At 42.7% G+C, this 144,179-nt stretch overlaps 3 protein-coding genes across 3 annotated transcripts; 2 read left to right on the top strand and 1 right to left on the bottom strand.

The window, feature by feature from the left end:
* The first annotated feature begins 47,112 nt into the window (after positions 1–47,112).
* LOC139461572 (neurogenic locus protein delta-like) lies at positions 47,113–63,272 on the top strand. The gene is made up of 8 exons (XM_071243050.1): positions 47,113–47,184; positions 57,421–57,602; positions 59,368–59,467; positions 59,984–59,991; positions 60,707–60,836; positions 61,582–61,733; positions 62,550–62,686; positions 63,115–63,272. The coding sequence occupies exons 1-8, from the start codon at positions 47,113–47,115 to the stop codon at positions 63,270–63,272; spliced, it is 939 nt and encodes a 312-aa protein (XP_071099151.1).
* A 377-nt stretch (positions 63,273–63,649) lies between these two features.
* On the top strand, positions 63,650–115,091 carry LOC139461573 (serine-rich adhesin for platelets-like). The gene is made up of 60 exons (XM_071243051.1): positions 63,650–63,755; positions 64,025–64,194; positions 65,341–65,512; positions 66,087–66,314; positions 66,564–66,897; positions 67,318–70,721; positions 71,133–71,240; positions 71,511–71,618; positions 72,228–72,392; positions 73,059–73,166; positions 73,446–73,553; positions 74,220–74,327; positions 74,607–74,761; positions 75,614–75,676; positions 76,155–76,212; positions 76,542–76,649; positions 77,304–77,423; positions 78,090–78,197; positions 78,477–78,631; positions 78,890–78,971; positions 79,251–79,405; positions 80,051–80,110; positions 80,870–80,906; positions 81,186–81,340; positions 81,488–81,727; positions 82,373–82,454; positions 83,121–83,228; positions 83,895–84,586; positions 85,127–85,163; positions 85,830–85,937; positions 86,604–86,711; positions 87,639–87,872; positions 88,539–88,693; positions 89,726–89,881; positions 90,113–90,181; positions 90,545–90,655; positions 91,085–91,139; positions 91,254–91,288; positions 92,822–92,881; positions 93,179–93,337; positions 93,983–94,042; positions 94,802–94,838; positions 95,505–95,612; positions 95,892–95,999; positions 96,666–96,820; positions 97,466–97,525; positions 97,898–97,934; positions 98,601–98,708; positions 99,762–99,869; positions 100,536–100,643; positions 100,923–101,030; positions 101,310–101,417; positions 102,471–102,578; positions 102,858–102,965; positions 104,406–104,513; positions 105,180–105,287; positions 107,115–107,222; positions 108,276–108,383; positions 109,050–111,997; positions 115,077–115,091. The coding sequence occupies exons 1-60, from the start codon at positions 63,650–63,652 to the stop codon at positions 115,089–115,091; spliced, it is 13,500 nt and encodes a 4,499-aa protein (XP_071099152.1).
* A 9,821-nt stretch (positions 115,092–124,912) lies between these two features.
* On the bottom strand, positions 124,913–140,311 carry LOC139461911 (inactive hydroxysteroid dehydrogenase-like protein 1). The gene is made up of 9 exons (XM_071243400.1): positions 140,101–140,311; positions 136,288–136,410; positions 132,893–133,003; positions 131,415–131,473; positions 130,474–130,518; positions 129,498–129,532; positions 128,702–128,783; positions 126,905–127,132; positions 124,913–125,857 (listed from the first exon to the last, which is right to left on the bottom strand). The coding sequence occupies exons 1-9, from the start codon at positions 140,309–140,311 to the stop codon at positions 125,705–125,707; spliced, it is 1,047 nt and encodes a 348-aa protein (XP_071099501.1). The 3' UTR covers positions 124,913–125,704.
* Between the last annotated feature and the right edge of the window lie 3,868 nt (positions 140,312–144,179).

Genomic DNA, 144,179 nt, shown 5'->3' on the forward strand with positions numbered 1-144,179 from the left:
TCGTGGGTTCGAATCCTAGATGGTTTCTTGGTTTGTCTGCACTATTCCCATTTTCATGGGTTTTACTAAAGTGCACTCATATTTAAGAGCTGGATCGGTCATTCCTACCTGATAAAGCTGACTTGACGTGATATAACCAAACATTGTTCCAAAAGTCGTTAAACCAAACTCGCACACCGTTATGAAGTGGTTCTTTTTCATAGAGTGTTATTTTTGGAATACTAGAAGGGACATTGTCGCGTTGTCGCGTTGTCGCTCTTCCAAAAACAAGTAAGAACTGTCAAAATTAACAAAAGCGCGACATTGCGACAATAACTATGCACATTTCTTATCATGAAAATAAAAACGACAAAACCCTCCAACAATCATAAGATATATCAGCTCAAAACTGAGTCAACTCCTACTTTATAATGAACATGTATTTATGAGTCAGTATCAAATAGTGATAACATCAGGTGTGCGCGAAAAGGTGAGCGTATCCAGCCCCAACTGTTACTTCCGTCACAAACACATACAAAGGCAAGTCAATTGTTCACCTGAAAAAGTCAAGATAGGGAACAGACGTTATTTTTTACGCTACAAATTTGGAAATGTTCGCCACATGTCTAGAATAAAACGTTTTGAAAACTATACCGGGTCCAGATCAAACAACATTTGAGCAAGAATCGTAATACGCTCTTGGAAATCACCGTAGAAAGAGCATGCTCAGTTGTGCGTCAAGACTTGTGAAATATAAACACCAAAGGCTGGAACTGCTGGACATAAAGGGAAAGTTTAATTTGTACTCGCATACAGCATTTCAACATATCTGATACCACAGGTTGGTTTGATGTGAACATTGCATTTCGATAGTGTGCCAGTTTTAGGGCATCTGTTAAGCCGTTTGAACTTTTTTTTGTCAATGACAGATATCATGATCCGGCTTTAGAATGTAGACAAATGCGGTCCAGATATTATCAGCCGAGTGAGTGAGTTGGGTTCAACGCCGCTTTTAACAGTATTCCAGTTATATCGCGGCGTGTCAACTTAATGTGGGAAGAAAGCTCAAGGTGATGCAGGTCTCAGACGTTTACCACTTCAGTGAAACCCACGACCACGGGTATTGTGCTGACAAACCTAGAAACATAATCGGCGCGAATCGGGATTCGAACCCACAATCATAGGTTTCTGGCGTGACCAAGGGACGCAACTCTGCACAGCGAATCGCGGCCCCTTGGACGACTAGGCCACCCGTGCCCCCTATTATCAGCCGAAAATGTACTGCAACATATCCCTGTAATGGGTGGATTTGATCGATATTTGTTTCATATTTGAAGGAAAAGCGTGTCACAGTTATAGCTCGAAGTAGGAGGATTATAAATTCATTTAATTTGTCTTTCAAAATAACCATGTTCTCTGAACAAGTATGGATAAGATATATGGATGAACAACTTCTTTATTACAATCAGGACCGACGTTTCGGTGTAGGTTCTGACACCGTTATCAAGCATACTTACTTACTTTGGAGATTTAACGTGCTCTTTCCGACTGATGCGTATTTCGCACACGGGCCCGGCCAGGCCATTTAATGTGTTTCCGAAAAGGGCGAAAGTGGTCTGTGCAACCCAAGAGGGGGGTTTAGGGGTTGCTTAATATATAGAATTTGGGAATTTTGAGATTTGGAATAGATGCCGATGGGGTTGGGGAGGAGAAATAATGGAGCTGGGTATGGTGGATGTTTGTTTGTTTATGTGATTTTGATTTGGTAGGTTATAGTGTTTTTAGATGCGTTTTATTAGTTCCGTTTTGATTAAGAATACGCCTAAGGCCTTGAAGTTTTCTAGTTTATTTTGTGGGTTTAGTATTGCTTCTAGAGTGAGAGCCTTGTTTAGATTGAGGGTGGTTTGTAATGCGGTTCGATGTGTTAGGTAGTGTGTGCAGTTGATGAGTGCGTGTTCTGGGGTTTCTAGTTGTTTGCAGTGTGGGCAGTTACCTGTAGTGTGTTTTTTAAATTTGTTTAGGTGGTTATTTAGGTTGGTGTGTCCTGTTTGGCATTTAGTGATTACTCTGTCGATTTTTTTTGATGGATGGAGAATTTTTGGTTTGGTTAGTGGTTTGCTGAGCACTTTTTTGATTTGGCTATTTGAGTTTAGATATAGGTTATGCCATTTTTGTGATTTTTTGCTTGTTTACAATTTTAATTTCTGATTTTGAGATGGGTAAGTTTAAGCTTATTTCTGGGATTTTGAGGGATAGTTTAGCTGCTTTATCGGCGTTTTCATTACCGTATATTCCTACGTGGGCGGGTATCCACAAGAAGGTTATTTGTTTGCCTGCCTTAGTTAGGTCGTTGGAGCTTTTAAGTATTTGATTTATTAATTTAGGTCGGTTTTTGGTATTTTTGTTTTGGAATAAATAAGTGATGTGTAGCGTATGTATATCTACAGGTATGATGCAGTGTGTATATAGATGAGTAGATTATGATGTAGTTACTCTGGAGTGGAGGAGCCTGTTATGTACATAAGATGGGTAATACAAGGTAAACATCTTAACAGGTGAAACAAGTAGTATAAACAAAAAATTGACTGATTGGGGTCTTGTATGAGTCGATTGTACGCAGGCTTCTCCACTTCTCCACAGCCAAACTACACCCCAGTCTACTCAACTGTATAAACACTGCCTCCAACCTGTATATATGCTTGTTTGTCAACCGAACTCTGCACATCAATACTTGACAACGGTGTTAGTACCCATAGAGAAGTGTTGATTTATTGTAATAAAGTTGTTCATCCATATATCTTATACTTACTTAGTACTCAGTCTATATGCCTTTCAGACCCGTGAACATCCGGGGTAGAATAGGTCTTCAGCAACCCATGCTTGCTGTAAAAGGCGACTCTGCTTGTCGTAAGAGGCGACTAACGGGATCGGATGGTCAGGATCGCTAACTTTGTTGATGCATGTCATCGATCCCAGTTGTGTGGATCGATGCTCATGATGTCAATCACTGGATTGTCTGGTCCAGACTCGATTATTTACAGACCGCCATCATATAGCTGGAATATTGCTGAGTGCGGAGTTAAACAACAAACCAACCAACCAAGTTCTAATCACAGTGAGAACAATCTATTTATTTATTCATGTCAGTGTCTCAAAATAGAAACTAAACACAGTGTGGCATTCGGGGTGGTGAGCCCCTGACTGATATGACTCCATCTGCATCGCAATCGCACGTCAAAGTAGTCTCAAATGAATGTTAATGTCCATACATGTATTGTGGAATCCTTCTGTCATACACGTCTTCCTACAAAACAAAACATGTTACAAAACAAACAAGTAAGATACTGTAAATCTTGAAATTAACGCGAGCGTGAATTAAGTGCGAAAAATGCGAGTGGTCTTTGCTCGCAATAATAAACATCGCATTTATATCAACAGTAAGACATTTTGGATAGCAGAAATACCAACTTAGACATAAGCTGAAACTATGTATTCCACATCACTGTTTATTGAGCAGCACTTGTAACAAGTATATAAACCATGATGTCATTCAAACACTAATTACATCCTATGAATTGTCACTGCTGAGGTCTAGACTTCTGCTGACTTAGGTCATCACTGATCACACCTGCAAGTCCAGACAGACGCTACCCACGCAACACGGTGTCTTTGTTCTTTGCGACTGCGCCAAAGGTCGACACGAGCCAGTGCGCATGGAAAGGCTTCATCACACTAATTTTTAGATCGACAGCCTTTGTTTTGTCACCTGCCTTCAAGTCTGTTGACACTTTCTCCCCACTTTCTTCCTTTGAACTTCCTTAATGCCAGTCAACAGAATAAACACAAAAAAGTATCACTATTATTCTGTTGATATTGGGAAAATACTATGTATTGTTTCAGCCGAAGTACTCCACCCAGCGCTAATAAGCGGTGCTATTTGGTGTGTGATTGGATCATGAACGACGTCTTCTCTGTACAACCAATCAATATTTATGGCACCGATGTGCTTAGTGCTGATGTTCAATCAAAGCGTTATCGCATGGTTTCTATGAAATTTACAAAATAACTAAATGTAATTTATCACGTTCAATACTCATATCCATTTGTCCTGCATTTACAACGTTTTTGTTTGTTTGTTGTTTCACACCGCACTCAGCAATATTCCAGCCAAATGACGGTGGTCTGTAAATAATCGAGTCTGGACCAGACAATCCAGTGATTGATATCATGAGCATCGCTCCACACAATTGGGATACGATGACATGCAACCAAGTCAGCGGGTCTGACCGCCCGATACTGTTAGTCACCTCTTACGACAAAAAAAAATCGCCTTTTACAAGCGTGGGTTGCTGAAGATCTGTTCCAACTCGGATCTTTACGGGTTTTACAACGTAATGAATCAAGGTCATTTATAATAATATATTCAATATATTTATTCCTGTTTCAGCTTGTACATATGACGTCTGCAATGATCAGAAACAAGTTCAAGCCAGTTCCTGTAACAGAAACCAACCGATAAGCATCCACAGCCAGTATCAGCATACAGTTATTAACTGTATATTGTTATCGACTCTAGGCCAAAGAGTATCACATATCAAGTTCTAACCTTGGGCAGACCAGCAGTTAATGTCTTGAGAATTGACTTTTAACTTTTGCTGATAATTCCCCCCTCCCCCACCACACACACACAACACACACACACACACACACACACACACACACACACACACACACACACACACACACACACACACACACACACACACACACACACACACACACAACACAACACACAACACACACAACACACACACGCACACAACACACACACACAACGGGCGGTCGGGTAGCCCAGTGGTTAAAGTGTTCGCTCGTCACGCCGAAGACCCGGGTTCGATTCCCGACATGGGTACAATGTGTGAAGCCCATTTCTGGTGTCCCCCGCCGTGATATTGCTGGAATGTTGCTAAAAGCGGCGTAAACCATACTCACTCACTCACACAACACACACACACACACACACACACACACACACACACACACACACACACACACACACACACACACACACACACACACACACACACACACACACACACACACACACAAAAAACAACAACACACAACACACACACCAAACACACACAACATACACACACACAACACACACACGCACACAACACACACAAAACACACAAAACACAACACATACAACACGCACACAACACACGCACACAACACCACACCACACCACACCACACCACACCACACCACACCACACCACACCACACCACACACACGACAACACAACACACACACACAAAACATAACACACACACAACACACACAACACAACACACACACACACAACACACCGCACACACACACACACACACACACACACGTGTGCACGCATGTCGCTATGGCAGTAATCTTGGACGCGATTTAAACCCCATTTCACCTCACCTAACCTCGCCATAATATTTATGATTTAGAATTAAAAACTTTTTAAAACTTAAATAAAAAAACTGCGTCTTTGAATCTCATAATGACATTTATGTATGACTTCAAACAAACAAATGGAAGTCTTCATGCATAAGCAACGTCTCTCCAAAACATTGTTCCGTTAAACTGATGGGTTTAAGAACAATTTTTTATACGCATAAGTCGTTCTCTGTGTACAAAACAAAGAAATCATTGAAACTACGCAAAGAAGTTTCCGCGTTAAGCAGTAAAACACAACATGTTGTTTGTATGGTAATGTTTGTAAATTACATTTTCATGTATTCCAACATGACTTAGAAACGCCCGGGCTCACTGTCTGAATGACTTGTGCACCGCGAGAACTACGGTATGGTTTTCTGAAGACCCCATCCCTGGGCGCCGGAAACGACATTACATATGCCGGCAAGGTGTTGAAACCAGAGAATCGTCGCTACAGAACCAGCTTCCTGCGAGAGAGAAACGTGCATGCATCTTGTGGTTCTGTGTTAACAATCCACGCGTCTCACTACTGCACAATGTAATGCATGTTGCACTTAGTTATATTATTCATTGTCTGAGAAAGATGAAAAATATGTGTGGCGTGTTAATCGATTTTTTTACAAAAAAATAATGAAATGACCCATTTTGCAGGAACAATTGTGGTGCTATGGGATATATCGCTGGTTACAGAAAGCAGTCCACCTCACAGGCTTGTAGAAGCGATAGATATCAAGATATTTTACTGAAGGGTTTGTAATCTGTATAAAATTAACATTTGGTATCATGTTTGATATTTTATTTGCGCATTTTCTTTTTTAAATTTTAATCGAGATAGAGTAGAAGGGCTCAATAAGTACAGTTTTAAGTATGTCATTGATTGGCCCATAGCTACAACTGATTGGTCGTACACCCAAACATTAAGAGGTGTCACCGTTTGTTTGTTTTTTAACGCACTCAGCAATATTCCAGCTCTATGACGACGGTCTGTAAATAATCGAGTCTGGACCAGACAATCCAGTGATTGACATCATGAGCATCGATTTACGCAATTGGGATGGATGACATGCATCAACCAAGTCAGCGAGCCTGACCACCCGATCCTGTTAGTCGCCTCTTACGACAAGCATAGTCACTTTTTACGACAAGCACGGGTTGCTGAAGACCTATTCTATCCCGGATCTTCACGGGCTGCGTGTCACTGAATGTAGATGATACATAAACAGCTACAGAGCCACCCCAACGCTACCTGCACATTGGAACATATGCTGAATCAAAAACAATTGGGGATCATGAATATTTGGGGAATATGTTTATTTAATGGAGGCTGTGCACACAATTTATATATCGAGTTATCCCTTGTTCTTGACAAACTATACGATGATAATTAGGGAAAATATATTAATTCATAGATGCAAATATGCTACTCATGACAAGAAAGATATATTTATGCACTGAATGTGAATGGATTGACTTTAGATATCTAGATACATACGATATGACGCCATATACAGAGTTTGGGTGATAGATAATACGTTTGATAAATGTTTGGGCAGAGGTACGAATAGTATGTACATTATTAAATATAAAACGTCAAGGCCAGAGAATACCAGGTCTCGATTATCTGCCGAAATAAAATCACTGCTAGTAAAAGGAAAATAGTGGAGCACATTATATAAAGGGATCACTGAAAATCAGAGTGAACTCCAGGTGTTCGCGATAAGGGTAAGCATGTCCTGCTCTAAAACTTATTATTATAAATAAATTATATTAAATATTATAATGAAATATTAAACTAAACTTTACCTCGAGAATATGATAAAAAAGAACAGTGATTCAGTATTCAATTCATAAATTTCCGGGCAAAAGAATGTATTAACAGAATGCGGCTATAAATGAAACAAACAAGTAATGGTTATTCGATGGTGATGTGTGTGATACGTGCATCATACCTGTGTTTTGGACATTAAGTTTGTAATGTTTCGGCGACTGTTGTTATCCTAGCTACGTTTTCATATCGTTTGTAATATTTTCGTCAAATCCATGATTCAAGTGTATACTTTCTTTTGACCGTCAGTGTTGTACCATGTAACCCACAAACTCGAATAAAAACAAGGAGTATTGAAACACATATCTTTTACATCTCTCCCAGGCGAGTTAACATGCAAAAAAACTGAAAAAGTTTGACATGCGTAATACTGCGAACCATTTACAGGTCTTCCCCTGGCATTTTCTCAAAGACAAGGGTGTAGGCACCGCCATCTTAAATGACCCATGCTCTCAATCTCTGCTGTTTCACGTGGGTCGCATATGTTTACCGAACAAGGTTAATATTTCTCATAAATCTTTCGAATTAAACAAATCAGGGGTACCACGTGACTATAACGTCACTTAAAGGCGCGGCCTGGTATGATTCTCGAGCCATGAGTCTGTGAATGACAGCACCCGCCTGATATCGACACTTGTGTGAAATACAGCTCACATGATCACGTGCTGGCGATGCTGTGGTTATGCTAACACCTCGCTATACTGTTTTTCTTATAAACAACTCCCCTCAGCCGCCGGCAACCTCTCGCCACGAAAGCTTTCTTTCATGAAAAGGCTTGGGTGTTTTAGTTACAATTATTGAAAAAATAAACATAGTTTTTAGTTTGAGAATCAGTTTGATATTGTGTGCAGTTATTATTACAAATCCAAACATCCCATTAGCGTGTGGAGTTTCCGAGCCTTTACTAAAACAAATTCATACATTTGAAGCATATTTTAATAATGGTCGTCTATTTTGAAATCTTTGAAGGTGTTTAAGTTCAATTGTTTTTATTGGGGGCTATACATTATTAAAATGCTTTGGATAATTTATTTCCCCCGACGCATATTTTGTCTAACCTGCTTCGCATAGAAGCCAAAAATATCCTCAGCGTTTCATTTAATTTGTAACACATCTATGTGGTGAGAAAATTTAAGAAATTTAATTTCTAATAATATAACAATGCGGTAACAAGTTTCATGCACACAATCAAATAATTATGTGGTGGCCTTATTATTTTATTTCGTAAGTTTAGGAGACCTACTGATTTAAAATGTATTGTTTCCCTTCCTTTATAACTAATATACACAGCAATAGTTAGGAGACCAAAGGAATAGGAAAGTAAGGCAACGGTTTTTTAAATTAGGAAAAATGATTTTTCAAAAGCAAAGCCACCACCTTGAAATAAAAAAAAAACAATGCAAAAGGAAAACTTCAATCCCATTTTGAGGTTATGAAACTAATGGGTTGTGCATGCAGGTTTAAATTCTAATCATAGACAGAGTAACAACAAGTTCCATCTTTTAACATCTCTTGGTATGACGCAGCCGGGGATCGAAACCCGACCTCCAGCTCTCCGGGCGGACGCTCTACCACAAGTCCACGGAGGCGGTCTCACAGAGTTCTTCAATTGGCGATTATGTTTCTAGGTTTGTCAGCACCATACCCGTGCTCGTGGGTTTCACCAAAGTAGTCAACGTCTGAGACCTGCATCACTTCGGGCTTTTCTCCCACATTAAGCTGACACGCCTTGATATAACTGGAATACTGTTAAAAGCGGCGTTAAACCCAACTCACTCACTCACTAAATAATCGGTATCCATATATGGAACCGAATGAGTGATTGAGTGAGCTTTACGTCGTTTCCGCAATATTCCAGCAATATCACGACGGGGAACACCAGAAATGGGCTTCACATATTGTACCCATGTGGGGATTTAAGGAATCGAACCCGAAAATGATAACACATTACGATATCATCCATCTTAACCATTACAACTGAACTAACAAGGTCAACTTAGTCGGTCTATATAATGTTTTATAGACACAAATATCCTGCCTGTCTGATGAAGCGCCGAGTTTTCTTCCTCTCACCGACACTGATACTAACAAGTACCCGGATGTTTACATTGTGACGTCATCAGCCACAATATCAGCGTGGCTTTCTAACTTCCTCCGCTTTAAGACTAAATCTTATCACCGACATAAAAGTGAATCTGACATTTGAAAAAAAGTGGATGTTTATTGGAACAATGTGGTAGATGACAAATGGAAAACAAATCCCACCCAAATACCTATATGGAAGCGGCAATCTGATATTTCAAAGGCTCTTTTATTAAGCATTGAGGTGAGTACGTTTTAACAGACAGTATGACATTTCTGCAGAACCCTTGCCCAAACGATGGAAGACATGCTTCCAAAAGATGAATGTTGTGAAAGAGTTAGTGAAAACGAATAAGTGATTGCATGTGTTTCTTTCTAAAGTAATTAATAAGCACAATAACACTTTGATCATACCATATCAAAGCGATATTGTTATAGCTGTTTATCATTAATAAAGTATTTTTTGTACTTTGTACATAATCGAAAAGTAGGCGTAAGGTTTTTATGACTTTTTAGACCTTAAAGAAAAGTTCAGTTTTTGCCTGGCATTATGAGAAAACCTCACCCTTTAATGTATAGTCCCTAGGGTGACCGCAGGGCGTTGTATCGTTCTGACCTCCCTGAGAAGTTGTATCACGGGTGGCCTTTTTATCACATAGACAATGTTTTTATCTCAAAAGTTTTCTAGCGGAGTGGCGTAACTTTACAGACAAGAAGTATTATATTTAATATCAAAAGGCACAGGGGTAGGATTTACCTATCATACAACATTATTTTGAATCATTAATCAAACAAACAAGACTGCTTGAGACACTTGGAGGTACGCTGGAGTTTGTCCATGAGCGACCTAAAGGTACACCGGAGCTAGTCCATGGAGAGACTTGAAGGACACTGGAGCTAGTCCATGCAGCGACGTGATTGTACGCTGGAGCTAGCACATGAGCGATTGGAAGGTAAACTCGAGCTAGTTCAAGAGCGACTTGAAGGTACACTGAAGCTAGTCCATGAGCGACTTGAATATACTTTGGAGCTAGTCCATGGGCTACCTTGAAGGTAAACTGGAGCTAGTTCACGAGGGACTTGAAGGTAAACTGGAGCTAGTTCATGAGGGACTTGAATATACTTTGGAGCTAGTCCATGGGCTACCTTGAAGGTACACTGGAGCTAGTTCATGAGGGACTTGAAGGTAAACTGGAGCTAGTTCATGATGACTTGAAGGTACGCTGGAGCTAGTTCATGAAGACTTGAAGGTACACTGGAGCTAGTTCATGAGGGACTTGAAGATACACTGGAGCTAGTTCATGAAGACTTGAAGGTACACTGGAGCTAGTTCATGAGCGACTTGAATTTACTTTGGAGCTAGTCCATGGGCTACCTTGAAGGTACACTGGAGCTAGTTCATGAGGGACTTGAAGGTAAACTGGAGCTAGTTCATGAAGACTTGAAGGGTACTGGAGCTAGTTCATGAGCGACTTGAATTTACTTTGGAGCTAGTCCATGGGCTACCTTGAAGATACACTGGAGCTAGTTCATGAAGACTTGAAGGTACACTGGAGCTAGTTCATGAGGGACTTGAAGGTAAACTGGAGCTAGTTCATGAAGACTTGAAGGGTACTGGAGCTAGTTCATGAGCGACTTGAATTTACTTTGGAGCTAGTCCATGGGCTACCTTGAAGGTAAACTGGAGCTAGTTCATGAAGACTTGAAGGTAAACTGGAGCTAGTTCATGAAGACTTGAAGGGTACTGGAGCTAGTTCATGAGGAATTGGAGGGCACTAGAGCTAGTCCATGAGGGACTTGAAGATACACTTAAGCTAGTCCATGAGCGACTTGAAGATACACTTAAGCTAGTCCATGGAGCGACTTGAAGGACACTGGAGCTAGTCCATGGAGCGACTTGAAGGACACTGGAGCTAGTCCATGGAGCGACTTGAAGGACACTTAAGCTTGTCCATGGAGCGATTTGAAGATACACTTAAGCTAGTCCATGGAGCGACTTGAAGGACACTGGAGCTCGTCCATGAGCGACTTGAAGGACACTGGAGTTAGTCCATGAGGAACTTGAAGGACACTGGAGCGAGCCCAAGAGCGACTTGACGATATGCTGAAGTTAGTCCATGAGGAACTTGAAGGACACTGGAGCGAGCCCAAGAGCGACTTGACGATACGCTGAAGTTAGTCCATGAGGAACTTGAAGGACACTGGAGCTTGTCCATGAACGACTCGAAGTTACGCTGAAGCTAGTCCATGAACGACTTGAAGATACACTGGAGCGAGACCCAAGAGCGACTTGAAGATACACTGGAGCGAGACCCAAGAGCGACTTGAAGATACGCTGGAGTTAGTCCATGAGTGACTTGAAGATACGCTGGAGTTAGTCCATGAGTGACTTGAGTACGAAAACGTAGTTTGAAATAAATTCGTTTTTACTAGTAGTCGATGTAGTTCATTCAGGACGATGTACTCACTGTGAGAAAGTCGCTTGACACGTCTAATCGTGATGTTACGAATACATGGACGCTGCATGCTCTGAGTATATGTTCTTTTTCTGATAATCAAGCAGGTGGTACTAGTTTTGCCCACGTGGTTTTAATAAAATCGCTATGTATGTTTATTCATGCGTATGAAAGAAAAAAGTATATGTTAAGCCAATACCACATTTGTGAGGTTCTTTTTGGTATATGGAATTATGGGCCTTCAAATTGAATAAAGTATTGATTGATCAATATGATTTTCTATACTGAATAAAGTGTGAACATTTTACACCAAGAATCACTTTCCGGGACTTCTCGGCCACAGCGTTTGAAATCTAGTGTAGGTCCCCAGTCATGCCATTGCCGAAGTATTAGTGGTTGGCACCAACCATGACTAGCTGTCATGGTGTCTATTCTTACCCGAACTATGTGAATCATTAATAACTAATTATGTTGACTTCCTCCGCCAATGAACCACAGGAGCGAACCTGGACACTAACATTCACCTCATTCATATCTCCTTCGAATCAGTCAATCAGTCAATCAATCAATCAATCACGCTTGTTTCGTAATTCAGGCCACATGGCCTATAGTGCAGCTGTAAGACAAATTACATTTTAGATCACATGTCTCATTTTAAAAAATGTACTCGATATAAAGATATCAAGCGTAGTACATTAATATCACAGGATTTAAATAAATTTGCAAACGTAATATTTCCTTTATAATATTTCTGTAATGAGGTAAAAAAAGGAATTCAAGTGAATATATTTCTTACCTACAAAAAAGACATGGTATTCATCCTCTATTAAATGAGAGTCACATTCTTTACATATAGACTCTGTATGAGGTATATTTAAAAATGACTTTTTACGAATAACGTTGACTCGAAAGTTGTGAAGAAATTTACGAAATTTACACATTGCTCTAACTAATCGTTTGTCTCTGAGTACTGTTACGTATAACTCGGACTGCAGAAGAGATTTTTTTGGAGGAGTCATCCCACATCTGAATAAAAATAGAAGCACTTTAAGTTTCGGTATAAACAACTCCTTTAATTTGTAAAAATGCAAGCATTTACGTAAGAAACTAAACAAATGGCGTGTAACGTAGCAGGGAACGTGTTTAAACCTGAACTATCGGGTCCATCTGACTGCAGCCACCACACATATCTACCTCGTGCAGCCCCTATTGTTTAGGCTGCATGCTTCACAGACATGGACTTATTCTAGGCGGATCTCCTTCTATACTATGTATTCATCTGTTTATCTGTTTATTCACATTGTGGCGGTGTAATGAGGATGCGGTGATTGCGGTCGTGGGCTGATTGCGACCATGTGTTCCCCCCGCGCCCCATGTGTCCCCCCCCCCCCCCCCCCCCCCCGCGCCCCATGTGTTCCCCCGTCAATGTGCTAACGCGCAATGAATGAACAGTGTGACTTTTGTATATGGGGGTCTGGCATGTTAGACTTATGTTTGGCAGCACTTGTGACATTGTTTCGTTCAATGTGAAATCACAGGAGTACAATCATCCAAGGCTGGCCGTGCCCGACTTTCAGCATCAACCTTTGCACAGAAGGCCGTGTATATTACAACAGCTTGAAAGTTACGTGATTTTTTTCGCGTCTCTTGAACAATAGTGATATGATTGTTAGCCATATTGTTATGGCACTAACACACAGTTCATAAAGAACATTTGTACAGTGCTTTGTGCTTTGAGGTACATTAATACCTGCACATTCGTGCTTATTGAGGTCCTTATTATCTCATGGGTTCACGCAGAGTATATTTTTACCTGTTGGTCAAATGATAGTGTTGGTTGCTATAACCATCCTTTGTGACGGTTCAGGGAACGAAGGGTCCCAAGGGATCCGTTCCCCAAAGCGGTCGTGGGGAACGACTTGTAAATATACAACGTCAAACCCAGAGAATAACCAGTCTCGACTCTCTGACGAAACAATGAGTGAGTGGGTTAAAACGTAACGTCACATCGGCAATATTTAGCCATATCGTGTAAGCCGACCAAACAGATTCCACTGGACGTAAAATGCAAAAATAATGGTGAAAATTATATGAATGGATCGCTGAAAACCAGTGACGACATAACGGTTCGCGAAAAGGGTAAGTTAGTCTCTCAATCCAAAGAGGGGCGGTCGGGTGGCTTAGTTGTTAAAGCGTTCGCTCGTCACGCCGAAGACCCGGGTTCGATTCCCGACATGGGTACATTGTGTGAAGCCCATTTCTGGTGTCCCCCGCCGTGACATTGCTGGAATATTGCTAAAAGCGGTGTAAAACCATACTCACTCACTCAATCCAAAGAGCAAATATTCAATAATACCTTCACCACATTTCCATTTTCATCTCATTCTCAGCATCAGCAGCATACACGCATCCCCCTTATCAACTCTAGGACTTGAGGGTTCTTTCATACTCGAATGCTGTCTATACTTATATAACCTTATATTTACAAAATAGACACAATTTATGGATAACAACTTCTTTATTTACCCTAAAGGCAGCGTTTCCGAAAAAATCCGCCTTGCCATCCACCAACGTCTAAGTAATGCCTGTCAAACAATTCAACCTTATATTTAACTATATTCGGGGACAATATGTTTGCCTTGTCGTATGTCTATGTTAAAGTATATGAGATGCGTTGTCGTAGCTGTTCGGGAAACGGAGCCCTATGACTGAGATTGGTCGGATGGTAACAATGTGTTACCTTGTCGATTGCATGTCATCGTAAACGGACAGCGTGGAAAGGTGTTCATGCTATCAGCCACTGGTTTGCTTGGCCTAGATTGGAATACTCACAGGCCGCCGTGAAGAAGCTGAAATAGTTCTGACTTCTTGGTCGAACAGCTGTCTCTCATTACTCTTAATATTAATATATCTGTGATATGTAGTTGTGATTATTTCAATCGTGTAATATTTTACTTCATCTACGTATAACGCCGCACTCAGAAATGCTCCAGCTATTTGACGGATGCCTGTAAAATTCAAGCAAACGAATCTGTACCAGACAATCCAGAGATTAATATAAAGAGGAACGATCCACCTACGACGACACGCAATCAACCAAGTCACACAGCCACACACACACACACACATAAACGTACATGCACGTCGCTATATAAGTGCAATAATCTTGGACGTGACGTTAAACCCCATTTCACCTCACCACCTCACCATAAGCTAAATAAACGTATTACTTTTTTAATAAAAGATATCGACAAATGAACTCAAATTGACAGTTGACTATACAACTCAGCTTATAGGGATGAGATAAGATAATCATAGGAACGCGTGGTGTTCAATAATTTGCTTTGTGGGAGTTTCGTTACAGTGGAAAAGCGTATCTCCATGAAACCATTCACAGATTCCGTATGTGACTTCACACGCCCCATCTCCCTTTTCACTATCTTCACACACAATTTCACTCATGAGAAATCTTATTGGATGGCTGACTTTATCAACGTGTCTTTGGAATACGATTCAAACCGAACCAATGGCAGTGAAGGGGCCTTAGGTATTTTATCAAAATGGAACGGAGAAATAATACGGTAACCCTAGATACTCGAGGATGGATACATGGCTGCGCACGCACAACATAAGGCTGGAGGCTGGCTGATTGCCCCAGTGTACAGTCCTCCGGCGACTGACTTTAGCAAACTTCAGACAAACTGGGGGTGGCCGGGTAGCCTAGTGGTTAAAGACCCGGGTTCGATTCCCTACATGGGTACAACGTGTGAATGCCATTTCTTGTGCCTCCCGCCGTGATATTGCTGGAATATTCCTCAAAGCGGCGTAGAACCATACGCACTCAGACAAACCGTATTCACTTCAGGGATCATGCAACACCAGACACATTAACTCTCAAGTTATCAACTCACCAAAGTAGGGGCAGAAGGGTAGCTTAGTGGTTAAAGCGTTCGCTCGTCACGCCAAAGACCCGGGTTCGATTCCCGACATGGGTACAATGTGTGAGGCCCATTTCTGTTGTCCCCCGAAGTGATATCGCGGGGATATTGCTAAAACCAGACTCACTCACTATTAACTCATTCTACGCCGCCCCGCCCCCCCCCCCCCCCCCCCCCTTCCCGGGACTGACTATAGATTATATTCTAAACAAAAGAAGTTAAAGAAAACCCATTATATTTCATATGACTAGCTAATCTGTCATAGCTGGTTGGTATTGCAAAACACAGCCTTCCAATTGTGAGTGTTACCTAACTTGTTTTGAGTAGTATATATTCATTCACAGTGTTGTTGCTGGTTGTTGTTGTCGTACTCTCCTTTAGGCGGCCAGTCGTACACGTTATCTCTTCACTCAAGGAGCAGTTGTTAGTCTCGGGCGTCAACAGCTTAGAATGGAGGGCGAGCAGTTGATGTTTAAACAAACTTCAGAAAGGAAATTTGCCTATTGTCCGTCAAGGTAACCTTTGTGACACCCTTTTTTATAATGCGTGGAATCGGTCTGCATCAGACACCCATTCTCGTCCTCATCCCACGTGCTGGCATCAGGCGTTGTTCTTCAACTGAGGAATCTACGTTAATCTAATCCTATTCCATTCCGACTCTGATCTTGTAGGGCACCTGTCGTCGGGTTTCAACTCTTAAGCAACGAGTAACATTTTTTTGGTCAATGTTTTTTTATTTACTTTCGATTAAGCTAGAAGTTTTTTTTTTATTTCTTTCAATGAATACGGGACATGTGTTTATGTTATTTTGTACTTGATACAAAAACATTACAGTACATTATACGCAAACCTTACGTTTTGACGGCGCAGTTGTTTTATGTGGGGTAGTCACGATGAGAAATAAGCCTTTTGTTTCTTGAAAACATGAGTCAAACGAAATGTAACCCTCCTGAGAAAAAAACATCCTGTTTGTGTTGAAATCAAATATGTACATATCCGGGACAGTTGGGTAGCTTGGTGGTTAAACAACTCGTCACATCGAACACACTTGTCCAATCCCAAACCAGAATGTTTAACAAGAGCTAATTGTCAATGAGGTGAGGTGAAATGGGGTTTAACGTCGCGTCCAAGATTATTGCACTTATATAGCGACGTGCATGCATGTGTGTGTGTTTGTGTGGCTGCTTGTACTAGTCCGGACTGATGCCGATTTATAGTGCTAGCTTACTGAGATACCATGCCGCAGTTTAACATGAATACCCCACTCAGACACAGTATGCTGACTCCGAGCCGACCAGTCCTTGTTTTAGCCCCTTAATGCCGAGCGTCAGACAGGGTAACAACAAGTACCATCTTTTAACGTCTTTTGGTATGAAGCGGTCGGGGATCGACCCTGGACCTTCCCCTCTCCGGGCGGACGCTGTACCACTAGACCACGGAGGCGGTCCGTTTTTAAGTAGGTACACATAATATAGAACGTAAATCCGGAGAATAACCAGTCTCGATTTTACCACGAAACAGTTTCCATAGGGCTTAAAAGGCAAAATAGAGGTGAAAATTATATGAATGGATCACTTAAAACCAGTGATGACACCAGGTGTTCGTGAAAGGATAAGCACCTCATGTCCTCCGAGCCGACCAGTCCGTGTTTTAGCCCCTTAATGCCGAGCGCCAGACAGGGTAACAACAAGTACAATCTTTTAACATCTTTTGGTATGACGCGACCGGAGATCGAACCCCGGACCTTCCCCTCTCCGGGCGGATGCTCTACCACTAGACCACGGAGGTCTAATGGTCAATGAAGAACTGAAGTCACCCACCCACCTACCCGGAGTGAGTGAGTGAGTGTTACACACGTGTACACGGGGGAGGGAATGCAAACCGAATGTACACTTCTCCGTTGGACTGGGTAATAACTACGCGCATGTGTTGTGTGGAATAAACAAACATGGACATAATATAATAAAGTATTATTATGACATTACGATGACCTTTTACAAATCCACGAGCCAGCGATCCAGTCCGTTGTATCTGCACATTGTACCCTCATATCTCTTAATGCAAGCGGGGCGGTCGGGTAGCCTAGTGGTTAAAGCGTTGGCTCGTCACGCCGAAGACCCGGGTTCGATTCCCGACATGGGTACAATGTGTGAAGCCCATTTCTGGTAACCATCCTTTGTGACGGTTCAGGGAACGAAGGGTCCCAAGGGATCCGTTCCCCAAAGTCGTCGTGGGGAACGACTTGTAAATATACAACGTCAAACCCAGAGAATAACCAGTCTCGACTCTCTGACGAAACAATGAGTGAGTGGGTTAAAATGTAACGTCACATCGGCAATATTTAGCCATATCGTGTAAGCCGACCAAACAGATTCCACTGGACGTAAAATGCAAAAATAATGGTGAAAATTATATGAATGGATCGCTGAAAACCAGTGACGACATAACGGTTCGCGAAAAGGGTAAGTTAGTCTCTCAATCCAAAGAGGGGCGGTCAGGTAGCCTAGTGGTTAAAGACTCGGGTTTGATTCCCGACATGGGTACAATGTGTAAAGCCCATTTCTGGTGTCCCCCGCCTTGATATTGCTGGAATATTGCTAAAAGCGGCGTAAAACCAGACTCACTCACTCACTCACTCACTTAATGCAAGCAGGAGGAACAGAGGACCACTGTTAATGGTGTTAATGAAAATTGTACTACTGCCCAAAAGAATTGTATCCGTATACGAATACAACACTGGAAAGAACTTACGCCAAGAATACCTAAAATACTTTCAACCAATAGACATGTGTATTTGATACAGACCCCACAATGTAGGTAAATGTCGTAAAATCTAGTACAGTGTTTATCAACGAATGCTTCTGTAATTACTAGACTAGTTTGTTTCACCTCCTTTTTAATAAAGCTTTTATTGTTTAAATACTGCTGTTAATGGTTCTATATAGCTGGCACTTTAGCTACTGTTATAATGTCTTTACTGCCACTGCTATTACATTATTTTGTACTGCCATGCTACTACTTTTAATTCCGACATCCCAAGCTATCACAGCATCTGTACCGAAACGTCTTCATTATCTATGATCTGTATCGCTTTTGGCTTTCCTCCCACAGTAAGTCCGGCATGTTGAAAATGGACAATTGTAAAGACACTGCACCTTCAATATAACTATGAGTTTTGTGTCTAAGGGGTATGTGAGGGAGTGTGATTTTACGCCGTTTTTAGCAATATTCTAGCACGATAACGATGGAGACACTAGAAGTTGGTTTGTACCCATTTGGGGAACTGAACCCGGCTCTACCGTGTGACAAGCGAACGCTTTAACGACTGGGCTAGACGACCACCTCCAGTGTGTCAAATGAGGGAGAGAATAACTAAGAATAACATTTTGTTCGACCAATAGGCACATCAGTTGAGAGACATTTATAAACGCCATAAACGGGTTGTACATATTTGTCCATACGCATGGGCTGCATCAGATTCAAGAACTGCACCTACGAATCACTGTAACAGTACTGTGATGACACCAGGTGTCACGTGATCGTGTCCCGCCCTTCTGGAAGCTCCCGTCGTGAGTGAAGGCCAAGGTTACGAAGCAGTACAGGAAGTAGTTCGATGTGAGAATAGACGTGGAAAATACATGAGTTTAGATAACACGTGTATCCTTACCAGTGACGAATATTTATACGAATGAGTGAGTGAGTTGGGTTTAACGCCGCTTTTAACAGTATTCTAGTTATATCACGGCGAGTCAGCTTAATGTGGGAGGAAAGCCCGAAGTGATTCAGGTCTCAGACGTTTACCACTTCGGTCAAACCAACGAGTACGGGTATGGTGCTGACAAACCTAGAAACATAATCGGGGCGAACCGGGATTCGAACCCACAATCATAGGTTTCTGGCGTGTCCAGGGGACGCAACTCGGCACAGCGAATCGCAGCGCCTTAGACGACTGGGCCACCCGTGCCCCCTTATACGAATGAAAACATTCAAAAACAAAAAAAGATGGATGTTGCAGTCCATTGCGACAGACCTCTATCACTAGACGTACTAGACGTACGTAGACGATGCAACCCAAAACTAAAAAAGACGTTAATGTACGTAGCTATACGATTGAAATGAAGATCAAAACTTGTGAAATACAAAGAAATCACAAAAATAATAGTATATTGCAAGTCAGATTGGATTTATGACAGTGTTTATTACCCGTGTAATCCAGCGTCAAGCCAAATAAACAATAAGTATGCCAATGGCATTATTTAAAGTTTTTGTATAAGCATATTAACAAACCAGCCACGTGGCTCTTCCTATGGAGCATCACACGTATCAAATATTATCAACGCACGTTGTTGAACTGCGTAAATATGTATCAAATTAACGTCAAATTATATGCTTAAACCTCAACGCTTTCTTCTACGTTACCATCACCGGACGTCAAAACAGCTTTATTTTAACGCACCACCCTCAAACTCAGACCCAAAGCTGACCTTCCCATCATCGTCAACCACCGCCAGCGCCCGGTTTCTCCAGATGCGCAGCGCAGTTCATTTGATCTACCAGTCGTTCCCATCCTAAACCATTTACCGAGTACCGCACACTTACCGTCTCAAGTTTACGTCATCAAAGGTCAGGGGCGCACCCTGGTGGTAACCTTGGTAAGAGGCTAACGTATCGGGTTGTTCGTAGGCTTTTCACAACAATGGTGTATGAATGATGGAATTGTAAGCGAGTGCATCTAGATTTCCAGAGAGGCGCGGGAAGAGGAAGCTCCGTTTCGGTGAGGGTTCCTCCCGACATGTGGCGGCAATGGGGCTCCTGGGAGGGGAGAAACGCCCATTTATAACAAACACATCCCTGTCATATCCATCGTCCGCAATATTGTACTGATGGCATCGTATACTGATATAACGAATAAGAAATAAGCATGAAATCTTGAGAAAGATAACGATTGTAACACTTGTCGATCTGAAGCAGTGTTGAAATTAACACATGTACATTTCACTTTTACGTGGAAAGGGCTTAAGTGATAACCAGTGACCATGGTAAAGACATTTGAACAGCGGTAAAGTAGATGTTAAATAGTTGGTCGTTCAACTTTAAATACAGTCGACAAAATTTCAGCCAATTTGATTTTGCTGACGTGACGTTTTTAAGAGGTGAGGTGAGGTGAGGTGAGGTGGGGTTTAACGTCGCGTCCAAGATTATTGCACTTATATAGCGACGTGCATGTACGTGTGTGTGTTTGTGTGGCTGCTTGTACTAGTCCAGACTGATGCCGATTTATAGTGCTAGCTCACTGAGATACCATGCCGCAGTTTAACATGAATACCCCACTCAGACACAGTATGCTGACTCCGAGCCGACCAGTCCTTGTTTTAGCCCCTTAATGCCGAGCGTCAGACAGGGTAACAACAAGTACCATCTTTTAACGTCTTTTGGTATGAAGCGGTCGGGGATCGACCCTGGACCTTCCCCTCTCCGGGCGGACGCTGTACCACTAGACCACGGAGGCGGTCCGTTTTTAAGTAGGTACACATAATATAGAACGTAAATCCGGAGAATAACCAGTCTCGATTTTACCACGAAACAGTTTCCATAGGGCTTAAAAGGCAAAATAGAGGTGAAAATTATATGAATGGATCACTTAAAACCAGTGATGACACCAGGTGTTCGTGAAAGGATAAGCACCTCATGTCCTACCGGTAACAACCGTGTGTCCGTTAATTCCCAGGGTTACTGGCCATTAAGGGGCGGTCGGGTAGCCTAGCAGTTAAAGCGTCACGCCGAAGACCCGGGTTCGAATCCCGACATGGGTAGAATGTGTGAAGCCCATTTCTGGTGTCCCCCGCCGTGATATTGCTGGAATATTGCTAAAACGGGTCGTATAACCAAACTCACAAACCGTATTCACTTCAGGGATCATGCAACACCAGAAACATTAACTCTCAAGTTATCAACTCACCAAACTCACCCTCTCACTGGTCATTAAAAATGAAATCGCCGTGTCAACGTTGGTAAAAATATAAGCGTGAAAGGAATATGAATAGAGTTATCTGCCCTTGAGGCCTAAAATCAGTATGGAGACAAGCAGACAAGCAGACACCAGATATGTTTGACTCAAGGTTAAGTTCCTTGTTTGGGGTGACTGTCAAACGTGTTTACCGTTTATACGACTAACTGTGCCGGCGGCTATCCGTTCGTTTTAAAAGAAAATAACTTACAAAAGATGTTTGATAAACAAGTCGTGAAATGGGATTGGCAACAAATGCGCAATTAACACAATCGCTCATCTACTTCCGGGTGTAGTATCGCCAGGCAGCTAATGAACAGTGACGTCAACGGTGCACATAACTGTGTCCCTGCTTATAGAAATAATATTTGATTAAATATCCACTGCCAGACGTCACGTGGTGGACGCATAAACTGATTCCCACGTGGACGCAATGTGTGAAGCTCTGCACAGTGTCCCCCGTACCTCATGGCGAGTTTCTGTAACAGTTAGCGTTTTCACATGTTTTCTGTGATATATGTGAGTTTCATTTCCAACATGGTCACGCGGAGCCTATTTACTGATCCCCTGGTTCAGACGGACGAATCAAACTAAATCGATAATATTCCAGATGCACGTTAATAAACATTGGCTGATAGTAAACATTCACTGTGCAGAGGTGCCTCGCTTTGGCGTGGCAGGTTCGTGGTGCCATCGCTGAATTTCAGTAATCTCTTCATATAGTTTTCACCTCTGTTTTGCCTTTACGCCCAATGAAATCTGTTTCGTCGGATAGTCGAGGCTGGTTCTTGTCTGGTGTTGACGTTATATATTTATATGATCGTGAGTTGGAATCCCAAATTCGCCCTGATTATGTCCTGTCGACATCATTTCCGTGCTCGAGGTGTCACAAAGGTGATTAACGGCTAAGTCTGCATTACCAAGATTTCCTATCTGTTAATACTGTTCAAAGCGGCGTACACCCACCCCACTCAAATAGCAATCAAGCTTAATGTTCTCTTTAAATGTTCATTGGATGTATCCTTTTTGGAGAAAAAAATCATTGATCCACCCACTTGTTTGTTGTCCAATGCGAGGGTGTATCGAAGAGTGGCCTTATAGCTATGTAGCTATGTAGCTATGTAACTAATGTCATATAATGTCACTTTCTTGGTAAAGTACAGATTCTATTTCTTTTTTGGGTTGAGTCCCGTCCGCGATTCGAACCCACACCTGCCAGGCTGAGGCACCTAATCGCCAGCATACAAAGTCAGCGATTTAACCCACTCAGCCACCGAGGCTTCCACAAAAATGAAAGTCCGACAACTGGTAGTCTAGATCACGTACTTTGAGTACCCCCCTGACAAGTGTAAATTGGCACGGCTCCCACGGCCGAAAGCTATGAATACACAATGCCATTGCCAATGCTGGCAATTAGGTGCCTCAGCCTGGCAGGTGTGGGTTCGAATCCCGGACGGAAATCAACCCAAAAAAGTACTAGAATCTGTACTTTACCAAGAAAGTGTTATCCCAAATATAACATTAGTTACATTTGACCACTTTCTAAATGGCATTGTGTATTCATAGCTTTCGGCCATGGGAGCCGTGCCAATTTACACTTGTCAGGGGGGTACTCAAAGTACGTGATCTAGACTACCAGTTGTCGGACTTTCATTTTTGTGGAAGCCTCGGTGGCTGAGTGGGTTAGATCGCTGACTTTGTATGCTGGCGATTAGGTGCCTCACCCTGGTAGGTGTGGGTTGGAATCCCGGACGGAACTCAACCCCAAAAAGTACTAGAATCTGTACTTTACCGTTATCCCAAATATAACATTAGTTACATTTGACCACTTTCTAAAAGGCATTGTGTATTCTTATAGCTATGGTTTTGTATAATGTGAAGCTTCAGCACGTGTATGAAGAATATCATCTTTTGGAAGACATAACACTAACTTTGAGACTGATATTTGCATTTGTCAACTGGAGTATTTGACAGTGATGAGAGAAACTGCGCAAATGGAGAATACAGAGACACGAGTTGTGTAAGTACCTGTAATTTAAAGGTATGTCATCATAAGAAATGCACGAAGATATTGAAAACACGCTTGAGTATAAGTGTTTGGTATATTCTGTTAAGAAATGGGCTACTGAATTTAAGCGAGGCAGAAGTAACACAGAAGATAACCCTAGGTCTAATTGTCCTGAAGATGCTACGTCTGAAACTCAAGTAAATGCTGTCCACTGCATGGGTATTGCTGACGCACGTGTTACTACTCGTATATCTATCATATAGCATGTCACTGACACTATTGGGATCACGCTGGTTTCAGTAAAGTCCACCCTGAATGACACACTCCACATTAGAAAATTGACCGCAAGATGGAACCCAGGGCGTTGACACCAGATCAGAACATATCCTGGAACCTATTGGTCGGAAGAATTCTGATAATTGTTTGTGCAAATCGTAACCCAGGATGAGGCATTGGCCCAATCCAGAGTCAACACATGAGAAGAAACGGTGGAGACATTAAAAGGAGGTCTTCACCAGAACCTTAGTAGTTCAAGCAGGCGGCGTCAGTTGTCAAAGATGGCTTCGGACGGACTACTGGGGCACAAAGGAGATAACCGTGATTGACTATCTGCAACGAGGCCAGACCATCAATGGGCAATACACAAAACTGGGTCTGTTGAGAGAATCTGAAATTATACCTCCCCAAACCTCTTACTCTCCTAATCTTGCATCCTTTGAATTTTATCTCTTCACTTAAATGAAATCACACCAGTTTTACCAGTAAAGACGAGGCCTTTGTCGCCGTCGAGGTCTATGAAGTGCTGGAGCATTACCGGACCAGTTGCATTGACGTTAAAGGAGATCATACTGAAAAATAGTGCGAACAATTTCGATCCTTGAAGCTTTTCGGGGTAAGTCCATGAACTGTTTGATTTATCTTCGTATTCTAACCCGGAATCACCACTGGGCTGTGCACGAGAGCATCTGCCTCCAATACAACCGCCTATATTATATATCGAGCCAGACTGACATGTGACTTCAGCCCGGAATATGAAGACAAGGTTGTTTGAACGTGTCGTTGTGTGCAGGAATACGGTTCTGATTGTAATGGGAAATATAAACATCAGATGTCCCAAATATTTACGCCGCGCCCAGTGCTGAATGTCCTTGAAGAAAGAGAGAGGGGTATGGAGTACGGAGGGGGTGGGTCGTCGGTGGGTGGGGTAGGGTGAGGTGGGGTGGGGTTGTATTAAATTGTGGAGCTGCTCAGTCGTACAGATGTCCCTGGCAGTCTTGGTGGCAACATCAAAGGGGACTCCCCCAGGGTGACAGGTAACGTGCGAATACCGATATTGCAGTCATTTAAACAGGTGTGGCAGTTTTAGACATGGTCCCAAATATCGAGGTGACGAATTAGGAAGCGTGCATGCATACTCCAAAACGTTGTGTTTCTCATAATAAAGAAGTTGACATCCATAAATCTCTATCTTAATATCGAGGGTGTTTTTATCTAAAACGACGGTCCGACCGTCTACTGCGATGCTTAGCTTCAGCTTTTACAACATTACACAACTTTATTAGAGGATGGGGGCGATCGGGTAGCCTAGTGGTTAAAGCGTTCGCTCGTCATGCCGAAGACCCGGGTTCGATTCCCGACATGGGTTCAATGTGTGAAGCCCATTTCTTGTGTCCCTCGCCGTGATATTGCTGGGATATTGCTAAAAGCGGCGTAAAACCATACTTTATCAGTTATGGTCAGTTATTAGAGGATGAATGTAGTTTTACGACAGACTCAGCAATATTCCAGTTGTATGTAAATGATTACATTTGGGTAAATATGAATCAATATAATGCGTCTCGATGTTCTGCCGAAATTTAACCGGGGGTATTCATAAATAACACGGGTCGTTGTATGTGACGAGGATTTATTGACGGTCTGGACAAACGCCCCTGTAGGTGGAACTGGGGCGGGAAGTGGGTTCACCAAACACCAACTGACAGGACTATGATGTCTGCATCTGTTAGGACGTTATCATGAAAATATGACATGACGCAAATGTTATTTGGTGTCACCAGGGGGCACGGATGGCCCACTCGTCTCAGGCGCCGCGATTCGCTGTGCAGAGTTGCGTCCCTTGGGTACGCCAGAAACCTATCCTTTTGGGTTCGAATCCCGGTTCGCCCCGATTAGGTTTCTAGGTTTGTCAGCCCCATACCCGTGCTCGTGGGTTTCACCGAAGTGGTAAACGTCTGAGACCTACATTACTTCGGGCTTTCCTCCCACATTAAGCTGGAATAGTGTTAAAAGCGGCGTTAAACCCAACTCACTCACTCACTCACTGTTGTCAGCATGGTCAAGGTGTAGTGGCAGGTGTGCTGGTTTAATGTTGTGTGTTAGTATGTTAAATAAGGCCAATCAGTCGTAAGCTGAATTAAACAAAGGACCGACCCAAGCTACCTACCCTACGCCACAGCTAGTAGACGTTAAATAAAAGAAAACTCCACGCAGAGATTAATTATATAAGTCATTATTCTGCTGCAGCGCTGTAGAATACAGCAGCTATGCAGGTTTATTTAATTTAAAGCAACACAATGAAAGGTAAAAAAATCATTTCAATACAAAACATTATATGTATACAAATATATATATACCGAAGCCACATATACATACAACCCTGCCTCAGAAACAGGTTTCATTGGGCGTGAACGATAGGGGAGCGACAACAGATGAAACCATCTCTCTCGGATATCTAACGTCAACAGAATAAGACATCCATCTTCTGGAGGCAAGTGAGTTAACTGACTATAAAAGTCCAGTTTCTACCCTTGCCGAACTAGGCTGGTATTATGGAGTTACACTTTGGCTGGACTAACGAGTCTATGCATAGTCCAATCAAAATCGCGTTACAAAATCGAAATCCTGTTCGTAAAGTGTCATTCAGATTTCAGTCAATTGGAGGACTTGCAAACATGTGCACCGCCAACAGATATTTTCTAAATCTTTTCATGTTTTTAATCAAGGTGCTCACGTGATTTATTGCACTTCGCGTTGTAAGATTCGTTTTATCACAATATGTAGATATTGATTATCGACCAAATCGTCTTGACTGGGCGCCGCCGCTTTGTTTGAAGCAAATGCAAGTGATACGAGAGTTGAAATCTGATTGGTCCACGGGAGAGGCATAGAAGGGTTATAACTCGCAATAGCCACTGGTGGCTCTACGGTCGAGCCCAGGAATTTCAGCCTAGTTCGGCAAGGGTGGAAACTTGACTTTTAAAGTCAGTTAACTCTCTTGCCTCGGGAAGATGTAAGACATCAAGCAGTTTGGAGAACATAAAAAATATATGGTCAGGAGTAGATGTCAATTCGAAGTTATAGAGGGAAAACGGCGTGTAAAGTACAAACGTACACTTGGCTTAACGCCACATTCCAGGGTGCCATTTTAATTTGGGAGGAAAGCCGAAGTGATACAGGCATTAAATATTTACCACTTTAGTGAAACCCACAACCCCGGTTGTTGTGCTGACAAACAAACAAAATCAGATTGAATTTGGGATTCGAACCCACCTTAATACGTTTCTGGCACGCGAAGAGAATGCAACTCTGCACAGTAAAAGGACCTCAGGGACTGGACACCAGCGTTAAAAGGAGCTAAAAGGAGTTTGATGACGTTGGTGGTACGCCATCTTTCACTAAGACGCCGTTCGTGGTAGCGCCAAGCGTGCTATGGGAGGGGAGAGGGACGGGTCAGTTCTGTTCCACACCAAACGGGTTATAATATTTGAAACTTATACCTTTCTAAAAGCGGACCATGTGACATTCCTCAAATGTATAACATATTTCTGTCTGGAAACGAAATTGAAATTTTAGCCTTAAAAAAGAATCACGTCTGAATAGCCCTCAGTGTTTTTTATTCATATTGGATTCTATGCAGTATGAATGAACTGTGTGTAAGATATGTAAGGTGGGATAGAAATACTTATATACATGCAACGTTGTCTTTTCTGAGATGTGAACTTTTGAAATGCCATTACCAGAATCGTGTCGTGTTTCCTCAAAGGGTTAACAATGAATAGCATAGATTGTTATGCTTATCAATGTAAATATTTGATCGTTGTGAAAACAGGCGAAGGCAATTTGGTGCGTGCAGTTGTAAAGGTTGTCAAAATAAAGCGGATATAAGTATATAAGAATAAGAGAATAAATGTTGTTTGTCGGCGCAATAACGACTATCACAGATGTACCACTAAGGCATATACATAAACTTGACCAGACAGACCAGCGTCTGAAAGCAGGAGTGACCGCGTTACCGGAGAACAATGACAATCAATCACCAAGTCTTGATGATGACCACCCAAACCTCTTTAGTTGGCTCTTACGACAAGCATGGGGAACTGGGGACCTATCCCCCCCTGAATCTAAACTGAACAGGAGAAAGAGTTAGTGAGCTAAGTCAAAGGTGAGGTGATGTGAGGTGAAATTGGGTTTAACGTCTCGTCCAAGATTATTGCACTTATATAGCGACGTGCATGTACGTGTATGTGTGTGGCTGCTTGTATTAGTCCGGACTGATGCCGATTTATAGTGCTAGCAGACTGAGATACCATGCTGCAGTTTAACATGAATACCCCACTCAGACACAGTATACTGACTCCGAGCCGACCAGTCCTTGTTTTAACCCCTTAATGCCGAGCGCCAGACAGGATAAAAACAAGTTCCATCTTTTATCGTCTTTTGGTATGACGCGACCGGGGATCGAACCCCGGACATTCCGCTCTCCGGGCGGACGCTCACTCTACCATTAGACCACGGAGGCGGAGGAGGCCGTTTACCATGGTGGCTGTATACTGATGGAAACAAATAACGAAACCCATAAGCGAATGCGGAAGAGGTGAGGTGACATAGGGCTTCACGTGACGTTCGTGGATATGTATATGTTAATACAGACGTACACGCACGCACAACAGGGTCCTGCACTGCACCAATGAATAATAAGTATGTCCATATATATATATATATATATATATATATGTGTGTGTGTGTGTGTGTGTGTGTGTGTGTGTGTGTGTGTGTGTGTGTGTCTATATATACCTTTACTCCAAGGTCCCCAGCACTCTATTGCTCGTGGTCATAGGGGACTACATTGGATCGGATGTCATTGGATCGGTCAACTTGTCATCCTATCGAGATTGGGTCGTTGCTCATTGCATCAACCACTGGTTTGTCTGGCCCGAACACGACGATGAGCAGACTGCAAAGACGCAGCTGTAACCTAGCTGACTGCGGCGTTACATAAGGTTCACTGTCTCATCAGTTCGCAATGGACCGGATTGTTTAAAAATATGGGACAGCTTGCGAACATGAAAACAGTGATCGATATCGCAAAACAAATCATTTATAATGGCTGATATACTGTAAATGTACGATGTGTTTCGCAGACAGTGAAAGACAAAATAGTGAAGTAAATTAAATGAATGGATCTCTGTGAGGAAACCAGCTGTTCGCGAAAAGGGTAGCAAGTCCAATCCTACCAGTAGCATCCCTCAATCACACGATGTTGATTAGAAAGGTACGTGTTTGTTTCTGCCCATGTCTCACTTGGGGTACGACGCTACGTTACTGAACCTGACCACCCAGTCCGTTAAGTGTAAACGCTCCCTAAAAAGGTCAAAATTTAGTATGGGAAAACATCGCGCATCACGTTGTCAAGCGACATATTTTGTCATAGATATTTTCTGCGAATGTCTTCCACAAACATTCTTGGATATAACCAGGCCTTTAATGATGAAACCTTAGCTTAGTTGTAATTAAAGTGAGTGTGTGAGTATGGTTTTACGCCGCCTTTAGCAATATCACAGCAATATCACGGCGGGGGGACACCAGAAATGGGCCTTCCACATTGTACCCATGTCGGGAATCGAACCCGGGTCTTCGGCGTGACGAGGGAACACTTTAACCACTAGGCTACCCTACCTTCCCTGTTGTAATTAAAATGTGCCCATTGAATTCGAATGGAATATACATGCTCCCGAGCATATGCAATGCAATGTACCTAAGCCACGGAAAAATGTTGACGACATAAGCTTTGATTGATGGTAAATTGCTCGACATGAAGGAGCAATTCAGGATTGGAAATTCGAAATCATCCCTCTTGCAATCAATCATTTTATTCACAATATTGCCAAACGACATGAAAATGAAAAAAAAAACGAAATAGAAAGTATATGTTCATGTTTGATGGTGGCAAAATTTAAAAAAAACCAACCGAACAATAAATGGTGATTAGCTGACGATGTATTTGATACGGGTACATCGTTGTGTTTGGGACCTTAAGTGCGCGGCGTTTCGCGACTGTCGTCAGCCTAGTACCTCTGATAACATTTGTAATTGAGAGGTCAGATCCAATTTTTAAGTATATACTTTCTTTTGACCGACTGTGTAGTATTGTCAGAAGTATGACACACACCCGGCCCTCCCGGGGAGCCATGGATCCATCACCAACATCTTAAAATATCCACAAGACAAACAAATCCCATCCTCAACGTCAAAAGCACAGAACACAAGGACCTTCTGAAGTGCAAAGAGAACGAAGGTCTGTTTTCTAAACCAGCCACCACGTTTATAACAACTTCCGACAAGAGCCTAACTCTGTCACATTGACCCAACATATACCGGTCTACAAGACCTTTCACATTCTCTGACCTAGACTCTTCCCCCATACACATCGATGACCCTGGGAGGACACCGCAAGGTGTTTGTGGGGAAATGACCCGCGATCAAGGAGTATCCGGGGAGGGAACGAGAGAGGTGTTCATTCTCGGGCAGAAACAATGTGCACGCCAGTCGCAACCAGAACGCTGTTCTAAGCGGCTCGACAACGCGTACTCTCCTTACCGCATACTGTACATATGTCTCAAACCTCATCTAGGGTAGAGACGGGACCACACTATATCGCTATACACTATCTTCACGGATGGAATACTTACTGAAAAGACATTCTTAATGAAGAGACATGTGGATTGTTGCGTTTCTTTATGTGATAATTCTTGAGGTAAGCTGGATTTTACTTTTGTTTTAAGGTTTGTCAATTCTCAGTGGATTTGTTGCATTGGATAATATATTTTGGATTATACTAAGTCTCACGTTCCGTCCGGAGGTAAGTAATTTTCGTTTGATATTTATTTACACATGATTGTTGTTTTTTTTTAAACGAAATCGATACTATGGTTTCATTAATCATTGCGTTATGCCTTTTTAATTTTTTTTAATAAAAAACTTTTATTGTTTGTATTTTAAGGGCATACTGGAGATGTAAAACTAAAACATTAATGTATATACTTTTTAATACATTTTATTTAAACCGAATAATTTCTATTTAACTATTGCAATTAGATAGATCATAATACAAAGACAAACCATGTCAATAAGTGAAAACAAGTTTTCAAAAGGACATTTTAATTATTAATTAGCGTAATTTAAGATAAGAATGTCAATCCGCAGGGATGATTTACCTAAAATATCTTAGCATATGTAGCGTTAAAGTACAGAACATTAAGAACACTTGTTTAAGCGTATATAGCTCCCCCAGGGACACACAACAAATATATAGGCGTTGATGTATAACGAAGTCGCACTTCAGGGCATCATTATTTCTGACTGTACTGAGGTACATTTAAATAATATGTGCTATAATGCTTATAAACGTTTCAATGTGTTCAATCACAATACAAAATACTTAAATGTGTTCTTGAAATCATTGTACAACATGCATAACAGGAGAAAATGATTTTTTGAGGAAATAATAAAATTTCACGTCACAATATTAACGAAATTTACGATGAAATTTGAAAACCAATTTTACAAATTATATGTATGAGTTGACTATTACATTGCGTACATGTTCCCCTTATGAATTATAACACGGGAAGTTTTTTAATAATTCAGCGTTATAATGGATATTACGACTATAGCAAGGATGTGTTTGTTTCGGCGTGACATAGAACACTGAGGTTATACTGCGGTCACCGGGTTCTACATTGCACATTATGCCTACCTGTTTCGTGTTAGCACGGGTATTTTCTACAGGAACTTAAAGTAAGTCTTTTGGACAAAAATTCTAAATCCGTAAAAACTGCATTTTTTGTCGCATTATTCTATACGAACATGGTATTAAAATCTTACTTATTTTTCTGTTCTTGCCCTTAAACCACCAATTTCCAATTGAAATGAACCTGTTATTCAATACTTTAACACATACACACATAAACCGTAACATATTAGTGTTCCAAAGCGTTGACAGCTATGTACATGATAGCTGCTTGTCGTTTAGCTATCGAGAAGGCATGCTCCAATGGTGTACATGTGCTTGCAAGCATTTTGTTAAATTTGTTATGTAATGGACAACAAATGTGCCGCCTACCGGTTATGTCATCTGCTATAGGAAATATCCCAGACTATGGACTAAGGTTACAATGTGGAGACTATTGTTACATTCAAGCACTGGGTTAAAATCAGTTTCTCCCCCACCGCCTTCACGTCCACGGCGTGTGATAAGGAAAAAATGACCACCGCACAGGTCATTAACCTCTTTGGATTTTGTAAAATTAGAATGTGGGTTAAACCGGGTGACCCTACGATCCCGGCACCTGGTACTGGTATAGAGTTAGAGGTACCAACTTTGTTCTCAATGGTGTTCCATTGTGAGGAAGTGTTTTGTGGTGATGTGGCTGATGTCGGTGTTACTGGAACGTGGCGTGGTTGTCCAATGGCGCAATGTTTCCCAATCCCAACTTACAAAGACATGATCATTTAAGTCCTGGCTTCCAGTTGTCCATCACTATCAGTTATCAGCGCTAATTTACTGGTAAGTGTTGGCTTCTATTTGTCCATTGCCCATGACCTATCAGCGCCAATTATCCGTTGACTCCCCTTCTTAAGTGTCCTCCTTTGTTATCTCTTTTTGCTCTTACAGGTCCATATATATATTCTCTGCCTCATAGCATTTATTCACCTGATGAAGGAGTAAGCAGATACTCCGAAACGCTGTGTTCCTCAATAATAAAAAAGTTGACACCCTCAATTCCCTTCCTTACGAAGACATGTTTTAATGCCCTTTTGATGACATAGATTGCTGAGTAGGCAATATTTCTTCACTCACTCACTCACTTATCCTCAACCAACACGTCGACTCTTGTGTGTATACGTTATAATATACAACGTCGATGCCAGAGAATTATCAGTGTTCATTATTTGCCGAGACAGATTCCATCGGCGTAAAAGACAAAATAACGGTGATAATTATATGAATGTATAACTGCAAAATCAGCGATGACACCAGCTGTTCGTGGAAAGAGTTAGCACGTCCTGCCCCACCGGTAGCACCCGCCACTCACACAATTAGCATAGGGTGTCGTATACCGGTTGTCCTGTTTTTGATATAGGTGAGTGTTTACGTAACACAATCGTCCAACTTGACCTTTTTCAAGTAGCTGGGTTAAAGGGGGCTTTTACGGTCTCGTGCCCAAATTCTGCCTGCGTCCAGACATTGTAATTAACACCATGTGTCAAACGTGCCTCAATGTATTTGGGGTAATCTTTTACTGCTAAATTGTTTCACATCATGCGACTTGAATTAACAGACCACAAACTAGTACTTGGGGGACGCGTGTCCCTTTAAGATGGGTGTTTGTATGTTTGCTGTTTAACGCCACACTCAGCAATATTCCAGCTATATGACTGCGGTCTGTACATAATCGAGTCTGGATCAGATAATCCAGTGATTGATATCACGAGCATCGATCCACGCAATTGGGTACGACGACATGCATGAACCAGGTCAGCGAGCCTGACCACCCGATCCCGTTAGTCGTCTCTTACGACAAGACGCCTTTTTCGTCATGCAGCATGGGTTGCTGAAGACCTATTCTATCCCGGGTCTTCACGGGTCTCACCCTTTAAGAGAATAGCATAACAATATATCGCTATTTGAAACCCATTAACTGTTGGAATTTTCGAAAGGATCAATTTATGCATTGGGTAAAATTGTGGTAAATCATTTGAGTAACAGAGTATTAGCGACAAAGTTCCACAGTTAGAGTCCAATATGAATCACTACAAAATAATGATGATGCCAGGTCTTCACGGAAAAGTGAGCGTATGCCGCCCCGCCGGTGGCCTGGTCACAAACACATGCAAAGGCAAGTAATGTATTACCACGAACAAACACGGGAACATGCACGATAATCGAAACACTGAATTGTTATCTAACCTAACAGAATGATTTAACTTGCGGAGGATGAACTGTACCAAATAGGTAACTCTACATACAATATATGATAATGTTATAATATGTGTTATGCTCATAATTATGTGATTGAGTAAGGCCGGCATATCCCGGCATACAGATACAGTATGTTATTTACATACTTATGAAAGACGAATATGGATCTTATAACATAAACCATAGAGAACTACAGTACACTACGGTTATAACGAACTCAAAGGGACCACTAATTTTAGTTCGTAATAACCGTAGTTCGTTATAAGCATATTTACCCATATATACAACAAATGGCCGGGACTAAAAAAATAAGTTCGTTATATCGGTCAGTTTGTTGTAAGCATGTTCGTTATAAACGTAGTGAATAGACCTACAGTTGATATACAATACACAGAACATACAAACACAGTGGTGGCCCAGTTGTGATGAGTAAGCATATTTCAAGCTGCATCGCTCCCTGTATGACCAGGCGACGGACATATATAGCGGGACATTTGTTACTTCTGTGTGCATTTTGAGGGGTAGGTCAGACATATTTATATGAATACGTGATTCATTCATATTTTGTACACCTCTGTTAATTGTAGTTTTCACTACAGAACGTCTAATAGAATGAGATTGCAATGAAGTAATTGCAAAATCGAAAACAGGTAGAATTATTAATACAACGTCCACACGTCACATGTCTGGGTCATGTCGATGTTTTTATGTTCCTCTCCGCGTCCCAGGAGTTAGAACTCATAATCATGTCATAATCATATCATAGGCTGCAGTATTTATGTTATACCTATGTCATATTTATGTCATATTCATGTTATATTAATGTCATACTTATGTCATATTAACGTCATACTTATGTCATATTAACGTCATACTTATGTCACACTTATGTCGCACGTAATGTGATAATTATCATATTGTTATCATACGTATGCTTTACCTATGTCATACTTATGCCATACCTGTGTCATTCTTTTGCCATCCCTATGACATACATATTTCATACTTGCTCCATACTATGACATACAATGTACAATGACATATTTATGGCATACGATGTGATACGTAAGACTCACTTATGTCATGCGTGTGTCATACTTACGTCATGCTTATGTCATACTAATCTAACGGATGTGGTACTTATGTTATGTTATGCCTGTTATTTAAGTCATACCTATGCTATAAGTATGTCATACATATGTCATACTTGTGTCATTCTTTTGCCACCCCTATGCAATACTTATGTAATACATATGTCATACCCATTTCATATTTGCTCCATATGCCATATAGATACATATGTATGACATACTGTGTCAGACGTAAGACTCCGTATGTCATGCGTGTGTCATACTTATGTCATACATACAAACTCATCATTATGATGCAGTGAGGTAATGTCCACAAAGAGGCATTTGTAAACAGTGGCAGAATTGATAAACAGTACGTAATAGTGTTTCGTTATAAGCATATTTACACATATATATACAACAAATGGCCGGGACTAAAAAATAAGTTCCTTATATCGGTCAGTTCGTTATAAGCATGTTCGCTATAAACGTATTGTTTAGACATAAGTTGATATACAACACACAAAGAGGTAATGTCCACAAAGGGGTATTTGGAAACAGTGGTAGAATTGATAAACATTACAAGTGAGGGGACGAATGTCCAGCTGTTCCAGTGCAAACGTAAACGTCCTTCGCTGATTCATGGGGCTATGACCAAAGGCGCGTAAACATCACCCATGGAGACGCGCACAAACGGCATGTTACTGTTTATTTCACTCGCTCCCAAGAACCAGGTAGGGTAATCAGAAACACTCCAATAACCCACTTCCAAGGGGTTACTAGGCCATAGTAACAATTATGTTCTCTAAAAAATCTCAAAGCAACAGATCACATGACACGTCTACAAATATACAGCTTGTTATATATCATACCTATCTTCACCCCCATCAAGCTGACACGTCGTGGTATATCTGAAGTACTGTTTAAGGTGGCGTTAAACACATCTCGCTCACTCACACATGGGTGGTGGTGGTGGTGGTGTTGGTGTGTGTGTGTGGGGGGGGGGGGGGGGGGGGGGGAGGAGGGGTGATGGTGGTATGTAAGACACATATAGATTGTTGTGGTTTTTGTGGGCCTGGGGGTATATAAATACATAAATTGGTGATTTGGAGTGGGTAGCCATCAGGTTAGATAGATGTCGGTCACATCACCATCAGGTTACATAGCTGTAGGTCACATCACCATCAGGTTACATAAATGTAGGTCACATCACGATCAGGTTACATAGATCTAGGCCACATCACAATCAGGTTACATAAATGTAGGTCACATCACGATCAGCTTACATAGATCTAGGCCACATCACCATCAGGTTATATAGATGTAGGTCACGTCACCATCAGGTTATATAGATGTAAGTCACGTCACCATTAGGTTATATAGATGTAGGTCACATCACCACCAGGTTACATAGATGTAGGTCACGTCACCATCAGGTTACATAAATGTAGGTCACATCACCATCAGGTTACATACATGTAGGTCACGTCACCATCAGGTTATATAGATGTAGGTCACGTCACCATCAGGTTACATAGATGTAGGCCACGTCACCATCAGGTTACATAGATCTAGGCCACATCACCTTAAGGTTACATAAATGTAGGTCACATCACCATCAGGTTACATAGATGTAGGCCACGTCACCATCGGGTTACATAAATGTCGGTCACATCTATGGAGAGAGATTCAGGTGTACCCAACTGAAAGGCCAAGTCAAATGTTAAACGTTTAATTGACCCATCTGCAAAACATGAAGCTGGGTTCATTCATATACGAGTAGTTTAAACATATTTTACTCAACTAAACGTGAAAGGTAATGGCAAACAGGCCTCACTGGCTTATGTAAATACATCTGCCGGTTTTACAATTACATTTATGATACCATGAAAACTATAAGGTCAAGATTCAAGATTGAGTGATAGAGTGAATTTGGTTTTACGACGCTTTTAGCAATATTCAGACAAATTTAGGGGGGGGGGGGGGGGGGGGGGGGGCACCAGAAATGGGCTTCACACATTGTACCCATGTCGGGAACCGAACCCGGATCATCAGCGTGACGACCGAACACTTTAACCACTACGCAACCCGAGCCACCTTTAGGTCAAGAGGCAATACAAATTATATTATAAGAACACGCCAACACTACAGCCGAATGCCTATGAGCTTAACATATATTTATACTCAATGTACAAACCTACAACTATTTTCTATAAATCATGGACAGGCAAAAGTATGTTGTGGTTTACATCTCTTGTTAAAATTCTTGTGACCAGGCATTGCTGTTTTAAGATCAAGCCCTCTAATGTCATGAAAAGTAGGACAAGTAAAGAGGAAGCAAGAGTTCACATGCGAGTTTTGATGTTGTTAATCTGACACTTTAATTTCCTATCAAAGACCCTTACATAACAGCTCAGAATATTCACATGGTTCAGGATTCACTGAAACAAATCAGATATAACACATTCACTGCACTAGGTTAAGATGTCGTGTTTCTTGTTCAAATAGAACATAGAACAGAGGAGGAAATTCACGTGACATATGTTCAGGATGGCGGCTTATCTGCATGTTCTAATGTGTCATAGAACAGCAACTAGTAATCATTTCACATGAAATGTTCAGGATGGCGGCTCGCCTACACGGTCTACTTGTGTCGGAGAATAGATAAGGCAATTCACATGACATGTTTAAAATTGCAGCGCGTCTAAAAGTTCTAATTTGTCAGAGAACAGCTAATGCAATACTCATGACTGACATGTTTTCCGAATTGCGGCTTATCTGCAATTTTGTCATAGAACAGATAATCATTTTACATGACATATGTTTAGGATTGAGGCATATCTGTATGTTCCAATTTGTCAGAGAACAGGTAGTCAGCTCAGATGACACATGTTCAGGATTGAGGCTTGTCTGCACGGTCTAGTTTGTCAGAGAACACACAATCATCTCACACGACATATGTTCAGAATTGAGGCTTGTCTGCAAAGTCTAATTTGTCAGAGAACAGATAATCATCTGACATGACATATGTTCAGAATTGAGACTTGTCTCTATGTTCCAATTTGTCAGAGAACAGAAAATCGTCTCACATGACATATGTTAAGGATTGAGGCTTATCTGCACGGTCTAATTTGTCAGAGAACAGATAATCATCTCACATGACATATGTTCAGGATTGAGGCTGGTCTGCAAAGTCTAATTTGTCAGAGAACAGATAATCATCTCACATCACATATGTTTAGGATTGAGGCATGTTCTAATTTGTCATAGAAGGACTAAGGAAATTCACATGACACGTGTTCAGGATTGCGGCTCATCTCCATGTTCTACAGCCGCATAAATGATCCATAGAACACTTTCATATGACACATGACCCAGAAACAGACTGGTCCGCTGAGGCATTGAGACGTGTGGAGCGGTAATGGTGGACAGACGGACAGATGGTCACCAGCTAGCCTATGTGTGAGGGGAATATCTTCACAGGCGAGGAATTCAGTACCGCTATAGGTTACTACGCAAAGAAGGCCACGAAGGAACTCGTACGGAAGCACTTCACACACTGGTTGTCTTTGTGATAAAATCCCAGTTTCCTATGGGATATGGGTATGAGGGGTACAGAAGAGGCCTTTGAGTGTATAGAAGGAAGTGTTTTCTCACGGTAATGGTGTTCGTGTTCTTGGTTATATGTCTGTTCTTTTGGGGTTTTTTTTGTGGCCAACGGGCAGTTTAGTTTAGTAGTTGTTGGTAGTGTTGGTTCACCATGCCGAAGACCCGGGTTCGATGCCCAACATGATATAAAACTAAAATAGGCGTCAAGAATTTACGAATTCATATGTGCTCTAATGGATCAGAAGCTCCAACACTGGAGCCCAGGTTCTCAATGTGACAAGCGAACCATGTAACAGCTTGGCTTCCAAACTGTCCACAGCCATTAACAACCGGAACTGAACTTGATTAAAACTGGCAGAGTATATCAGGTGAAAATAGACTATGAAAACTAGGCTATTCAAATTTAGATGGAGGTGAGGTTTACTATTTTTTCAGATGTGCAGCTCTCAACAAAGATCTAATTTTGAACAACCTCATCAAATACCATTCATGGTAAAAAGTGTCCTGTCATAAGGAATCTGAAATACCTTCTCCCAGTTGTTGTACCTATATTTGGCTTAACTTTATGTTCACCAAACCTGTAATTTATTTTCTACCATTTTTGTGTATATTCTTTCAATGTAAAGTTTGCAATATGTTGCTCTTGTACCACCGGTGGGGGCGTTGAGAATATAAATGAATATAAATCTGATAAATATGTATTTCAGGCTGCAAATCAATCTGTTCGAAACTTATATTGGACAAGACTAGACCAGAAATTATCATATCTCACTATGTATACCCTTAAAATGTTGGGGATCATGACATATAAATGTTAGCACCAAGTATTAGAACAGATAAGTGTCGATGACAAACATCATATGCAAGAACATTCATGTCTGTGAAACGTCACAATCCCCCCCCCCCCCTTACAGTTTGCAACGTGGCTCACACAGTAGCGCCACACACGTGCACTGTGTGTCAGTTTGATACTTCCAAGGAAGGTCGAATAATCTCTGTGGATTACTATTTCTGTTAATGATTTTGCTTATCATACATATGTACTTCCTTTAATTTCATTCATTGTTTGTGTTTGAACTTGCAATGCGGGTTTTTATCATGCTGGAAAGTGGCAGACGTTAACGTGCAGTGGGCAATACGCTCAATGGTACACAGTTCATGATAAGTAGACTATGGGATAGGTACCAACAAACCCAAAATGACCCTGTCCAGGGCGTCCCAGGTCAACGGCAATGATATCGAACTCAGACAGTGGATCGAATTGCTGCAAACTTTCACCTGGCTACAGGTAAGACGATTGGAAATCGTCTACATGAAGCTCATTTCTTGCTCGACGGCAACGTGTTGTGCCGCCCCTACAAATTGTCATATGGTAATCATCCGTCGTAAAACTGGGGTAATCATCGCTGGTCATGTGTCACGTCAAATTTGTCTTTGCTCTTCCTCTCCTTTAGTAATACGGACCTCTCCTTCTGTAACACGAAACCTCTCCTTCTGTAACACGGATCTCTCCTTTCCTAACACGGATCTCTCCTTCTGTAACAGAGACCCTCCTTCTGTAACACGGGCCTCGCCTTTTGTAACACAGATCTCGCCTTCTGTAACACGGACATGGCCTTCTGTAACACAGGCCTCACCTTCTGTAACACGGACCTATCCTCCTGTAACACGGGCCTCTGCTTCTGTAACACGGACCCTCCTTCTGTAACACGGATCTCTTCTTCTGTAACACGGGCCTCACTTTCTGTAACACGGACCTCTCCTTCTGTAACACGGGCCTCTCCTTCTGTAACACGGGCCTCGCCTTTTGTAACATGGGTCTCTCCTGTAACACGGACTTCTCCTTCTGTAACACGGATCTAGCCTTCTGTAACACGGACATGGCCTTTTGTGACATGGGTCTCTCCTTCTGTAACACGGGCCTCACTTTCTGTAACACGGACATCGCCTTCTGTAACACGGGCTTCGCCTTCTGTAACACGGATATCGCCTTCTGTAACACGGACCTCTCCTGTAACACGTACCTCTCCCGTAAAACGGACCTCTCCTTCTGTAACACGGACCTCTCCTTCTGTAACACGGACCTCTCCTTCTGTAACAGGGACCCTCCTTCTGTAACACGGGCCTCTCCTTCTGTAACACGGACCTCTCCTTCTGTAACACGGGCCTCTCCTTCTGTAACAGGGATCCACCTTCTGTAACACGGGCCTCTCCTTCTGTAACACGGACCTCTCCTTCTGTAAAACGGGCCTCGCCTTCTGTAACATAGTGGTAAAGGTTGACCTTTCAGCAGGCCTGACCGAGAGGAAGTCTTTAGCTTGACGGTCCTCCCGAATGTATTGGTAACAATATTTGTCTTAGGCCACACAAACATTGTTTTGTGTCTCCGCCCGTCCACTTGTCGACCAGATGAAATCATGGGGGCAAGGATAGATGGTGCGACACCCTGTGCCATATACCAATATGGGTTATGCTTGTTTGTTCTTTCGATAATATGAGCAACGATCCACGCCGTCAGGGCTTAAGGGGACGCTATCAAACACGTCACCGGGCCCTACTTCCCGATTCCATTAGTCGTCTCTCACGACGGGCACAGGAGACAGGGGACCTTTCTAATCCGGAATCTCCATGGGAGTGTAGATGCCATGCGACTTGACGTTAAAATGGCTTAGATTTCATTTATATGCCATTAAATTTATTTTAATACGTGTGTTTACATTTACGTAAGACTGACAAGAGAGTACAAACCACTTTGGGGTATTACAATATGCTAAATGTCTATTAAGTGATCAAAGCATCTCTTTGTTATTGTCGTCATTGACTAAATGGAAACAGTGACACATGACACAACTTCATTTCTCTGTCCACGGATCATGTCATAAAGGGGCGGTCGGGTAGCCTAGTGGTTAAAGCGTTCGCTCGTCACGTCGAAGACCCGGGTTCGATTCCCGACATGGGCACAATGTGTGCAGCCCATTTCTGGTGTCCCCCGCCGTGATATTGCTGGAATATTGCTAAAAGCGGCGTAAAACCATACTCACTCACTCACTCATGTCATAAACGTACAAGGACTGCTAAAAGGATATACTAGTTAATATTACTGGGTTGTTTCATTTAATAACATGTATGAAGATGTTTTGCACAGGCTACCCGTTGCAATGCGACTTCCAGCTGAACAAACGATATTCTTGTATGAACATTTCATCAGGTAACGTTTAACAATAGTGTCTTAGACATATATGAAATGAGACCAATGTCTTGGGAGCATTGTACAATACATCCTGAATTCGAAGATGAAATAACGAAGAGTCCTGTGGTGTATGTTACTGCACACACACAGCGTTGCTGTCGTATCAGTGTTTTGCATCAGAAAGCCATGGTGTTGTGTCTGGAAGGTTTACACAACACGAATCATTGCTAGAAGCTGGTTTGTTAACACTTACACTTCCGGCTTTCAATAAATAGCTGACATTTATACTTTGCTTTGTAGGCCTGTTACTTAAAAACACCCAGTCTTGTTTCAACATCTGAATCTACTGTATAACGCACTGCTATTATGTAGGATCAGCGCTGTGAGTTCAATACGCCTTCCTTGTCCTGCACCGTTGAACCTGCACCTACAAACATGGATGGCATTTAGTTGGAATGTAAGACGAATGTGAAGACATGGATGGGTTGATACATACCGCATGATATCGACAGCTGATTCCAGCTGTTGCAGGTGGCATACATGTCCCTCATCAACTGGAAGTAGCATCAATGGCATGTTCCGCACGTGGGCAACATGCTTGTACGTTCATTGATAGACAGTGTTGAAATACCGTAGTAGCGAATCTGAGTAGATTAACCCGAATGCCGTTCCGTGTTATCCGCAGACGTGATTTGTTAACGCTGTGTGTCATCAAGTTCCTGATACACGTATCCCGACATTTAAGGATTTCGTCAATTGCTAGAATTTGTAAATGTGGGGATATGTTCGAGTTTATTCGAGTGTATTACATTTGGGTAGTTCCGGGAACGCGATTGTGTGAGGTGAGGTGAGGTGAGGTGAGGTGAGGTGAGGTGAGGTGAGGTGAGGGGTGAGGTGTTGTAACGTGTCGTGACGTCAGGTGAAAAGGCGTTTAACGTCGCGTACAAGATTATAACACTTGCGACAGGCATTCACGTGTTTGTGTGGCTGCATGTAGTAGTTCTGAAATGGATACCCCACTCAAACTCCTAACTCAGACTCCTAACCGACAAAATCCTCAATTTACACCCTTAATGCCGAGTGCCAAGCAGTAACATCTTTTAACGTAAGACGCGGCCAGGTCTTCGAACCCCGGACCTTCACCTCTCCGGGCAGGCACTCTATGTAGGTAGTCGTGTAACTTGTACTCGCACTCTATGCCGGTCGTGTAACTTGTACTCTATGCCGGTCGTGTAACTTGTACTCTATGCCGGTCGTGTAACTTGTACTCTATGCCGGTCGTGTAACTTGTACTCTATGCCGGTCATGTAACTTGTACTCTATGCCGGTCGTGTAACTTGTACTCTATGCCGGTCGTGTAACTTGTACTCTATGCCGGTCGTGTAACTTGTACTCTATGCCGGTCGTGTAACTTGTACTCTATGCCGGTCGTGTAACTTGTACTCTATGCCGGTCGTGTAACTTGTACTCTATGCCGGTCGTGTAACTTGTACTCTATGCCGGTCGTGTAACTTGTACTCTATGCCGGTCGTGTAACTTGTACTCTATGCCGGTCATGTAACTTGTACTCTATGCCAATCGTGTAACTTGTACTCTTTGCCGGTCGTGTAACTTGTACTCTATGCCGGTCGTGTAACTTGTACTCTATGCCAATCGTGTAACTTGTACTCTATGCCGGTCGTGTAACTTGTACTCTATGCCGGTCGTGTAACTTGTATTCTATGCCAATCGTGTAACTTGTACTCTTTGCCGGTCGTGTAACTTGTACTTAATGCCGGTCGTGTAACTTGTACTCTATGCCGATCGTGGAACTTGTACTCTATGCCGGTCGTGTAACTTGTACTCTATGCCGGTCGAGTAACTTGTACTCTATGCCGGTCGTGTAACTTGTACTCTATGCCAATCGTGTAACTTGTACTCTATGCCGGTCGTGTAACTTGTACTCTATGCCGGTCGTGTAACTTGTACTCTATGCCGGTCGTGTAACTTGTACTCTATGCCGGTCGTGTAACTTGCACTCTATGCCGGTCGTGTAACTTGTACTCTATGCCGGTCGTGTAACTTGTACTCTATGCCGGTCGTGTAACTTGTACTCTATGCCGGTCGTGTAACTTGTACTCTATGCCGGTCGTGTAACTTGTACTCTATACGCGGCCAGGTCTTCGAACCCCCGACCTTCACCTCTCCGGGCAGGCACTCTATGTAGGTAGTCGTGTAACTTGTACTCTATGTCGGTCGTGTAACTTGTACTCTATGCCGGTCGTGTAACTTGTACTCTATGCAGGTCGTGTAACTTGTAGGAGCCGCGGCACCTGTACATTGTCAGAAAACACAGGTGCTATAACAGGGCTGGAAACTATACCTGAGTGTTAGGATGATATGTTGACGCAAGGGTCCTGTTTTGTAAGTCATGACACCTGTTATTTGCACCTTCTATATCATTTGTTTGTTTGTTGTTTAACGACACACTCAACAATAGTCCAGCTATATGACGGCTGTCTGTAAATATTCGAGTCTGGACAAGACAATCCTTGTCAGCGAGCCTGACCACCCGATCCCGTTAGTCGCCTTTATGGCAAGCATATTCACCTGTTACAGCAAGCATGGGTTGCTGAAGACCTATTCCACCCGGATCTTCACGGCTACCTTCTCTATGAAGTGTGTACATGTGTTATGTTCCTGTAAGTATTGTGGTCTGGGTACTGACATTAAATCTCTTAACGAGTTTGTAAATCAGGAGACATTACGAAATTGTCACTGTAGTTTCCTACATCAAGATGTTATTAAGTTATTAGGAACGGATCCTAACGTGAGTTGTTTATTGACATAACATATTGTTATTAATTTTATTTTTTATATCTCAGTTAGAGATCTTTTTCATTTTGGTAATGCAATATGTTGTTGTATCTTCAATTTCGTTGCCTTTAAGTGTGCAAATCATGTATAACGTTTTAGCATTTGAATAGAATGCCGTCTGGAATTTGAACAAAATAAAACGATACGGTGGCATTTTCGCACTTGAATGTGACCATCATGATATTGCCGTTTCGAGGACATTAAGCCTGCCCGTCAGTCTGAACGTAATTACTGTTTTATGCAGATTTCATTCGAGATACCTCGTCCAAGTGGTCATGGGTCAAATGAACGTGATAAGAGGTCATGATTCACATTACCCGGATGTGCTACTCAACAAGTCCGATAATGTCTGTCTACCGTATGAAGTACTAGTACCACATGATGTTATACTACACAATCAGGGCATGTGGCTGTGTTATCAGACACCCGGTGGTCAACACACGTCTACAGTTAGAGTAGCAGTTAAATGTGGATGAATTACAATGTAGTTGCTTCAGTGTGTTTAGAACATATGCATAATCATTTTGTAAAGATATATATATATATATTTTGTATAAAAGATCACCGGAACTGTACATGTTCGAATACATGTGAAAATGCATATCATTACTTCATGGAATGTACATTGTTTAGTCATCAGCGTGAAATTATGTTAAACAGCCTTCAAAATATTGTTCATAACATACCTGTTGATGTACACCTACTGTTATACGGCAATGCAGATCACGTTGTTACAGAAAATGAAGGTATATTTAAGGCAGTACAACATTATATATGGACAACTAAACGATTTGTGTAAAGAACTGTTCATTCAACAATCTCTCTCTCTCAGCAACCCATGCTTGCCGTAAGAGGCGACTAACGGGATCGGGTGGTCAGGCTCGCTGACTTGGTTGATGCATGTCATCGTATCTCAGTTGCGTAGATCAATGCTCATGATGTCAATCACTGGATTGTCTGGTCCGGACTCGATTATTTACAGACCGCCGTCATATAGCTGGAATATTGCTGAGTGCGGCGGAATACTGGACTACTCAGATGTCTGTTAGGCAGAATGTTCGGTTGAATGTAACTATTGTATACCTGCAACAGTAAACACTACATATGAATAGATATGGAAATTTATATTATGGACAGGTTTTATTAGAAACCATATATATAATTCGGAATCACACATACCTTAATAACACTGATCATACAAAACCTTTTAGTGAGAAAGTTTAGACGCAAGACGTTGGTCCGATGGTGGCAAATGTTTAATACCAATGCTTATAAAAACTGATGATGGTATTAGTCGTGGTGTTGGTGGTAGTCAACTTACAAAGAGAATGTATTTCAAGTTTGTGGGACAAGAGCTTGAAATTTGACGTTGTCCTATGTACAAATGTACGACTGTCACGTAATTTCTTTTGCGTGGCAATGAGCCATACGACGTCATAATTGTGGCGTGTGACGTAGACGGAACCTCTGCAAGGCTTAGTGTTCTTCAGAGGCGCCCACTTACCCCCAATGTGCGCTCAGTTCAAAATTCAATGTACCACGGTTACATTGAGAGGTAACCAAGCTCTATAGTGAAAACACAGAATATTTTGTCCTAAATATTCCAGCAATATCGTGAATAGATACCTATATATCGAAGATGGTAGCAGTAATTCATCAACATTACGGGGTAGCATAGACCTGACAACTCTCATTGCACCAACGTATGGAATCGTAGGTTTTTTCGTGCCAAGCGAATGCCTGAGTAAGTGAGTGAGTGAGTTTACCGCCGTTTTGAGCATATTTAGTCATATCATTGCGTGTCAGATGACAAATCATAAGTAAAGGTAATCTACTTGTCAAAATAAGTTAAAGAAAATACCCGATTCTTTAGTAATATGAATGAATGCGGTGCTCTTTAACTTCGTTTGAGCAGTTTATGTTTTTCACCGAGCTTGCTATGAAGCAGTTGTGTCTGACCAGTGTTATAATAACTATATCAACTGAACTTATACCCCATCACATCAAACTAGTTCTCAATACGTTCGTTAAAATGTTGTCGAACGGGCCCCAACTGTGTATGAACGTAGTGGACGTAGTAGCAACTATTGACAGTCTTTTTACGAACTTCATGGACGGGTTCGGACGGGGAAGGTGCTCTAGAACTTTGAGTCTGCTCAAAACTTTATCCCGTCCATCCCGTTCTGCAATTAGTCGGATTGACAACGTGAAAGACGTATTACGAACGGAATTGCCGTATGTCGAACCGACTAGGGACGTGTTTCGAAATTTGCAGTACGCGTGCACACCGACTGGATAGACTTCTCTGTGGAGGCATGATGTGTACAGCTCGGAGCCCTGAACTTGAATGAAGACTGGCTACAACGCGCTCGGTATCCATAGGAGTCGGGCCAGGACGGGCCAGGACCTGTATGAGGACGTACTGCGAACGAGTTGGTCGGGTTAAGAATTAATAAGAACTGGCTTGGACATATTGTGAACGAGGTAGAACGAGGTTGAACTGGTTAAGAACGGATTCAGAACGGCTACGGACGTGCTCGAACTGCTTCGAAACGTTGTCGGGATGAGGTGAACGGGTACTTTTACAGATCTGAACTGGATACAAACGGACTGCAGACTGACTAAGAACGAGATAGACGTATTGAGGACTGCTTATGAACGAACTAGCATCGTATTTTACGCCAAACTACGCGTTCCAGTATTTTTAGAACGGGATAGAACGGGATAGAACTACTTTGGTGTGACGGTAGCATTATATACGACCGCAGTGTCTCTCAGTGGGCCTAGGATTCACATTGACTGCTATCCTTGTTCTTGGTCTTCAAATTAGGTCCGATTCCTTGAGTTTCTCTGAAAATGACCCTTGGTTTGTCAGCACCATGAACTTATATCCACGAAGTCCTTAGATCTTTCTTTCTACATTTAACTGACATCCCGTGATGAACTGTGCGCACACGTTTGCGTTTTTTTGTTAAAGGAATTTAATCTTGATAAAATTTAGATATTGTAGTTCCTCAATTTTAGTACTGATTATTTTTTTCAATTCCTAATGTTCGACTCAAGCAGGTAATTTTGTGTTCGACAAACTTCGAAAATCGAAAAAAAACGTAACATTTATATTTTAAATGACTAAATATGGCGTCAAAGTAAGAGAATAACCAGTTTTATCCGCCGAAAAAAATGCCACTGGGCGTAAAGGGCAAAATAGTGGTGAAAATTATTTGAATGCAGCACCGACAATTACTGATGACACGTCGAAGAGCAGATGTGGCAGGAACCTGTAAACATAGGGGTAAGAAGCGCTGTGCAACGTTTTCAATTCTTATGCAACCAGAAGGAGTTAAATTTTCTTAAATGCTCGAAATTTCCAATACCTACTTATGGGAATAACGCATGACATGACACAACTTGGGCAATAGGGAACACAGGATCCCCTGAAGACCTACGTGAATGAAACCCTGCTCCCCACCGCCTGTTTGTCTAAAGAATAACATGTTCAACAAAAGTTGCTAATGGTAACAGATTTGTCCAATCTAGCTGTTCCCGATGCCATATCAGACCTTTGGTGCTTACACTCTGTGGCCAGTCAGATAAAAACGTCACCGGCACCCAAGAGTCCATTACTTTGTCCAAGGAATCTGACCAAGTCTCCAGAGCCACAAGTTAAGTGTTTACAATCAAAACAATAGTAAGTGCGACACATTACTTGTCGGATGTAACGATAGGAGCGTATGCCAGCAATGGTGGCTAGGACGGTTGTCGTATGTCATTTATTGCTTGCAGATGACTTCCGGTGGAAACGGAAAGAGTAGGAAAACCTGAATTGATTGTTGGTAGGCACGTTTACAATTACTGTCTTGGGTTCATTGAGAAATTTAAATTTGAATATGTATATACATTCAAGGATATTGTTTTCGCTAGCTGTGTTTCTGAGTTCAGACAGACACTGTCGGAGAAGCACATGGCTAGGTTGACGACAGGAAATGCCATGGAGCAGAAATCATGTCTCCAGTATTATTCTAAGCTGTATCATTGACTTTTTATTTCCATGTATGAGGGTCTACATGAGGTTCATATCCTTTACCGGAATAGTTTTGCTAGTTCACGTAACCATGCATCGTGTTGGAGGAAAATGCGGAACGACCCGAGGAGAAGCCTACATTACAGTATGGTCCACAGATTGATTGATTTCGTTGTGGTGATCTACGGCTAAGTGACAGAAAACACGTGATTAAGCATGAGAGAATTCATCCATATTTTGGGGTACGAATCCACACTTATTCAGCCAGCTTTCAGCTAAGCATCGGTCTGGTGGTAATCTGTTTAAATGTCGTCTGTGCGGGATGGTTTTATGAAACATGACTCTCTGTTGTACTTAGTTTTATCTGGTTGAACGTGAAGTCTTTTGTTGACCTCAAAATAATTACTTGTTATTCGTGTGTTAGACGCAAATGGAAGTTAAACGTTGTACAGGAAGTATAATATTTTAACATTCCTTAAAACCTGGTTGTTGTAAAAGTGGAAGCAGAAGCGGAAGCGGGAAAGTGTTTCTGATCTATAATGTCGACATGAAATGAAGTCAGTGTTATGAATGTAAAGGCTACGTCTGTGAACAGTTAGGTACTTTAAAGATTATTAAGAAAGATGATATGTTCATATTTCCTTCGAAAACCGATTACCAACTACACATTTCAGAGTAAGTATTGTTAGGGGAGGGGAGGCCAAGTGGGAAATGCGTTCACTTTTCATGCCGGGGGCTCGGGTTTGATTCCCCAGATGGGTACAATGTGTGAAACCCATTTTTGGTGTCCCCTGACGTGATATTGCTGGATTATTGATAAAAACAGCGTAAAACACCCACTCACTCATTCACTCACTCACAATACTCACCCCAATCACCCAACTAACCCCACTCACTCCCTCACTCACTCACCCACCCATCTGTCTAAGACACACGCCACAATTATGACGTTATATGGCTCATTGCAACGTCACAGTCGTATATAGGAAAAGTTAAATTTCAAGCCCAGTCGTCTAAGGCGCCGCGATTCGCTCTACAGAGTTGCGTCCCTTGAGCACGCCATATATCTATGATTGTGGGTTCGAATCCCAGTTCACCCCGATTATGTTTCTACGTTTGTCAGCACCATACCCGTGATCGTGGGTTTCACTGAAGTGGTAAACGTCTGAGACCTGCATCACTTCGGTCTTTCCTCCAACATTAAGCTGACACCCGTGATATAACTGTAATACTGTTAAAAGCGGCGTAAAACCCAACTCACTCACTCACTCACTTATTGATCAACTGAATTATTTTAGACACCTGCAGATATCATGAGACTGTGTGCGGGCACAAGCATGTGTCGTTTTCTATCCCAACCGGATACTTCCGGTGACCTCGACAATATTCCAAAGGAATTGTTTCACTTCAAATACAATTACATGATCTTGAAAGTGCATACTCATCGGTTTCGCCTTGTTTGTATATATTGGCCTGTGACAGCGGAACAGCCCCTTGGGGAACAGACGACATGTGCAGAAACAATTTCCTGAGCCACACTGTTACATAAGGTTGGGGTTGTTTCAGCAGAGCCTTCTAAAAGCACTTCGCTTGTTGCAGTACCAAAGCGTACGACGGGAAAAAATTGAGGAGTGGACATTTTTGCTTAATGGGTACAACTTTCCAAACTATACACACATGCTGGTTTTGTTTGTTTTCTGTATACATTGTAACACACCAAAATAAAACTTACAAGTTGTTAAACATTATTGATGTAACACATATGGTGTGTAACATCCAAAATATAACATATATGTAGTGTAAGAACCATAACATATATGAAGTGTAACATCCATTACATAACATATATGTAGTGTAACATCAGAAACATAACACACATGTTGTGTAAAATGTAAAACTTAACATATATGTTGTGTAACATCAATAACATGACATATGTATTGAAACATCTACAACATAAGATATATGTAGTGTCACATCCATAACATAAATGTTGTGTAACATCAAAAATATAACATATATATTGTGTAACATCCAAAATATAACACATATGTAGTGTATCATCCGAAACATAACATGTATATTGTGTAACATCAATAACATAACATATGTAGTGAAACATCCAAAATATAACACATGTGTAGTGTAACATCCGAAACATAACATATATATTGTGTAACATCCAACATATAACATGTATGTTGTGTAGCATCCAAAGTATAAATGTTGTGTAACATCCAAAATATAACACATATGTTGTGTAACATCAAAAATATAACATATATGTTGCATAACATATATGTTGCGTAACATCCAAAACTTAACATATATGTTGTGTAACATCCAAAATATAACATATATGTTGCATAACATATATGTTGCGTAACATCCAAAACTTAACATATATGTTGTGTAACATCCAAAATATAAATGTTATGTAACATCAAAAATATAACATATATATATATTGTGTAACATCAATAACATAACATATGTAGTAAAACATCTACAACATAAGATATATGTAGTGTCACATTCATAACATAGCACATGTGTAGTGTTACATCCAAAACATAACATATATATCGTGTAACATCCAACATATGACATATATGATGTGTAACATAAAAAATATAACATATATGTTGCATAACATATATGTTGCGTAACATCCAAAACTTAACATATATGTTGTGTAACATCCAAAATATAACATATATGTTGCATAACATATATGTTGCGTAACATCCAAAACTTAACATATATGTTGTGTATCATCCAAAATATAAATGTTATGTAACATCAAAAATATAACATATATATATATTGTGTAACATCAATAACATAACATATGTAGTAAACCATCTACAACATAAGATATATGTAGTGTCACATTCATAACATAGCACATGTGTAGTGTTACATCCAAAACATAACATATATATCGTGTAACATCCAACATATGACATATATGATGTGTAACATAAAAAATATAACATATATGTTGTGTAACATCCAAAATATATATGTTGTGTAACATCCAAAATATAACACATATGTAGTGTAACATCCAAAATATAACTTATATGTTGTGTAACATCCAAAATATAACATATATGATGTGTAACATCCAAAATATAACATATATGATGTGTAACATCCAAAATATAACATATATGTTGTGTAACATCCAAAATATAACATGTACGTTGTGTAACATTCAAAATATATATGTAGTGTAACATCCAAAACATACCTTATATGTTGTGTAAAGTCTAAAATATAACATATATGATGTGTAAAATCCAAAATATAACATATATGATGTGTAACATCCAAAATATAACATATATGTTGTGTAACATCCAAAATATAACATGTACGTTGTGTAACATTCAAAATATATATGTAGTGTAACATCCAAAATATAACTTATATGTTGTGTAAAGTCCAAAATATAAATGTTGTGTAACATCCAAAATATAACATATATGTTGTGTAACATCCAAAATATAACATATATGTAGTGTAACATCCAAAATATAAAATATATGTTGTGTAACATTCAAAATATATATGTAGTGTAACATCCAAAACATAACTTATATGTTGTGTAAAGTCCAAAATATAACATATATGATGTGTAACATCCAAAATATAACATATATGATGTGTAACATCCAAAATATAACACATATGTAGTGTAACATCCACAATATAACATATATGTTGTGTAAAGTCCAAAATATAACATATATGTTGTGTAACGTCCATAACATATACGTTGTGTAACATCCAAAATATAACATATATGTAGTTAAACGTCCATTACATAACATACATGTGGTGAAATTCCCAAACATAACATATACGTTGTGTAAATCCAAAAAAGGACATATATTTTGTGTAACCTCCACAACGTAACTAAATGTAGTGAAACATACATTACATAACATATATATTGTGTTACATTCATTACATAACATATATGTTGTGTAATATCCATAACATTTATGTTGTGAAAAATCCAATACACGTCAGAAACCTATGATTGTGGGTTCGAAACCCGGTTCGCCCCGATCATGTTTCTAGGTTTGTAAGCACCATACCCGTGCTCGTGAGTTTCACCGAAGTTGTATTTGTCTGGGACCTGCAACACTTCGGGCTTTCCTCCCACATTAAGCTGACACGTCGTGATATAACTGGAATGCTGTTAAAAGCGACGTTAATCCTTACTCACTCACTCGTTGGAGTGTAGACTTCATAGAATGAGGGCCAAACATTGTATGAACGTCGTCACAGCCTGTGGCGTTTACACAGTTTCCCCCTCACTTTGAATCCCTTTTGAAACATTTAAAACATTAGTTTCCTTTCACTCTCACCCATCTGTTCTCATTTAGTTTTTGCTAAGTTGTTGGAGCATGTCCACAATTCATTGCACTGATGTGACTAAATAAGTTTAAACTAAACTTCCCTTAAGTTTTGGACGACATGCTTGGAAAATTTTATTTCTGATTTCATTTGTGCAATGTGTTATGTTCAATTGCTGGTAACATTCGTATGTCGTAGACAGTCGTGCAGTGTCCGCTTTGATCAGTTTTACAGTGACATCATCGCCTATCAGCTTAATGTGGGAGGAAGGATAACACGAGTCGGTCACTGTCATTTACAATGTTGCTGAAACTCACGGGGACTGATAATGTGTTTACAGATCACGGTACTCTGTCTGGGCGAATATTGAATTCGAACCAGGTCAGCGAATCTTTCAGCTAAGAATTGCAACTCTCACATCGAATGGCCGTTCGGCCACCCCCGTTGTGATATGTATGGTGCAGATGAGAATAATTCCCCATTGTTTAATTACCCTGAAAAAGCTACTTCAAACACTTGTAGTCTAGTGATACAACGTCGCGTCCTTGTCAATCAAGGCCGAATTAATAATGGCAGAACCTGTGAAGTACCGGATGAGAATTGATCTTCAGCAACCAATGCTTACTGAAAAAGGGCGACTATGCTTGTAAGAGACGACTAACGGGATCGGGTGGTCAGGCGTGTTGATGTGGCCGTAGGGTAGCCTAGTGGTTAAAGCGTTCGCTCGTCACGCCGAAGACCCAGGTTCGATTCCCGACATGGTTACAATGTGTGAAGCCAATTTTACTTGTCCCCCGTCGTGATATTGCTGGAAAACTGCTAAAAGCGACGTAAAACCACACTCACTTACTTGGTGCATGTCATTGTATCCCAATTTCGTAGATCGGTGCTCATTATGTCAATCACTGGATCGTCTGGTTCAGACTCGATCATATACAGACCGCTGACATATAGCTGGAATATTGAAGAGTACGGCGTAAAACAACAGACAAACAAAGAAAATAATGGTAGACCCTTAAACAGCCACTGCTTGCAGTGGCTCTGACAGGAATTAGATAAACAACAATCAGTGTGTTGCACATATGGTGAAGGGTTGTGACTGCCACTTAATGGTATGTTAAGTCAAGTGCATTCTTGATTCCGTCCATAAACCTATACCATTGGAATCACTTGGACCGTTTCAGGAGAAGGCAATTATTTGTCATCGGGTGTTAATAAACTTTAAAGACACGCCCCATGTGACAGTGGAATTATTCACGAAATAATAATTATTGATATAACTTATTTATATATTTATGCTCACCATCATCGCGACTATTAAAGGGTCTCAATACAGGCAACTTTAACAAAGAGCAAGACAATTCGAGTAAAACATATTAGTTTAATTGTGTGTTAAGTTCGGTACAGAAACAAACCTTTGCCTATCCATCTTTCGCGATATCCCAGACGACACGCCCGTCACTTCCGGGTTTGGCAAGATTCTGTGAAGGTCATTTACCAATCCCTGTCTGGACCTGGAACTCCTGCTTTCTTCACTGATAACATGTTGTCATTAAGAGCACGGGACATCGTTCGTGACGTATTCCAGAGGTGTGGGCGCGATGAGAACTCCCGGGGCATGATTCAACAGCAGCCGAAGCTACAACAACCAAAACAACACATATAATCACGAGTGTATATATGAATGAATGTTCCTATCGTCAGTATCATATGACGGCATTTGTGTTACGGACGATTCGTATATAATCGGCTGAATACGTTGACATTTAAACCGGGTTTGCCGGCAAAGTTTTTATTTGCTTGCTTTGTATTGTCAAACTGTTGTTATACAAGCAGCCACTTGATCTAGACCCATTGGGTGTCCACTGATATGCCATGGTGGCATGATATCGTCCTTAAATAAGTAACGGATGCTAAAGCTTGTTCCTGTATCAGGAAGCATGGGTGGCCCAGTCGTCTTAGACGTCGCAGTTCTTTGGGGAAGTTGCGTCCCTTGGGCGCGTTAGGAACCTATGATCGTGTGTTTTAATCCTGGTTCACCCCGATTATGTTTCTAGGTTTGTCAGCACCATACCCATGCTCGTGGGTTTCACCAAGGTGATATATGTCTGAGACCTGCCTCTTCCCTTTCCTCCAACATTAAACTGACACGACGTCATACAACTGGAATACTGTTCAAAGCCGCGTTAAATTCAACTCACTCGCTAACTATTCCGTATCAAGATCCCCAGGGAGGGCGCGATAATGACGCAATATAAAGGTTATTATTACAACACGACACAATGACATGAATATCAATACGATGTAATAACTACTGTTATGATATCAATCACTGGATTGTGTGGTCCAGACTCGATATGTACTTTCTTTTACCCGGAAGTTTAGCTAGACTCTTGCTGAGTGCGACTTTAAACAACAACAAAACACATGAAACACACTAATCATACACAGGTGTGTGTATATACATCATCAATTTGGAATATCACACAGGTACTATCTGAGGGGGCACGGGTGACCAAGTCGTCTAAGGCGCCGCGATTCGCTGAGCAGAGTTGCTTCCCTTGAGCACGCCAGAAACCTATGATTGTGGGTTCCAATCCCGGTTCGCCCCGATTATGTTTCTATGCACCATACCCGTGCTCGTGGGTTTCACCAAAGTCGTAAACGTCTGAGACCTACATCACTTCGCGCTTTCCTCCCACTTTAAGCTGACACGCCGCGATATAACTTGAATAGTGTTAAAAGCGGCATTAAACCCAACTCACTCACTACTATCTGATATGCAACTACCCTTTCAAAATGGCCATTACACGTTCATGACACTACCGAGCACGGATGTGGTGCTGACAAACCTAGAAACCAAATCGGGGCGAACCGTGATTCGAACCCACAATCATATGTTTCTGGCGTGCTCAAGGGACGCAAGTCTGCACAGCGAATCGCGGCGACTGGGCCACCCGTGCTCTCTCGCACGTCAGTTGATAGAGATGTGGATATTGATTATACGACAATTGTTCCTGTGTGCCACAGAACGGTCATTTCATTCACACAAGCACTAAGTGACATTGTAGTCCATTCTGGAAGCGATCACACTAAATGTGGCCACCTGTAGGCGTCTGTGACCGCCCTGCTCTGTAATGTTAGGATATACCTAGTATGTTCCTCCGCTTTGTGACATTTTTTTCAAGTTTTTGCTGGTAGTTTAGTCCCCCTAACTAAATAAGGTGGGAATACAACATGACATTTGTATGAAATGTGAGGCTTTTTGCAATTTATATTTTTCAATAAACGTTTAAGTGAAAGATATCTTCACATCCAAAATTTTATGGTCATTTTAAAATAATAATCTCGAAAACATTAATTTTAACATTTATCCATAATTACGGATCATATGTCCAGAGTGAAAGTTTTTATTTTCCGAGCCTTCCGTTATTCAAATTTGCGAATAGGCTTACGTTCGTATCAATTATTTTTCAGAACATGTAGAACAAAATGGTTTTTTTTCGATCAAAAGTAGAACCCATACTTATGTTGGAACAATGTTACATAAAAACGTCTGTGACGTCACGGACAAAGGATAACCTGATCTTCAGTTATTAGCAACAGGGAGCATTGCGCCACTCGGCTATGGGGGATTCTGCAAACACTGAACACAAGACTCAAATTGACATGAACTAGCGTGAGTGAGTGAATGAGTTTGGTTTAAAGCTGCTTTGAACACTCTTTTCTGGTTTTATCACCGCGAGTCAGCTTAATGTTGGAGGAAAGCCCTAAGCGATGCAGGTCTCAGACCTCTAACAGTTTGGTGAAACCCAAAAGCACGGGTGTGGTGCTAACAAAGCTAGAAACATCATCGGAGTTCACGTGATTAAATCCAACGATCATAGGTTTCTGTCCTGCCCAAGGGACGCAACTCTGTACCGCAAATTGCGACGTCTCAGACGACTGGGCCACCCATGCTACCGACATAAAATAGCCAATCTGTACAGAGCCCTAACTATAATTATAAATAAGTTAGGCCTTCGGAAAACAATTTAATTTGTATCCATTCCCCTATGGCTAATATTTTTCTTTACCCAGTATGCATGATTAAGAATATGGCACCAACGGAGTGGTTGTCTTAACATTGAAACAAAAGCCATTATGCATCAATGATTTTTCTTTTAACGGATGATACAGCTGCTTGATGGCAATTGGTAAATAAATGGTCCATTTGTTTTGGACAAATGTTTGTGATATAAATTCGATGTTGACCTGTTTCAGAATGCATTCCAAGTGTTGTGTTCGGGAGTAGTGGAGGTCAAGTTTAAGTCTTTCGAGAACCGGGAGGGGAAGCGTTTCGATGGCTCGCTTTGCGACAGCAGCAGTTGGGGCTGGTTCACCAGCGACGAAGGAGGGGACCCGTGTGACCATATGTTCGTCATATGCATGGGCAACATTACAGAGTGAGTCTTCACATTGCATGTGCCGGTTACCCCTGTAATAGACTTGTCCTATCTTGAGTAACCTCATAGCGTGTGATTAATAGCCGTATATTTATTATACTGCTTTCTTTTGGTGATACCATAGTGCTGCATATATAATTAGCAACCTTTGATCAAGCATAACACTTACCTTGGATAACATCACCGTGTTGCATATATAGTATGTAACCTTTGATTAAGTATAACACTTACCTTGGATAATATCACAGTGCTGCATATATAGTAAGTAACATTTGATCAAGTATAACACTTACCTTGGATAACATCACAGTGTTGCATATATAATTAGTAATCTTTGATCAAGTATAACACTTACCTTGGATAACATCACAGTGTTGCATATATAATTAGTAACCTTTGATCAAGTATAACACTTACCTTGGATAACATCACAGTGTTGCATATATGGTAAGTAACCTTTGATCAAGCATAACACTTACCATGGATAACATCACAGTGCTGCATATATAGTAAGTGTAATTTGATCAAGTATAACACTTACCTTGGATAACATGACAGTGTTGCATATATAATTAGTAACCTTTGATCAAGCATAACACTTACCTTGGATAACATCACAATGCTGCATATATAATTAGTAACCTTTGATCAAGTATAACACTTACCTTGGATAACATCACAGGGTTGCATATATAATTAGTAACCTTTGATCAAGCATAACACTTACCTTGGATAACATCCCAGTGTTGCATATACTATTAGTAACCTTTGATCAAGTATAACACTTAGCTTGGATAACATCACATTGCTGCATATATAGTAAGTAACATTTGATCAAGTATAACAGTTACCTTGGATAACATCACAGTGTTGCATATATAATTAGTAACCTTTGATCAAGCATTACACTTAACTTGGATAACATCACAGTGTTGGATATATGGTAAGTAACCTTTGATATAGTATAACACTTAACTTGGATAACATCACACTGTTGGATATAAAGTTAGTAACCTTTGATACAGTATAACACTTACCTTTGATAACATCACAGTGTTGGATATATGGTAAGTAACCTTAGAATGTTATTGTTGTTGTCAAGTTGAGTTTAAATGATGCCGTTAACGTGGATGTTATTGTAGTTGTCAAGTTGAGTTTAAATGATGTCGTTAACGTGGATGTTATTGTTGTTGTCAAGGTGAGTTTAAATGATGCCGTTAACGTGGATGTTATTGTAGTTGTCAAGGTGAGTTTAAATGATGTCGTTAACGTGGATGTTATTGTTGTTGTCAAGGTGAGTTTAAATGATGTTTTCAACGTGGATGTTATCGTAGTTGTCAAGTTGAGTTTAAATGATGTTGTCAACGTGGATGTTATTGTAGTTGTCAAGGTGAGTTTAAATGATGTTGTTAACGTGTATGTTATTGTTGTTGTCAAGGTGAGTTGAAATGATGTTTTCAACGTGGATGTTATTGTTGTTGTCAAGTTGAGTTGAAATGATTTTGTCAACGTGGATGTTATTGTAGTTGTCAAGGTGAGTTGAAATGATGTTGTCAACGTGGATGTTATTGTTGTTGACAAGGTGAGTTAAATGATGTTGTCAACGTGGATGTTATTGTAGCTGTCAAGGTGAGTTGAAATGATGTTGTCAACGTGGATGTTATTGTTGTTGTAAAATTGAGTTGAAATGATGTTGCCAACGTGGATGTTATTATTGTTGTCAAGTTGAGTTGAAATGATGTTGTCAACGTGGATGTTATTGTAGTTGCCAATGTGAGTTAAATGATGTTGTCAACGTGGATGTTATTGTAGCTGTCAAGGTGAGTTTAAATGATGTTGTCAAAGTGGATGTTATTGTTGTCAAGGTGAGTTGAAATGATGTTGTCAACGTGGATTTTTTTGTTGTCAAATTGAGTTGAAATGATGTTGCCAACGTAGATGTTATTATTGTTGTCAAGTTGAATTGAAATGATGTTGTCAACGTGGATGTTATGGTAGTTGTCAAGTTGAGTTGAAATGATGTTGTCAACGTAGATGTTATTGTAGTTGTCAAGGTGAGTTGAAATGATGTTGTCAACGTGGATGTTATTGTAGTTGTCAAGGTGAGTTGAAATGATGTTGTCAACGTGGATGTTAATGTAGTTGTCAAGGTGAGTTGAAATGATGTTGTCAACGTGGATGTTATTGTAGTTGTCAAGGTGAGTTGAAATGATGTTGTCAACGTGGATGTTATTGTAGTTGTCAAGGTGAGTTGAAATGATGTTGCCAACGTGGATGTTATTATTGTTGTCAAGTTGAGTTGAAATGATGTTGTCAACGTGGATGTTATTGTAGTTGCCAATGTGAGTTAAATGATGTTGTCAACGTGGATGTTATTGTAGCTGTCAAGGTGAGTTTAAATGATGTTGTCAAAGTGGATGTTATTGTTGTCAAGGTGAGTTGAAATGATGTTGTCAACGTGGATTTTTTTGTTGTCAAATTGAGTTGAAATGATGTTGCCAACGTAGATGTTATTATTGTTGTCAAGTTGAATTGAAATGATGTTGTCAACGTGGATGTTATGGTAGTTGTCAAGTTGAGTTGAAATGATGTTGTCAACGTAGATGTTATTGTAGTTGTCAAGGTGAGTTGAAATGATGTTGTCAACGTGGATGTTATTGTAGTTGTCAAGGTGAGTTGAAATGATGTTGTCAACGTGGATGTTAATGTAGTTGTCAAGGTGAGTTGAAATGATGTTGTCAACGTGGATGTTATTGTAGTTGTCAAGGTGAGTTGAAATGATGTTGTCAACGTGGATGTTATTGTAGTTGTCAAGGTGAGTTGAAATGATGTTTTCAACATGAATGTTATTGAAGTTGTCAAGGTGAGTTGAAATGATGTGGTCAACATGGATGTAATTGTAGTTGTCAAGGTGAGCTGAAATGATGTTGCCAACGTAGCTGGCATTGTAGTTGTCAAGGGGATACGGGGTTTAGCTGGCAAAACTGATGTTATCATATGCGAGTATCAAATTATGACTGATTCTAAAGTGTGACGTCCTGTAAGAAGTAAACCATGACGTATATGATGACGTAGATGATGGCGTGTATGATCTCATGTTCCAGGTCGAGTGACATGACAGCGTGCGAGTTTGGCCGCAAGGAGACAGGATCCACGGCAGGGAACAAAATCTATTTTAATGGAAATATTGGGGAAACACCCAATCCTATGACGTTTCATTTCAACCACTGGCCAGTAAGCACACGTTCTCCTTTATAATGGAATATGTCAGTGGGGCGTTTTAAGAAATGTTACGTCATTGAAAGTTTCGCCTCATGGTTAAAAGAACCATGGTGGTAAATGTATCTATGATCCAACCATTTACCGTTCCGGGATCCACTGATCGTTGGTGTCAATGGCCTGAAAGTTCATATCCCGATTTTGACCCTCGATCTGTCAGGGGGCGAAATAGAAAATAGTGGTAGGTTTGTACATTGAGTATAAATATATGTTAAGCTCATACGCATATGACTGTAGTGTTAGTTTGTTCTTATAATATGATTTATATTGTTTCTTGACCTGAAGGGGCGGTCGCGTAGCCTTGTGGTTAAGCGTTCGCTCGTCACGCCGAAGACCCGGGTTCAATTCCCGACTTGGGTACAATGTGTGAAGCCCATTTCTGGTGTCCCCCGCCGTGATATTGCTGGAATATTGCTAAAGGCGGCGTAAAACCATACTCACTCACTCACTCGATCTGTCAGCATCATACCTGGGCTTATGACTTCCACCAACGTGGGTACACGTATAAAGTTATTTTGAGGTTTCTTCCACAGTAAGCTTAAACACCGTGATGTCATTTCGTGCTGGAATTCTGGCGCGCTGATGGTGTCCATGTTACTCTCCGCTCTCACATCCGTCCTTGTTTTAGAAAGTGATTAAGGTTCATGAATAAATATTCTATCAGAAATGTGGATAAGCAACAATACTTTTTTCCAATCAGGGTATCGTCAAGGTGAAACTTGATGTGCTTGACGACGATGACAACAATTACGACTTCGTCGACCACTATGAGTATCAGTACAGAACTAGATCGTTGGGGAGGGAGATTGACGCCCCGGTGAAAGACCTCCTATTGACTGGAACGAGAACAAGGTAAGGACAAACATCGCGTTGTTTGTTTCCGTGAATCTGTTTGGCATGATGCATGTGGGTAAACGATGTTCTCCTACAGAACTGCAAAACCGAGCGCTACCTGCGGAATAGGATCCTATAACATTTGTCACGAAAACCCACTGCTATTAATGACTATTCAAATTATACAATATATAAACTGTGTTTCAATAAAAGCACCAACGCTCAGATGAGATCGTGTCTTTGAAGCAGGGAAACCCTGGATATCTTGATGGAAGATTTACCGATAGTAACTGTTTTGAGGTTCTTATTTTGGAGTCCCGTGAAGATAGGTCTTCAGCAACCCATGCTTGTCGTAAAGGGCGACTAACGGGATCGGGTGGTCAGGCTCGCTAACTTGGTTGATGCATGTCATCCATCCAAATCGCGTTGATCGATGCTCATGATATTAATCACTGGATTGTCTGGTCCAGACTCGATTATGTACAGACCGCAGTCATATAGCTGGAATATTGCTGCGTGCGGCGTTAAACAACAAACCAACCAACCAATCTTATTTGGGATACCCGTGAAGATCCGGGTTAGAATTTCTCTTCAGCAACCCACGCTTGTCGTAAGGGGCGTAATCAGGTAATGAGGCTCGCTGACTTGGTTATAATATCATATCCATGCCCATGATATAAATTACTGGATTGTCTGTCCAGACTCGATTATGTACAGACCGCCGTCATATAGCTGGAATATTATGAGTTCGGCACTAAAGAGCAAACAAAACCACAAATTGTATTTTGGAAGCGTTTTGCGAAATGCTATTAATTATTATTCTGTTGAAACCAGCATCGACCTTCAACTGAAGGTGTTCTGTGATACCCATTACTATGGCGAAGAGTGTCTGAAGTACTGCAAGCCAGCGGATGACGAGACAGGCCACTACATCTGTGATCCCCACACGGGAGACAAGATCTGCCGCACAGGTAGGCACCTCGCCACATTAGAAGAGGGCAGTTATTGTTCTTCGGGATCTATTGACATATCTGGGCCCGTTCCACAAAGGTTCTTTGCGCTACGACTAACGTAAGTCTATGTTAAAGTATTGAAGTTACGATCGTCTTAGCGCTAAGATTGCCTGGTGGAATGGTTTGCTTATCAATAACTCTAGACTATTAGACATCTGTGCATGGTGTAAAACTATAATTCGAGATAATACAGAACATGACATACAGCGGAAGATCATGGTCGGACTTTGCCGCACCAAGGGTAAATACTTTTTTTAACGAAGCATCGTAACAATGGACGACCAGACTCCCTTTCAAAAGCTGATGTATTTTAAGCCAAAACAAGTTATTAAATGAACATATATTTATGCATTGATTCTGAAAGAAATGTTCTAATTTTTGCCAAGGTTGGACCGGTGATCTGTGCTTGAACAACGTGGACGACTGTGACGGTCATCGCTGCTACCCCGGTGCTATCTGCGTAGATGGCATCAACATGTATACCTGCCAGTGTCCCCCGGGACGAACAGGTGACCAGTCTCTGTTCTTGTTATCTGCGATATGACGATATGAACAACACCTACTTGTAACACAGTAACGTATGACATCACAGACGTTTTCCTATTGTTCCTCGTTGTCGAGAGGTATTGTTGGGAGTGCCGGTGTTGTTGCCACGATTATCACGAATCACCTGCTTTGGTGGTTGTTCATGCTATCAACCAATGGTTTCCACAGTCCAGACTCAGTGACGACTACTTGTATAGCGACTACTACGTCTGTGACGAAGACTACTTCTATGATGACGACTACGTCATTACAACTACTGCTTCTACGATAAAGAGTACTTCTATGATGACGACTACTTCTATGACGACTACTACTTCTATGACGACTACTACTTCTACGATAACGACTACTTCTACGACGACTACTTCTTCTACGATGACGACTACTTGTATAACGACAACTACGTCTATGGCAAAGACTACTTCTATGATGACAACTGCTACGTCTATGACGACTACAACTTCTGCGATGAAGACTACTTGTATAACGACAACTACGCCTATGACGAAGACTACTTCTACGATAAAGACTCCTTCTTTTACGACTACTACTTCTATGACGACTACTAATTTTACGATAACGACTACTTCTATAACTACAATTTCAACTATGCCTACAACATTAATGACGACTGTTACTTCTTCTTTGACTACTACTTCTACCACGACGACTACTACTACACCTGTTATAACTACTGCTATTCTCCTACTCCTAATCACCACATGCTGTACAGTTATCTCCCATTCCCAGGTGTCGTATGCGAGGCCGAGGTCAACGAGTGCGCCAGCAACCCCTGCTTGAACGACGGCTTCTGCCAAGATGCGTCTGATGGCTTTCTCTGCATATGTCAACCGGGCTTCACTGGTCGCTTGTGTGAATCTGATATCAAAGAATGTACAAGCAACCCTTGCCTGAATGAGGTCTGTGTAAATTGTTGACAGTAACCCGAATAAATACATTGAGGATGCTGTAATGCGTTCATCTATAGATTGACGGTTTAAATGCATTTACTCCTAAAAACTCTATTTGTTTAAAATACCAGTAGATATTATTTTATTGGAAAAATGTTATTGCTGCAAAGAAGAGTATGCTTAGATCTGGACGTATATGGGGGCACGGTCGGCCCAATTGATTCGCTGTGCAGAGTTGCGTCCCTTTGGCGCGCCAGAAACCTATCATTGTGGGTTCGAATCCCGGTTCGCCCCGACTATGTGACTAGGTTTGTCAGCACCATACCCGTGCTCGTGGGTTTCACTGAAGTGGTAAACGTCTGAGACCTGCATCACTTCGGGCTTTCCTCCCACATTAAGCTGACACGCCGTGATATAACTGGAATAGTGTTAAAAGTGGCGTTAAACCCAACTCACTCACTCACTCATACGTTAAACGACGTATGTGTGAAGCTGACGGAGGAACGGTTGGCCCAGTGGACCAATGCACCGCAATTCACTGTGCAGAGTGGGTTCGAATCCGGGCTTGCCTTGATTATGCCTCGAGCTTTATCAGCACCATACCCGTGCTTGTGGGTCTCCCCAAAGTGATAAAAGTCCGCGAACTGCTTCACATTTGCCTTTCCTCCTACATTAAGCTGAAGTTCACGGCGTGATATAACTGGACTACTGTTTAGGCGGCGTTAAACCGAACTGCGTCCAAAATTAATCAGTCACATACTGCCTCGGCCGGGAAGCCTAGTAGGCATAACGTAAAGTCGTCTCGTCAATTCCACGCACGGGTACAATGTGTTAAGACAGTCTTAGTGTCTCCCAACAGGAGATTACTAGGATTTGTTCAAACCATCATAAAACCATAATCCCTTGCCCACTCTCCAAATCACATTACCAATATATATTTAACACTATGAACATCTGAGTGAGTGAGTGACCATGGTTTCAGGCCGCTTTTAGCATCATTCCAGCAATATCACGGCGGGCGACACAAAAATGTGCTTCACACATTGTACGAACGTTAGCAATCGAATGTGATGAGAGGAGTTAACGTTCAACCCACCAGGCCAATCATCCCCAAAAACGAACATCTAAACATGACGTTATGCATTAATATCACAGGGCACGTGCGAGGAAGGTGGGAATGGCTACAACTGCACGTGCATGCAAGGTTGGACAGGGTCTCGCTGTGAATTCAACATTGACGAATGTGCAAGCGCGCCTTGTATGCACGCCACAAACTGCCACGATGGTCTGAATGACTACACATGTGACTGTTCCCCTGGTTACACGGGTATGTATATCAACACACATCAATTACAGTAAACTACGGTTATAACGAACACGCTTATAACGAACTGACGGATATAACGAATTTACTTTTTTGGTCACGACTATTTGCTGTAGTTATGCTGTATATAACGAACTACGGTTATAACGAACTAAAATTAGTAGTCCCTTTGAGTTCGTTATAACCGTACTTTACTGTACAACGCAAAAGTAAATTAGGAACGCGTTAATAACTTAAATGGGTAAGGTGGCCCAGTTGTGTCAGGCGCCGCAAATCGCTGTGCAGAGTTGCGTCCCTTGTGTATGTCAGTTTGAATCCCAGATTCGTCCTGAGTATGTTTTAGGTTTGTCCGGATCATATCCGTGCTGGTGGTCTTGACAAAGCGGTAAACGTCTGAGACCTGCATCACTTTGTACTTTCCTCCGATTCATCTGACACGCGGCGTTAAACCAAACTAACTAAGTTACTAAATAATAATGAAACATTAATGATGTATGATTAAAGATGTAAAGCTACTCTCACGGTCAATGTTTAAACTATTTTACAATCCCCTAACTCAAAATCCGTTATACTTCAGGTAAAAGCTGTGAGTTCAGTATCAACGAATGCGCCAGCAGTCCCTGTGTGAACGGTGGGTTTTGCGAGGATCTGAGCAACGCCTATCAGTGCCACTGTTTAACAGGAACATCGGGAACACATTGCGAGGTCAATGAAGATGAGTGTGAATCTGAACCCTGTCAGAATGGGGGATCGTGTCTGGACCAGGTTGGAACATTCCTGTGCTACTGCACAAATGGGTACACTGGTGAGTTGTGCCAGAACAAAGAGGGCGGCTGTGATAGTGGCCCATGTCTCAGTGGAGGGACCTGTATGGATACTGTCGCTGGATTCCTTTGCAAATGTCCAGTCGGATATACTGGAGAAGTGTGTGAAATTAATATTGACGATTGTGAAAGTCTGCCCTGTAGAAACGGTGGTCAGTGCAGCGATGGACTAAACAACTTCACGTGTTCATGTCCTGATGGATTTACTGGTGTGTTGTGTGAGGTTTTAGTTGATAAAGAAACGACACAGAAAACCACCGAAACGGCGTTGTCAACGTCGACATCGTCCTCGTCAACTACAACACCGATGCTTGCTACATCCGAGTCAGCTGACAGTGCATCGATGACAATTTCTCCAGACACATCGTCGTCGTTGCAGAACATCACTGAAACATCGACACCGTCATCGGAATTTACAGCTGAGGGCAGTTTCGTCAACACCACCCAAGAAAGAAGGACTACGTTCACTGTGGCTGCTTCAACAGACGTTCCAATCACACATTCATCCCCGTATATAACAACAGAGGCAGAATCACCATCATTTTCTCCATCAGCAACACCAAGGTCAAAGCAAGGTGCCGTAACTGCTACTACGACTGATCATACGGCAATAGAACACTCTCCAGTGTCAATTGACACTATTCATACCACAGCCCAAACACCCTTAAAAGAAACGAAAGAACCCGAAGGTGAAGAGTCATCAGAAGGACACAGTACTGAAACGACTACATCGCATTTCTCGGATTGTTCGAAGACAGGTTGTCTGAACGGTGGTAGCTGTGAAACCAGTCATGATGGCAATCAATGTATTTGTGTTGGAGAATACACAGGTGTGACCTGCGAGAGCAAACTAGGTTTATGTCACAGCCAACCCTGTTTACATAATAGTTTGTGTTTGGAAATGGGAGACAGCTTTCGATGCATCTGTGATGATAACTATGATGGACAACTTTGTGAAATTAATCTCAACGGTTGTATTTCCAGGCCGTGTGAAAACGACGGGACATGCGTAGAAAATGAATATGGATACACCTGTTCCTGCACTGAAAATTGGACAGGGAAGTTATGTGAAGTTTTTATGGCTGGAACAACAACAGCTACTTTTCAAGAATCAACAAAAGGTTCAGATGATGAAACTACGATGAATAAAATCAGAACAACACAGGAACTGATACCTGCCACAACGGGCGAAGCAGTGTCACCATCTCATGACTCAGTGACATCCATTCCTGAAGAAGAAACCTCTGCAACTGAAGAAATGATCACCTCTTCTAGAACGACAATGTCTAGCGAAACAAGCAGCACTGTCACACAAGAGCCTGACAGCACCGTCACTATGGCAACAAGTACAATTCCGGAGGGGACATCATCGGGTGATGAAGAGTCTGGTGTGACGGAGGAAATGATAACATCCTCTGGGGAAGAAACAACATCCTCGGATACACTGGAGACAATGTCGCCGCCTACCTCAGTCACATCCACTCCAGAAGAAGGATCCCCTGTAACTGAGGAAATGGTCACCTCTTCTGGAGATGAAGTGTCCAGCGGAACAACCGAGTATGCCACAAGTGGCATGACTGACACTACCACACCTCTCAGCGATGACACATCAGCAACCGAGACAGGCTCTAGTCTTACAGAGGAGCCATTCACTGCATCTGGAGATGAAACAAGCAGCACTGTCACACAAGAGCCTGACAGCACCGTCACTATGGCAACAAGTACAATAGCGGAGGGGACATCAACGGGCGATGAAGAGTCTGGTGTGACGGAGGAAATGATAACATCCTCTGGGGAAGAAACAACATCCTCGGATACAGTGGAGACAATGTCGCCGTCTACCTCAGTCACATCCACTCCAGAAGAAGGATCCCCTGCAACCTGGGAAATGGTCACCACTTCTGGAGATGAAGTGTCCAGCGGAACAGCCGAAAATGCCACAAGTGGCATGACTGACACTACCACACCTCTCAGCGATGACACATCAGCAACCGAGACTGGTTCTGGTCTTACAGAGGAGCCATTCACTGCATCTGGAGATGAAACAAGCAGCACTGTCACACAAGAGCTTGACAGCACCGTCACTATGGCAACAAGTACAATTCCGGAGGGGACATCATCGGGTGATGAAGAGTCTGGTGTGACGGAGGAAATGATAACGTCCTCTGGGGAAGAAACAACATCCTCGGATACAGTGGAGACAATGTCGCCGCCTACCTCAGTCACATCCACTCCAGAAGAAGGATCCCCTGTAACTGAGGAAATGGTCACCTCTTCTGGAGATGAAGTGTCCAGCGGAACAACCGAGTATGCCACAAGTGGCATGACTGACACTACCACACCTCTCAGCGATGACACATCAGCAACCGAGACAGGCTCTAGTCTTACAGAGGAGCCATTCACTGCATCTGGAGATGAAACAAGCAGCACTGTCACACAAGAGCCTGACAGCACCGTCACTATGGCAACAAGTACAATAGCGGAGGGGACATCATCGGGTGATGAAGAGTCTGGTGTGACGGAGGAAATGATAACATCCTCTGGGGAAGAAACAACATCCTCGGATACAGTGGAGACAATGTCGCCGTCTACCTCAGTCACATCCACTCCAGAAGAAGGATCCCCTGCAACCTGGGAAATGGTCACCACTTCTGGAGATGAAGTGTCCAGCGGAACAACCGAAAATGCCACAAGTGGCATGACTGACACTACCACACCTCTCAGCGATGACACATCAGCAACCGAGACTGGTTCTGGTCTTACAGAGGAGCCATTCACTGCATCTGGAGATGAAACAAGCAGCACTGTCACACAAGAGCTTGACAGCACCGTCACTATGGCAACAAGTACAATTCCGGAGGGGACATCATCGGGTGATGAAGAGTTTGGTGTGACGGAGGAAATGATAACATCCTCTGGGGAAGAAACAACATCCTCGGATACAGTGGAGACAATGTCGCCGCCTACCTCAGTCACATCCACTCCAGAAGAAGGATCCCCTGCAACCTGGGAAATGGTCACCTCTTCTGGAGATGAAGTGTCCAGCGGAACAACCGAGTATGCCACAAGTGGCATGACTGACACTACCACACCTCTCAGCGATGACACATCAGCAACCGAGACTGGTTCTTGTCTTACAGAGGAGTCATTCACTGCATCTGGAGATGAAACAAGCAGCACTGTCACACAAGAGCCTGACAGCACCGTCACTATGGCAACAAGTACAATTCCGGAGGGGACATCATCGGGTGATGAAGAGTCTGGTGTGACGGAGGAAATGATAACATCCTCTGGGGAAGAAACAACATCCTCGGATACAGTGGAGACAATGTCGCCGCCTACCTCAGTCACATCCACTCCAGAAGAAGGATCCCCTGCAACCTGGGAAATGGTCACCTCTTCTGGAGATGAAGTGTCCAGCGGAACAACCGAGTATGCCACAAGTGGCATGACTGACACTACCACACCTCTCAGCGATGACACATCAGCAACCGAGACTGGTTCTGGTCTTACAGAGGAGCCATTCACTGCATCTGGAGATGAAACAAGCAGCACTGTCACACAAGAGCCTGACAGCACCGTCACTATGGCAACAAGTACAATTCCGGAGGGGACATCAACGGGTGATGAAGAGTCTGGTGTGACGGAGGAAATGATAACATCCTCTGGGGAAGAAACAACATCCTCGGATACAGTGGAGACAATGTCGCCGCCTACCTCAGTCACATCCACTCCAGAAGAAGGATCCCCTGCAACCTGGGAAATGGTCACCTCTTCTGGAGATGAAGTGTCCAGCGGAACAACCGAGTATGCCACAAGTGGCATGACTGACACTACCACACCTCTCGGCGATGACACATCAGCAACCGAGACTGGTTCTGGTCTTACAGAGGAGCCATTCACTGCATCTGGAGATGAAACAAGCAGCACTGTCACACAAGAGCCTGACAGCACCGTCACTATGGCAACAAGTACAATTCCGGAGGGGACATCATCGGGTGATGAAGAGTTTGCTGTGACGGAGGAAATGATAACATCCTCTGGGGAAGAAACAACATCCTCGGATACAGTGGAGACAATGTCGCCGTCTACCTCAGTCACATCCACTCCAGAAGAAGGATCCCCTGTAACTGAGGAAATGGTCACCTCTTCTGGAGATGAAGTGTCCAGCGGAACAACCGAGTATGCCACCAGTGGCATGACTGACACTACCACACCTCTCAGTGATGACACATCAGCAACCGAGACTGGTTCTGGTCTTACAGAGGAACCATTCACTGCATCTGGAGATGAAACAAGCAGCACTGTCACACAAGAGCCTGACAGCACCGTCACTATGGCAACAAGTACAATTCTGGAGGGGACATCATCCGGTGATGAAGAGTCTGGTTTGACGGAGGAAATGATCACATCCTCTGGGGAAGAAAAGACAACTTTTGGAGATGAAATCACAACACCAAGAGAATATAGATTTTCTTCTTTAGAATTAGATCCAAAAGTGACTTTGCAAGCATTGAATAGAATGGAAAACACGACGGAAACATTTTCGGGACAACAAACAACAGCTGTAGACGAAAGCCTGTCCATTCCAACCGTGACCACAGACACTGTCCAAACTGCAACGCTACCCGATGAGGGATCAGCAATAACCGAGGAAATGATAACATCTTCAGGAGAAGAGACTTCAAGTGGTGCAACACCAGAAACAACAAGTACAGTGACTGTCACCACTTTTGCACCAGACGACAAACAAACAGTGACTGAAGACTTCTCCGGCATAACTGAAGATATGTTTACAGCCTCAGGAGATGAAACGGGAAGCACAACAACAGCAGAGACTACTAGTCCTGCTACAATGTCTACCTCCATGGCAGAAGAAATGACAAGTTCAGGAGATGAAGGATCAGGTGTGACAGAGGAAATGCTGACGTTTTCGGGAGAACAAACAACAGCTGTAGACGAAAGCCTGTCTATTCCAACCGTGACCACAGACACTGTCCAAACTGCAACACTACCCGATGAGGGATCAGCAATAACCGAGGAAATGACAGGAGAAGAGACTTCAAGTGGTGCAACACCAGAAACAACAAGTCCAGTGACTGTCACCACTTTTGCACCAGACGACAAACAAACAGTGACTGAAGACTTCTCCGGCATAACTGAAGATATGTTTACAGCCTCAGGAGATGAAACGGGAAGCACAACAACAGCAGAGACTACTAGTCCTGCCACAATGTCTACCTCTCAGGCAGAAGAAATGACAAGTTCAGGAGATGAAGGATCAGGTGTGACAGAGGAAATGCTGACGTTTTCGGGAGAACAAACAACAGCTGTAGACGAAAGCCTGTCCATTCCAACAGTGACCACAGACACTGTCCAAATTGCAACACTACCCGATGAGGGATCGGCAATAACCGAGGAAATGATAACATCTTCAGGAGAAGAGACTTCAAGTGGTGCAACACCAGAAACAACAAGTCCAGTGACTGTCACCACTTTTGCACCAGACGACAAACAAACAGTGACTGAAGACTTCTCCGGCATAACTGAAGATATGTTTACAGCCTCAGGAGATGAAACGGGAAGCACAACATTAGCAGAGACTACTAGTCCTGCTACAATGTCTACCTCCCTGGCAGGAGAAATGACAAGTTCGGGAGATGATGGATCAGGTGTGACAGAGGAAATGCTGACGTTTTCGGGAGAACAAACAACAGCTGTAGACGAAAGCCAGTCTATTCCAACAGTGACCACAGACACTGTCCAAACTGCAACACTACCCGATGAGGGATCAGCAATAACCGAGGAAATGATAACATCTTCAGGAGAAGAGACTTCAAGTGGTGCAACACCAGAAACAACAAGTCCAGTGACTGTCACCACTTTTGCACCAGACGACAAACAAACAGTGACTGAAGACTTCTCCGGCATAACTGAAGATATGTTTACAGCCTCAGGAGATGAAACGGGAAGCACAACAGCAGCAGAGACTACTAGTCCTGCTACAATGTCTACCTCTCAGGCAGAAGAAATGATAACTTCAGGAGATGAAGGATCAGGTGTGACAGAGGAAATGCTGACGTTTTCGGGAGAACAAACGACAGCTGTAGACGAAAGCCAGTCTATTCCAACCGTGACCACAGACACTGTCCAAACTGCAACACTACCCGATGAGGGATCAGCAATAACCGAGGAAATGATAACATCTTCAGGAGAAGAGACTTCAAGTGGTGCAACACCAGAAACAACAAGTCCAGTGACTGTCACCACTTTTGCACCAGACGACAAACAAACAGTGACTGAAGACTTCTCCGGCAAAACTGAAGATATGTTTACAGCCTCAGGAGATGAAACGGGAAGCACAACAACAGCAGAGACTACTAGTCCTGCTACAATGTCTACCTCCCTGGTAGAAGAAATGACAAGTTCAGGAGATGAAGGATCAGGTGTGACAGAGGAAATGCTGACGTTTTCGGGAGAACAAACAACAGCTGTAGACGAAAGCCTGTCTATTCCAACCGTGACCACAGACACTGTCCAAACTGCAACACTACCCGATGAGAGATCAGCAATAACCGAGGAAATGATAACATCTTCAGGAGAAGAGACTTCAAGTGGTGCAACACCAGAAACAACAAGTCCAGAGACTGTCACCACTTTTGCACCAGACGACAAACAAACAGTGACTGAAGACTTCTCCGGCATAACTGAAGATATGTTTACAGCCTCAGGAGATGAAACGGGAAGCACAACAACAGCAGAGACTACTAGTCCTGCCACAATGTCTACCTCTCAGGCAGAAGAAATGACAAGTTCAGGAGATGAAGGATCAGGTGTGACAGAGGAAATGCTGACGTTTTCGGGAGAACAAACAACAACTGTAGACGAAAGCCTGTCTATTCCATCCGTGACCACAGACACTGTCCAAACTGCAACACTACCCGATCAGGGATCAGCAATAACCGAGGAAATGATAACATCTTCAGGAGAAGTGACTTCAAGTGGTGCAACACCAGAAACAACAAGTCCAGTGACTGTCACCACTTTTGCACCAGACGACAAACAAACAGTGACTGAAGACTTCTCCGGCATAACTGAAGATATGTTTACAGCCTCAGGAGATGAAACGGGAAGCACAACAACAGCAGAGACTACTAGTCCTGCTACAATGTCTACATCTCTGGCAGAAGAAATGACAAGTTCAGGAGATGAAGGATCAGGTGTGACAGAGGAAATGCTGACGTTTTCGGGAGAACAAACAACAGCTGTAGACGAAAGCCTGTCTATTCCAACCGTGACCACAGACACTGTCCAAACTGCAACACTACCCGATGAGGGATCAGCAATAACCGAGGAAATGATAACATCTTCAGGAGAAGAGACTTCAAGTGGTGCAACACCAGAAACAACAAGTCCAGTGACTGTCACCACTTTTGCACCAGACGACAAACAAACAGTGACTGAAGACTTCTCCGGCATAACTGAAGATATGTTTACAGCCTCAGGAGATGAAACGGGAAGCACAACAACAGCAGAGACTACTAGTCCTGCCACAATGTCTACCTCCCTGGCAGGAGAAATGACAAGTTCAGGAGATGATGGATCAGGTGTGACAGAGGAAATGCTGACGTTTTCGGGAGAACAAACAACAGCTGTAGACGAAAGCCTGTCTATTCCAACCGTGACCACAGACACTGTCCAAACTGCAACACTACCCGATGAGAGATCAGCAATAACCGAGGAAATGATAACATCTTCAGGAGAAGAGACTTCAAGTGGTGCAACACCAGAAACAACAAGTCCAGAGACTGTCACCACTTTTGCACCAGACGACAAACAAACAGTGACTGAAGACTTCTCCGGCATAACTGAAGATATGTTTACAGCCTCAGGAGATGAAACGGGAAGCACAACAACAGCAGAGACTACTAGTCCTGCCACAATGTCTACCTCTCAGGCAGAAGAAATGACAAGTTCAGGAGATGAAGGATCAGGTGTGACAGAGGAAATGCTGACGTTTTCGGGAGAACAAACAACAACTGTAGACGAAAGCCTGTCTATTCCATCCGTGACCACAGACACTGTCCAAACTGCAACACTACCCGATCAGGGATCAGCAATAACCGAGGAAATGATAACATCTTCAGGAGAAGTGACTTCAAGTGGTGCAACACCAGAAACAACAAGTCCAGTGACTGTCACCACTTTTGCACCAGACGACAAACAAACAGTGACTGAAGACTTCTCCGGCATAACTGAAGATATGTTTACAGCCTCAGGAGATGAAACGGGAAGCACAACAACAGCAGAGACTACTAGTCCTGCTACAATGTCTACATCTCTGGCAGAAGAAATGACAAGTTCAGGAGATGAAGGATCAGGTGTGACAGAGGAAATGCTGACGTTTTCGGGAGAACAAACAACAGCTGTAGACGAAAGCCTGTCTATTCCAACCGTGACCACAGACACTGTCCAAACTGCAACACTACCCGATGAGGGATCAGCAATAACCGAGGAAATGATAACATCTTCAGGAGAAGAGACTTCAAGTGGTGCAACACCAGAAACAACAAGTCCAGTGACTGTCACCACTTTTGCACCAGACGACAAACAAACAGTGACTGAAGACTTCTCCGGCATAACTGAAGATATGTTTACAGCCTCAGGAGATGAAACGGGAAGCACAACAACAGCAGAGACTACTAGTCCTGCCACAATGTCTACCTCCCTGGCAGGAGAAATGACAAGTTCAGGAGATGATGGATCAGGTGTGACAGAGGAAATGCTGACGTTTTCGGGAGAACAAACAACAGCTGTAGACGAAAGCCTGTCTATTCCAACCGTGACCACAGACACTGTCCAAACTGCAACACTACCCGATGAGGGATCAGCAATAACCGAGGAAATGATAACATCTTCAGGAGAAGTGACTTCAAGTGGTGCAACACCAGAAACAACAAGTCCAGTGACTGTCACCACTTTTGCACCAGAAGACAATCAAACAGTGACTGAAGACTTCTCCGGCATAACTGAAGATATGTTTACAGCCTCAGGAGATGAAACGGGAAGCACAAAAACAACAGAGACTACTAGTCCTGCTACAATGTCTACCTCCCTGGCAGAAGAAATGACAAGTTCAGGAGATGAAGGATCAGGTGTGACAGAGGAAATGCTGACGTTTTCGGGAGAACAAACAACAGCTGTAGACGAAAGCCTGTCCATTCCAACCGTGACCACAGACACTGTCCAAACTGCAACACTACCCGATGAGGGATCAGCAATAACCGAGGAAATGATAACATCTTCAGGAGAAGAGACTTCAAGTGGTGCAACACCAGAAACAACAAGTCCAGTGACTGTCACCACTTTTGCACCAGACGACAAACAAACAGTGACTGAAGACTTCTCCGGCAAAACTGAAGATATGTTTACAGCCTCAGGAGATGAAACGGGAAGCACAACAACAGCAGAGACTACTAGTCCTGCTACAATGTCTACCTCCCTGGTAGAAGAAATGACAAGTTCAGGAGATGAAGGATCAGGTGTGACAGAGGAAATGCTGACGTTTTCGGGAGAACAAACAACAGCTGTAGACGAAAGCCTGTCTATTCCAACCGTGACCACAGACACTGTCCAAACTGCAACACTACCCGATGAGAGATCAGCAATAACCGAGGAAATGATAACATCTTCAGGAGAAGAGACTTCAAGTGGTGCAACACCAGAAACAACAAGTCCAGAGACTGTCACCACTTTTGCACCAGACGACAAACAAACAGTGACTGAAGACTTCTCCGGCATAACTGAAGATATGTTTACAGCCTCAGGAGATGAAACGGGAAGCACAACAACAGCAGAGACTACTAGTCCTGCTACAATGTCTACATCTCTGGCAGGAGAAATGACAAGTTCAGGAGATGATGGATCAGGTGTGACAGAGGAAATGCTGACGTTTTCGGGAGAACAAACAACAGCTGTAGACGAAAGCCTGTCTATTCCAACCGTGACCACAGACACTGTCCAAACTGCAACACTACCCGATGAGGGATCAGCAATAACCGAGGAAATGATAACATCTTCAGGAGAAGAGACTTCAAGTGGTGCAACACCAGAAACAACAAGTCCAGTGACTGTCACCACTTTTGCACCAGACGACAAACAAACAGTGACTGAAGACTTCTCCGGCATAACTGAAGATATGTTTACAGCCTCAGGAGATGAAACGGGAAGCACAACAACAGCAGAGACTACTAGTCCTGCCACAATGTCTACCTCTCAGGCAGAAGAAATGACAAGTTCAGGAGATGAAGGATCAGGTGTGACAGAGGAAATGCTGACGTTTTCGGGAGAACAAACAACAACTGTAGACGAAAGCCTGTCTATTCCATCCGTGACCACAGACACTGTCCAAACTGCAACACTACCCGATGAGGGATCAGCAATAACCGAGGAAATGATAACATCTTCAGGAGAAGTGACTTCAAGTGGTGCAACACCAGAAACAACAAGTCCAGTGACTGTCACCACTTTTGCACCAGACGACAAACAAACAGTGACTGAAGACTTCTCCGGCATAACTGAAGATATGTTTACAGCCTCAGGAGATGAAACGGGAAGCACAACAACAGCAGAGACTACTAGTCCTGCTACAATGTCTACATCTCTGGCAGAAGAAATGACAAGTTCAGGAGATGATGGATCAGGTGTGACAGAGGAAATGCTGACGTTTTCGGGAGAACAAACAACAGCTGTAGACGAAAGCCTGTCTATTCCAACCGTGACCACAGACACTGTCCAAACTGCAACACTACCCGATGAGGGATCAGCAATAACCGAGGAAATGATAACATCTTCAGGAGAAGAGACTTCAAGTGGTGCAACACCAGAAACAACAAGTCCAGTGACTGTCACCACTTTTGCACCAAAAGACAAACAAACAGTGACTGAAGACTTCTCCGGCATAACTGAAGATATGTTTACAGCCTCAGGAGATGAAACGGGAAGCACAACAACAGCAGAGACTACTAGTCCTGCCACAATGTCTACCTCCCTGGCAGGAGAAATGACAAGTTCAGGAGATGATGGATCAGGTGTGACAGAGGAAATGCTGACGTTTTCGGGAGAACAAACGACAGCTGTAGACGAAAGCCTGTCTATTCCAACCGTGACCACAGACACTGTCCAAACTGCAACACTACCCGATGAGGGATCAGCAATAACCGAGGAAATGATAACATCTTCAGGAGAAGTGACTTCAAGTGGTGCAACACCAGAAACAACAAGTCCAGTGACTGTCACCACTTTTGCACCAGAAGACAATCAAACAGTGACTGAAGACTTCTCCGGCATAACTGAAGATATGTTTACAGCCTCAGGAGATGAAACGGGAAGCACAAAAACAACAGAGACTACTAGTCCTGCTACAATGTCTACCTCCCTGGCAGAAGAAATGACAAGTTCAGGAGATGAAGGATCAGGTGTGACAGAGGAAATGCTGACGTTTTCGGGAGAACAAACAACAGCTGTAGACGAAAGCCTGTCCATTCCAACCGTGACCACAGACACTGTCCAAACTGCAACACTACCCGATGAGGGATCAGCAATAACCGAGGAAATGATAACATCTTCAGGAGAAGAGACTTCAAGTGGTGCAACACCAGAAACAACAAGTCCAGTGACTGTCACCACTTTTGCACCAGACGACAAACAAACAGTGACTGAAGACTTCTCCGGCATAACTGAAGATATGTTTACAGCCTCAGGAGATGAAACGGGAAGCACAACAACAGCAGAGACTACTAGTCCTGCTACAATGTCTACATCTCTGGCAGAAGAAATGACAAGTTCAGGAGATGATGGATCAGGTGTGACAGAGGAAATGCTGACGTTTTCGGGAGAACAAACAACAGCTGTAGACGAAAGCCTGTCTATTCCAACCGTGACCACAGACACTGTCCAAACTGCAACACTACCCGATGAGGGATCAGCAATAACCGAGGAAATGATAACATCTTCAGGAGAAGAGACTTCAAGTGGTGCAACACCAGAAACAACAAGTCCAGTGACTGTCACCACTTTTGCACCAGACGACAAACAAACAGTGACTGAAGACTTCTCCGGCATAACTGAAGATATGTTTACAGCCTCAGGAGATGAAACGGAAAGCACAACAACAGCAGAGACTACTAGTCCTGCTACAATGTCTACATCTCAGGCAGAAGAAATGACAAGTTCAGGAGATGATGGATCAGGTGTGACAGAGGAAATGCTGACGTTTTCGGGAGAACAAACAACAGCTGTAGACGAAAGCCTGTCTATTCCAACCGTGACCACAGACACTGTCCAAACTGCAACACTACCCGATGAGGGATCAGCAATAACCGAGGAAATGATAACATCTTCAGGAGAAGAGACTTCAAGTGGTGCAACACCAGAAACAACAAGTCCAGTGACTGTCACCACTTTTGCACCAGACGACAAACAAACAGTGATTGAAGACTTCTCCGGCATAACTGAAGATATGTTTACAGCCTTAGGAGATGAAACGGGAAGCACAACAACAGCAGAGACTACTAGTCCTTCTACAATGTCTACCTCCATGGCAGAAGAAATGACAAGTTCAGGAGATGAAGGATCAGGTGTGACAGAGGAAATGCTGACGTTTTCGGGAGAACAAACGACACCTGTAGACGAAAGCCTGTCCATTCCAACCGTGACCACAGACACTGTCCAAACTGCAACACTACCCGATGAGGGATCAGCAATAACCGAGGAAATGATAACATCTTCAAGAGAAGTGACTTCAAGTGGTGCAACACCAGAAACAACAAGTCCAGTGACTGTCACCACTTTTGCACCAGACGACAAACAAACAGTGACTGAAGACTTCTCCGGCATAACTGAAGATATGTTTACAGCCTCAGGAGATGAAACGGGAAGCACAACAACTGCAGAGACTACTAGTCCTGCTACAATGTCTACCTCCCTGGCAGAAGAAATGACAAGTTCAGGAGATGAAGGATCAGGTGTGACAGAGGAAATGCTGACGTTTTCGGGAGAACAAACGACAGCTGTAGACGAAAGCCTGTCCATTCCAACCGTGACCACAGACACTGTCCAAACTGCAACACTACCCGATGAGGGATCAGCAATAACCGAGGAAATGATAACATCTTCAGGAGAAGAGACTTCAAGTGGTGCAACACCAGAAACAACAAGTCCAGAGACTGTCACCACTTTTGCACCAGACGACAAACAAACAGTGACTGAAGACTTCTCCGGCATAACTGAAGATATGTTTACAGCCTCAGGAGATGAAACGGGAAGCACAACAACAGCAGAGACTACTAGTCCTGCTACAATGTCTACATCTCAGGCAGAAGAAATGACAAGTTCAGGAGATGATGGATCAGGTGTGACAGAGGAAATGCTGACGTTTTCGGGAGAACAAACAACAGCTGTAGACGAAAGCCTGTCTATTCCAACCGTGACCACAGACACTGTCCAAACTGCAACACTACCCGATGAGGGATCAGCAATAACCGAGGAAATGATAACATCTTCAGGAGAAGAGACTTCAAGTGGTGCAACACCAGAAACAACAAGTCCAGTGACTGTCACCACTTTTGCACCAGACGACAAACAAACAGTGACTGAAGACTTCTCCGGCATAACTGAAGATATGTTTACAGCCTTAGGAGATGAAACGGGAAGCACAACAACAGCAGAGACTACTAGTCCTTCTACAATGTCTACCTCCATGGCAGAAGAAATGACAAGTTCAGGAGATGAAGGATCAGGTGTGACAGAGGAAATGCTGACGTTTTCGGGAGAACAAACGACAGCTGTAGACGAAAGCCTGTCCATTCCAACCGTGACCACAGACACTGTCCAAACTGCAACACTACCCGATGAGGGATCAGCAATAACCGAGGAAATGATAACATCTTCAAGAGAAGTGACTTCAAGTGGTGCAACACCAGAAACAACAAGTCCAGTGACTGTCACCACTTTTGCACCAGACGACAAACAAACAGTGACTGAAGACTTCTCCGGCATAACTGAAGATATGTTTACAGCCTCAGGAGATGAAACGGGAAGCACAACAACTGCAGAGACTACTAGTCCTGCTACAATGTCTACCTCCCTGGCAGAAGAAATGACAAGTTCAGGAGATGAAGGATCAGGTGTGACAGAGGAAATGCTGACGTTTTCGGGAGAACAAACGACAGCTGTAGACGAAAGCCTGTCCATTCCAACCGTGACCACAGACACTGTCCAAACTGCAACACTACCCGATGAGGGATCAGCAATAACCGAGGAAATGATAACATCTTCAGGAGAAGAGACTTCAAGTGGTGCAACACCAGAAACAACAAGTCCAGAGACTGTCACCACTTTTGCACCAGACGACAAACAAACAGTGACTGAAGACTTCTCCGGCATAACTGAAGATATGTTTACAGCCTCAGGAGATGAAACGGGAAGCACAACAACAGCAGAGACTACTAGTCCTGCTACAATGTCTACATCTCAGGCAGAAGAAATGACAAGTTCAGGAGATGATGGATCAGGTGTGACAGAGGAAATGCTGACGTTTTCGGGAGAACAAACAACAGCTGTAGACGAAAGCCTGTCTATTCCAACCGTGACCACAGACACTGTCCAAACTGCAACACTACCCGATGAGGGATCAGCAATAACCGAGGAAATGATAACATCTTCAGGAGAAGAGACTTCAAGTGGTGCAACACCAGAAACAACAAGTCCAGTGACTGTCACCACTTTTGCACCAGACGACAAACAAACAGTGACTGAAGACTTCTCCGGCATAACTGAAGATATGTTTACAGCCTCAGGAGATGAAACGGGAAGCACAACAACAGCAGAGACTACTAGTCCTGCTACAATGTCTACATCTCAGGCAGAAGAAATGACAAGTTCAGGAGATGAAGGATCAGGTGTGACAGAGGAAATGCTGACGTTTTCGGGAGAACAAACAACAGCTGTAGACGAAAGCCTGTCTATTCCAACCGTGACCACAGACACTGTCCAAACTGCAACACTACCCGATGAGGGATCAGCAATAACCGAGGAAATGATAACATCTTCAGGAGAAGAGACTTCAAGTGGTGCAACACCAGAAACAACAAGTCCAGTGACTGTCACCACTTTTGCACCAGAAGACAAACAAACAGTGACTGAAGACTTCTCCGGCATAACTGAAGATATGTTTACAGCCTCAGGAGATGAAACGGGAAGCACAACAACAGCAGAGACTACTAGTCCTGCTACAATGTCTACCTCTCAGGCAGAAGAAATGACAACTTCAGGAGATGAAGGATCAGGTGTGACAGAGGAAATGCTGACGTTTTCGGGAGAACAAACAACAGCTGTAGACGAAAGCCTGTCTATTCCATCCGTGACCACAGACACTGTCCCAACTGCAACACTACCCGATGAGGGATCAGCAATAACCGAGGAAATGATAACATCTTCAGGAGAAGAGACTTCAAGTGGTGCAACACCAGAAACAACAAGTCCAGTGACTGTCACCACTTTTGCACCAGAAGACAAACAAACAGTGACTGAAGACTTCTCCGGCATAACTGAAGATATGTTTACAGCCTCAGGAGATGAAACGGGAAGCACAACAACAGCAGAGACTACTAGTCCTGCTACAATGTCTACCTCCCTGGCAGAAGAAATGACAAGTTCAGGAGATGAAGGATCAGGTGTGACAGAGGAAATGCTGACGTTTTCGGGAGAACAAACAACAGCTGTAGACGAAAGCCTGTCTATTCCAACCGTGACCACAGACACTGTCCAAACTGCAACACTACCCGATGAGGGATCAGCAATAACCGAGGAAATGATAACATCTTCAGGAGAAGAGACTTCAAGTGGTGCAACACCAGAAACAACAAGTCCAGTGACTGTCACCACTTTTGCACCAGACGACAAACAAACAGTGACTGAAGACTTCTCCGGCATAACTGAAGATATGTTTACAGCCTTAGGAGATGAAACGGGAAGCACAACAACAGCAGAGACTACTAGTCCTTCTACAATGTCTACCTCCATGGCAGAAGAAATGACAAGTTCAGGAGATGAAGGATCAGGTGTGACAGAGGAAATGCTGACGTTTTCGGGAGAACAAACGACAGCTGTAGGCGAAAGCCTGTCCATTCCAACCGTGACCACAGACACTGTCCAAACTGCAACACTACCCGATGAGGGATCAGCAATAACCGAGGAAATGATAACATCTTCAGGAGAAGAGACTTCAAGTGGTGCAACACCAGAAACAACAAGTCCAGAGACTGTCACCACTTTTGCACCAGACGACAAACAAACAGTGACTGAAGACTTCTCCGGCATAACTGAAGATATGTTTACAGCCTCAGGAGATGAAACGGTAAGCACAACAACAGCAGAGACTACTAGTCCTGCTACAATGTCTACATCTCAGGCAGAAGAAATGACAAGTTCAGGAGATGATGGATCAGGTGTGACAGAGGAAATGCTGACGTTTTCGGGAGAACAAACAACAGCTGTAGACGAAAGCCTGTCTATTCCAACCGTGACCACAGACACTGTCCAAACTGCAACACTACCCGATGAGGGATCAGCAATAACCGAGGAAATGATAACATCTTCAGGAGAAGAGACTTCAAGTGGTGCAACACCAGAAACAACAAGTCCAGTGACTGTCACCACTTTTGCACCAGACGACAAACAAACAGTGACTGAAGACTTCTCCGGCATAACTGAAGATATGTTTACAGCCTCAGGAGATGAAACGGGAAGCACAACAACAGCAGAGACTACTAGTCCTGCTACAATGTCTACATCTCAGGCAGAAGAAATGACAAGTTCAGGAGATGAAGGATCAGGTGTGACAGAGGAAATGCTGACGTTTTCGGGAGAACAAACAACAGCTGTAGACGAAAGCCTGTCTATTCCAACCGTGACCACAGACACTGTCCAAACTGCAACACTACCCGATGAGGGATCAGCAATAACCGAGGAAATGATAACATCTTCAGGAGAAGAGACTTCAAGTGGTGCAACACCAGAAACAACAAGTCCAGTGACTGTCACCACTTTTGCACCAGAAGACAAACAAACAGTGACTGAAGACTTCTCCGGCATAACTGAAGATATGTTTACAGCCTCAGGAGATGAAACGGGAAGCACAACAACAGCAGAGACTACTAGTCCTGCTACAATGTCTACCTCTCAGGCAGAAGAAATGACAAGTTCAGGAGATGAAGGATCAGGTGTGACAGAGGAAATGCTGACGTTTTCGGGAGAACAAACAACAGCTGTAGACGAAAGCCTGTCTATTCCATCCGTGACCACAGACACTGTCCCAACTGCAACACTACCCGATGAGGGATCAGCAATAACCGAGGAAATGATAACATCTTCAGGAGAAGAGACTTCAAGTGGTGCAACACCAGAAACAACAAGTCCAGTGACTGTCACCACTTTTGCACCAGAAGACAAACAAACAGTGACTGAAGACTTCTCCGGCATAACTGAAGATATGTTTACAGCCTCAGGAGATGAAACGGGAAGCACAACAACAGCAGAGACTACTAGTCCTGCTACAATGTCTACCTCCCTGGCAGAAGAAATGACAAGTTCAGGAGATGAAGGATCAGGTGTGACAGAGGAAATGCTGACGTTTTCGGGAGAACAAACGACAGCTGTAGGCGAAAGCCTGTCCATTCCAACCGTGACCACAGACACTGTCCAAACTGCAACACTACCCGATGAGGGATCAGCAATAACCGAGGAAATGATAACATCTTCAGGAGAAGAGACTTCAAGTGGTGCAACACCAGAAACAACAAGTCCAGAGACTGTCACCACTTTTGCACCAGACGACAAACAAACAGTGACTGAAGACTTCTCCGGCATAACTGAAGATATGTTTACAGCCTCAGGAGATGAAACGGGAAGCACAACAACAGCAGAGACTACTAGTCCTGCTACAATGTCTACCTCCCTGGCAGAAGAAATGACAAGTTCAGGAGATGAAGGATCAGGTGTGACAGAGGAAATGCTGACGTTTTCGGGAGAACAAACGACAGCTGTAGGCGAAAGCCTGTCCATTCCAACCGTGACCACAGACACTGTCCAAACTGCAACACTACCCGATGAGGGATCAGCAATAACCGAGGAAATGATAACATCTTCAGGAGAAGAGACTTCAAGTGGTGCAACACCAGAAACAACAAGTCCAGAGACTGTCACCACTTTTGCACCAGACGACAAACAAACAGTGACTGAAGACTTCTCCGGCATAACTGAAGATATGTTTACAGCCTCAGGAGATGAAACGGTAAGCACAACAACAGCAGAGACTACTAGTCCTGCTACAATGTCTACATCTCAGGCAGAAGAAATGACAAGTTCAGGAGATGATGGATCAGGTGTGACAGAGGAAATGCTGACGTTTTCGGGAGAACAAACAACAGCTGTAGACGAAAGCCTGTCTATTCCAACCGTGACCACAGACACTGTCCAAACTGCAACACTACCCGATGAGGGATCAGCAATAACCGAGGAAATGATAACATCTTCAGGAGAAGAGACTTCAAGTGGTGCAACACCAGAAACAACAAGTCCAGTGACTGTCACCACTTTTGCACCAGACGACAAACAAACAGTGACTGAAGACTTCTCCGGCATAACTGAAGATATGTTTACAGCCTCAGGAGATGAAACGGGAAGCACAACAACAGCAGAGACTACTAGTCCTGCTACAATGTCTACATCTCAGGCAGAAGAAATGACAAGTTCAGGAGATGAAGGATCAGGTGTGACAGAGGAAATGCTGACGTTTTCGGGAGAACAAACAACAGCTGTAGACGAAAGCCTGTCTATTCCAACCGTGACCACAGACACTGTCCAAACTGCAACACTACCCGATGAGGGATCAGCAATAACCGAGGAAATGATAACATCTTCAGGAGAAGAGACTTCAAGTGGTGCAACACCAGAAACAACAAGTCCAGTGACTGTCACCACTTTTGCACCAGAAGACAAACAAACAGTGACTGAAGACTTCTCCGGCATAACTGAAGATATGTTTACAGCCTCAGGAGATGAAACGGGAAGCACAACAACAGCAGAGACTACTAGTCCTGCTACAATGTCTACCTCTCAGGCAGAAGAAATGACAAGTTCAGGAGATGAAGGATCAGGTGTGACAGAGGAAATGCTGACGTTTTCGGGAGAACAAACAACAGCTGTAGACGAAAGCCTGTCTATTCCATCCGTGACCACAGACACTGTCCCAACTGCAACACTACCCGATGAGGGATCAGCAATAACCGAGGAAATGATAACATCTTCAGGAGAAGAGACTTCAAGTGGTGCAACACCAGAAACAACAAGTCCAGTGACTGTCACCACTTTTGCACCAGAAGACAAACAAACAGTGACTGAAGACTTCTCCGGCATAACTGAAGATATGTTTACAGCCTCAGGAGATGAAACGGGAAGCACAACAACAGCAGAGACTACTAGTCCTGCTACAATGTCTACCTCCCTGGCAGAAGAAATGACAAGTTCAGGAGATGAAGGATCAGGTGTGACAGAGGAAATGCTGACGTTTTCGGGAGAACAAACGACAGCTGTAGACGAAAGCCTGTCTATTCCAACCGTGACCACAGACACTGTCCAAACTGCAACACTACCCGATGAGGGATCAGCAATAACCGAGGAAATGATAACATCTTCAGGAGAAGAGACTTCAAGTGGTGCAACACCAGAAACAACAAGTCCAGTGACTGTCACCACTTTTGCACCAGAAGACAAACAAACAGTGACTGAAGACTTCTCCGGCATAACTGAAGATATGTTTACAGCCTCAGGAGATGAAACGGGAAGCACAACAACAGCAGAGACTACTAGTCCTGCTACAATGTCTACCTCTCAGGCAGAAGAAATGACAAGTTCAGGAGATGAAGGATCAGGTGTGACAGAGGAAATGCTGACGTTTTCGGGAGAACAAACAACAGCTGTAGACGACAGCCTGTCTATTCCATCCGTGACCACAGACACTGTCCCAACTGCAACACTACCCGATGAGGGATCAGCAATAACCGAGGAAATGATAACATCTTCAGGAGAAGAGACTTCAAGTGGTGCAACACCAGACACAACAAGTCCAGTGACTGTCACCACTTTTGCACCAGAAGACAAACAAACAGTGACTGAAGACTTCTCCGGCATAACTGAAGATATGTTTACAGCCTCAGGAGATGAAACGGGAAGCACAACAACAGCAGAGACTACTAGTCCTGCTACAATGTCTACCTCCCTGGCAGAAGAAATGACAAGTTCAGGAGATGAAGGATCAGGTGTGACAGAGGAAATGCTGACGTTTTCGGGAGAACAAACGACAGCTGTAGACGAAAGCCTGTCTATTCCAACCGTGACCACAGACACTGTCCAAACTGCAACACTACCCGATGAGGGATCAGCAATAACCGAGGAAATGATAACATCTTCAGGAGAAGTGACTTCAAGTGGTGCAACACCAGAAACAACAAGTCCAGTGACTGTCACCACTTTTGCACCAGAAGACAAACAAACAGTGACTGAAGACTTCTCCGGCATAACTGAAGATATGTTTACAGCCTCAGGAGATGAAACGGTAAGCACAACAACAGCAGAGACTACTAGTCCTGCTACAATGTCTACATCTCAGGCAGAAGAAATGACAAGTTCAGGAGATGATGGATCAGGTGTGACAGAGGAAATGCTGACGTTTTCGGGAGAACAAACAACAGCTGTAGACGAAAGCCTGTCTATTCCAACCGTGACCACAGACACTGTCCAAACTGCAACACTACCCGATGAGGGATCAGCAATAACCGAGGAAATGATAACATCTTCAGGAGAAGAGACTTCAAGTGGTGCAACACCAGAAACAACAAGTCCAGTGACTGTCACCACTTTTGCACCAGACGACAAACAAACAGTGACTGAAGACTTCTCCGGCATAACTGAAGATATGTTTACAGCCTCAGGAGATGAAACGGGAAGCACAACAACAGCAGAGACTACTAGTCCTGCTACAATGTCTACATCTCAGGCAGAAGAAATGACAAGTTCAGGAGATGAAGGATCAAGTGTGACAGAGGAAATGCTGACGTTTTCGGGAGAACAAACAACAACTGTAGACGAAAGCCTGTCTATTCCAACCGTGACCACAGACACTGTCCCAACTGCAACACTACCCGATGAGGGATCAGCAATAACCGAGGAAATGATAACATCTTCAGGAGAAGAGACTTCAAGTGGTGCAACACCAGAAACAACAAGTCCAGTGACTGTCACCACTTTTGCACCAGAAGACAATCAAACAGTGACTGAAGACTTCTCCGGCATAACTGAAGATATGTTTACAGCCTCAGGAGATGAAACGGGAAGCACAACAACAGCAGAGACTACTAGTCCTGCTACAATGTCTACCTCCCTGGCAGAAGAAATGACAAGTTCAGGAGATGAAGGATCAGGTGTGACAGAGGAAATGCTGACGTTTTCGGGAGAACAAACGACAGCTGTAGACGAAAGCCTGTCCATTCCAACCGTGACCACAGACACTGTCCAAACTGCAACACTACCCGATGAGGGATCAGCAATAACCGAGGAAATGATAACATCTTCAGGAGAAGAGACTTCAAGTGGTGCAACACCAGAAACAACAAGTCCAGTGACTGTCACCACTTTTGCACCAGAAGACAAACAAACAGTGACTGAAGACTTCTCCGGCATAACTGAAGATATGTTTACAGCCTCAGGAGATGAAACGGGAAGCACAACAACAGCAGAGACTACTAGTCCTGCTACAATGTCTACCTCTCAGGCAGAAGAAATGACAAGTTCAGGAGATGAAGGATCAGGTGTGACAGAGGAAATGCTGACGTTTTCGGGAGAACAAACGACAGCTGTAGACGAAAGCCTGTACATTCCAACCGTGACCACAGACACTGTCCAAACTGCAACACTACCCGATGAGGGATCAGCAATAACCGAGGAAATGATAACATCTTCAGGAGAAGAGACTTCAAGTGGTGCAACACCAGAAACAACAAGTCCAGTGACTGTCACCACTTTTGCACCAGACGACAAACAAACAGTGACTGAAGACTTCTCCGGCATAACTGAAGATATGTTTACAGCCTCAGGAGATGAAACGGGAAGCACAACAACAGCAGAGACTACTAGTCCTGCTACAATGTCTACATCTCAGGCAGAAGAAATGACAAGTTCAGGAGATGATGGATCAGGTGTGACAGAGGAAATGCTGACGTTTTCGGGAGAACAAACAACAGCTGTAGACAAAAGCCTGTCTATTCCAACCGTGACCACAGACACTGTCCAAACTGCAACACTACCCGATGAGGGATCAGCAATAACCGAGGAAATGATAACATCTTCAGGAGAAGAGACTTCAAGTGGTGCAACACCAGAAACAACAAGTCCAGTGACTGTCACCACTTTTGCACCAGACGACAAACAAACAGTGACTGAAGACTTCTCCGGCATAACTGAAGATATGTTTACAGCCTCAGGAGATGAAACGGGAAGCACAACAACAGCAGAGACTACTAGTCCTGCTACAATGTCTACCTCTCAGGCAGAAGAAATGACAACTTCAGGAGATGAAGGATCAGGTGTGACAGAGGAAATGCTGACGTTTTCGGGAGAACAAACGACAGCTGTAGACGAAAGCCTGTCCATTCCAAACATGACCACAGACACTGTCCAAACTGCAACACTACCCGATGAGGGATCAGCAATAACCGAGGAAATGATAACATCTTCAGGAGAAGAGACTTCAAGTGGTGCAACACCAGAAACAACAAGTCCAGTGACTGTCACCACTTTTGCACCAGACGACAAACAAACAGTGACTGAAGACTTCTCCGGCATAACTGAAGATATGTTTACAGCCTCAGGAGATGAAACGGGAAGCACAACAACAGCAGAGACTACTAGTCCTGCTACAATGTCTACCTCCCTGGCAGAAGAAATGACAAGTTCAGGAGATGAAGGATCAGGTGTGACAGAGGAAATGCTGACGTTTTCGGGAAAACAAACAACAGCTGTAGACGAAAGCCTGTCTATTCCAACCGTGACCACAGACACTGTCCAAACTGCAACACTACCCGATGAGGGATCAGCAATAACCGAGGAAATGATAACATCTTCAGGAGAAGAGACTTCAAGTGGTGCAACACCAGAAACAACAAGTCCAGTGACTGTCACCACTTTTGCACCAGACGACAAACAAACAGTGACTGAAGACTTCTCCGGCATAACTGAAGATATGTTTACAGCCTCAGGAGATGAAACGGGAAGCACAACAACAGCAGAGACTACTAGTCCTTCTACAATGTCTACCTCTCAGGCAGAAGAAATGACAACTTCAGGAGATGAAGGATCAGGTGTGACAGAGGAAATGCTGACGTTTTCGGGAGAACAAACAACAGCTGTAGACGAAAGCCTGTCCATTCCAACCGTGAGCACAGACACTGTCCATACTGCAACACTACCCGATGAGGGATCGGCAATAACCGAGGAAATGATAACATCTTCAGGAGAAGAGACTTCAAGTGGTGCAACACCAGAAACAACAAGTCCAGTGACTGTCACCACTTTTGCACCAGACGACAAACAAACAGTGACTGAAGACTTCTCCGGCATAACTGAAGATATGTTTACAGCCTCAGGAGATGAAACGGGAAGCACAACAACAGCAGAGACTACTAGTCCTTCTACAATGTCTACCTCTCAGGCAGAAGAAATGACAACTTCAGGAGATGAAGGATCAGGTGTGACAGAGGAAATGCTGACGTTTTCGGGAGAACAAACAACAGCTGTAGACGAAAGCCTGTCCATTCCAACCGTGACCACAGACACTGTCCAAACTGCAACACTACCCGATGAGGGATCAGCAATAACCGAGGAAATGATAACATCTTCAGCAGAAGTGACTTCAAGTGGTGCAACACCAGAAACAACAAGTCCAGTGACTGTCACCACTTTTGCACCAGACGACAAACAAACAGTGACTGAAGACTTCTCCGGCATAACTGAAGATATGTTTACAGCCTCAGGAGATGAAACGGGAAGCACAACAACAGCAGAGACTACTAGTCCTTCTACAATGTCTACCTCTCAGGCAGAAGAAATGACAACTTCAGGAGATGAAGGATCAGGTGTGACAGAGGAAATGCTGACGTTTTCGGGAGAACAAACAACAGCTGTAGACGAAAGCCTGTCCATTCCAACCGTGAGCACAGACACTGTCCAAACTGCAACACTACCCGATGAGGGATCGGCAATAACCGAGGAAATGATAACATCTTCAGGAGAAGAGACTTCAAGTGGTGCAACACCAGAAACAACAAGTCCAGTGACTGTCACCACTTTTGCACCAGACGACAAACAAACAGTGACTGAAGACTTCTCCGGCATAACTGAAGATATGTTTACAGCCTCAGGAGATGAAACGGGAAGCACAACAACAGCAGAGACTACTAGTCCTTCTACAATGTCTACCTCTCAGGCAGAAGAAATGACAACTTCAGGAGATGAAGGATCAGGTGTGACAGAGGAAATGCTGACGTTTTCGGGAGAACAAACAACAGCTGTAGACGAAAGCCTGTCCATTCCAACCGTGACCACAGACACTGTCCAAACTGCAACACTACCCGATGAGGGATCAGCAATAACCGAGGAAATGATAACATCTTCAGCAGAAGTGACTTCAAGTGGTGCAACACCAGAAACAACAAGTCCAGTGACTGTCACCACTTTTGCACCAGACGACAAACAAACAGTGACTGAAGACTTCTCCGGCATAACTGAAGATATGTTTACAGCCTCAGGAGATGAAACGGGAAGCACAACAACAGCAGAGACTACTAGTCCTTCTACAATGTCTACCTCTCAGGCAGAAGAAATGACAACTTCAGGAGATGAAGGATCAGGTGTGACAGAGGAAATGCTGACGTTTTCGGGAGAACAAACAACAGCTGTAGACGAAAGCCTGTCTGTATCAACCGTGACCACAGACACTGTCCAAACTGCAACACTACCCGATGAGGGATCGGCAATAACCGAGGAAATGATAACATCTTCAGGAGAAGAGACTTCAAGTGGTGCAACACCAGAAACAACAAGTCCAGTGACTGTCACCACTTTTGCACCAGACGACAAACAAACAGTGACTGAAGACTTCTCCGGCATAACTGAAGATATGTTTACAGCCTCAGGAGATGAAACGGGAAGCACAACAACAGCAGAGACTACTAGTCCTGCTACAATGTCTACCTCTCAGGCAGAAGAAATGACAACTTCAGGAGATGAAGGATCAGGTGTGACAGAGGAAATGCTGACGTTTTCGGGAGAACAAACGACAGCTGTAGACGAAAGCCTGTCCATTCCAAACGTGACCACAGACACTGTCCAAACTGCAACACTACCCGATGAGGGATCAGCAATAACCGAGGAAATGATAACATCTTCAGGAGAAGAGACTTCAAGTGGTGCAACACCAGAAACAACAAGTCCAGTGACTGTCACCACTTTTGCACCAGACGACAAACAAACAGTGACTGAAGACTTCTCCGGCATAACTGAAGATATGTTTACAGCCTCAGGAGATGAAACGGGAAGCACAACAACAGCAGAGACTACTAGTCCTGCTACAATGTCTACCTCCCTGGCAGAAGAAATGACAAGTTCAGGAGATGAAGGATCAGGTGTGACAGAGGAAATGCTGACGTTTTCGGGAAAACAAACAACAGCTGTAGACGAAAGCCTGTCTATTCCAACCGTGACCACAGACACTGTCCAAACTGCAACACTACCCGATGAGGGATCAGCAATAACCGAGGAAATGATAACATCTTCAGGAGAAGAGACTTCAAGTGGTGCAACACCAGAAACAACAAGTCCAGTGACTGTCACCACTTTTGCACCAGACGACAAACAAACAGTGACTGAAGACTTCTCCGGCATAACTGAAGATATGTTTACAGCCTCAGGAGATGAAACGGGAAGCACAACAACAGCAGAGACTACTAGTCCTTCTACAATGTCTACATCTCAGGCAGAAGAAATGACAAGTTCAGGAGATGAAGGATCAGGTGTGACAGAGGAAATGCTGACGTTTTCGGGAGAACAAACAACAGCTGTAGACGAAAGCCTGTCCATTCCAACCGTGACCACAGACACTGTCCAAACTGCAACACTACCCGATGAGGGATCGGCAATAACCGAGGAAATGATAACATCTTCAGGAGAAGAGACTTCAAGTGGTGCAACACCAGAAACAACAAGTCCAGTGACTGTCACCACTTTTGCACCAGACGACAAACAAACAGTGACTGAAGACTTCTCCGGCATAACTGAAGATATGTTTACAGCCTCAGGAGATGAAACGGGAAGCACAACAACAGCAGAGACTACTAGTCCTTCTACAATGTCTACCTCCATGGCAGAAGAAATGACAAGTTCAGGAGATGAAGGATCAGGTGTGACAGAGGAAATGCTGACGTTTTCGGGAGAACAAACAACAGCTGTAGACGAAAGCCTGTCCATTCCAACCGTGACCACAGACACTGTCCAAACTGCAACACTACCCGATGAGGGATCAGCAATAACCGAGGAAATGATAACATCTTCAGGAGAAGTGACTTCAAGTGGTGCAACACCAGAAACAACAAGTCCAGTGACTGTCACCACTTTTGCACCAGACGACAAACAAACAGTGACTGAAGACTTCTCTGGCATAACTGAAGATATGTTTACAGCCTCAGGAGATGAAACGGGAAGCACAACAACAGCAGAGACTACTAGTCCTGCTACAATGTCTACCTCCCTGGCAGAAGAAATGACAAGTTCAGGAGATGAAGGATCAGGTGTGACAGAGGAAATGCTGACGTTTTTGGGAAAACAAACAACAGCTGTAGACGAAAGCCTGTCTATTCCAACCGTGACCACAGACACTGTCCAAACTGCAACACTACCCGATGAGGGATCAGCAATAACCGAGGAAATGATAACATCTTCAGGAGAAGAGACTTCAAGTGGTGCAACACCAGAAACAACAAGTCCAGTGACTGTCACCACTTTTGCACCAGACGACAAACAAACAGTGACTGAAGACTTCTCCGGCATAACTGAAGATATGTTTACAGCCTCAGGAGATGAAACGGGAAGCACAACAACAGCAGAGACTACTAGTCCTTCTACAATGTCTACACCTCAGGCAGAAGAAATGACAACTTCAGGAGATGAAGGATCAGGTGTGACAGAGGAAATGCTGACGTTTTCGGGAGAACAAACAACAGCTGTAGACGAAAGCCTGTCCATTCCAACCGTGACCACAGACACTGTCCAAACTGCAACACTACCCGATGAGGGATCGGCAATAACCGAGGAAATGATAACATCTTCAGGAGAAGAGACTTCAAGTGGTGCAACACCAGAAACAACAAGTCCAGTGACTGTCACCACTTTTGCACCAGACGACAAACAAACAGTGACTGAAGACTTCTCCGGCATAACTGAAGATATGTTTACAGCCTCAGGAGATGAAACGGGAAGCACAACAACAGCAGAGACTACTAGTCCTTCTACAATGTCTACCTCCATGGCAGAAGAAATGACAAGTTCAGGAGATGAAGGATCAGGTGTGACAGAGGAAATGCTGACGTTTTCGGGAGAACAAACAACAGCTGTAGACGAAAGCCTGTCTATTCCAACCGTGACCACAGACACTGTCCAAACTGCAACACTACCCGATGAGGGATCAGCAATAACCGAGGAAATGATAACATCTTCAGGAGAAGTGACTTCAAGTGGTGCAACACCAGAAACAACAAGTCCAGTGACTGTCACCACTTTTGCACCAGACGACAAACAAACAGTGACTGAAGACTTCTCCGGCATAACTGAAGATATGTTTACAGCCTCAGGAGATGAAACGGGAAGCACAACAACAGCAGAGACTACTAGTCCTGCTACAATGTCTACCTCTCAGGCAGGAGAAATGACAACTTCAGGAGATGAAGGATCAGGTGTGACAGAGGAAATGCTGACGTTTTCGGGAGAACAAACAACAGCTGTAGACGAAAGCCTGTCCATTCCAACCGTGACCACAGACACTGTCCAAACTGCAACACTACCCGATGAGGGATCAGCAATAACCGAGGAAATGATAACATCTTCAGGAGAAGAGACTTCAAGTGGTGCAACACCAGAAACAACAAGTCCAGTGACTGTCACCACTTTTGCACCAGACGACAAACAAACAGTGACTGAAGACTTCTCTGGCATAACTGAAGATATGTTTACAGCCTCAGGAGATGAAACGGGAAGCACAACAACAGCAGAGACTACTAGTCCTGCTACAATGTCTACCTCTCAGGCAGAAGAAATGACAAGTTCAGGAGATGAAGGATCAGGTGTGACAGAGGAAATGCTGACGTTTTCGGGAGAACAAACGACAGCTGTAGACGAAAGCCAGTTTATTCCAATCGTGACCACAGACACTGTCCAAACTGCAACACTACCCGATGAGGGATCAGCAATAACCGAGGAAATGATAACATCTTCAGGAGAAGAGACTTCAAGTGGTGCAACACCAGAAACAACAAGTCCAGTGACTGTCACCACTTTTGCACCAGACGACAAACAAACAGTGACTGAAGACTTCTCCGGCATAACTGAAGATATGTTTACAGCCTCAGGAGATGAAACGGGAAGCACAACAACAGCAGAGACTACTAGTCCTGCTACAATGTCTACCTCTCAGGCAGAAGAAATGACAACTTCAGGAGATGAAGGATCAGGTGTGACAGAGGAAATGCTGACGTTTTCGGGAAAACAAACAACAGCTGTAGACGAAAGCCTGTCTATTCCAACCGTGACCACAGACACTGTCCAAACTGCAACACTACCCGATGAGGGATCAGCAATAACCGAGGAAATGATAACATCTTCAGGAGAAGAGACTTCAAGTGGTGCAACACCAGAAACAACAAGTCCAGTGACTGTCACCACTTTTGCACCAGACGACAAACAAACAGTGACTCAAGACTTCTCCGGCATAACTGAAGATATGTTTACAGCCTCAGGAGATGAAACGGGAAGCACAACAACAGCAGAGACTACTAGTCCTGCTACAATGTCTACCTCCCTGGCAGAAGAAATGACAAGTTCAGGAGATGATGGATCAGGTGTGACAGAGGAAATGCTGACGTTTTCGGGAGAACAAACGACAGCTGTAGACGAAAGCCTGTCCATTCCAACCGTGACCACAGACACTGTCCAAACTGCAACACTACCCGATGAGGGATCAGCAATAACCGAGGAAATGATAACATCTTCAGGAGAAGTGACTTCAAGTGGTGCAACACAAGAAACAACAAGTCCAGTGACTGTCACCACTTTTGCACCAGACAACAAACAAACAGTGACTGAAGACTTCTCCGGCATAACTGAAGATATGTTTACAGCCTCAGGAGATGAAACGGGAAGCACAACAACAGCAGAGACTACTAGTCCTGCTACAATGTCTACCTCCCTGGCAGAAGAAATGACAAGTTCAGGAGATGATGGATCAGGTGTGACAGAGGAAATGCTGACGTTTTCGGGAGAACAAACGACAGCTGTAGACGAAAGCCTGTCCATTCCAACCGTGACCACAGACACTGTCCCAACTGCAACACTACCCGATGAGGGATCAGCAATAACCGAGGAAATGATAACATCTTCAGGAGAAGTGACTTCAAGTGGTGCAACACAAGAAACAACAAGTCCAGTGACTGTCACCACTTTTGCACCAGACGACAAACAAACAGTGACTGAAGACTTCTCCGGCATAACTGAAGATATGTTTACAGCCTCAGGAGATGAAACGGGAAGCACAACAACAGCAGAGACTACTAGTCCTGCTTCAATGTCTACATCTCAGGCAGAAGAAATGACAAGTTCAGGAGATGATGGATCAGGTGTGACAGAGGAAATGCTGACGTTTTCGGGAGAACAAACAACAGCTGTAGACGAAAGCCTGTCTATTCCAACCGTGACCACAGACACTGTCCAAACTGCAACACTACCCGATGAGGGATCAGCAATAACCGAGGAAATGATAACATCTTCAGGAGAAGAGACTTCAAGTGGTGCAACACCAGAAACAACAAGTCCAGTGACTGTCACCACTTTTGCACCAGACGACAAACAAACAGTGACTCAAGACTTCTCCGGCATAACTGAAGATATGTTTACAGCCTCAGGAGATGAAACGGGAAGCACAACAACAGCAGAGACTACTAGTCCTGCTACTATGTCTACCTCTCAGGCAGAAGAAATGACAACTTCAGGAGATGAAGGATCAGGTGTGACAGAGGAAATGCTGACGTTTTCGGGAGAACAAACGACAGCTGTAGACGAAAGCCTGTCCATTCCAACCGTGACCACAGACACTGTCCCAACTGCAACACTACCCGATGAGGGATCAGCAATAACCGAGGAAATGATAACATCTTCAGGAGAAGTGACTTCAAGTGGTGCAACACAAGAAACAACAAGTCCAGTGACTGTCACCACTTTTGCACCAGACGACAAACAAACAGTGACTGAAGACTTCTCCGGCATAACTGAAGATATGTTTACAGCCTCAGGAGATGAAACGGGAAGCACAACAACAGCAGAGACTACTAGTCCTGCTACAATGTCTACATCTCAGGCAGAAGAAATGACAACTTCAGGAGATGATGGATCAGGTGTGACAGAGGAAATGCTGACGTTTTCGGGAGAACAAACAACAGCTGTAGACGAAAGCCTGTCTATTCCAACCGTGACCACAGACACTGTCCAAACTGCAACGCTACCCGATGAGGGATCAGCAATAACCGAGGAAATGATAACATCTTCAGGAGAAGAGACTTCAAGTGGTGCAACACCAGAAACAACAAGTCCAGTGAATGTCACCACTTTTGCACCAGACGACAAACAAACAGTGACTGAAGACTTCTCCGGCATAACTGAAGATATGTTTACAGCCTTAGGAGATGAAACGGGAAGCACAACAACAGCAGAGACTACTAGTCCTTCTACAATGTCTACCTCCCTGGCAGAAGAAATGACAAGTTCAGGAGATGAAGGATCAGGTGTGACAGAGGAAATGCTGACGTTTTCGGGAGAACAAACGACAGCTGTAGACGAAAGCCTGTCCATTCCAACCGTGACCACAGACACTGTCCAAACTGCAACACTACCCGATGAGGGATCAGCAATAACCGAGGAAATGATAACATCTTCAGGAGAAGTGACTTCAAGTGGTGCAACACAAGAAACAACAAGTCCAGTGACTGTCACCACTTTTGCACCAGACAACAAACAAACAGTGACTGAAGACTTCTCCGGCATAACTGAAGATATGTTTACAGCCTCAGGAGATGAAACGGGAAGCACAACAACAGCAGAGACTACTAGTCCTGCTACAATGTCTACCTCTCAGGCAGAAGAAATGACAACTTCAGGAGATGAAGGATCAGGTGTGACAGAGGAAATGCTGACGTTTTCGGGAGAACAAACGACAGCTGTAGACGAAAGCCTGTCCATTCCAACCGTGACCACAGACACTGTCCCAACTGCAACACTACCCGATGAGGGATCAGCAATAACCGAGGAAATGATAACATCTTCAGGAGAAGTGACTTCAAGTGGTGCAACACAAGAAACAACAAGTCCAGTGACTGTCACCACTTTTGCACCAGACGACAAACAAACAGTGACTGAAGACTTCTCCGGCATAACTGAAGATATGTTTACAGCCTCAGGAGATGAAACGGGAAGCACAACAACAGCAGAGACTACTAGTCCTGCTACAATGTCTACATCTCAGGCAGAAGAAATGACAACTTCAGGAGATGATGGATCAGGTGTGACAGAGGAAATGCTGACGTTTTCGGGAGAACAAACAACAGCTGTAGACGAAAGCCTGTCTATTCCAACCGTGACCACAGACACTGTCCAAACTGCAACGCTACCCGATGAGGGATCAGCAATAACCGAGGAAATGATAACATCTTCAGGAGAAGAGACTTCAAGTGGTGCAACACCAGAAACAACAAGTCCAGTGACTGTCACCACTTTTGCACCAGACGACAAACAAACAGTGACTGAAGACTTCTCCGGCATAACTGAAGATATGTTTACAGCCTTAGGAGATGAAACGGGAAGCACAACAACAGCAGAGACTTTTAGTCCTTCTACAATGTCTACCTCCCTGGCAGAAGAAATGACAAGTTCAGGAGATGAAGGATCAGGTGTGACAGAGGAAATGCTGACGTTTTTGGGAGAACAAACGACAGCTGTAGACGAAAGCCTGTCCATTCCAACCGTGACCACAGACACTGTCCAAACTGCAACACTACCCGATGAGGGATCAGCAATAACCGAGGAAATGATAACATCTTCAGGAGAAGAGACTTCAAGTGGTGCAACACCAGAAACAACAAGTCCAGTGACTGTCACCACTTTTGCGCCAGACGACAAACAAACAGTGACTGAAGACTTCTCCGGCATAACTGAAGATATGTTTACAGCCTCAGGAGATGAAACGGGAAGCACAACAACAGCAGAGACTACTAGTCCTGCTACAATGTCTACCTCTCAGGCAGAAGAAATGACAACTTCAGGAGATGAAGGATCAGGTGTGACAGAGGAAATGCTGACGTTTTCGGGAGAACAAACAACAGCTGTAGACGAAAGCCTGTCTATTCCAACCGTGACCACAGACACTGTCCAAACTGCAACGCTACCCGATGAGGGATCAGCAATAACCGAGGAAATGATAACATCTTCAGGAGAAGAGACTTCAAGTGGTGCAACACCAGAAACAACAAGTCCAGTGACTGTCACCACTTTTGCACTAGACGACAAACAAACAGTGACTGAAGACTTCTCCGGCATAACTGAAGATATGTTTACAGCCTCAGGAGATGAAACGGGAAGCACAACAACAGCAGAGACTACTAGTCCTTCTACAATGTCTACCTCTCAGGCAGAAGAAATGACAACTTCAGGAGATGAAGGATCAGGTGTGACAGAGGAAATGCTGACGTTTTCGGGAGAACAAACAACAGCTGTAGACGAAAGCCTGTCCATTCCAACCGTGACCACAGACACTGTCCAAACTGCAACACTACCCGATGAGGGATCAGCAATAACCGAGGAAATGATAACATCTTCAGGAGAAGAGACTTCAAGTGGTGCAACACCAGAAACAACAAGTCCAGTGACTGTCACCACTTTTGCACCAGACGACAAACAAACAGTGACTGAAGACTTCTCTGGCATAACTGAAGATATGTTTACAGCCTCAGGAGATGAAACGGGAAGCACAACAACAGCAGAGACTACTAGTCCTGCTACAATGTCTACCTCTCAGGCAGAAGAAATGACAACTTCAGGAGATGAAGGATCAGGTGTGACAGAGGAAATGCTGACGTTTTCGGGAGAACAAACGACAGCTGTAGACGAAAGCCAGTTTATTCCAATCGTGACCACAGACACTGTCCAAACTGCAACACTACCCGATGAGGGATCAGCAATAACCGAGGAAATGATAACATCTTCAGGAGAAGAGACTTCAAGTGGTGCAACACCAGAAACAACAAGTCCAGTGACTGTCACCACTTTTGCACTAGACGACAAACAAACAGTGACTGAAGACTTCTCCGGCATAACTGAAGATATGTTTACAGCCTCAGGAGATGAAACGGGAAGCACAACAACAGCAGAGACTACTAGTCCTGCTACAATGTCTACCTCTCAGGCAGAAGAAATGACAACTTCAGGAGATGAAGGATCAGGTGTGACAGAGGAAATGCTGACGTTTTCGGGAAAACAAACAACAGCTGTAGACGAAAGCCTGTCTATTCCAACCGTGACCACAGACACTGTCCAAACTGCAACACTACCCGATGAGGGATCAGCAATAACCGAGGAAATGATAACATCTTCAGGAGAAGAGACTTCAAGTGGTGCAACACCAGAAACAACAAGTCCAGTGACTGTCACCACTTTTGCACCAGACGACAAACAAACAGTGACTGAAGACTTCTCCGGCATAACTAAAGATATGTTTACAGCCTCAGGAGATGAAACGGGAAGCACAACAACAGCAGAGACTACTAGTCCTGCTACAATGTCTACCTCCCTGGCAGAAGAAATGACAAGTTCAGGAGATGATGGATCAGGTGTGACAGAGGAAATGCTGACGTTTTCGGGAGAACAAACGACAGCTGTAGACGAAAGCCTGTCCATTCCAACCGTGACCACAGACACTGTCTCAACTGCAACACTACCCGATGAGGGATCAGCCATAACCGAGGAAATGATAACATCTTCAGGAGAAGTGACTTCAAGTGGTGCAACACAAGAAACAACAAGTCCAGTGACTGTCACCACTTTTGCACCAGACGACAAACAAACAGTGACTCAAGACTTCTCCGGCATAACTGAAGATATGTTTACAGCCTCAGGAGATGAAACGGGAAGCACAACAACAGCAGAGACTACTAGTCCTGCTACAATGTCTACATCTCAGGCAGAAGAAATGACAAGTTCAGGAGATGATGGATCAGGTGTGACAGAGGAAATGCTGACGTTTTCGGGAGAACAAACAACAGCTGTAGACGAAAGCCTGTCTATTCCAACCGTGACCACAGACACTGTCCAAACTGCAACACTACCCGATGAGGGATCAGCAATAACCGAGGAAATGATAACATCTTCAGGAGAAGAGACTTCAAGTGGTGCAACACCAGAAACAACAAGTCCAGTGACTGTCACCACTTTTGCACCAGACGACAAACAAACAGTGACTCAAGACTTCTCCGGCATAACTGAAGATATGTTTACAGCCTCAGGAGATGAAACGGGAAGCACAACAACAGCAGAGACTACTAGTCCTGCTACTATGTCTACCTCTCAGGCAGAAGAAATGACAACTTCAGGAGATGAAGGATCAGGTGTGACAGAGGAAATGCTGACGTTTTCGGGAGAACAAACGACAGCTGTAGACGAAAGCCTGTCCATTCCAACCGTGACCACAGACACTGTCCCAACTGCAACACTACCCGATGAGGGATCAGCAATAACCGAGGAAATGATAACATCTTCAGGAGAAGTGACTTCAAGTGGTGCAACACAAGAAACAACAAGTCCAGTGACTGTCACCACTTTTGCACCAGACGACAAACAAACAGTGACTGAAGACTTCTCCGGCATAACTGAAGATATGTTTACAGCCTCAGGAGATGAAACGGGAAGCACAACAACAGCAGAGACTACTAGTCCTGCTACAATGTCTACATCTCAGGCAGAAGAAATGACAAGTTCAGGAGATGATGGATCAGGTGTGACAGAGGAAATGCTGACGTTTTCGGGAGAACAAACAACAGCTGTAGACGAAAGCCTGTCTATTCCAACCGTGACCACAGACACTGTCCAAACTGCAACACTACCCGATGAGGGATCAGCAATAACCGAGGAAATGATAACATCTTCAGGAGAAGAGACTTCAAGTGGTGCAACACCAGAAACAACAAGTCCAGTGACTGTCACCACTTTTGCACCAGACGACAAACAAACAGTGACTGAAGACTTCTCCGGCATAACTGAAGATATGTTTACAGCCTCAGGAGATGAAACGGGAAGCACAACAACAGCAGAGACTACTAGTCCTGCTACAATGTCTACATCTCAGGCAGAAGAAATGACAAGTTCAGGAGATGATGGATCAGGTGTGACAGAGGAAATGCTGACGTTTTCGGGAGAACAAACAACAGCTGTAGACGAAAGCCTGTCTATTCCAACCGTAACCACAGACACTGTCCAAACTGCAACACTACCCGATGAGGGATCAGCAATAACCGAGGAAATGATAACATCTTCAGGAGAAGAGACTTCAAGTGGTGCAACACCAGAAACAACAAGTCCAGTGACTGTCACCACTTTTGCACCAGACAACAAACAAACAGTGACTGAAGACTTCTCCGGCATAACTGAAGATATGTTTACAGCCTCAGGAGATGAAACGGGAAGCACAACAACAGCAGAGACTACTAGTCCTGCTACAATGTCTACCTCCATGGCAGAAGAAATGACAAGTTCAGGAGATGAAGGATCAGGTGTGACAGAGGAAATGCTGACGTTTTCGGGAGAACAAACAATAGCTGTAGACGAAAGCCTGTCCATTCCAACCGTGACCACAGACACTGTCCAAACTGCAACACTACCCGATGAGGGATCAGCAATAACCGAGGAAATGATAACATCTTCAGGAGAAGTGACTTCAAGTGGTGCAACACCAGAAACAACAAGTCCAGTGACTGTCACCACTTTTGCACCAGACGACAAACAAACAGTGACTGAAGACTTCTCCGGCATAACTGAAGATATGTTTACAGCCTCAGGAGATGAAACGGGAAGCACAACAACAGCAGAGACTACTAGTCCTGCTACAATGTCTACATCTCAGGCAGCAGAAATGACAACTTCAGGAGATGAAGGATCAGGTGTGACAGAGGAAATGCTGACGTTTTCGGGAGAACAAACAACAGCTGTAGACGAAAGCCTGTCTATTCCAACCGTGACCACAGACACTGTCCAAACTGCAACACTACCCGATGAGGGATCAGCAATAACCGAGGAAATGATAACATCTTCAGGAGAAGAGACTTCAAGTGGTGCAACACCAGAAACAACAAGTCCAGTGACTGTCACCACTTTTGCACCAGACGACAAACAAACAGTGACTGAAGACTTCTCCGGCATAACTGAAGATATGTTTACAGCCTCAGGAGATGAAACGGGAAGAACAACAACAGCAGAGACTACTAGTCCTGCTACTATGTCTACCTCTCAGGCAGAAGAAATGACAACTTCAGGAGATGAAGGATCAGGTGTGACAGAGGAAATGCTGACGTTTTCGGGAGAACAAACAACAGCTGTAGACGAAAGCCTGTCTATTCCAACCGTGACCACAGACACTGTCCAAACTGCAACACTACCCGATGAGGGATCAGCAATAACCGAGGAAATGATAACATCTTCAGGAGAAGAGACTTCAAGTGGTGCAACACCAGAAACAACAAGTCCAGTGACTGTCACCACTTTTGCACCAGACGACAAACAAACAGTGACTGGAGACTTCTCCGGCATAACTGAAGATATGTTTACAGCCTCAGGAGATGAAACGGGAAGCACAACAACAGCAGAGACTACTAGTCCTTCTACAATGTCTACCTCTCAGGCAGAAGAAATGACAACTTCAGGAGATGAAGGATCAGGTGTGACAGAGGAAATGCTGACGTTTTCGGGAGAACAAACAACAGCTGTAGACGAAAGCCTGTCCATTCCAACCGTGACTACAGACACTGTCCAAACTGCAACACTACCCGATGAGGGATCGGCAATAACCGAGGAAATGATAACATCTTCAGGAGAAGAGACTTCAAGTGGTGCAACACCAGAAACAACAAGTCCAGTGACTGTCACCACTTTTGCACCAGACGACAAACAAACAGTGACTGAAGACTTCTCCGGCATAACTGAAGATATGTTTACAGCCTCAGGAGATGAAACGGTAAGCACAACAACAGCAGAGACTACTAGTCCTGCCACAATGTCTACCTCTCAGGCAGAAGAAATGACAACTTCAGGAGATGAAGGATCAGGTGTGACAGAGGAAATGCTGACGTTTTCGGAAGAACAAACAACAGCTGTAGACGAAAGCCTGTCTATTCCAACCGTGACCACAGACACTGTCCAAACTGCAACGCTACCCGATGAGGGATCAGCAATAACCGAGGAAATGATAACATCTTCAGGAGAAGAGACTTCAAGTGGTGCAACACCAGAAACAACAAGTCCAGTGACTGTCACCACTTTTGCACCAGACGACAAACAAACAGTGACTGAAGACTTCTCCGGCATAACTGAAGATATGTTTACAGCCTCAGGAGATGAAACGGGAAGCACAACAACAGCAGAGACTACTAGTCCTGCTACAATGTCTACCTCTCAGGCAGAAGAAATGACAACTTCAGGAGATGAAGGATCAGGTGTGACAGAGGAAATGCTGACGTTTTCGGGAAAACAAACAACAGCTGTAGACGAAAGCCTGTTTATTCCAACCGTGACCACAGACACTGTCCAAACTGCAACACTACCCGATGAGGGATCAGCAATAACCGAGGAAATGATAACATCTTCAGGAGAAGAGACTTCAAGTGGTGCAACACCAGAAACAACAAGTCCAGTGACTGTCACCACTTTTGCACCAGACGACAAACAAACAGTGACTGAAGACTTCTCCGGCATAACTGAAGATATGTTTACAGCCTCAGGAGATGAAACGGGAAGCACAACAACAGCAGAGACTACTAGTCCTGCTACAATGTCTACCTCCCTGGCAGAAGAAATGACAAGTTCAGGAGATGATGGATCAGGTGTGACAGAGGAAATGCTGACGTTTTCGGGAGAACAAACGACAGCTGTAGACGAAAGCCTGTCCATTCCAACCGTGACCACAGACACTGTCCAAACTGCAACACTACCCGATGAGGGATCAGCAATAACCGAGGAAATGATAACATCTTCAGGAGAAGTGACTTCAAGTGGTGCAACACAAGAAACAACAAGTCCAGTGACTGTCACCACTTTTGCACCAGACGACAAACAAACAGTGACTGAAGACTTCTCCGGCATAACTGAAGATATGTTTACAGCCTCAGGAGATGAAACGGGAAGCACAACAACAGCAGAGACTACTAGTCCTGTTACAATGTCTACCTCTCAGGCAGCAGAAATGACAACTTCAGGAGATGAAGGATCAGGTGTGACAGAGGAAATGCTGACGTTTTCGGGAGAACAAACAACAGCTGTAGACGAAAGCCTGTCTATTCCAACCGTGACCACAGACACTGTCCAAACTGCAACACTACCCGATGAGGGATCAGCAATAACCGAGGAAATGATAACATCTTCAGGAGAAGAGACTTCAAGTGGTGCAACACCAGAAACAACAAGTCCAGTGACTGTCACCACTTTTGCACCAGACGACAAACAAACAGTGACTGAAGACTTCTCCGGCATAACTGAAGATATGTTTACAGCCTCAGGAGATGAAACGGGAAGAACAACAACAGCAGAGACTACTAGTCCTGCTACAATGTCTACCTCTCAGGCAGAAGAAATGACAACTTCAGGAGATGAAGGATCAGGTGTGACAGAGGAAATGCTGACGTTTTCGGGAGAACAAACAACAGCTGTAGACGAAAGCCTGTCTATTCCAACCGTGACCACAGACACTGTCCAAACTGCAACGCTACCCGATGAGGGATCAGCAATAACCGAGGAAATGATAACATCTTCAGGAGAAGAGACTTCAAGTGGTGCAACACCAGAAACAACAAGTCCAGTGACTGTCACCACTTTTGCACCAGACGACAAACAAACAGTGACTGAAGACTTCTCCGGCATAACTGAAGATATGTTTACAGCCTCAGGAGATGAAACGGGAAGCACAACAACAGCAGAGACTACTAGTCCTTCTACAATGTCTACCTCTCAGGCAGAAGAAATGACAACTTCAGGAGATGAAGGATCAGGTGTGACAGAGGAAATGCTGACGTTTTCGGGAGAACAAACAACAGCTGTAGACGAAAGCCTGTCCATTCCAACCGTGACCACAGACACTGTCCAAACTGCAACACTACCCGATGAGGGATCGGCAATAACCGAGGAAATGATAACATCTTCAGGAGAAGAGACTTCAAGTGGTGCAACACCAGAAACAACAAGTCCAGTGACTGTCACCACTTTTGCACCAGACGACAAACAAACAGTGACTGAAGACTTCTCCGGCATAACTGAAGATATGTTTACAGCCTCAGGAGATGAAACGGTAAGCACAACAACAGCAGAGACTACTAGTCCTGCCACAATGTCTACCTCTCAGGCAGAAGAAATGACAACTTCAGGAGATGAAGGATCAGGTGTGACAGAGGAAATGCTGACGTTTTCGGGAGAACAAACAACAGCTGTAGACGAAAGCCTGTCCATTCCAACCGTGACCACAGACACTGTCCAAACTGCAACACTACCCGATGAGGGATCAGCAATAACCGAGGAAATGATAACATCTTCAGGAGAAGAGACTTCAAGTGGTGCAACACCAGAAACAACAAGTCCAGTGACTGTCACCACTTTTGCACCAGACGACAAACAAACAGTGACTGAAGACTTCTCCGGCATAACTGAAGATATGTTTACAGCCTCAGGAGATGAAACGGGAAGCACAACAACAGCAGGGACTACTAGTCCTGCTACAATGTCTACCTCTCAGGCAGAAGAAATGACAAGTTCAGGAGATGAAGGATCAGGTGTGACAGAGGAAATGCTGGCGTTTTCGGGAGAACAAACAACAGCTGTAGACGAAAGCCTGTCTATTCCAACCGTGACCACAGACACTGTCCAAACTGCAACACTACCCGATGAGGGATCAGCAATAACCGAGGAAATGATAACATCTTCAGGAGAAGAGACTTCAAGTGGTGCAACACCAGAAACAACAAGTCCAGTGACTGTCACCACTTTTGCACCAGACGACAAACAAACAGTGACTGAAGACTTCTCCGGCATAACTGAAGATATGTTTACAGCCTCAGGAGATGAAACGGGAAGCACAACAACAGCAGAGACTACTAGTCCTGCTACAATGTCTACCTCTCAGGCAGAAGAAATGACAACTTCAGGAGATGAAGGATCAGGTGTGACAGAGGAAATGCTGACGTTTTCGGGAGAACAAACAACAGCTGTAGACGAAAGCCTGTCCATTCCAACCGTGACCACAGACACTGTCCAAACTGCAACACTACCCGATGAGGGATCGGCAATAACCGAGGAAATGATAACATCTTCAGGAGAAGAGACTTCAAGTGGTGCAACACCAGAAACAACAAGTCCAGTGACTGTCACCACTTTTGCACCAGACGACAAACAAACAGTGACTGAAGACTTCTCCGGCATAACTGAAGATATGTTTACAGCCTCAGGAGATGAAACGGTAAGCACAACAACAGCAGAGACTACTAGTCCTGCCACAATGTCTACCTCTCAGGCAGAAGAAATGACAACTTCAGGAGATGAAGGATCAGGTGTGACAGAGGAAATGCTGACGTTTTCGGAAGAACAAACAACAGCTGTAGACGAAAGCCTGTCTATTCCAACCGTGACCACAGACACTGTCCAAACTGCAACACTACCCGATGAGGGATCAGCAATAACCGAGGAAATGATAACATCTTCAGGAGAAGAGACTTCAAGTGGTGCAACACCAGAAACAACAAGTCCAGTGACTGTCACCACTTTTGCACCAGACGACAAACAAACAGTGACTGAAGACTTCTCCGGCATAACTGAAGATATGTTTACAGCCTCAGGAGATGAAACGGGAAGCACAACAACAGCAGGGACTACTAGTCCTGCTACAATGTCTACCTCTCAGGCAGAAGAAATGACAAGTTCAGGAGATGAAGGATCAGGTGTGACAGAGGAAATGCTGGCGTTTTCGGGAGAACAAACAACAGCTGTAGACGAAAGCCTGTCTATTCCAACCGTGACCACAGACACTGTCCAAACTGCAACACTACCCGATGAGGGATCAGCAATAACCGAGGAAATGATAACATCTTCAGGAGAAGAAACTTCAAGTGGTGCAACACCAGAAACAACAAGTCCAGTGACTGTCACCACTTTTGCACCAGACGACAAACAAACAGTGACTGAAGACTTCTCCGGCATAACTGAAGATATGTTTACAGCCTCAGGAGATGAAACGGGAAGCACAACAACAGCAGAGACTACTAGTCCTGCTACAATGTCTACCTCTCAGGCAGAAGAAATGACAACTTCAGGAGATGAAGGATCAGGTGTGACAGAGGAAATGCTGACGTTTTCGGGAGAACAAACAACAGCTGTAGACGAAAGCCTGTCCATTCCAACCGTGACCACAGACACTGTCCAAACTGCAACACTACCCGATGAGGGATCAGCAATAACCGAGGAAATGATAACATCTTCAGGAGAAGAGACTTCAAGTGGTGCAACACCAGAAACAACAAGTCCAGAGACTGTCACCACTTTTGCACCAGACGACAAACAAACAGTGACTGAAGACTTCTCCGGCATAACTGAAGATATGTTTACAGCCTCAGGAGATGAAACGGGAAGCACAACAACAGCAGAGACTACTAGTCCTGCCACAATGTCTACCTCCCTGGCAGGAGAAATGACAAGTTCAGGAGATGATGGATCAAGTGTGACAGAGGAAATGCTGACGTTTTCGGGAGAACAAACAACAGCTGTAGACGAAAGCCTTTCTATTCCAACCGTGACCACAGACACTGTCCAAACTGCAACACTACCCGATGAGGGATCAGCAATAACCGCGGAAATGATAACATCTTCAGGAGAAGTGACTTCAAGTGGTGCAACACCAGAAACAACAAGTCCAGTGACTGTCACCACTTTTGCACCAGAAGACAAACAAACAGTGACTGAAGACTTCTCCGGCATAACTGAAGATATGTTTACAGCCTCAGGAGATGAAACGGGAAGCACAACAACAGCAGAGACTACTAGTCCTGCTACAATGTCTACCTCTCAGGCAGAAGAAATGACAAGTTCAGGAGATGAAGGATCAGGTGTGACAGAGGAAATGCTGACGTTTTCGGGAGAACAAACAACAGCTGTAGACGAAAGCCTGTCCATTCCAACCGTAACCACAGACACTGTCCAAACTGCAACACTACTTGACGAGGGATCAGCAATAACTGAGGAAATGATAACATCTTCAGGAATACTGCCTCAAATCACAACGGACAGCTTGGTGTTTTCAGTAGATGAAAAGAGCTATTCTCCAGACATTGATGGACAATATAGGCTTGTTACTGATGGTAAAGATGTCACTGAATCGACGACTTCGATACCTCATGGCCTTTCTACATCTTGGTTTACCTCAAAAGATGATAATGTCACCTTATCACCTGTGACAATTGCTCCTAGTGACAAAGTATCCAGCATATTTACAGAACACGGAACCAGTGGCATTAGTGATATAACTACTTTCACTAACAAACACAAAATATCAACTGAGAGTGCCGTTGACTTTACAGAGGTACCCCTTACTTCATCTGGTGATGAAATAATTAATTCAATCACACAGGAACCTATCGGGATAATTCCTCTGGGAACACGTCCAACGTCGGAAGATGAAGTTTCCAGTGGAACGACCAAGTATGAAACAAGTGGTATGAGTGACACTGCCACACCTTTCAGCGATGACACATCAACAACTGTCACACAAGAGCTTGTTAGCACAGTTGCTGTGACAAGAAGTACCATTCCGGATGCAACTACTGAACATCCAGAGAAACGAACAAAATTGTGGGAAAGAAAGGAATGGGAAGAAAAGTTTGGTCGTACACAGGATCCAGTGACATCCCACACGAGAAGAACTTATGATTCAACAACAATGGGTGTTGATAACATTTTGGATTCAGGTTATACGATAACTGCTGTGACAGAGAAATGGACAACCAGTGATATCACAGATATACTGATACCAGATACTGTGACAGAGAAATCGGCGTCTGGTGATACGACAGATACATTGACACCTGATGCTGTTACAGAGAAATGGGCGTCTGGTGATACGACAGATAAACTGACACCTGATGGTGTGACAGAGAAATGGGGGTCTGGTGATACCACAGATAAACTGACACCTGATGCTGTGACAGAGAAATGGGCGTCTGGTGATACCACAGATAAACTGACACCTGAAGCTGTGACAGAGAAATGGGCGTCTGGTGATACCACAGATAAACTGACACCTGATAGTGTGACAGAGAAATGGGGGTCTGGTGATACCACAGATACATTGACACCTGATGCTGTGACAGAGAAATGGGCGTCTGGTGATACCACAGATAAACTGACACCTGATGCTGTGACAGGGAATTGGGCGTCTGGTGATACCACAGATAAACTGACACCTGATGGTGTGACAGAGAAATGGGGGTCTGGTGATACCACAGATAAACTGACACCTGATGCTGTGACAGAGAAATGGGCGTCTGGTGATACCACAGATAAACTGACACCTGAAGCTGTGACAGAGAAATGGGGGTCTGGTGATACCACAGATAAACTGACACCTGATGCTGTGACAGAGAAATGGGCGTCTGGTGATACGACAGATACATTGACACCTGATGCTGTGACAGAGAAATGGGCGTCTGGTGATACCACAGATAAACTGACACCTGATGCTGTGACAGAGAAATGGACATCCGGCGATTCAACAATCAAGTGGACATCTGACGATACCACAGACAGTTTGACATCTGGCACACGCACAACAGCCATGCCAGTGAATCATGTTGGTAGTACAACACGTGATACCACTGACTTTATAAATAATGAGTTGTTCAGTGGAGAATCAGGTGACACTACAGACAAATGGATGTCACTCTTCACATCTGAACCAAAAGAGCCAACACATAGTGGATCCTCGAGGCATGTTACATTCCCCACGATGACTTCAGAAATGACGACAAACAAGGATGACCATACATCTGAGTTCTACACCAATGCCATGGTTAGTAAAGGCCAGACCTTACTGCCATCAGCAAAGGAACATAGTGCAACCCCGCGATCCACACCAGCGACGTCAAGGTATGAACCGGATGAAAGGAATGTACAGAGTGAAGCTACTTCTCAAAGTTTTACTGAACAACCAAAGGCTTCTGTCAGTGACATTCAGGCCAAAACAAGAAGCAGTGAAGCCACAACCAATACGCTGAGTACCGATATGGAGTCTGTCATGACTTGGTTATATGACACTATGACAACTCTCTCTCCAGATGAGGAAACAAAGTCCCCTACAGCCACACCCCAACCAACGTCAGCGTCACAACCAACGTCAGCGTCTTCTCAAGGAAGAAGCGCCACAACTACAGCAGCCACGACAGCCACTACTGTACAGGATGAAACAACAGAGGGCAGTATAGTTGGCGCATTTACATCCTGGCTGTTTTCTGCAGAACCCACAGCTCCATCGACAACCACGGATGCCGAAGCCGCCTCTACATCACAACAGAGTGTAATCAAGAAAACAGAAGAGCCTCTCGAAGCATCTACGGTGACAACAATGAAAGCACCTTTCTTCATTACCATCATGGTGTCAAGGAATAGACACACGAAGAGATTAACGGATTACAATACCAAAATCAGCCCCACAGCTCCCACACGTTCCACGACATCCAGGAAGTACACCAAACCAAGCATTGGGGGAATCACGGTCCGACTTCGCCGTAAGTTTGGCCGCCACACACAAACGAAGCCATTTATTAGCAGAAATGGCACAATCATTATGCATCGCAGAAACGGCAACTACAGCAGAAGAACTGTGATAAGGAACAACGGCAACGGCAACAGGGGGACAGGCAGTAGAAGGGGTTCAAACAAGAGTATGCCTACTGTAAGACTAACGGTTTATAGAATGGTGAAAAATGTTTACAACGTTGGCAGAATTGCACTTCGACAGTCGTATTTGAGGTGTAGAGCCTTGTTGAGAAGAACATTGATAAAACTGGCCCACCTTTGGCGTAAGTGTGTCAACGGGGCTGTGAAAGTGGTTTACACGCCTTACCAAAAAGGCAGACAACTGATACACAGAAAACTGAGTTTAGCATACAAAAATATACGACAGGCTTATGATTATGGGCGTAAAGCACTCAGCAGGCAGGTTGTCCATGTAAAACTTAAAGTGTATAATTATTATCTTTATCTAGCAAATTACTACAAACAGTATTATAATTACTATTCCAATTATTTTACACATTATTGGAGTTTTGCAAAGAAATATATTGTTTAGGTGGGCTGATGGAGAAATTGATATTTTTTATCTGTTCAATGAAAACGCCAAAACATAAACCCATCACGTGACTCAGCTGTGTGACATGGAATGATCTCTACTCAGATGTATAGTTTCATTGTTATCATGTAGAGGTAGCGAGTCATCACCAATGTGTACGTGGATCTTTACATCCAACATTTCAGAAGATACATACAGTCAGACTCGTCATCTTAAACGTATCCTTTTGCTGGAACGTTCGTTGCTGTTTATGATGTTCGTGTGAAAATTCCTGGTCGGAAGGTGATACAGTTTAAATGTGAAAAAAAGGACAATTCAGATTACTTTTGTTCTCCAAACCTGTATCTTAGTTACCTGTTTTGGAAAGGTTTGAAAACGATTCTTTTATTTTGATTGATTTTATTATATTTTATTTAATTTTGGTGTGGAGAAATACGGTTTAAAAATCAAATGAGGTAATCTGATGTAGTATATGTACCAAACGGATACTGTTTTGACGAGTCCTGACAGAACATCATGGTGTATTGTGTGAATTTACTGATGTATTATTGATGGTCTAAACACGTACGGATGCCGTAAAGAGTATCTGACGATGTGATATGTTTTACGTGAAGCATCCAAATTTGTAATGTATTCAATTTACACTTCATAGGTATGATAATATATTTCAATACATAAAGATCTACCGGTAAACAAACTTTAGAAAATCGCGTTTAGAAATTGTGTTTGTGTTAATTGAACCAACTATTAAAATTGTTTCATTTGGAAAATAGGATGGAAACAACACGATATGCACGTGCATTATTTGAACATGTGAAAACCTAATTATCAACTGAAGAATGTCAGTTCGAGGTATTTCTAAAGTTTGTTTATCCTCATAATAAGGAGTTGTTTCGTTTGGCGTTAACGATTTTGGAGTTACCAATCGCCTTCGACACTGTTTTTCGATCACTACCTGTCGTATCATTTTTGTGAATTGTGTTTTTATTTTGTAAGGCAATTTCAGATACAATATGTGTGAATTGTCATTTAATAGACTAAATGTGTAATTATTTCCATGTTGGATCTCATGACTTGCCATATTAACAGTGAAACGTGAGAAATTATCTTGTTATTTGAAAAGATGTCTCAAAGACCAGCCCTTAACGAGTGTTTTTTTTAAAAGGCATCGATCACCAATGGCACATAATACCATATATTACAAATCTATCCGGTGACGTAATATAGATTAATACACTGATGTTCCAATAATGTTGTTACCTTGTAGATTGTCTTACAGTAAAAATTGTTTCTGTTTTGTAGTGAACATGTGTGAACAATTAACAGTGAACATGTGTGAACACTAAACTTATATGTGTGACCATGGCGAATGATAACAATACGGAGTGACGCATAACCAGCTCGTTACCTCATTACCTTGACAAAACACACTTAACTGATCACTGTTTAAAACAATACCGTGATAAAAAAAAACACATGTCAATTCATTAACTATTTATTTAAACATGTCCTAAAATTTGAAACAAATAAATTATATTGATTATTTTCTCAACACAAAGCTCCAGGGCAACAGGACCTGGTTTCCAACAAACGCTCGATGGTGGAGCCACAAGAGTGATGGAGATCACGTGCTTACTCTAATGCGACCAGTCAAACCCAAACATGTGTGTCAGCCTTGTATATGGAAATGTGTTTCGCATTCGAGACTTACATTGTTACCAACATTTCGTTCATTTTTGTTTCCAGATTTTCGTACATGATCCCATTCATTGCAGATTAAACCGATTCCATAACAAATCACTGATCACCACCATGTTGCGGATCTCGGCTCCGCAACAAATGTAGAACTGATAATGGAGTCAGATAATTCTGGTTCGCTTTGTTAAAAAGGATCATCTTTTTAATATTATATCAGCTGGTTGCCTCCTTTTTCAAAGAGACATCACGTCAAATCATATCAGCCCCTGCGTTCATTCAACCCCGCTTAATAACGAATTCCAGCAACCTTTAAGAAAAATTCGGCATTCAGTCAAACCCTACTGGGCTGTTAATCCGAAATTCCAACCTTTCAACTTGTTTTTGAAATGTCTGTATATAATCATAGGGACATAAATCTAAACTCGGTAATCCAGATATTTCTCAATCAGTGTGATTTCACTGGAATCCGAAGGGCGGATTAACAGGGTTTAACTGGGACCATAACGGTTACCGCCACTGCTCGTGGATTATGAAAGGGTTCGTTATATCGGAAAGTTCGCTACATCCGATTTCGGTATAACCGGAGTTGACAGGTCGAGGGAATGAATATAACAAAAGTGTAGCCACTTGAATGTCTATTTTTGTAAGTCGGTGTTGTATTTGCTGATGTCGTGTGTTTGGTGTATACAGGCGTATACACCAAGCATTCGGATAGTGTTCATATGACAGATCATTGTTTCTATATATGTATTGTGTCGGTGTATCCAATGTGATACACGCCTTTAAATGGACTTAATGCTTAGTAGACTTACCTTGTTTGTATACTTTTGTAGAAAGATGTAAATATTTGTAAAATATTCCTGTACAGATTCAGATACGCACTAAAGCTTGGTTTCACTGTGATTGGTGTCCGTGTCATTTGTCCGCAGTCAGAGAGGAGACAGATAACTCTGGACCTAACAAACCTGTGGCCAATATGTTTCAGGAAGAATTACAGTAGTCTCAGTGCCACCGCTACCGTAAGCCATGATCAAGTATACGAGTTAAGAAGTCTTAGTGCTACAACTATTGTAAGCCATGATCAAGTATACGAGTTAAGAAGTCTCAGTGCTACAACTGTTGTAAGCCTTGGTCAAGTATACGAGTTAAGTAGTCTTAGTGCTACAACTATTGTAAGCCATGATAAAGAATACGAGTTAAGTAGTCTCAGTGCTACAACTATCGTAAGTAATGATAAAGTATAGGAGTTAAGTAGTCTTAGTGCTACAACTATCGTAAGCCGTGATCAAGTATAGGAATTAAGTAGTCTCAGTGCTACAACTGTTGTAAGCCTTAGTCAAGTATAGGAATAAGGTAATCTTAGTGCTACAACTATCGTTAGCCATGATCAAGTATAGGAATTAAGTAGTCTCAGTGCTACAACTGTTGTAAGCCATGATAAAGTATAGGAATTAAGAAGTCTTAGTGCTACAACTATCGTAAGCCATGAATAAAGTATAGGAATTAAGTAGTCTTAGCGCTACAACTATTGTAAGCCATGATAAAGTATAGGAATTAAGAAGTCTTAGCGCTACAACTATTGTAAGCCATGATAAAGTATAGGAATTAAGTAGTCTTAGCGCTACAACTATTGTAAGCCATGATAAAGTATAGGAGTTAAGTAGTCTTGGTGCTACAAATATAATTGTAAGCCATGATAAAGTATAGGAGTTAAGTAGTCTTTGTGCTACAACTATCGCAAGCCATGATAAAGTATACGAGTTTAGTAGTCTTAGCGCTACAACTATCGTAAGCAATGATCAAGTATAGGAATAAGGTAGTCTTAGCGCTACAACTATCGTAAGCCATGATCAAGTATAGGAGTTAAGTAGTCTCAGTGCTACAACTATTGTAAGCCATGATAAAGTATACGAGTTAAGTAGTCTTAGTGCTACAACTATCGTAAGCCATGATAAAGTATAGGAGTTAAGTAGTCTTAGCGCTACAACTATTGTAACCAATGACAAATTATACGTGTTAAGTAGTCTTTGTGCTACAAATATCGTAAGCCATGATAAAGTATAGGAATAAGGTAGGCTTAGCGCTACAACTAGTGTAAGCCATGATAGAAGTATACGGGTTAAGTAGTCTCAGTGCTTGAACTATTGTAAGCCATGACAAAGTATATGAGTTAAGTAGTCTTAGTGCTACAAATATCGTAAGCCATGATAAAGTATAGGAATAAGGTAGTTTTAGCCTGCCAGAAACCTATGATTGTGGGTTCGAATCCCCGTTCGCCCCGATTATGTTTCTAGGTTTGTCAGCACCATACCCGTGCTCGTGGGTTTCACCGAAGTGGTAAACGTCTGAAACCTGCATCACTTCGGGCTTTCCTCCCACATTAAGCTGACACGCTGCGATATGACTGGAATAATGTTAAAAGCGGTGTTAAACCCAGCTCACTCACTCAATTGTTGGGTCACTAAGTGCAGACCTTGTCATGAGAGCTGGTTCACAAGATGGGGAGGTTAGGCTTGCTGAGTTGGTTGATGCATGTCATTGTATTCCAGTTGCGTAAATCGATGCTCATGATGTCAATCACTGGATTGTCTAGTCCAGACTCAATTATTTACAGACTACCGTCATATAGCTGGAATATTACTGAGAGCGGCGGTAAACAACAAATAAACAAGAAACAAATGTTAAGCATAGTGAAGGTAACTAAGTAACAAACCCGTGAAGATCCAGGGTAGAATAGGTCTTCAGCAAACCATGCTTGCTGTAAAAGGTGACTATGCTTGTCGTAAGAGGCGACTAACGGGATCGGGTGGTCAGGCTCGCTGACTTGGTTGATACATGTCATCCATCTCAATTGCGTGGATCGATGCTCACGATATCAATCACTGGATTGTCTGGTCAAGGCTCGATTATTTTACAGACCGCCATCATATAGCTGGAATATTGCTGAGTGCGGCGTTAAACAACAAGCAAACAAACCAAAACTAAGTAACACTGGTGTAGGTGACACAGTAACACGACAGTAAGTAGCTAAGTACTGGTAGTTCAGATAGAGTAGCACTTCACTATGAAGATGGCAACAGCACTCATCTTCCCTGGTACAGAGGTGATACAAACAAGCAAACTCTTACTTCTTGTACATCATGTATTCCTTCATTGTATGACAAAACATTCAATCAATCAGAAAAACACACTAACAAGTGCTTTGGTCCTGGAGACAGAAACAGGTGACATTATTGTGGCGGTGGAGATGGGGTGGAGTTTTGGGTGGAGTTTTGGGTGGAGTTTTGGGTGGAGTTTGGGGTGGAGTTTGGGGTGGAGTTTTAGGTTGGAGTTTTAGGTTGGAGTTTTAGGGTGGAGGTTTGGGTGGAGTTTTGGGTGGAGTTTTAGGGTGGAGTTTGGGGTGGAGTTTTAGGGTGGAGTTTGGGTTGGAGTTTGGGGTGGAGTTTGGGGTGGAGTTTTAGGGTGGAGTTTGGACTATGGAGAGGATTGACAAATATGAAACAATCTTTCCACCTGGGTGATGAAAACATTGTCCACAGCCTTTATTGCTAAAACAAAGATTCTTCTAAAAGTATCTAATAGAGTCTCAGTTTCAGTACTATGATGAGAAAATAAAGAAAGGTTTACACCAAAACCACCCTTTTTAATTACTGTGACTCTTGAAATTAATGCATCTCTAAATTAATACGACTGTTGACACCTTGCAAGAAATGTGACTGAATATTAATGCGTCCTCCACCCCAACCCCAGAAAATGACTTCCATGAGGTTCACCTGAGATGTATATTATCAAAGTGTAGTCATGATCATTAGATACCTATGTCGCAACCAGGTCACATGACTGGTCAATTATGATTTCAGTTAATCAAAACTTAATCCAATCAAACAGATGGAGACAATGGGCGGCCCTCTTGTCAACAATTGAGACACAACTGCAAAGTTTAATTAATGCGACCAAAGTACACTCACATTTTTGCATTAATTTCACTGTCGCATTATTTTCAAGATTTACAGTAATCTATGAACACCAACACACTGACAAATTGATGTGAGTGTCTTACATCATTACCAACCAATGCTGGCCATGACTCGTAGACTCGGTTGATAGTGTGTCAACATATCCAAACTGCATGGATCCATGCTCATGACGTCAATCACTGGATCGCTTGGTCCAGAAACAATGATCTGAAGGCTGCTGTCATATAACTGGATAATTGGTGAGTGTTGTGTTAAACAAGCAAACAAACAAACAACTAGGTCCCCGGGCGGCTGCTTGCTGTACAGCATGGGCAGCATCAAGTATCAATCGTTTCTAAACATTTTCCACCGAACTTCAGGTCAGAGGGTTAACTATAATGAGAGCTTCATCATCTGAAGTCTATCAATCTTTATCATCCAAAACTGGCTCCCACAGGAGATATTGCTTGGATGAGATCAAGCGATATCTACACTGTAGATATTGCTCCAATGAAATTACATCACAATGCTTTGCAGACCATTGTGACATCACTGGTTACAATGACGTCACAATCAAATGACATCACTAATGGCTCTGCTACTGAAGCTGTTAGCAGTACTTTTTACACTGAAAACACTGCTAATTATTGTCTTCAAATTGAAAAAGTTGGAAGAATATGTTGGATGATAAATAAAATCTCACCCTCGTGTCTTTTGATATTAAATATATCAACACTCGTTGATAAAAGTGGCAAAAATCCTCGGCAAGCCTCGGAATTTTTCCACTTTTATCAACTCATGTTAATATATTTGATATCAAAAGACACTCGGGTGAGATTCTCTATATCTCATTATGCATTAAGTGTGAAAATAGCATAAACACATGACATGTATAACATACAAAGTTTATTTGAAAAAATCTCAGCTTTTGTTATTCTTTGTAGTATCAAAACTATGCAATTTCAATCCAGTATTGTGAAATGTCTATCTCCTAGTGTGTTTTCAGGACACATGTTGTGAAAGACCATCAGGTGTCAAGCCATGATAGAGTCAAAGAAGAATGACAGCTGTTATTATTGTTGAGTGACAGCATGTTCCAAATTAATGAATTGTTTGATAGACATTACTTAGAAGTTGACGGATGACAAAGTAGACACAACCTTCATTAAGCAGGACTACTTAACAATGGCAATAATTATACTTTGTGCACATCCTGTTTCATTGAATATAGGCCTCATGCTAGACTCAGAATTTGTGAACAAGAAAGGATATCTATTCAAATGGCCATAGGAGACTTAGGCAAGACTTTTTATTTTATTTTACAGAGTTTTGGCACAGAAATTCAGGTCACCATGTTGAAATTTAAAAAAAATAAAAAATTCAACTTCCAATATTTTTTTCCTCAAAATTTTGAGTAGGTAGGAAGCTAATGAGGGTGCGAGAGGGATAGGGGAAGTAACAACACTCCTCATTGCCAATGAAGTGAGATTTTATCTCAGACATAAATCTGATAGAACAAACATTATAACAATAATATACCTTTGAGTCCATGACCAGCGGACTGTCAGTGTAAGGGACATAACTCTTCACAATGATTTACTGCCGCTTTTCTCACCCTTGAAAGTATGTTAAACAATAAAGCAAGAAATACACACACACCCACACATGCACACACAGACACACAAGCACGCATGCACGCACACACACCCATAAATACACACTCACACACACACCCCACAAGCACACACACACACATGCACAGACACAAACACAGTTGCACAGACACACACCAGAAGCACAGACACACACACACACATATGTACACACACACCCATACATGCACACAGACACACATACATACACACACACCCATACATGCACACAGACACACAGACACACACATACATACACACACACCCATAAATACACACTGACACACACACCCCACAAGCACACACACACACATGCACAGACACAAACACAGTTGCACAGACACACACCAGAAGCACAGACACACACACACACACATATGTACACACACACACCCATACATGCACACAGACAACACAAGCACACACAGACACACACACATACATACACACATCCATACATGCACACACACACACACCCACCCCACAAGCACACACACACACATGCAGACACACACACACAAGCACAAACACAAACACACACACACACACACTATATATGCAAAAATCTTTATTGTGACGTTAAACCCCATTTCACCTCACCTCACCTCACCTCACCTCACATAATTAGTTGAATATGATGAATATCACCTGACTTCATCAACTGTTTGTTATGTTTATTGACATTAGTCACCATTGGTAAAAAAGCAACAATGTTTGTAATGCCCTTTGAGCTAGAAACAAATATTTAACAATGTATAAAGCTGTATTCAATACAAGAGTTAGGACATAGTCATAAAGGAAACATAAAACGTCTTCCCCTCCCGCGTAATAAATTCCTTCCTAAGATGTCACTTGCTGCTGCCAGTGTCAAGGAAAAATAGTACATGTAACATAGTGTGTAACTGATTACCCAGACATTGTTCAATGTTAATGTTTATTTCTCATGTTACTCCAATGTCAAGGTCAAGGTCATGAGAGACATACAAACAGTGGTTGTATCATTTTCTGTTAATTTTGAGTTTATCCCCAATTTTCGATGTTGTCACTTTACCCCTGCCACTAAATAAGCAACATCAAACAACCATGGCTGATAGGTATCAGGTAGAATGCACAAGCGTCAAGTTATCTGTTCCTGAACATTCAATATGCCACTATTTTCTGCTATTGGATGTGTGTAAGGCCAAGTGTGTAAAAAACAATGAATGATCTCTTGGCAGGCACGACGACTCCTTCCATTGGGAGACACGTTGTCATTTAATTAAGAAATATTAACAACGAGTGGGAGTTGTTTATCATACAATAAAAAAACTGCAGGGAGAATAAACCATTTGGGGCGCAAATGCGATATAAACATTACGTACAGTCTCTTTAATGATGTTAGTAAAATGTACATGCTTTAATAATATTTACCTGTATTTAAATCAAGACTACCTGAACAGAATCTGACCGTGGCAATGCCGGACACAAACACAGTTGCACAGACACACACCAGAAGCACAGACACACACACACACACACACACATGTACACACACACCCATACATGCACACAGACACACAAGCACACACAGACACACACACATACATACACACACACCCCCCACAAGCACACACACACACATGCAGACACACACACACAAGCACAAACACAAACACACACACACTCTCAAACACCCATAAACACAAACACCCATGCAAAAACATAGCAATATAAATGCAAAAATCTTTATTGTGACGTTAAACCCCATTTCACCTCACCTCACCTCACCTCACCTCACCTCACCTCACATAATTAGTTGAATATGATGAATATCACCTGACTTCATCAACTGTTTGTTATGTTTATTGACATTAGTCACCACTGGTAAAAAAGCAACAATGTTTGTAATGCCCTTTGAGCTAGAAACAAATATTTAACAATGTATAAAGCTGTATTCAATACAAGAGTTAGGACATAGTCATAAAGGAAACATAAAAAGTCTTCCCCTCCCGCGTAATAAATTCCTTCCTAAGATGTCACTTGCTGCTGCCAGTGTCAAGGAAAAATAGTACATGTAACATAGTGTGTAACTGATTACCCAGACATTGTTCAATATTAATGTTTATTTCTCATGTTACTCCAATGTCAAGGTCAAGGTCATGAGAGACATACAAACAGTGGTTGTATCATTTTCTGTTAATTTTGAGTTTATCCCCAATTTTCGATGTTGTCACTTTATCCCCTGCCACTAAATAAGCAGCATGAAACAACCATGGCTGATAGGTATCAGGTAGAATGCACAAGCGTCAAGTTATCTGTTCCTGAACATTCAATATGCCACTATTTTCTGCTATTGGATGTGTGTAAGGCCAACTGTGTAAAAAACAATGAATGATCTCTTGGCAGGCACGACTCCTCCTTCCATTGGGTGACACGTTGTCATTTAAATAAGAAATATTAACGACGAGTGGGAGTTGTTTATCATACAATAAAAAAACTGCAGAGAGAATAAACCATTTGGGGTGCAAATGCGATATAAACATTACGTACAGTCTCTTTAATGATGTTAGTAAAATGTACATGCTTTAATAATATTTACCTGTATATAAATCAAGACTACCTGAACAGAATCTGACCGTGGCAATGCCGGACAAGTCCATTTTATGAAATGACTTTGGCAATGCCGGACAAGTCCATTTTATGAAGAGGGGGGGGGGGGGGGAATTTGGTCTTTCACACATATTGTGACAATACTCACATCTACTACCCGGTATCTGTACCCTTTCTCTGAATACTGATTGTGATTTCTTTCCCACTTTTTGAACCGATCATTCAGCCACTGCGTTTATCCACATTGCCCAGCTACATCTATGTGGGAGCTACTCACTAGACACTACCCTCTAAAAAAATAACATCGTCTAATTAACGACGTCATCAAGTTGTGAGCGCATGTTCGAATCTGGGGTGTGAAGTCTGAAGGTGTGGCAAGTGTGTGAAGTCTGAAGGTGTGGCAGGTGTGTGAAGTCTGAAGGTGTGGCAGGTGTGTGAAGTCTGAAGGTGTGGCAGGTGTGGCAGGTGTGTGAAGTCTGAAGGTGTGGCAAGTGTGTGAAGTCTGAAGGTGTGGCAGGTGTGTGAAGTCTGAAGGTGTGGCAGGTGTGTGAAGTCTGAAGGTGTGGCAGGTGTGGCAGGTGTGTGAAGTCTGAAGGTGTGGCAAGTGTGTGAAGTCTGAAGGTGTGGCAGGTGTGTGAAGTCTGAAGGTGTGGCAGGTGTGGCAGGTGTGTGAAGTCTGAAGGTGTGGCAAGTGTGTGAAGTCTGAAGGTGTGGCAGGTGTGTGAAGTCTGAAGGTGTGGCAGGTGTGTGAAGTCTGAAGGTGTGGCAGGTGTGTGAAGTATGAAGGTGTGGCAGGTGTGTGAAGTCTGAAGGTGTGGCAAGTGTGTGAAGTCTGAAGGTGTGGCAGGTGTGTGAAGTCTGAAGGTGTGGCAGGTGTGTGAAGTCTGAAGGTGTGGCAGGTGTGTGAAGTCTGAAGGTGTGGCAAGTGTGTGAAGTCTGAAGGTGTGGCAGGTGTGTGAAGTCTGAAGGTGTGGCAGGTGTGTGAAGTCTGAAGGTGTGGCAAGTGTGTGAAGTCTGAAGGTGTGGCAGGTGTGTGAAGTCTGAAGGTGTGGCAGGTGTGTGAAGTCTGAAGGTGTGGCAGGTGTGGCAGGTGTGTGAAGTCTGAAGGTGTGGCAGGTGTGTGAAGTCTGAAGGTGTGGCAAGTGTGTGAAGTCTGAAGGTGTGGCAAGTGTGTGAAGTCTGAAGGTGTGGCAGGTGTGTGAAGTCTGAAGGTGTGGCAGGTGTGTGAAGTCTGAAGGTGTGGCAGGTGTGGCAGGTGTGTGAAGTCTGAAGGTGTGGCAAGTGTGTGAAGTCTGAAGGTGTGGCAGGTGTGTGAAGTCTGAAGGTGTGGCAGGTGTGGCAGGTGTGTGAAGTCTGAAGGTGTGGCAAGTGTGTGAAGTCTGAAGGTGTGGCAGGTGTGTGAAGTCTGAAGGTGTGGCAGGTGTGTGAAGTCTGAAGGTGTGGCAGGTGTGTGAAGTCTGAAGGTGTGGCAAGTGTGTGAAGTCTGAAGGTGTGGCAGGTGTGTGAAGTCTGAAGGTGTGGCAGGTGTGTGAAGTCTGAAGGTGTGGCAGGTGTGTGAAGTCTGAAGGTGTGGCAAGTGTGTGAAGTCTGAAGGTGTGGCAGGTGTGTGAAGTCTGAAGGTGTGGCAGGTGTGTGAAGTCTGAAGGTGTGGCAAGTGTGTGAAGTCTGAAGGTGTGGCAGGTGTGTGAAGTCTGAAGGTGTGGCAGGTGTGTGAAGTCTGAAGGTGTGGCAGGTGTGGCAGGTGTGTGAAGTCTGAAGGTGTGGCAGGTGTGTGAAGTCTGAAGGTGTGGCAAGTGTGTGAAGTCTGAAGGTGTGGCAGGTGTGTGAAGTCTGAAGGTGTGGCAGGTGTGTGAAGTCTGAAGGTGTGGCAGGTGTGTGAAGTCTGAAGGTGTGGCAAGTGTGTGAAGTCTGAAGGTGCGGCAGGTGTGTGAAGTCTGAAGGTGTGGCAGGTGTGTGAAGTCTGAAGGTGTGGCAAGTGTGTGAAGTCTGAAGGTGTGGCAGGTGTGTGAAGTCTGAAGGTGTGGCAGGTGTGTGAAGTCTGAAGGTGTGGCAAGTGTGTGAAGTCTGAAGGTGTGGCAGGTGTGTGAAGTCTGAAGGTGTGGCAGGTGTGTGAAGTCTGAAGGTGTGGCAGGTGTGTGAAGTCTGTAGGTGTGGCAGGTGTGTGAAGTCTGTAGGTGTGGCAGGTGTGTGAAGTCTGTAGGTGTGGCAGGTCTGTGAAGTCTGAAGTTGTGGCAGGTGTGTGAAGTCTGAAGGTGTGGCAGGTGTGTGAAGTCTGAAGGTGTGGCAGGTGTGTGAAGTCTGAAGGTGTGGCAGGTGTGTGAAGTCTGAAGGTGTGGCAGGTGTGTGAAGTCTGTAGGCGTGGCAGGTGTGTGAAGTCTGAAGGTGTGGCAGGTGTGTGAAGTCTGTAGGTGTGGCAGGTGTGTGAAGTCTGTAGGTGTGGCAGGTGTGTGAAGTCTGAAGGTGTGGCAGGTTTGTGAAGTCTGAAGGTGTGGCAGGTGTGTGAAGTCTGAAGGTGTGGCAGGTGTGTGAAGTCTGAAGGTGTGGCAGGTGTGTGAAGTCTGAAGGTGTGGCAGGTGTGTGAAGTCTGAAGGTGTGGCAGGTGTGTGAAGTCTGAAGGTGTGGCAGGTGTGTGAAGTCTGAAGGTGTGGCAGGTGTGTGAAGTCTATAGGTGTGGCAGGTGTGTGAAGTCTGAAGGTGTGGCAGGTGTGTGAAGTCTGAAGGTGTGGCAGGTGTGTGAAGTCTGAAGGTGTGGCAGGTGTGTGAAGTCTGAAGACGTGGCAGGTGTGTGAAGTCTATAGGTGTGGCAGGTGTGTGAAGTCTGAAGGTGTGGCAGGTGTGTGAAGTCTGAAGGTGTGGCAGGTGTGTGAAGTCTGAAGACGTGGCAGGTGTGTGAAGTCTATAGGTGTGGCAGGTGTGTGAAGTCTGAAGGTGTGGCAGGTGTGTGAAGTCTGTAGGTGTGGCAGGTGTGTGAAGTCTGTAGGTGTGGCAGGTGTGTGAAGTCTGAAGGTGTGGCAGGTGTGTGAAGTCTGAAGGTGTGGCAGGTGTGTGAAGTCTGTAGGTGTGGCAAGTGATGAAGGAAACTCCAAAGTGATCAAGGAAACCAACAAGCTCAAGCATGGCGTGGGGGACAGACCTCGCATTACTAATCCTAACAATCCTTGGAATCAGACTCACTGGAGTGATATTCGCTGTAAAAGGTATAAAAGATTACAGAAAAATCCATCATTGTCACTGATATCTATAACTGATATCACACAATGAAACATCTCAAATTAAAATAAAATAACAAAATCAAGTTCATTCAAATAAACCTCATTTGTTCACTCATTCATCAACACAACCTTAACACAAAGTTTGCAGCAACTGCACCACCGCTGGCATCCCGATCTTGACCTTGACCTTGACCTGGTGGGACATCATGATGGAGTGGGGCTGTCCAGTGCCTGGTCGCTGGGACTCTCGTGTAGGTGCAGGGGGCGCCGCCGGAGAGCTTGTTCTCGGAGTGCGGTGTTGAGGCGGGATGCTCCCCACATCCACTGCCACTCCGGGATGAGGTGGCACAGCCAGGACTGGGCACAGGGAGAAACAGAGGAGAAACATTAGGCGTGTTAATGTATTCGACGTAATAAGCGCCCCACTCTAATAAGCGCCCACGGTGATATTTGCTAATATATTGGCCAGTGAACAATCCCAATTAGCACCCTTCCGATTGATCAGTGTACACAAGACTTATTTATTCGCGTATGATACGCACTCGTGTGATATGTGCACACATAATTCTTGGCAATTAAATTCTGGAAAAATATATCTATCCTACATAAACATTTCAGACTGACAGCACAAAGCATGATATTATTCTTTCAACTCAGTCTTTTTCACTAAAATAATATTCCAATAAGAGTCCCCTATTTCTAATTTTGAGAGCGCCCTGGGCGCTTATAACGTCGAATACGGTAATGAGAATTGGATGCCCTGTAATTTCATTCGGAAGCGACAGCATCAGTCAGAGGTCTCAGATGGTACAATTATGTATTTTCAGATATGATTGTGTTACTGAGAACTTGATGCACTGAAATTATATTTGGAACTGATGGCATTTGTTGGAGGATTCAAATGTTAAAATTGTGTGTTTTCAGATATGAGGGTGTTAATGAGAATTTCATGCCCTGAAACTGTATCTGGAACCAACAGCATTAGTTTCAAATGTTAAAATTATGTGTTTTCAGAATTGTAGATGTTATTGAGTGTGAGATGGCCGAAAATTTGATTTGGATCCAACAGTGTTCGACATTTTTTCAAATTCTTGTATGTGGCTCTGGATTTATGAATTCTTCTTCAAATTTCTGGTCCAAAACTCAATGAAACAAGAAACATCTTGTGCATTATTATAGTTATAACGAGTGAGTGAGTATGGTTTTATGCCGCTTTTAGCAATATTCCAACAATATCACAGCGGGGGACACCAGAAATGGGCTTCACACATTGTACCCATGTCGGGATTCGAACCTGGCTCTTTGGCGTGATGAGCGAACGCTTTAACCACTTGGCTACCCGACCACCCCCATTAAAGCTATAAGTTGACCTCATTGATGATAATGATTCAGAATGACAGTCACCTGAAAGGCATGCGGCAGGTACCCTGACGTCCGAGTCGTGTATCCCAGAGTGGTGATGGCGTTGCGAACATACACGGACGCCGTGGGAATGAAGAGGTTGGTGTTGGACAAAGTCTCGCTGTAACGGGTCATTCTTGTTGCAACGTAAAATGGCATCAGGGACTGGACAATGATCCCTTTGTCTTTGTACTCATAGTTCAGAGATCGAGCGAAATAGTCGAGAAAACTCTGAAATAGCAAGGTGTTACAGTGCTGGGTATTACAGACATTCTGAGGTGAGGTGAAATTGGGTTTAATGTCGCGACTAAGATTTTTGCACTTATATAGCGACGTGCATGCACGTGTGTGTGTGTGGCTGCTTGTACTAGTCCGGACTGATGCCGATTTATAGTGCTAGCACCCTGAGATACCATGCCGCAGTTTATCATGAATACCCCACTCAGACACACTATACTGACTCCGAGCCGACCAGTCCTTGTTTTAGAGGTTCAGACCCGTGAAGATCCGGGGTAGAATAGATCTTCAGAAACCCATGCTTGTCGTAAGACGCGACTAATGAGATCAGATGGTCAAGCTCGCTGACTTGGTTGATGCATGTCATCATATCCAAATTACGTGGATCAATGTGTATGATATCAATCACTGGATTGTCTGGTCCAGACTCGATTATTTATAGACCACTGTAATATTGCTCGAATATTGCGGAGAGTGGCATTAAAAAACAAACAAACAAAACAAAAACTCCAATGGCCATAAGTATATTCCACAAGCTGCAAAAGTTGCTCCAGCATGAGGTAACAGTGATATCCCATCATCCTAACCAGAGTCAAAGAGCCTAACCACACAACCCTATTTCTAGTGAGTGAATGTGGTTTTACACTTCCTTTAATATTTCAGTAATATCATGGCGTGGGACATCAGAAATGGGCTTCACCTATTTCTAGTTGGTTCTTACGACAAGCATGAGGTACTCTGGACTTGACTCCTAAAGTGTTCAAAATAACTGCCGTGGCATATAGATCTTGTGTAGGTCTGTAGTTTCAAATTGTATGGGTCCTTATTAAGGCTGTGCAGTATTATCGGTATATCAGTAAATTGAGGTCCATTCTTTCGACGATACATGTCACAATATCATTTTTTCATGCTCGATATATCGGGTGATGTCAAATAGCGATTTTTTAATGTTATTTTTTTGCCAAATGCCTTCACTGCCCACAGCATGCATCCGGGGCCGCAAGATGGCTGCGTATTATTTGACTGAGATAACATCATGTTGGACCATCATCTTTTTTTGTTCCATTTATGAAATTCAATTCATACCTTAATGTATCAGATTTCTAAAGAATTCAAAATTTATAATTATACAATATATCGTGATACGTATCGCAGTACAGCCTTGTGCCTTTCAAAATATTGTGATATACTTTAAACTTCCAATACCCATCTCTTGTCCTCATATTGCCTGCAGTGAATTTATTTGTCAGGGAGCTGCAGTTAAATGAGGGCCTGAGAGGGGTCAAGGCCTGCAGCTTCTAAAGTATGTGGGTCCCGATGATGGCAGCCAGACCAATATTCTTATTTCAAACACTGGTCCCCCAAGAGTCATCATACCGTAGAGCATAAACCAGCTACCTGTAAATAATTGGCTGATGCAGAAGTTAGTTTGATAAAGAAAGAAGTGTGTGTGAGGTGATGCCCACACTGCCCACAGCATCTGTAATACATGGATAAAAAGAAAATGCATCCGGCTGCGGTCATGACTAAGGGACAGAACTCCGTATGGAAGATGCTCCCTACCTTAGTAGCAGCATACACTGTCATCTGGGGGGTGATTTGTGAGCAGGCGCCAGACGACACCATGACAACGGCGCCTTTCCGTCTGGAACACAACATAAACCCCATGACAATGTGAGCGAGTGACTGACTGAGTTTGATTTGAAGCCATTTTGAACAGTACCCCAGTTATGTCAGAGTGGGACGAAAGCCAGATGTGATGAAGGTGAGACGTTTAACACTATGGCGAAACCCATGAGTATGGATATGACAAAGATGTCTTTGTTCGTTAACTGGGTTTAATCGCTGTAAGTGTAGCTGTGTATAAGAGTGTGGCTTATGCCATGTGCTTGCAGCCAGCAGCATGCTTGTGAGAGTTATCTCCCCTATCCTGTCTTTGGCTGTGGCCCATTTAAGGATGGGGCCCATATAGGGTTTAGCTAATACCACACCCATGAGTATGGATAGGGTGCTAACAAACCTAGAGATGTAATCAGGTTGAACCTGGATTCAAATTGACGATCATAGGTCTCTGGCATTTAACTCAGCACCATATACCACTGTTAAGGCAAAGAAGCTGTGATCATTTACACTGATTTACAACCGAACAAAATTATCTTGATGAAATGGACCATATGGCTCCGCATACGGTCCAGTCTTTAACCTGTGTAAACAAGAAACTAAGTGTCAAGACAGAGTGGGATAGCTTGATGCTGTTCAGATGCATACTGTGGCAAAAACGACACACTTCAATTTTCTATTTCTTTCAGGCTTCAGTTACTGTCGCCATCTTGATGCCACGTGTACTATCTTCACATACCTTTGTACCATTTGAGGAAGGATCATGTGTGTCATCTGAAATATGAAAACAGTAAGAAATTTTAGTGATACAGAATATTAACTGAAGATTTCACAGTTTTCAGGGATTTATTTGGGCCTGCTTGGAGGCCAGTATTTGGCCTCAAGTCTGCACCAAATGTCAGTAAAAAGTCCCAAATTGGAACTGAAACATTCTCAATTGATGTTAATATGATGTGATGGCTTGGTGGGGGGACTTGTATTTCACTTGAAGCAGGACAAATAAAGAGGAAGTCTTAATGCCTCGTTTAACATTTATGGATGGTAATGTTAATATACCATTTTAAAAGACCCCTGAATTTCAGAAAATAGGAACTTTAAAATATCGTTTTTCTCATTCATTTTGTTGTTTTCATGCAAGGAACAAGTGTTGCAAAAACATTCTAAAATCCAACATCAACTCAATCTCACAAATAGCCACCATATAATAACTTGAGTTCAATCCAATGAGCAACACAAATAGAGGATATTGTTGTTTTGCTTGTCAAACTTGATGTTCATCCCATGGAGTGTTTGTTTGTTTATTTTGTTGCCGCACTTAGAAATATTCCAGTTTTATGATAGCAGTTTGTAAATAATTGAGTCTAGACCAGACAATCCTGTGATTGACATCATGAGCATCGATCCACGCAATTGGGTTCAGATGATATGCACCCAATCAATTTACTCGCCTCTCACAACAAGCCTAGGTTGCTGGGCTGTTATTTTCTTAGCCAGAATCCCTCCCCATGCTAAGTGACCCATAATATGTCATGTAAAGTATCATGAACAACATATCTTGTATTGCATCAGGACTTTAGTCACTTGCTTCAGCCCTTGATCATCACAACCCAAGTATGGAGCTTTTTTTCATTTAATTGTCTGACTCAAGTGAGCCAAGACAAGGTTCAAGTTTGCAGTATTTTATCCAACTCACAGCAGCGTTGCAGAATACATACCATGGTAGCTGCTGCCACATTGACGTTTATTAGCTGCCACAGGCGCTGAAACAATATAAGGTTTATACACTGGCAGCTAAGCATTGTCTGTTTGTTTGTTTGTTGCTTAATGCCGCACTCAGCAATATTTCGGCTATATGACGGCGTTCCGTAAGTAATCGATTCTGGACATGACAATACAGTGATTGACATCATGAGCATCGATCCACTCAATTGGGAAATGATGACATGCATCACCCAAGTCAGCATGCCCGACAAGTCGATCCTGTTAGTCGCCTCTTACGACAAGTATAGTTGCCTTTTACAGAAAGCATGGGTTGCTGAAGACCTATTGCATTGACAGAATGAAGATAATCGGACAATGATTAATGAAGGAAGATCCATGTCAGGGCATTACACAACAACTGCTATTCTACTACTACTTTGGAAAATACTTGTAAATCACAGGTTTGAAATCACAATATTAATCTGGGTGAAACAGCTGATTTGACGGCCACATCAACATGGATGCTAATATTTAGACATAAGTACTTCCATCTCAAACAAAGCTAAGAGGCATTCTGAGTTCCATTCTAGACCTAAGCGCTCGCTACTGTGTCTTTTAATAAGACTGTCTGATTTCTGAAATCATACGTACAGGTAGAAAATGCTGAGTTGTGGCTATGACAATATTCAGCCTAGGGTAGGCAATATATCTAGGGCAGAAAAAGCATGGGTTGCTGAAGATTTAAACGTAACCGAGAACTTCACAGGGGTGGGGGGGGGGTAGGCAGATCACTTTCCAATCAGAACCTAAGAAAAATATTCATCAATAATCATGTTTCAGTTTAACCTGCCCTTGCTTTGTTTTAACCCCTAGGGGAAGAAATCCTGGATGTTTGTAGATGACAGATCTCAATAAAAACACAAACTCATTCTACATTTTGAGGTGTGGTACTTACGTCGCGAGGCACGTCGAGAAAGTATTGGGGATAGTCGTACATAACACCAACATTATTTACTGAAAAGAAAAATATTGTATGTCATTAATTATTATCATTGTTAGAGATAGAATTTATGTCTTTAACATTTCTTTGATATTCAAGTATATATATATATTCAGCTAAATGCAAGCCCATGTAAATAATTACAAACCATTTTTAACAATTCTAATAAAACATTGCAAAAGCTGGTGTGTCTCCGAGTAGATGAGACAATGTTAACTCACTTTTACTAGAGAGCTCTTCTAGATGAGACAATGTTAACTCAATTTTACTACAGAGCTCTTCTAGATGAGACAATGTTAACTCACTTTTACTGGAGAGCTCTTCTATATGAGACAATGTTAACTCACTTATAAGAGAGAGCTCTACTAGATGGGACAATGTTAACTCACTTTTACTAGAGAGCTCTAATAGATGAGACAATGTTAACTCACTTTTACTGGAGAGCTCTACTAGATGGGACAATGTTAACTCACTTTTACTAGAGAGCTCTACTAGATGAGACAATGTTAACTCACTTTTACTGGAGAGCTCTACTAGATGGGACAATGTTAACTCACTTTTACTAGAGAGCTCTAGTAGATAAGACAATGTTAACTCACTTTTACTAGAGAGCTCTACTAGATTAGACAATGTTAACTCACTTTTACTGGAGAGGTCTACTAGATGAGACAATGTTATTTTACTTTTACTAGAGAGCTCTACTAGATGGGACAATGTTAACTCACTGGTACTAGAGAGTTATACTAGATGAGACAATGTTATTTCACTTTTACTAGAGAGCTCTACTAGATGGGACAATGTTAACTCACTGGTACTAGAGAGTTATACTAGATGAGACAATGTTATTTCACTTTTACTAGAGAGCTCTACTAGATGGGACAATGTTAACTCACTGGTACTAGAGAGTTATACTAGATGAGACAATGTTAACTCACTAGTACTTGAGTGATTGACTTTGATTTTACACCACTTTTAGCAATATTTCAGCGATATCACGGTGGGGGACACCAGAAATGGGCTTCACACATTGTACCCATGTCGAGAATCGAACCCGGGTCTTCAGCGTGACGAGTGAACGCTTTAACCACTAGGCTACCCGACCGCCCCACACTTTTACTAGAGATCTCTACTAGATGAGATAATGTTAACTCACTAGTACTAGAAAGCTCTACTAGATGGGACAATGTTAACTCACTAGTACTAGAGATCTCTACTGGATGAGACAATGTTAACTTACTTTTACTAGAGAGTGCTACTAGATGAGACAATGTTAACTCACTAGTACTGGAGAGCTCTACTAGAGGACAAAATGTCAACTCTCTAGTACCAGTAATAGTCAACCATTCTCATGTTGATGAAGTCGGACAGAGAACCACAAATCATACATGAATGTTCATAAATAGTTCATTGATAGTTTGATGTTCAAACCTGACCTAATATTCCGATATTTTTATTTTTTATTCCTTCTTCAATCTTCTTATATGTGTCAGTGGTGTTGTTGAAGTCCACGGCAATGAAGCAGGTCTCCACGTGGAACTGCTCCGCTGTAATAAGAGTGAGTGAGTGAGTTAATGCTTTACGTCACATCGGCAATATTCCAGCCATATCGTGACGATGTAATAAGAACAGTGTAAAAAGTGAGTCAGTTGGGATAAATGCTACATTAAACAGTGTTCAGTCATGTTGCAGGCCTCAAAGTTTAATTTTTTACCAAGTAGCCATATGGCTACACGTATTGTTTTCCAGGTAAACAGTGGTAAAATCTGAGAAGTCAGGCCAATATTGTAGGTAGCCAAAAGCATTTGAAATTATCTTTTTTCAAATAACTATTATCATGATTATAATATGTACATAAGTCATAGCACTAGTCTTGGAATTGTATATTAGTGGAAACTGTACTTGAGTTTTGTTATTTGTGACTCGAACAATGATGCAATTTATGTTACAAGATTACATAGGTATATCCTTGCTTATCCAATAGATTATCAATTAAAATATATTACTAGTTACCTTAATATTTATGTATTTCGGTTCATTGTTGACTTTAGCAGGAATTTATTGTGAGTACAATTAATAAAAGACATGTTGTGTCTACATATGTGTAGCAATAGAATTTAGTTGCCACAAGATATTTTTCAAGGTAGTCATTTGGCTACTTCTGAATTTTAGACAGTAGACAATAGACCAATTTAATCGCAACTTTGAGGCCTGGGTTGGCGCGACAACATAACATGGGACAACCCTGACGTGATGCAGGATGCAGACATGTACATACTTTGAAATCCACAACCAAGGGTACAGTGCTGACAAACCCATAATGAAAGTACTCCGAGTCTCTGACACTGACCAAACTCTGCACTGTGAATTCTATTGATACTGATGACTGTATGCCCCTATTTCGAAAGGGTTCAGAAAAAGAATTTGGCATCTTAGGACCATCTTCCCGGGGAAAGGGAGTAAACCGACTGTAAAAGTCCAGTTTCCACCCTTGCCAGACTAGGCTGGAATTTCTGGGCTTGATCGTAGCACACCAATGGCCATTATTGGTTATTGCCCTTCTATGTCCCTCCTATTGTCCAATCAGATTCCACCTCTCATATCACTTGCATTTGCTTCAAACAAAATGACAAGGCAAGTCAAGCCAATCAGATAGATAATCAAGATCCATATTGTGAAAATATGGGTCTTACTTCGTGAAATGAATCAAATCACGTGAACACATTGATTAGAAACTTGAAAGGATTCGGAAAACATCTGTTGATGCCAAGTTGGCGGTACACATGCTTTACAAATCTGGCAATCGACTGAAATCAGCATGGCAGTTGGCAAAACGGATGTTGATTTTGTTATGCTATTTTGATTGGACTATGCATAGACTCGTTAGTCTAGCCAAAATATTACACCATAATTCCAACCTAGTTTGGCAAGATTAGAAACTGGACATTTATTTAAGAAATAAAAGACTTTCAGTGTTTACAATAAAAGACTGCAAGTCCTTTATTTCTTATATGAATAATCAACATTTTGTACACACAGCCTTTTTAAGGATAGAAATAAATTGTACAAGATTAAAAAACATTTACCCGTATTTATATAATGATGACTCCCCAAATCGATCCAACCTCGGCAATATTGGACAACTCCATTTTATGAACACGGGGGCTAAGTTTGGTATTCTCACAATTTTACATCGATTATCTACACCTTTTCTCCAAACACTGATTGTCATATCTCTCCCACTTTTGTGTGCGATCATTTGTCCATTGTGTTCATCTGCGCTGTCCAGCTACATCTATGGGGAACAACTCAATAGAAGTCATCAAGTTGCGAGTGCACGATAGAATCTCCAGAAATGAGTGAGTGAGTGAGTGAGTATGGTTTTACACCGCTTTTAGCAATATTCCAGCATTATCACGGCGGGGGACACCAGGAATTGGCTTCACACATTGTACCCATGTCGGGAATCGAACCTGGGTCTTCGGTGTGACGAGCGAACGCTTTAACCTCTAGGCTACCCGACCGCCCCTCCAGAAATGATGTCATGATAGAACAATGTCTTATCATGAAACAAACCACACTTCATTGTTCTGAGATTAATCACGTGGCTATCTTATATCCTGTAAATCTTGAAATTAACATGAGCGTGAATTAAATGCGAAAACCTTTGCATTTATGTCTCTAAATGACTGTTCAACAATAAGACGGCCTCACTGCACACTTTGGATAGCGTAAATACCAACTTGAATATAAACACAAACACGGTTTTTTGAGCAGCAGTTGTAGTAAGTATATAACAATGTCAGTCAAAGAACAGGAATTACAAAATAGGCATCCAGTGAGTTAAAAGTTCTACCCACTCATGTCAAGCTTGTTGACACCCTCTCATACCAATCAGTAAACTGTTGTTAGTTCAATTATATTATTGTCTTTGAACTTTCTTAATGCCAGTCAACAGAGTAAATATATAAACTGTGTGATGTTTTTAGGAAAACACTGTTTATTATTATTACTGAAGTGCTTTACTCAGTGCTAATAAGCGGTGCTACTTGTGTTTGATTGGATTAAGGTAAGGATTGTATCATTCCACTGGGGATGGGCTGGGGGAGTCATATTGATATTGAGTCGCATTTTTGGCTAGGGTCAGCAGTCATATTAATTTGGAGATGCATTAATTTCCAGATTTACAGTAGTCAGCTAAAATCCCTTGCCTCAGGATGATGTCTTAGAAGAGAGACAACTGGAGATAGCACCAGGTTGCACAGACTCCAACCTACCCCTTTACCCATACCTCTAAAGTACTCCCGGAAATGAAAAAAAACTGTTTTTTCGCCCTCAGATCTTAAATAAGTGCAGTTAATATACAAAATATGTAAATATTCAAACAACTAAATTAGTACTAATTGGGCCGTGGCACAAATACAGCGTATCAAATGTTTTTATGCCTTTTTATACGTAAAAGTGTGTAAAAATGTGAATAAAACAAACTATTGTGAAACAGGGCATAACCAGGTGTAAGTAGATCAAGGTGACCTATGACACCTTGACAACAGGTGAGTACAGGTGCATAATGCCTATAGTCTGTTTCTGCTATGTCAATTTGGACTAAGTTTTATTTTTGAATGTTGAAAGTTCCAAAAAATTACCTCCTGTAAAGTACATTTTGTATTGTTCACTGAGATCAAACTAGCAAATCCAGACTAGTACTTTTTGAGTTGTCTTGTTATTTTGTATTTACAGCTACGTAACACTTTGTGTCGATTTTTAAATTGAGAAAAAGTTTTTTTTCATTTCCGTGAGTACTTTAGTACGTGTGCTCACACGGACTCACCAATCTCTGTAGCTGCCTTCTCCAGTCTCTTCTCTCCCCTGCTGATGAGGACAATATTGAGGCCTCGACTCGCCAGTTCCTGAGCATATGCACGACCAATTCCCTCACTGCTTCCAGTCACCACTGAAACAAACGAGGATGAAATGTGTGTTGCAGGGACAGAAACCAGTTCCAGTGGAGTGAGTTAGTATGGTTTTACGCCGCTTTTAGCAATATTCCAGCAATAATACGGCGGGGGGCACCAGAAAAGGGCCTTACACATTGTACCCATGTCGGGAATCGAACCCGGGTCTTCAGCGTGACGAGCGAACGCTTTAACCACTAGGCTACCCGACCGCCCCTCAGTTCAAGTTGAGGTGATAACTTAACTGGGCTGTAACGATTCACTCATGTATTCGGTGAATCGAACCGTATCCCTTCATGAATTAAATTCGTTATTCGAGGACACAAGAATCAAATATTTACAAAAGAAATTAAATGAGTTTTTTACCTAAAAATATCCAAAAGAACTAATTATATGCATATGTAGATGTCTTCAAAGACAGCACTCTTATATATTTAATTTGACAGTCATGTGGTCACTGGTCATTGTCGCATGTTAGTAGATACTTGTACCTGGATAAGTGCAGTATACAAATGTATTATATTATAATTATTAACACTGTCAACATGGTCAAACCATGTCAAAAAGAATTATTTTGTTATTGTTTCACTGAATATAATAAATAATACATGAACTGATGACCGGTTACTGTATTCGTGAATAAATATTCATATTCGTTACCATATATCCGTGATACATATCATATTTGCCTCATAGCATATTTGTTGCAGCCCTATAACTTAAAGGGGCACTGATCTAACGCAATTCCCCGGGACTGGTTGTTGCCTTTGTTATTGTTTTTTCCCAGTGAGTACCCGGATGTAGAGCAGAAATCTAGACTAGTTCGCGACCTCTGCTGCGCCATTCGTAAGCGCATTAGTCACTTTTATGGGTAGTAATAAGGGCGTATGGTCACATTGATCAACAAAATGAAATACAGTTTTCGAGATAAGGAAATGTAGGTATCTTTGTGAGTAGCATCGGTAATGGTGACGAAGTTTTGATAAGTCACTTGCTTGGTAATTTTGCGATTTTCGTTTACACTATTTTGACTTGCAACACAAAGTATATATTTCACCTGAGCATATGCTTTTTTATAGTGTGTATATTTTTTTACTGTCAAATGTGTAACAAATATATTAAACGTCAAAATATTCAGTTATTTTACAAAGTGACTGAAAAACATTTCCATCTGTATTATTATGACAACGAATTCCAAACATTTTGATGTTTAATGTCATCACCAAGAGACTGAAAATGTTACGTTGAAAAGTACATTTCTAAGTTGTTTGGCTTTTAATCCTACATAATAATCTGTTGTGATGTTTGTAGGCCCTTTCGATCGTCTTGATCAATCTGGACAGATTTTTTAGCCAAAATGACTGAAATATTTACACATTTCATAAATTGCCTGAGAGAATCACATTTTACAAATTGACGGTAATATATACACGCTTACAAAGGAAAAGACCTGTGACAACAACGTCTATCGTCTGCAGCTGTACAAAGAAACTTATTCGATGTCACGTGTAACAATCAAATATTTTAAAAGATATATATCGTTTCGGGATATTATAACCCGTGTTCGTTTCTCAACTGATCGCTTGGATTGATTCAGGTGTTTTACATAGGTGTCAAGTCTCAATGGTCGGCTGAGAAAGCCCACGTGACAAGTATTTTCATAACGTCCACGGTTCCTAAAAATTCCATTGAGTGATAGATAACAATGATCAATCAATCAACGTATTATGAGTTAACCCTTTGAACAAAGTATGTTGTTTATACATCGGCACTTCGCGCCATGATATGAGTGTATTCCCTTTGTTTTAGTAAACCTAGACATGTAAACACTCACTTTTGACATATCCACTGTGCAAGATAACAGTGATTAATCAATCAACGTATTTTCTGTTAATCCTTTGATGACTAGGAACGATCCGTTGATTTACAAAACAAAGTAAATCAACTGATCATTCATCTCTTGCTAGGCTGCCACGTGCATATTACATAACACACATTTCACCTCACTTCAAACCTGGATTTAGATTGAATAATTACCCCAGACACAATAAATGCCAAATGGGAACCTTTGTCAGGTAATCTAAGTGGTGCTACCACTAATTGTACCTGTAATAAATTCATTAACTGAGCATCAAGTAAATGACGACAAATACACAAGTGTAGGGTTATTATACGAGAAAACGTGGATGACAACTAGGGAGTAGTAATCGTATTATCGACGCAAGCCGAAATTGCTTTCACTGCATAGATACTTTTTTTAGTATTAAACTATATCCATCTGGGGTATTTCCAAATGACGACATCCGATGAGCTCCCTTGTTCTTTTTGTCTGTTTGTTTAGGCTGAAGAAATTAATTAACATGCGCCCTTTGTCGAAATCTTTATAGATCACAGTTAACCAATCAGTGTTCAAAAATGCGTAAAACAAATATTGCCTCCAGCCTCCAAGTTTATTTAGCTGTCCTTGCAGACGGTACCCCAGTCTCTCGTCACGCTCAGTTGCGTTGCGTATCATCCGGGTACTCACAGGGGAAAAACAATAACAAAGGCAACAACCAGTCCGTTAGATCAGTGCCCCTTTAACACAAACTTAGGGCTGGGATGGGTAACCTGGGTACTCGGGTCAGGTGACCGGGGAGTAAATTTGGACTCATCCCAGCCCTACAATCAATACACATTTGCCACTTAACCACACAAGATCAGGAATATCATGAATGAAATGACGAAATGTGAGTAGAGTGAGTGAGTGAGTGAGTGAGGGAGTGAGTGAGTGAGTGAGGTTTTACGCCGCGTTTAGCAATATTCCAGCAATATCACGGAGGGGGACACCAGAAATGGGCTTCACACATCGAACCCGGGTCTTCGGCATCACGAGCAAATGCTTTAACCACGGGGCTATAAGACCGCCCCTAAATGCGAGTAGAACTTAACAATGTACAGTGGCATTACGTAGTCCAGGAATCATAAAGGGCATGTGTTGGCTAAGTGACATATTTATGTGTTTTCAATTAATAGACAAAGAAACTGCTGAGAAAAGACACAGCTATTAATGTCTACTTGAATTTCATATCCACCTCATCAAGAGACCTGAAGATTCCTATCTGCTAATATATCATCCCTGATAACCACAAATATTATCATCTTCAAACAATTGATAAAAATAATTTTATAAAACTTGATAATAATACTTTTCTGAACACAATGACTTCGTTTCCAAATATGAAGATACATTATAACTAGAATCATCGATTCTGTAAGACCTTTCACATCAACTTATACTTTTTGTCAGTTGATTGTTATGCCAAAATATGATAAATTTGTTTTTAAATATAACTTTGTATTCGCGACTTACTTGCATATAGATCTACATCAACTTGTTCTCGTCTCTATATGACTTAAATATATATAATGCCGATGAGACGTTAAATTTTAACTCACTCGCTTTGTCAGTTAATGGAATTTGAGCTGCCTAATTTGAGGGCTTATCTGCTGCTGGTCTAAGGGCGACAACTCTTGCCTTTCCATTATCCTTATCTCTCAGAAACTCTCTAAAGGTGACTCCACATTCTCACACTCAAATCAGTATCACGGAATTACATTAATTCACTCTCTCATCACACGTATATGCATTTAAATAAATTATATCTAAAGGAGACTCGTTGCATCACTCATTTCAGTTAGTGAATCACCTGCCCAAGGTCCAAACTCTTTCCGTAAGTCCCACTGTCCGACGAGCTGGCTGAGCACGTGATCGTTTACAACACTAAGCAGACATCGGGTGAGACGCATGGCTTTCCGCGCCGCATACACGGCGCCCAGAATGGCAAACGCATCTCTTAGATGGGAGCAAGCCTTGAATATCTCCTTGAGTAACAACTGAAAGCTGTCAACGGCCGCCATGTCTTAACATTACTTCCGGAGCACAATGTCAAACCGCGTGCGCATGTTTGTGGTTAATCGAAGCGGACGTAAAATATACCCGCAATGGTAAATATCAGCCCCTTGTGTTGACGTAAGATACGGTCTGATAATTCATTGGACAATGTTGTATGTAATTTTATCATAACGTAGCATTAAAACGCTTTTTGATATTTGTATTTACATCATGTATTAAACCGCAATTTTCCAGCAAGCAAGTGTGGTCTTTTTCAATATACAAGCATATGCAAATTAATATTATTTCTGTTATGTATGTGACATGGGTACAATGTGTGAAGCCCATTTCTGGTGTCCCCCGCCGTGATATTGCTGGAATATTGCTAAAAGCGGCGTAAAACCAAACTCACTCACTCACTGATATGTATGTATCGTTCCTGCAGTTTAAATTCGTATATTTAATTATATTTAACCATGCACAGTTAACTTACCTATAAATGTCTATGCGTTCTCTCAAATTATTTTAAGAGGCGTCTAAGTTGAAGATCGAGTGATTATAATCTCTTACCTGGCACACACCCGAACAGAGTGAATAGTTGCTCATCCTATCAATCATTGGTTTGCCTGACCAAGACTCGACATGGCCTTGGCCTCCGTGATATATCTGAGATTGCATGTGTCCTAAAACAACATTCACTCATTTAGTCGCATTGTACGTATTCTTGCCATTGTCATTTCGACCTGCACAGTTCTGAAAGAATTAATCATTGCTTGACAACGTAAAAGGCGACTATGCTTGTCGTAAAAGGCGACTCAAGGGATCGGGTGGTCAGGCTCGCTGACTTGATTGATGCATGTCATCAATCCCAATTACGTGGATCGATGCTCATAATATCAGTCACTGGATTGTCTAGTCCAGACTTGATTATTTACAGACCGCCGTCATACAGCTGGAATATTGCTGAGTGCGGCGTTAAAAAAAACACAAAAAAAACAAAACAAATATTGCTTGACATTAGCTATTACACTTCTATAATTGCTTTTCGATACAAAATGAAACAAATGTTCTCAAGTTATGAAATGAAATAATACCTCTCAATTGATTTTATCATGTTTCATTTTCCATTGCAAATATCTTAAGTTGGCGATATTATCTAAAAAAATGAACTATACCGGCGCTTAGTGAGCATTCAAAGAATATTTCTGCATGGTTTTATTTTTTAAAACAAACTTTTTAACATAAAAAATGCATCGCATAAGACACAAGTGCTGCTGGGTATCTTAGACATCTTATCTTTGAAAAATCAATAAATTTGTTTTTGTTTGGGCGCAAATGTAATACCTTTCTAACATTGTAGTGGTCATGTAGTTGCAAATTCATTTCTTACCCCAATCTTCGTTGAACCAAATTATTTTACACCAAATGACCCAGCCACAGATTACCTTTTCCAAATTGTTGCAGGAAAGAGGAATGGTTAAACAGACATAATCAAAGTTAACAACAGTTCATCATTTTTCAATTACATAATAAAAAAACCTCGGTATACTTTCTTGTGCCCCTCAGTAAATATTGTACATGGACAAGACATACGTGTACACACAAACATAGAGTTTAAATTAGAGCATGACTGCACACTTTACCACTCCTGGTGCCTCGTTCGGCGGGGAGAAATGTAGCTTTGCGTTCAAGATCCTAATAATGCTGTTAAAAATAATCACAAAGAGTTCTGGCTCGTTGCCAAGTTAAAATACGCCGTGAGCCAACTCTTACATTAATATGACAATTAATTTTTCAAAACAGATATTATCACCAACATCTTTTCAACATACATCGTAATAAAAAAAGTTATGAATTTGTTTTTCTTAATTCTAAAAGGGGAGCAATTATCCCACTTTGGCAAAGGCATGCTTCACTTGCAGTGAGAGTGTCGGGGTGTTTGGTACTAGCCGTGTCACTGCGTGCATGGGACATGATGAGTAGGCTCTACATACTGCGTGTACCCATCTGATGAGTTGAACCGGGGCGGTTGACGTCGAGTCAGGGCAGTTACCGCTGCGCTACTCAACCGCCTTAATGTTAACATAAAGCGCGTTATAAATACATGGTAGTGTTTGACAGTCTCTGTCATGGCTGAAAAATTAACAATTGTGACCGATATGCATAAAATCCACCTCGCGCAGACTGAACTACGTCGTTAAAACTTGAAAAAATGGTTAATCTTCAATCAGATGGCGTCACGGCAACTTGCAAGAAGTGACGTGCTGGGGTAAACTATGGCAATAGGTTGTATTTGTGAACCCTGCTTGAAGTCTTGTACTTTCGGCTCTGTTATATCTAACAATCATCGGATTTCGAAATGTCAGGAGAATCATGAAACACCATTTTAAATGGTGAACATGTTTATAGATTTATTTTTTAGTTGCAAGCATATTTTCTATGGGTTTTTTTCATAGAGATTTGTTCCTGGTGAATGACCTATTTGCATTATAACGTAGGGCATGGACGTGGTATGATAAGGGGGGCCCTTTCTGATCGATACGACCTTCATACTTTATGTGAGTGAATATGGTTTTACGCAGCTTTTATCAATATTCCAGCGATATCACGGCGGATGACACCAGAAAATGGGCTTCACACATTGTACCCATGTCGGGAATCGAAACCGGTCTTCGGCGTGACGAGCGAATGCTTTAACCACTAGGCTACCCGACCTATCCTCATCATTTAAGAAACAAGCAAAAGTTTTCAAAACTTTACAGATATGTTGATACGAATGGGGGACGGTATGGTAGCCTAGTGTCAAGGCGTTCGCTCGTCACGCCGAAGGCCGGTTTCGATTCTCCACGTGGGTACAATGTGTGACGCCCATTTCTGGTGTCCCCCGCAGTGATATTGCTGGGATATTAGTAAAAGCGGCGTAAAACCATACTCACTCACTCGCTCACGTACATGTATGATTTTTTCTTAACAACTGTTGCATTTTTAATAGTTTTTGTTTACATTGATAACATCACAAAATGTATAGGTAAGGCTAACACATGCGGTATTTTGGAAGCATATTTTGAAGTTTTGAAGATCAAATCAGTTCAATTTTTAAAAATATATAGTACACAATTCAACTTAGGTCACAAACACGCTCATCTTTCGATTTTCCGTTGAAGTTGGGACAGTCGATCTCTTTCCCTCAATTTATCCATTCTTAAGAAGTTGATCACGCCAGACGTCCAAGATGTATTAGTGTAAGGTGAGTGAGTTGGGTTTAACGCCGCTTTTAACAGTATTCTAGTTATATCACGGCGTGTCACCTAAATGTGGGAGGAAAGCCCGAAGTGATGCAGATCTTAGACGTTTACCACTTTGGTGAAACCCACGAGCACAGGTATGGTGCTGACAAACCTAGAAACAAAATCAGGGCGAACCGGGATTCGAACCCACAATCATAGGTTTCTGGTGTGTCCAAGGGACGCAACTCCGCACAGCGAATTGCGGCGGCTTGGACGACTGGGTCCCCCGTTCCTCCGTTAGTGTAAGGGAAATGGCTACATTTTAACACGTTTTCTGTAACATAACAATATGATATTTCCAGCGGGCCAAATCTTCCTCCACCCAATCCTTCAGGCGACCTCCACTGCCACAAAGTGAACTCTGGCAATGATTCAGTTAACTGGAATAAATCAATGATATTGCGAGAAACGAGCTGAGGAAATGTATAACTGACAAGAGTGAGTGATTATGAATTAACGCCGCTTTAAGCAATATTCCAGCAACATCACGGCAGAGAACACCAGGAATGGGCTTCACGCATTGCACTTGTGTCGGGAATTGAACCCGGGCCTTCGGCGTGAAGAGGGTACACTTTAACCACTAGGCTACCCCACCGCCCCAGCTGAC

The sequence above is a fragment of the Haliotis cracherodii genome, unplaced genomic scaffold (assembly GCF_022045235.1).
Source record: "Haliotis cracherodii isolate W230 unplaced genomic scaffold, xgHalCrac1.p SCAF_15, whole genome shotgun sequence".
Classification (NCBI taxonomy): Eukaryota; Metazoa; Mollusca; class Gastropoda; order Lepetellida; family Haliotidae; genus Haliotis; species Haliotis cracherodii.

What these genes read in the sequence shown, in the direction of transcription:
- LOC139461572 (XM_071243050.1), top strand. Translation starts at nt 47,113, where the DNA reads ATGAAGACTGGCTACAACGCGCTCGGTATCCATAGGAGTCGGGCCAGG. An exon ending in GCCAGGACCTGTATGAGGAC is followed by an intron (nt 47,185 to 57,420) that starts GTACTGCGAACG and finishes GACCTGTTTCAG; the next exon opens with AATGCATTCCAAGTGTTGTG. An exon ending in TGCATGGGCAACATTACAGA is followed by an intron (nt 57,603 to 59,367) that starts GTGAGTCTTCAC and finishes ATGTTATTGTAG; the next exon opens with TTGCCAATGTGAGTTAAATG.
- LOC139461573 (XM_071243051.1), top strand. Translation starts at nt 63,650, where the DNA reads ATGACGACTACTTGTATAACGACAACTACGTCTATGGCAAAGACTACT. An exon ending in AAGAAATGACAACTTCAGGA is followed by an intron (nt 90,182 to 90,544) that starts GATGAAGGATCA and finishes TCTACCTCTCAG; the next exon opens with GCAGAAGAAATGACAACTTC. An exon ending in TTCAGGAGATGAAGGATCAG is followed by an intron (nt 94,839 to 95,504) that starts GTGTGACAGAGG and finishes ATATGTTTACAG; the next exon opens with CCTCAGGAGATGAAACGGGA.
- LOC139461911 (XM_071243400.1), bottom strand. Translation starts at nt 140,311, where the DNA reads ATGGCGGCCGTTGACAGCTTTCAGTTGTTACTCAAGGAGATATTCAAG. An exon ending in TAAAAATATCGGAATATTAG is followed by an intron (nt 131,474 to 132,892) that starts GTCAGGTTTGAA and finishes TTTTCTTTTCAG; the next exon opens with TAAATAATGTTGGTGTTATG. An exon ending in CTTCCTCAAATGGTACAAAG is followed by an intron (nt 128,784 to 129,497) that starts GTATGTGAAGAT and finishes GTTGTGTTCCAG; the next exon opens with ACGGAAAGGCGCCGTTGTCA.